The sequence below is a fragment of the Hippopotamus amphibius genome, chromosome 8, assembly GCF_030028045.1.
Source record: "Hippopotamus amphibius kiboko isolate mHipAmp2 chromosome 8, mHipAmp2.hap2, whole genome shotgun sequence".
Lineage (NCBI taxonomy): Eukaryota > Metazoa > Chordata > Mammalia > Artiodactyla > Hippopotamidae > Hippopotamus > Hippopotamus amphibius.
The window spans coordinates 83,647,570-83,766,935 of NC_080193.1; the positions used below are offsets into that span (position 1 = coordinate 83,647,570).

The 119,366-nt window shown below is 40.9% G+C and overlaps 1 protein-coding gene across 3 annotated transcripts; it reads left to right on the forward strand.

Annotated features, from left to right (window-relative positions):
* The first annotated feature begins 36,251 nt into the window (after nucleotides 1–36,251).
* AP1S3 (adaptor related protein complex 1 subunit sigma 3) lies at nucleotides 36,252–96,126 on the forward strand. 3 transcript variants are annotated; one of them, XM_057746899.1, is made up of 7 exons: nucleotides 36,256–36,454; nucleotides 62,090–62,223; nucleotides 66,226–66,392; nucleotides 78,071–78,249; nucleotides 80,057–80,165; nucleotides 87,935–88,072; nucleotides 93,466–96,126. In XM_057746899.1, exons 3-7 carry the CDS (start codon nucleotides 66,366–66,368, stop codon nucleotides 93,499–93,501), a joined length of 489 nt encoding a protein of 162 aa, XP_057602882.1. In that variant the 5' UTR covers nucleotides 36,256–36,454; nucleotides 62,090–62,223; nucleotides 66,226–66,365; the 3' UTR covers nucleotides 93,502–96,126. The 3 variants fall into 3 exon arrangements, with proteins under 3 accessions (XP_057602883.1, XP_057602882.1, XP_057602881.1); XM_057746898.1 differs by lacking the exon at nucleotides 62,090–62,223; XM_057746900.1 differs by lacking the exons at nucleotides 62,090–62,223; nucleotides 66,226–66,392 and having other exon boundaries at nucleotides 36,252–36,454; nucleotides 93,466–96,125.
* Nucleotides 96,127–119,366: the final 23,240 nt, after the last annotated feature.

A 119,366-nucleotide genomic window follows, 5' to 3' on the forward strand; every position in this document is an offset into this window, starting at 1 on the left:
CCTGCTCACAATAGAAGTTCTAGACTATCCCATCATCATCTCCCGACCTCTGTGTTCTCCTTGCTCACTCCTGTCTAGCCACACAGTTCTTGTTTTCCTCTCTCCAACTTCAGTGGGGACAGAGGATTTCTGCAAACAGCATGGAGCTCAGGATCAGGCACAGCAGGCACTTAATAAATAATGATGCCTGTATGTGTACAGTTTGGGTGCTATGTTCATAAATGACAAGGAACTTAGGTGAATTTTCTTAGGGAGTGAGCTGTAGTGTGAAATTCCTGTTCCTCCACCGCCATCATTCCTACCCACCCTCTCCCGCCTTTCAAGCTACTCTTACAGTTCCTGGAGGCTGGAAGGAGCAGTGAGAGAAAAGCGTAGAGAGGTTATAGGGGATAAGTACACGAGGGTCACGAGATGTTTCTAAAACATCAAACACTAGTTCTGAGTGATCATCATCAAGACCTCATCAGAAGGCAACTCTGCTCTGCAGCTTCATGTTTGATGGGTATGATGATTTAAAAATATTTCTGTGATACTTAAAGCCTCCTCCTATTGAGTGGTGGGATTTAGGTACCCTCCCCTTGAATCTGGGCCAATCTTAGTGACTCACCAATAGAATATGGCAGAAGTGACACCGTGCAGTGTCTGAGGCTAGATCAGAAAATGCCCCGCAGCTTCCACCTGGTTCTCTGCGGGAAACCAGCTACCTGGGACCACCAGGTGTTCTGGTCAGCAGCTGAGCTGAGCTCCGGCTGACAGCCAGCATTAATTGCCAGCCACGTGAGTGGGCCATCTTGGACGTCCGGCCTATCCGAGCTTTCTGATGTTTGCGGATCCAGCTGACAACTGCCACAGCAGGAGAGGCGCCAAGTGAGGGCTGCCGAGGTGAGCCCTTTCCCGAATTCCTGACCCACACAATTGTGAACAAAATAAAATGCTAGTTTCAAGCTGCTAAAATTGTGGAGTGATTTGTTACACAGCAATAACAACCTGAACAACGAGCTGTTAATTCCTCATCCGGGAGCCAAAGGGCAGAAGACTGCCCCGCCCTGCACACCCAACATCGCCCCCCACCCCCAACCCAAGCAAGAGACGTGGACCCAAGGCAGCACAGTACCAATGAGCTTCACAATGTGAGTTATTTCGCATTAGAGTGCTATAGCTCGTGAGCCATGAGCCTCACTATTTTTCTGTAGCTTTCCTCCGTGTTCCTACCCACCAAGCCCATCCTTCTACTTCCACTCCAAATTTTTCTTTAAGATTTTTCTCTTGGCCACATTGAATTTGTTTGTGTTTTTTCCTCTTAACTTTTTATTTAATATTGGAGTATAGTCGATTAACAATGTTGTGACAGTTTCAGGTGCACAGCAAAGCGTATGTACACATGTATCCATTCTCCCCCAAACTCCCCTCCCATCCAGGCTGCCACACGAATTTGGTTTTGAATTAACCCAGTCTGTACTAAGCACATTCAGATCTCATATTGGCCATGTTTAAGGGTGCTCACGTCTCAGTGCTTTTGTCCATTATACAAATACAAGCTACGTACCATGATCAGGGCATGGAGAGTTCTGAACCATGGAATTTCCAGTTTTCCAAGCGCTGAAACATTACTATATGTGATGTGTATTATATACATATTGTGTTTTTATTGACACAACACCATTCATTGAAAAAAATACTGAGTTTCTACCATGTATAGGTACTATTCTAGATGTTTGGGGGAAAAAAAGTGAACTAAAGATCCTGCTCTTGTGGAGTTTACATTCCTGTAGAGGGAGACAGACAATAAACAATAAACCTGATAGATAGATAGATAGATAGATAGATAGATAGATAGATAGATAGATGATAAATTATACAGTATCCTAGAAGGTACTAGTGCTGTAGAGAAGAGACAAAGAGCTGGTTGCCACAAATGGAACATGCAGGTGTGTGGTTGGGCGGGGCGGGGGCGGGCGCAGTTTGCAAATAGAGTGATCAGGGTGATACATGTTCAAAGGAGGTGAGGACCACAGCTAAGTGGAAATTAAAGAGGGAGCTCCCAGAGAGGGAAAATAGCTGGATCGGAGGTTCCAAGACAGGAGTGAGCTTGACGTGTCGGGGGAAGAGCCACCAGAGTGGCTGCAGTGGAATGAGTGAAGGGGAGCGTTTCAGCAGAGGGGAGCGCTCGATGGGGGCTGGTTCACAGAGGCCACTGCGAGGATGTTGGCTTTTGCTGAGGGAGGTAGGAGCCATCCGAAGGCTTTACGTACCCGAGGGACGTGATCTGACCCACATATTAGGAGGGTCACTGGCCGCTGTGCTGCACATACCCTGTAGTGGTAAGGCCAGGGAGGTAGCTGAAGAGGCTGGGGAGTAATCCAGGTGAGAAATGACTGCAGCTCAGTCAGAAAAGGCTCAAAGGTTTGCCCTGAGCATCAGGAAGGGCGGGGCTGCCATAGAGCTCAGAATTGTGATGATCAGTTGTTGAGCTGAAAAGTAGATGCTGGGGAGCTTTACCTGAACACGTACCACAAAAAGAACCCAGCATATTTGGAACTGGCCAGATGCCATGCCAATACTCCGTGTGTGTGTTTTCTTCACTTCACACAACATCCATGGATGAGGACGAACCCCCATTTCACAGAGAAGGAAACTAAAGTTCTGAAAGGGTCAGGGGCGTTAAAGTTCAGTGAACTTGCCCAGTGTACTGAGTGGAGGAGCCGGGATTCAATTCCATTTGGACTCCGCTGCCTGTTGATTCTTTCTGCTGCAGCCCTCGGGGGTGCTCTTCCTCCACTAGGACCTCAGCAGCTGGCATTTTCACTATTCGTGTTTCATAATATATTACTTAACTGTCCAGTTGTGTAAGACAAAATTAATTGATTAAAAAGTAATTCTTTTTAATCTTCTAAATCTCCCCTCTCCTGAATCAATAGATCCTCCAGTATCTTTATACATACAAATCCATGTAATTTGCCCCATTTGTTCAACTTGAATGGCTTCTTTTCTTTCTGTTTATCTCGTATAGCTTGAGCACACTGCTGCCAAAAACTGTTGAAGCCAGGTTGCTTTGGGCCCTGCCTATATTTTTCTAATAATAAATATACAATTCCTAACCATAGGTATTTAAGTATCTTGGGTTCCTATGTGTACGCATATGAGTTACCTACAGTTTCTGTATCTTTGCTATGCTGACTCTGGCACCATTTTATGTTTGACCTCTGGCTTCACTACGGTGCCAGGTGATCTGTTAATTAGGAATGCCTGATAAACTCCATTTTTACATCTTTCTAGACTCACATGGAGATGGGGTTTTGGTTGTTTGTTTTGTTTGGGGTGGGGTTTTTTTGGCCACACGGCAAGGCATGTAGGATCTTAGCTCCCCTACCAGGAATGGAACTTGTGCGCCCTGCAGTGGAAGCACGGAGTCCTAACCACTGGACTGCCAGGGAAGTCCCTGGAGATGTTTAATAGGAGGGAGTTGATGAGCGGTGGCAATGCTTGCAGTGGAATTACTGCTGCATGAATACCCATGCCTGCTGGGCTGTTCAGCCCCTCAGGAGGCCTGGGGCTGGGGACCTATCCAGAATACTTTGTTAGATACCTTGGTTGTCCATTTGAGAAGAGGGGTCTGCAGACATGTTATTATTCCAGGGTGGAATAGTCATTCCAATTATACCATTTTATTTTTTTCTTTTCCATTATAGTTTATTATTTTATTTTTTATTTTTTTTAACTTTTTATTTTTTTATTTTTTACAATAAACTGCATATATTTAGAGTGTACAATTTGGTATCCCAGTCTCTTAATTCGTTATACCATTTTGAAAGGGCAAAGTGTCCACTGATACCTTTATCATTAATAAACGATGGCACACAATCTGGCATGCAGGGTGCATGCCAAACTACAACTGCTCCCGTCTGCCTCAGGGCTTTTAAATCTTGGTTTCTTACTTTCAATTATAAGTGAAATTAAATGGAAGCTTGTTCACCTTCATCCACTTTCTAGTTCCATTAACTGGTGCGTAATCACCGTCACCCTCAGGGTCCTGTAAACCCAGGATTAATCACTTGTGTGGCTTTGACTCCTTAAATGCTCTGCCCCTGGAGCCTCACGTGCTGTGCCCTAATCCCAGCCCTGAGTCATGTTACCCTCATTTTCTCAGGAATTAGCATCATCTGAAGCTGTCCTCTTCATTCATTCATTAATGTGAATAATGTGACTGATATTTCTCTCGCCTTAGACTATAAGCTCAATGAAAATATAAACTCTGTATCACAAATAGAACCTGCTTGTCCAGTAGGTTTAGGAAGCATCATGCCTATAGGCTCACAAAAACGTCTTTATTTTAATTCCTTCTCAAATCAGAAGAAAAAATGAATATAATAAGAATGAATATATAGGGGCTTCCTAGGTGGCGCAGTGGTTAAGAATCTGCCTGCCAATGCAGAGGACTCGGGTTCGATCCCTGCTCCAGGAAGATCCCACATGCCACGGAGCAACTAAGCCCGTGTGCCAAAAAAAAAAAAGAAAAAAAAAAAGAAAAAAAAAGAATGAATATATAATAATGAATCTAGCCTGGATTATATTTGTCTTTATACCAACCTAGTCATAAAATATAATATCTAAAATATTAAAAAAAATTTTTATGGGGAAAGGGGGCCATGATGGCAAGAGTGGCCTGGGGCCCACAGAAGTTGTAACACAGCCCTGGTCACAGCACCTGGGACTGTACCTGGCACATGGCAGGTGCTCAGGAAACCACTGTCATGAGACTGAGCCAGTGAAAGGAACATTCAATCGAAATACAGATTTGGAGTCAAGTCAGGAGATAGATATTGGACAAATAGTTTCATCCCTGGTGTCTTCCATTCTAAGAGCTATTGCTTCTCCTTTCAAGTTTTAATCTGGACTGAAACAAATGCCCAAAGACTCTCTAATCCATCCATGTTCCTGGATGGACTTCACAAAACCACCTGTCTGTGTGATTCACAAAGAATGTGAGGACATTCTTAACAGCCCAGCCCAGCATTCTTCAGCATTCTTGCTGCAATGGAAACTTTTTATTTTCTTTTCTTCTTTTTGGTGAAAATAAATGGTTATTGTTCTCCCTTCCCTGGCCTTTCATTTACCTGAAAAGTTGCCTGGTATCTTCTCTTCGTTAACTCAAGTTCCTCAAGTTTTAATTTAAACACTTTATACATGTCAGGAAATATGGGCGAATCTCCGTGAATTCTAGGGCACCCATACCCAAGGGTGAAGTGGATCACAGTGTTTCATATTTCAAGTCCCAGTAGTAGAAAACTCACAATTTATTTCAAAGAATGTACAGAATAACCTCTTTGGGACTGATAATAAATACAGTTGATAAATTCAAAAAATTTAGTTTTTGTTGTTAAAGGTGATAGCCCTTTCTTTTACAAGCATCTAACTTTGTTTGGGAAGGGGAGGCAGTGTGGGATAATGGTTAGGGGTGCACACCCTGGTGACTTCATGCCTGGGCTTGAATCCCAGCTGTCACTTACTGGCTGTGTGATCTTGGGTAAGTTACTTAGCCTCTCTGTGCCTTAGTTTCCTTTTCCTTAAAGAGAAGGTTATGATGGTGCCTTCATCATTGGGAAGTTGTTATGGCCAAATCAATTAATCCATGTAAAAGTGCTTAGAATGGTGCCTGGCACATAGGATGTGTGCTCAGGATATGTTATGCAGATTCAAAATTCAGCTTGTTAAGCCTTAGTAAATTAAAATAAACACCTCCCTGTCTGTAAACAGACAGGCTTTATACTACTCAAGGAGGAAAATTTTAGATTAATACCAACACTCTTGCAAGTTCTCATAAAATATAAATGTTCTCATACTCAAATTCCTTCTGTTTCTTTGTTATATTTTCCCAAATTAGTTAAGGTCAAAGTTTCTATCAGACTCTACAAGAGACCCAGCTAAAACAGGATCTATTCTCATTAGAATTAAATTTTGAAAGGAAGATTTTGAATTATTATTTCTGCAGAGTATGTTTGATGCATTTTTCCATTTTTAATTTCTATTTTGATTTTGTAATTAATTCACATGGCTTAATAGTCATAATTATGAGTGATATATATGTTGACTTTAGGTTGAAATTAGGTTTCTAATTTAGCTCCAAGACTTAAAACTATTATGACATCATTTTACTCATAATGTAATTTTAAACTAAAATGTTTAAAGCTTCCATTTTAATTTCAGATGAATTAAGAACTAGAGCATAACCACCACTTCTCTCAAGATAGGAAAGCTTCCTTCCTTCCTCCTCACCAAATACTCCCCCTCCCAAAAAACCCCCCAGCTTTCTTTAGTTTGACACAGTATTGCTAATTGATTACTAGAGAAAAGAGCAACTAAATTCCAGTTTTTGATGATTTGACACAGTGACTTTCACCCCAGGTAAAAACAATTTCAATGCCCTTTGTCTTTAAAATAATAATCTTTTAAAAAAATAGAAAATATATTACTGAAATAAGTCCTTCAAGACAAATGGCCAGCAAGGACCTACTGTATAGCACAGGGAACTGTACTCAATATCTTGTAATAAGCTATAATGGAAAAGAGTCTAAAAAAGAATCACTTTGCTGTACACCTGAAACTAACACAATATTGCAACTCACCTATATTTCAATTAAAATTTTTAAAAAAGATATGTTTTTGTGTGTTTGTCAGCAGTTAAATGTTATTTTTAAAAATTTCAGTCATCTGGGACATGCATAATACTGCTGACTTTATCTTGGTCCTCAGCTGTCAATAATTGACAATGATGTCAACTTCTTTTTCCTTAACTTTTTGACACAGCTTCAGACTTACAAAAAGTTGCAAGAATTCCCATACACCCGCCCAAATTCTCCAAATGTTAGCATTTTACCACATATGAAACTGAAGGCAGTCATCGGTTAGATTCCTTAAACTATAACTTGCTCAGTAGATAATATCCTGTAACCTGTCTTCACTGACTAAGCTCATTTTAATTATTTTTGCAAGTTGTATACCCTCCACGCGTCACATAGTCTTGGTACTATATCACAGGACACCCTAACTGCCTATAGATGATACCTCTGACCTGTGGGGTGCTATCGTAACGGTTAGAGATGGCTAAGGCTGGTCGGGACCACCGATCCTCAAACTGGGTCTGTGCAGCTGTCCAGTGCATAACCTCTTGACGTCCGAGAGTCAAAAGCTCCACCCTCAGATCAAGCTAATGCCGCCATTTTCTGAACATGCCTCCCATGGACAGCAGGTAACTCAGTTATGTCTGTGTAGAGTAGCAATTACCTCACTTTTTTCCTGCCTCCAATCACCTTCCCCTGTACCTCCAACCACCCTATACTCTTCACCCATAAATATCCCAAGCCCCTTGCCTTTGAGGAAGTAGATTTGAGAATTGTTCTCCCTTCACCTCACTTGTCTGCCTTGTGAAGAAACCCCTTCTCTGCTACAACCCTTGGCATCTCAGTGTTTGACTTGGGGTGCTTTGGGCAAACCAGCCTGGTTCAGTAACACATGTAATGAACGCTTTGAGACTCTATGAACCCCCTATTACTCTTCAAATTTTTACCCACTAGCTTTAAGCCCCCATTGGTGACTCTTGCTTGATGACTTTATTGGTAATCACCAAGACTACTCGATGATTTTCTAATTCCAGAATTTATTCTACATTTATTAGTTGCTTTCTAGTAAGAAAAGCTTTGCCTTTCCCTCCTTCTGTTTTCTTGTTTGTTTGTTTATAAATCAATTAAACCATGTAGACTTGTGGACTCTTATTCAATAGGTTATAATCCTTTACTGTTATTATTTTATTGCTTGAATTAGTTCAAATTTTTTTCTCATGGCAGCCCTTTCAAGCTGGCTCTTGTGTCCTCTTCACATGTCAGTGTCATTCTTTGCTTACTTTCTGGCACAAGACATTGTGGGCTTTTCTTATACTTCCCTTGTGTCAGCCCTGGTATCTGCCATTTCTTCAAAGTTTATTTTCTTTCATGGTGTATAGAAGGAAGATTTGGGTTTTAGGTGGGCTCATTGCTTCTGGGGTATCATTACTTTTAGACCTTTTCCAAGGAGAGAGTTTAGGAGATAGATATATGTCTACACACACACATATACATACACACATATATCTATACACACCTATATCTATGCTATATCTCTATACCTCTGTCATACGTTCTATTTGTTTTCTTTTCTCTTCTGGCTGCACCATACAGCATGTGGGATTTTCCCATGCCCCCTGCAGTGGAAGCATGGAGTCCTAACCCTAGATGGCCAGGGAAGTCCCTATCATGCATTTTTTTTTTTTAGTGTGCATAAAATTGCAAAGGGGAGATTCAATCTATTTATGAGAACAAAATTTTCACACATTTTACAAACACAAATTTCCAAATTAAAAGCATTCTTGTCAATAAGAACAACCTAAAACATAAGTACCATGTTTTAATTTGAATTTGAAAGATTTTTCTTTGTTTTTACATTCAATTTTTATTTTATTTTGACTTTTTATTATAAAATTTTTCAAAAGAAAAGTACTAACAGTAATTACTACCCACTTACCCAATGCCTAGGTGTTACAATTATTAACATTTTGGCTTTTTTTATTTTACTGAAGTGCTTTATGGTAAATCAAAGATAACATACTTTATCCCTAAATCCGTTAGTATGAAAAATACATTTTCCTGCATAAGCAGAATACCATCATCACACTTAACAAAACTTATGGTAATTCCCTAACATTATCTAACACTGTGCCCATAATCAGGTTTTCCCAATTACCTACCATATGTTTTTTTTTTTTGAGGTAAAGTAAGGGTTTGTTTTCAGGGTGCCACACATGGAGAACAGGCAGCTTGTGCTCAAAAAACCAGAAATCCCAGTAGCTTTCTGGCAAGGGTTTTTAAAGACAGTCTCATAGGAGAGGGTCATAGGATGCCTTATCAGCTCCTGGACCTTCTTCTGATTGGTTGCCTATCATGCATTTTTTTAAGAACTTTTATTGAGATACAGTTAACAGACAATAAACAGCATATATTTAGAGTGTACAGTTTGGTATCCCAATCTCCCAATTCACTCCCCCCCAACCCTCCCCACTTTCCCCACTTGGTGTCTGTGTGTTTGTTCTCTACATCTGTGTCTCTATTTCTGCCTTGCATTCCCTCTTTCGTAGTTGTTAGCATTTGCCTTATGTATTGAGGTGCTCCTATATTGGGTGCGTATATATTTATAACTGTTATCTCCTCTTCTTGGATGGATCCCTTGATCTTTATGTAGTGTCCTTTCTTGTCTCTTGTAATATTGTTTATTTTAAAGTCTATTTTATCTGATATGAGTATTGCTACTCCAGCTTTCTTTTGATTTTCATTTGCATGGAATATCTTTTTCCATCCCCTCACTTTCAGTCTGTATGTGTCCCTAGGTCTGAAGTGGGTCTCTTGGAGACAGCATATATATGGGTCTTGTTTTTGTATCCATTCAGCCAGTCTATGTCTTTTGGTTGGGGCATTTAGTCCATTTACATTCAAGGTGATTATCGATATATATGTTCCTATTACCATTTTCTTAATTGTTTTGGGTTTGTTTTTGTAGGTCCTTTTCTTCTGTTTCCCGCTTAGAGAAGTTCCTTTAGCATTTGTTGTAGGGCTGGTTTGGTGGTGCTGAATTCTCTTAGCTGTTGTTTGTCTGTAAAGCTTTTGATTTCTCTGTCGAATCTGAATGAGATCCTTGCTGGGTAGAGTATTCTTGGTTGTAGGTTCTTCCCTTTCATCACTTGAAATATATCGTGCCACTCTCTTCCGGCTTGCAGAGTTTCTGCTGAGAAATCAACTGTTAACCTTATGGGGGTTCCCTTGTATGTTATTTGTCGTTTTTCCCTTGTTGCTTTTAATAACTTTTCTCTGTCTTTAATTTTTGTCAATTTGACTACTATATGTCTTGGCGTGTTTCTCCTTGGGTTTATCTTGGCTGGGACTCTCTACGCCTCCTGGACTTTGGGAGCTGTTCCCTTTCCCATGTTAGGGACGTTTTCAACTATAATCTCTTCCAATATTTTCTCGGGGCCTTTCTCTCTCTCTTCTCCTTCTGGGACCCCTATAATGCATATGTTGGTGCATTTAACATTGTCCCAGAGGTCTCTTAGGCTGTCTTCCATTCTTTTCATTCTTTTTTCTTTATTCTTTTCCACATCAGTGATTATCACCATTCTGTCTTCCAGGTCACTTATTGGCCCTTCTGCCTCAGTTAATCTGCTATTGGTTCCTTCTAGTGTATTTTTCCGTTATTGTGTTGCATATCTGTTTGTTTGCTCTTTAATTCTTCTAGGTCTCTGGTAAACTTTTCAATCTTTGCATCCAGTCTTTTTTCAAAGTCCTGGATCACCTTCACCATCATTATTCTGAATCCTTTTTCTGGAAGGGTGCCTATCTCCTCTTCATTGAGTTGTTTTTCTGGGGTTTTATCCTGTCCCTTCATCTGGTACAAAGTCCTCTGCTTTTTCATTTTCTCTATCTTTCCGTGGCTGTGGTTTTCAGTTCCCCAGGATGAAGTACTGCTAATACTGCTTGATACTGCTGTCTGCTCTCTTGTGGAGGAAGCTATCTAGGAATCTCGTGCATGCTTCCTGATGATATCATGCATTCTTAATAATAATTCCAACTTCAGTCTAACACTACAGGGTTCATTCTACTGCCCAGTCTTTCTGCATTTATAACTCCCTTCTACAACAATGAGAAACCTGTCTCCCATGATCCATATTATATTTACTTACTTTTTGAATCCTAGAATATACAGGAAATAGTTTTAGAATTCCTAAGCTATGTCTCTGAAGAAGAAGGAAAAAGAGGAGAAGGAGTTGGAGGGAAGGAGAGAGATGAGGAAGAAGTTGTTTCCTAAAGTTGGGTCCAATATTTAAGAGTTTTTTATCTTCAACCTGAGGGGATTAATCCAAAACCTATACTTGCAGATTTTGGACTTAGCCTTCATAATTGCGTGTGTCAATTTATTAAAATAAATGTCTTTATATAGATCTTAATGGGGTTACAACACAACAAACCCATCTTAAGTTAAGAATACCTTAAGTCAAAAATGCATTTGATACACCTAACTTACCAAATGTCATCGCTTAGCCTAGCCTACCTTAAACCTGCTCAGATCACATACCTTAGCCTGCATTTGGGCAAAATCATCTAACACAAAGCCTATTTTATAAATAAAGTGTTGACTATCTCATGTAATTTATTGAATACTGTACTGACAGTGAAAAACAGAATGGTTGTTGGATCCAGAATGGTTCTAGGTGTATCAGTTGCTCACTCTCCTGATCGTCTGACTGGGAGCTGCATCTCACTGCCACCACCCAGCATTCCAAGAGAATATGGAACCGCGTATCGCTCACCATGGGAAAGAGTAAACCAAAATTCGAAGTATGGTTTCTCCTGAATGTGTATCGCTTTCACAACATGGTAAGGTTGACAAATCATAAGTTGAACCAACATACAGACAGTTGGGGGCTCTCTGTATGTACACAGTTTATTGGTTCTGTTTCTCTAGGAAACCCTGACTAACACAGATGTGAAACATTTACCTGGATCCAAATGTTAGAACTGTACCCAGAGCTATATGTAGAGAAATGATGTTCCCCTAGCCCTTTCCTACCTTTTCCACTCCCATCCCACCCACCCTCTCTAGGTAAATAATCAGACAGTGCCTGGTTTAGGTGCCTTTTGCACAAGAAGGAGATGCACATGTGTTTTGCTTGCTCTTTTATTCTTGCATGAAGATAGCATACTATACATACTCTTGCGCTTTGCTTTCTTTATTTAACCATATATCCTGGGAACCACCCACATCAGTTCACGGAAGTTCTTATTCATTTGTGCTGCTGCAGAGTATAGCTGTAACATAGTTTATTTATTTATTTACTTATTTATTTATTAACTTATTTATTTTTGAAGTAATTGCCTTGTTTGTTTATTTTTTGGTTTGGTACACAGATTTTTTTAAAAAGCAACAAATAAATGTAACAAACTATAGAGTCCCAGTAAAGTGAAATAAAGCTTAGTATGTTTCACCACAGTTCAGATATGTGCCATTTTGGACCTGTGCTAACACAGTGATAAAGGATTTGTGCTGTGGCAGCTGTTGCTTTCATGCTGGGCTCCTGGGCTATTTTGAAAGGAACACGGCCAGAAAGTCAGAGTCCTTGACAGTCTGTAAGCTCTTAGAGAAAGTTAGTGGGCATAGTGTTCATGGTCAATGATTTCTTCTAATGCTTTCTTTTCCTTCTTTAGTGAGTGTATATGCAGCAAGGGTTGAATTGCTAATTTTGGCAGTCAGCCTTAAATATTTAGAAAGTTAGCACTTCCTCTTAATTTAATGTAGGTTTCAGGTTAAAACAGAGGTATTTCACATTCGTACCCTCTGATCTAACCAGTTTTTTTTTTAAGCTCTTTATTGGAATATAATTGCTTTACACTATTGTGCCAGTTTTTGCTGTACAACAAAGTGAATCAGCTGTATTTATACATATATACCCATATCCCCGCCTTCCTGTGACTCCTTCTCACCTTCCCTATCTCAGCCCTCTACATAGTTTAAGATGCCTCCTATACACGCACTGCACTTGGTTTCCAATCTTTTGCAATTATCGATAATGTCACAGAGATTAATTTTGTGAACTGTATTTTTGTATTGTTGGAGGTGGATCTTCATGTGGATTCTTAGAAGTGGAATTGCTGTGTCAAAATATAAACACATATATGGTTTTGTTAGATGTTCCCAAATTACCTGCATAAGGGTTGAACCAGTTTGTATTCCTACAGCAATGGATAAGAGAACCTGTTCCCCACAGCCTGCCAACAGAGTTTGTTGTCATACTGTTTAATGATCATTAACCAGAAAGGTGAGAACTCTCTAGTTTTAGTTTGCATTTCTCAAGTTGAACATGTTTTCATATGTTTAACGGTCATTTAAAACATTGTGTGATGTCAACTATACCTCAATAAGAAACAAAAAACAAAAAACAAACAAAAACAACGTGTGTGTGTGTGTGCGTGTGTGTGTGTGTGTGTGAGAGAGAGAGAGAGACAGAGACGGAGACAGAGACAGAGACAGAGACAGAGAATGATTTTCCAGTTAGGTGTTTTGATCATTTTGTCCTCAATTCTGAGGAGTTCTTTCTATGTTAGGGAAGTAGCCCTTTATCTGTAGCTATGTTGCCAAAAATTCCCTGCCACCCCACCCCCGGCCCCTGCCAGGCCCAGCCCTATGCTTGCAGGATTTTAGTTCCCCAACCAGGGATGGAAACTGCTCCCCTTTCAGTGGAAGCATGAAGTCTTGACCGCTGGATCTCCAGGGAAGCCCCTACCCAATTTTTCATGTGTCTTTTGATTTATGGTGTTTTTTTCCCACTGTCATAAAATCAAAAAAAATTTTTTTAGGTAGTCAGATTTATCAATCTTTTATTGATTTTGGCTCTTGTTAGAAAAACTCTTCCCTATACACAGGTTAGAGAGGAATTTATATGTTTTCTTTAGTCCTTGTGTGATTTCCTTTCTCTCACTCTTTATCTCTTTCTCTCTTACCCTTCCTTCCTTCCTCCTCCCTCTAACTCTTTTTCTTTCTTTCTTTCCTTCTTTCTTTTTCTTTCTCTCTTTCTCCCTTTCTCTTCCTTCCTTCCTTCCTTCCTTCCTTCCTTCCTTCCTTCCCTCCTTTCTTTTCCTCCTTTCTTTCTTTCTTTTTTCTTTCTTTCTTTCTTTCTCTCTCTCTCTCTCTTTCTTTCTTTCTTCTTTTTCTTTCTTTCTTTCTCTTTCTCTCTTTCTTTCTTTTTTACAGTTAGATTCCTGATTCATGTGGAGTTTACCCTTATGTGGTGTGACATATGGACCTGACTTTATTTTTTTCCAAATGGTAAATCAGTGTCCCAGAACCATTTATTAAAAGGTCCATCTTTGTGTCAGGGATTTGAGATACCAGGTTTGTCAAAAGTTCCAAATAGACTTGGGTCTGTTTCTCGACTTTATAAGCCATTCCACTGGTCTATTTGCTCCTGTCACAGTGCTGTACTGCTTTAGTTATAAAGTCTTTAAAGTATGTGTTACTGTCTAGTCGCATTTTGTAGTTTTTTAAATGTTTCCTGATCTTGAATGTTTATTTTTCCATGTAAACTTTATTTCTACTTGTTTAGGTCTATAAACAATGCCATGGCATTTTTATTGGGATAAATTATTTATAAATTAACTTAGGGAGAACTGACATCTTTATAATGTTGAGTAATCTTGTGCAAAAGAGAATGTGTTGCTTTTGTACAAATCTACTTTGTGTATTTCAGGAAAATTTTGGTTCTCCTCTAAGATTTTGCACATTTTGTGTTAAATTTCTTCCCAAGTGGTTTTTTTTTCTTTCATTTTTGTTGATGTGGTAAATGCAGGTTTCTCAACTATTATATCCTCTAACTGGTAATTGTGTATATGAAAGTTATTGATTTGTTTTTGTCTTTTGAAATTATATCCTGCTTCTTGACTGAATTCTTTTATTGTTTGAGTGCTGCGTGCTTTTAAACAATTTTGTGTTTCCCTCTCCCTGCACAAAAAAACCTTTTAGTCTTCATAAAACCTGGACATCAGTGATATAGTTATAATAAATTATTTGAAGATTTTTTCTGCTACGCTTCAACCACAATTTGTAAAAGTAGAAAAATGAAAATTAAGAAATATACATTTTAATACAGTGTTATCTCAAACCTCCGTATTTAATACGGTAAAAAAAAAGTCAAAGTCTTAATTATACAATCAGGTTAAATTTGTAGCTGGTGTCTGGGAGTGTGATGTATATTTCTTTCACATGGCTCCTTATAAATTCTTTTTACTTTATTTTTGAATGTTATATAAAGTGTATTTTTCAAAACAAACAACTTTTTATTAAAGTATAGTTGATTTACAATGTGTTAGTTTCTGGTGTACAGTGAAGTGATTCAGTTTTATATATACTGTATATATATATATGTGCATATATATATACACATACATACATATTTATATATTCTTTTTTCAGATTCTTTTCCATTATAGGTTATTACAAAATATTGAATATGGTTCCCTGTGCCATATAGTTGGTCCTTGTTGTTGCTTACCTATTTTATTCCTTACAAATTCTTTAGAAAAATTTTAACCATTGTTTACAAATATTAAGCAGATTGTACTTATGTGAATTTGAACTATTCAAAACTTGAGTAACCTATTGGGTAAAGGGTAGGGAGAAACCTCCATATATTTTTCAGATTTCAGATTTTCAAAAGGCAGTAGACAAAGGTAGTTTTTGCTTTTCAATCTAATGGTTTATGTGTTAAAATGTATTAATTAAGGATAGTACACAATTAAGCGCCTAATTGTGTTGAAAATGCAATTGCACATTTAGGAAAATTCTCCCTAGTAGCAGAGTTGCTTCTGTACTCCTGTAATCATTTCAATTGCTCTTTAATCTTCCTATTTAAACTATTTATTTGCATCCCAATGAATGCAGTGAAAGCTTCTAATTAAATGCAGAGTGCTGGATTTATTTCCACCTATTGCCTAAGTCTCAAAACCAAGTCACATCAGGATTCAGAGGGGCATTTACAGCTTAGAAAATAAAACACCATTACAGAATTTATCTCAGTGTTTGTGCTTAGTGTCTAGAAATCAAATATTCAAAGGAGCATAAAAGGAAGTGTGTGTGCTTTGAGTGAGTCTTGAAGCCTGGTTGCCTTTTTTTTTTTTTTCCTGACATCGCAGGGCTCAGAGTTAATTCAGTGAAAAAAAAAAGTCCAATATATTCTGTAGATATCTCTAGTGAAATGAAAAAATATGGGGTAATTATTTACAGCCAACTGGTGATTTCAACAAAGTCAAATTAAAAAACAGAGCATTGAAGAGCCAATGTTTCAAGGAGGGTAAATATTGATTCATGTGTTTGTTTATTCATTCATTTAAATATCTTCTTCACATATTTAGTCTCTGGCACTGGTTTAAGCAAAACACTAGGGGTATAGCAATAAACAAAACACATGAATCTCTGATGTTCTATTACACGATGATGGCATAAAACAGAGAAATGGTTAGCTGAAATTTTGGTGTGCAGGGACTATTGATAATCTATCTGGACCTTAATTAAAATTCCAGAGCCTTTAGGGTGATACACGGAATTTAATAAGAAGGAAAAGTCCATCTTCCTGGGAAGCTGCAATTAATTGGAGATGACTCCTTAGCTGAGTTGAGAAGGGAGCACTGAGTAGGATGTGAAGATGATTAGTGAAGAACTAGTTAGATTGGTTGGTGAAGAATCCCTAGGGGATAGAGATATGGATACAAGTCTAGATATACAACTTTAATAAAGTGTTTCCCGGGGGCAAAGAGAGAAAACTGTGAGTAGGAAGTTATGCAGAAGCAACTGCATACTAAAGATTTTTAAAACATTCATAATTCCATGCAGTTCACCTCTTTATCTTTAATTTACAGTTTTTCCCACATCAGTTCCCTCTAACTGTAACCTTAAAAAAAACTTTAATAAGCATGTTTCCTTCCATTTATCATATTTTTATAAAAATAAAATTGAAAATGTCCACCCTCGAAGAATAGCCTCTTGCATGCTGGGGAAAAAAAAAAAAAGGTATGGAATATATATTGTATTGCATTTTGTTTTTGAATCCAACGCTTACATTTTAGCCTGGGGATCAGGCCCAGTTCCTACAGTACATAATGTCTGCAGTAGTCTGTGTTCTTGGGGCTTCCCTGGTGGTGCAGTGGTTAAGAATCCGCCTGCCAATGCAGGGCACACAGGTTCTAACCCTGGTCTGGGAAGATCCCACGTGCCATGGAGCAGCTAAGCCCGTGCACCACAACTACTGAGGCTGTGCTCTAGAACCCGTGAGCCACAACTACTGAGCCCGCATGCCACAACTACTGAGCCCGCATGCCACAACTACTGAAGCCGGTGCGCCTAGAGCCCATGCTCCACAGCAAGGAGCCACTGCAATGAGAAGGCCTTGCACCGCAGTGAGGAGTAGCCCCAGTTGTCCGCAACCAGAGAAAGTCTGCGCACAACAAGGAAGACCCAATGCAGCCAATAAATAAATAAATAAAATTTAAAAAAATACACTGTGTTCTTGTTATTTGTTGCTTTCTCTTGCATTTGTGCATTTTCTTAGATTTTCAGGCAGTTCATTTAAAAATCTGAATCAGAGCTTAACTAATTTCTCTATTCAAATCATATTTGCTGCCAGCATATGATTTTAAATTGTGTTCATTTGAGGTGAAGCCTGTCTGGATGTAAAATTACATCTTTATTCCACCGCCCACCCCCCTTTTCTCTTTTCTTACCACCACACTGCTGCTTCATCTTCCAAATGGCCTGGCATCACTGCTTCCCTTCTGTGAGGCCCAGTGTGGGATCACCTGAAATGCAGAGGCAGTGGAGGAAAAAAAGAAGGAGGAGGAGGAGGAGGGGTGGTGCTTATTCTTTTTTTTTTTTTAATTAGTTTGGTTTGACGTTTTTAATTTCATTAATTAACTTATTTATTGACTGCGTTGGGTCTTGACTGCTGCGAGCAGGCTTTCTCTAGTTGTGGCAAGCAGAGGCTGCTCTTTGTTGTGGTGCGCAGGCTTCGCGTTGCGGTGGCTTCTCTTGTTGCCAAGCATGGACTCTAGGCACACAGGCCTCAGTAGTTGTAGCATGTGGGCTCAGTAGTTGTGGCACACGGGCTTAGTTGCTCTGTGGCCTGTGGGATCTTGCCAGACCAGGGCTTGAACCTGTGTCCCCCGCATTGGCAGGCGGATTCTTAACCACTGCGCCACCAGGGAAGCCCCAGTGCTTGTTCTTTTTTAATTGCAGTGCTAAATTCTTCATCCGGGTTATTTGACTTAATGCTTTTAAGAACCCTCTGTGGTAGGAGCTATTTTTTCCCCCTATTTTACAGATGATGAAATGGTCCTCAAATTCTGCCCAAACATTGATTCTGGCATCCTAGAGGAAGCCTACAGGAAGTGGTGATAAACACTGTCAAGGCGGCATGGGGTAGAAAGTGCGTGGACTTTGGTCCCAGATTTATCAGGGATTGAATTCCAGTGCTGCTGCTCACTGGCTATGTTAACACTGGCAAGTTATGTAAACATCCTGACCACTCATTGCTTTCATTACCTGCAGAATGAGTACAATAATATTGCGCATGTAAAGCACAAGGTGTTTAAATTAGCTTGCTTAGTATCCATAGTAGATATCAGTTTCTTTCCTCTTCTTCCCTTTGTTTGAAATGTTGGAGATAGAATAGAGATTGAACCTGCTTTGGGGAAATTGATGGAGAAGCAGAGAGTGGTGCATGGGACATGCCCCTTGAGGAAAAGCTCGCTTTGGGGTGGGGAGTTGAGGTGTGTGGCCTGATTGCATCCTGAGTTCCTGGTTCCTGGTCTGAAAACAACACAGGGTGCTTTAATAAAACGCCAATACTGGGCAGTGCACACAAGTGTTCCCTGGCCCAGCCCCTGGGGTGATTGTTACCAGTTAAAGAAGAAAAAAAAAATCCCATAAAATGTAAGTGAGCAGAATTGAGGGATATGGGTGAAGCTGCCTCTCCAAGGGTAACCAAGAGTTCTCCATAGTCACGGAGGGGAAACAACTTCCATGGGCTGGGAATAGACCTGCTGGCCAAGAATCCCTTAGGGGCCAGAAAGGAAGGGAAGGCGCTAGGAGAATCTGGAGCCCAGGAACACTCCTCAGAGGGATCTTGAATCTTGAAGTGAGTTCCATTTTGATTCATTCAAACATTCATTTAACATCGATTCATTCAATGTGAATTCACTGAGCACCCACTCTGCAGAGCCGTGAGGGTTCAACGAGTGCTGACGGCGGGGTGGCCAAGACCGTAGACTGTGGAGCTGACTGCCTGGACTGGAAGTTCCCTTAAGAGCTGTCTGGTCTCAGATCAGTTATTTAACCTCTGGCTTAAGATTTCTTTATCTATAAAGTGGGGAGAGTAATTACCTGCAGAGAGGCTTGTAGTGAAGATTAAATGAATTAAAACATATAAGGTGTTTTGCACACTGCCTGCCACATATTCAATGCTCAGTAAATTTGAACTTTTTTTTAATTATCTTTTCAGTAACTTTTAAATTATATAATAAACGCATATTTTTCTTTTCTTTTCATGAATTAATTGATGTAAGACTGACATACAAGAAACTGCCCATCTTTGAAGTGTATAATTTAGTGAGTTTTGACATACGTACGCACCTCTGAAACTATCACCGCAAGTTAGGTAACGTATCCTGCCCTCACCGTCAAATTTGCCTCATGCCTCTTTGTTATCCATCCCCCTGTGTCTCTATCTCCAGACAAACACTGATCTGCTTTTTGTCATCACTACACATTAGTTTCCATTTCCTAGAATTTTATGTGAATGGAGTTGTACCAAGTGTCGTACCCAAGGATAATGACTTGGTGATTCACCTATGCTGTTGAGTGTACCATAGTTCACTTATTTTATTGCTGATCAGTATTCCATTGTATAGATATAAATTTGAACGCTTTTGATGCACCAGAGTGGGCCAGAAGATTAGAAATTCAAAGAATAATGCTACGTCTCAGAGGCCTGCTAGGTACTCAGAGGCCCCTCATGCCTGGCAGGTAGAGCCTGGGGGTCCTCGTCAAGGCAAAGATAGTGTCAGGCAGATCCCAGACCCACTTCCTAGCCCTGCTTAATGAAGCAGTGTTTGAAAAGCCCATGCATCCCATGCATCCCATGGTTTCATGTCTGAGTCCTTCCTCTCTGGTTCCTGACTGGCCTTTCGTACTCATGTCCTCTTTTGGGGACAGAGACCACAGTGTCATGGGAGCCGCCCCCACCTGAGAGTCAAGCTTGGGGAGTGCCATAGATCTGGACAAATCTCAATGGTGACTCTTTCAAGCCTGGGAAGTTGCGTTGAAGTTTGAAGGTTGCAAGTTTAAAGTAGTTGAAAAGTGCCCAGGAGAGCACTGGATCTAATCCCCCAGCTCCTCCAGGACCCTGAGACCTGGTGAGGCTCAGTGACTTAACCACTCAAGGCAAAGGCAAGACTAGAACCCACATCTCCAATCCTCATCACAGGTCCTGGGAGTTTAGAATTGAAACAGCCGCTGGACACTACATGGACCAAACTTACTATTTTCACAGATGGTAACACTAAGGCTCAGCTTGGCTGAAAGACAGTTCATTACTGGCCCTACTTCTTAGCACCACTGAATCTGAGCTGACTTTCTTGTTTATTAAGTTGTATTTGGAAAGGTGGCAACTAATTATAGAAAAAATAAAGTTCCTAAGAGTGGCCCTGGTGCATAAAGGACATTTTTGAACTTAACTGCTCTGATTTTCTTATTTTTAATGTGATATGTCACTTATTTTTATTAATACAATTTAGGGAGAAATCTCTCTGTCTTTTTTTGTGATTTAAAAAAAAATTATCCAAGTATTCAAATCAAGTCATTTCAATTTAGCAAACACTGATTACATTCTTACTCTCTGTAATGCACGTAATTGGAATCTACTCACTTTTTTTAAGCATACAATTTGATATTTTTTTCTTATTAGTAATGTATATATGGCAATCCCAATCTCCTAATTCATCCTACCCCCCCCACACACAACCGCCCACTTTCCCCTCTTGGTGTCCATATGTCTATTCACTTTTTAAAAATATTTTAATTTTATTGGAGTATAGTTGATTTACAATGTTGTGTTAGTTTCAGCTGTACAACAAAGTGATTCACTTGTACATATACATACATTCATTCTTATTTAGATTCTTTTCTCATAGGTTATAGGTTATCACAGAATATTGGATAGAGTTCCCTGTGCTATACAGTAGGTCCCCCTCGGTTATCTATTTTATATATAGTAGTGTGTGTGTGTTCACCCCAAGCTCCTGATTTAGCCCTCTCCCCTTGAATTTTCTTAAGTCAGGAGAAAAACAGGTTCATGCTAATAGCTATTACTCAAAATGAACACGGGGGGCTCCACTGCCATGTCTCAGCTTGAAATTAGCTCACTCTTGGTTGAAATTAGCTCACTTCTTCCTTGAAAGCTGTATTAACACCTAACTCTCTTAAGACTGTTAGAATGAAGTCTTTAAATCCAGCAGGGACAGAAAAGGTTATTTATTGCTCTGGGAGCTTCATTTTACCAGCAGTCAAACTCTGAGCTAATATTCACATGCCCGTTTTGCCTGGAAGTGTAGGTTTAATGCAAAAGAACTATCTAGACAAATGTTCAATGACCACTAAACAGAAGCAGTGAAAAATGTGGATCACTCCCTAACACCACGTTCCAAAAAACATAATTTCCTGTGTTGCTTAGGGGTGCTCAGGTAAGCAAATAACCCCACTAGCAAGGGCTGAGATAGGTGACAGCATTTAAAAAAAGATTCAGAGAGGGGAAAGAGGAGTGGGCAACAAGCATTCTGTACACAGATTTGTTAATCACGGGAACTAATGAGATTTGGGTGCCCTTTTGTTTAGAAAGCTAAAAGAGATTTTTAAAAAAATAAAATCCTAGCTCCACCAGAGCCCTCAAGGCCTGTCTCACCTGGGACCAAGATCTTCTTCAACTGCTCCGGTCCCCCTTGCGCTCCAGCCCCACCTGCCTTCCTTTAGCTCCTCCAAGCACTCACCTGTCCTCTACCATCCCCTTTACCTGGCTGGTTCTCTTTCAGCCCTCAGGTTAAATGTCCTTTCGTCGGACAGTCTCTCCCTTTATTCCCCTTCTAAGTAGACTCCCCATTTTATTCTGGCCCCTGGTTCATCCATCATAGAATTCATCACAACTTCCAATTATGCTGTTATTGCTGGTGTGCTGGTTTACTTTCCGCCCCTCCACTAGATTATAATTCACTGGGACACTGTCTGCTTCATCCATTGCTGCTTGTGCACCTAGCTCAGTGGCCAGCACATAGTGGGGACAAAATACAGGACTGCTGAATTGGGCTTAGAAAAGAAATTGTGGTGTATGGATGCGGAGCTTGTACATAAGGAACGTGGCTCTGGGGTCTTCACACGCTGCGAGTTCTCTAATCATTTGTGTTAGAAAGTGAGGGGTAGCCTTTGCCTTGAGGTTTTGGGGTTCTCCACCTAGGCAGCTCTCGGGCAGAGCTTCTTATAAGGGAGTGTTCCAGACAGAACAGCACTGAAAATAACTGCCTTTGGGGCTGCAGAATACGTATTGGCACCAGGGGCAGAGAGGGGGAGCTCGGAACTCTAGGTCCTCTGCTGGTCTTAGGGGATACGCCGTCCGAGTGAGATCTTTGTTTTTGCCTAAGAAAAAATTTACAAACTTTAGTATCAACAAGAACATTAACTTTTATGAAGCATTTACTATGTAGCAGGCACCACACTAGACACTTTTCAGGTATTATTATTGTAGCTCATTCTCTCAACAAAACTGAACTGCATACTGGTGTTATCTCTATTTACAGATGAGGAAACTGAGGCACAGAGAAGCCAGGCAATCAGTCCAAGGTGGCAGAGCTAGTAAGTGGTGAGGCCAGGGCTAAAATCAAAAGCCTTGTAGTTCTGAGTCCATAACTACCTCACTCTTAGCCCTGGACTGGATCTCCTAAGTTTGCATTTCTCCAGGCAGGGCTGGTACGTATATCTTCAGCATGTTCTCTCCGCAGTGTATCTGCGCACACCAAAATTTGAGGTTCACTGGCTCTAGTGAGTGGGGCCAGAGTTCTCACGGCTTCCCATGGCAGGACTTTTCTCATGGGTGTTTGAGTTCACCCTTCTCATTTGTGGGACCCTGACCTGTGTCCAAGATGGTGACTCCATACCTCAAGCTGGAGGAGGAGGTGTGAATGATGTGTGCAGGACGGAGAACCCTCTTCAGAATTGTGCTTGAAATCACTGGCAGGTTTAGAGTCAGCAATGAAGAGGACAGGAATAAAGGAAAGCTCAAGGTCTGGATAAAACACATGTTGCGTGCTGAAAGATCACCTTAGAGGAAAGATAATGGACTCTGGAGCCAAGGTTGCCCAAATCTGAACCCCAGCTCTGCACCTTACTAGTGAGGTGGTCTTAAGTTTTTCACCATTCTGAGCCTCAGTTTCCTCAACTACCAAAGAGAGATAATAACTTACACAGAGTATCTGGAGCAATCTCAGTACTTTCCCAAATGTGTGACTAGGGAGGAAGCAAGAGTGAAACAATTATGACCAGAGAGGAAATGAGTAGCTGGAGAGGAAAAGCATGTGGTTTAAGAACATAGATAAAGAAGGGGCTGAGCCTGTATAGAAAATCTCACAGCTGAGTGAATTCCCACCTACTGTTTGCTTCACCCAAGTCTTAAAATACTAGCTCAAAAGGGCAGAATGTTTGTATTAGAGATAAAATTAACAGCCAGTATCCATTACCTACTAACACTGTTTTTTGAAAACTCACCCATATTAGAAAAAAGCCAAGCCACCGACAAGGGTTTAATCTCCAAAATATACAAACAGCTCATACCACTCAATAACAACAACAACAACAAAATCCCAATCAAAAAATGGGCAAAAGACCTCAACAGACATTTCTCCAAAGAAGATATGCAGATGGCCAAAAGGCACATGAAAAGATGCTCAACTTCGCTGTTATTAGAGAAATGCAAATCAAAACCACAATGAGGTGCCACCTCATACCAGTCAGAATGTTATCACTAAAAAGTCTATATATAATAAATGTTGGAGAAGGGGTAGAGAAGAAGGAACCCTCCCATATTGTTGATGAGAATGTAAATTGGTGCAGCCACTATGGAAAAGAGAATGGAGGTTCCTTAAAAAACTAAAAAGAGAGTTACCATATGATCCTGCAATCCCATTCCTGGGCATGTATCTGGAGAAAACTCTAATTTGAAAAGATATGTGCACCCCAGTGTTCATAGCAGCACTATTACAATAGCCAAGGCATGGAAGCAAGCTAAATGCCCATTGACAGAGGAATGGATAAAGAAGATGTGGTACATATATACAATGGAATACTACTCACCCATGAAAAGGAATGAAATAATGCCATTTGCACCAACATGGATGGACCTAGAGATTATCATACTAAGTGAAGTCAGTCAAACAGAGAAAAACAAATATCATATGATATCACTTATATGTGGAATCTAAAATATGATACAAATGAATTTATATATAAAACAGAAATAGACTCACAGACATAGGAAACAAACTTAGGGTTACCAAAGGGGAAAGGGGGGAAGGGATAAATTAGGAGTTTGGAATTAACACATACACACTACTATGTATAAAATAGACAAACAACAAGGTCCTACTGTATAGCACAGGGAACTATATTCAATATCCTGTAACAAACCATAATGGACAAGAATATGAAAAAAAATATATGTATGTAGAGATACATATATATATAATTGAATCACTTTGCTGTACACCAGAAACTAGCACATTGTAAATCAACTATACTTCAATAAAAAAATGCAAATAATACATACAACCTATATCAATGGATAATTCTATTAAATAAGGCAATACATTTAAAGCCCTCTACTGGAATCACAGTAAGCAGCTCATAAATTTAGTTATTATTATTTTAAAAAAAAGAAAAAGAAAAAAGCCACCATGTAATTAGGTATTTATGATGGCATAACATTATAAGAACAGAAATTATCAATAGAAGGCAGAGAACCTGATCTCTTTCAACAGAAGAGGGAAGCTACTCTCTCACAAATTCCTGAATGCAGGAGAGCGCGAGCTGACATTTTCTTAAGTGACCATCTCCCCCGTTCACATCCCTCACCCTAAGGACCCTTGAGACCATGTGATCACCCAGGTCCTGCTTGTGTGTGCAGATTATTATTCAGCTTATTGCTTGAGTTTCATGTGAAAGTCAAGTTCAGCCTGCACTGCTGGGGACAAGCTGGCTGGAGCCACAGGGCTGTCATGCCATCCCGCTCAGCTCTCTCCATTGCTTTGGAACATGCTTTTAAGAAGGCACGTGATGCTTGGAAAGGTGTTTTGGTCAGTGAGTATACAAGGCGGCTTTTAAATAAAGTTAATACTGATTAAATTTACTACCACTACTAGTAACAACTGTAATTCTTGAGTGTGGACTTTTTAATCCTGCCAGCGTCTTTAGGAGGCATGAGAATGCTTATCTTCACTTTAGAGATGAGGAAGTTGAGGCGCACTGAGGTTAAGCATCTTGCTGAACCAACGTCACATGATGGGTCAGAAGAGAGACCAGGCCCGCACTCAGGGCATCTGACTGCAGAAACTCCTCTCCTCCGGCAAGACAATCCCAGCACATTACCCAGGGCAGATGTTAGCTCCCCACTGTTTCCCTGTCCCAGCCCAGTCGACGATGAGGTGATTCTGAGTGTTCTCGGTCGCCCTCCCCACTCCCTGACCTGGATTTTGAGATCATCGGCTTCGAGGTTCAGTCTCTTGCCCCAAATACACATTTATCTCGTGACCCTGTACGCACGCTCAGCCTACGCGTGACCACAGGACAACATGGGAGTCTGACTGAATGCTACAAAACCAAAGGTTGTTGCTTATCAGGAACACCAGGGCTAAGGATTCTCTGGCTGATGTGAAATTTAAATATCAACCACAGAGTCCAGTGTATTTCACAGGAGACTGGCAGTGTATGGTACCGATGTGGCATTAAGCTTCAGAACAAACTGAAGGCCCCTCCTACCCAGCTATAAATCTGGCCCCAAACATCACATGCACGTCTTGAGCAACTCACCAGTGTCACCATCGCGTATTGTGAGCGGCCACAAGAACTTCCTGGAGCGTGGCAATTGTCTGAGCATGCAGAATTCCAAAGTAGGGTGGATATAAATAGTGATAAAATGGTGGCAGACGTCAGACAAAAGTGCAGTGCAGCAGTCAGGAATGATGCCAGTCCTCGGAAGCCAAGACGGAGTAGGGAGAGCAAGTCTCTGAACATGACTGGAGGATCAAATCAAAGGCCAGCTCTCACACAATAAATTGTTTCTCAGGCTCTCCAGTTTACCTGGCATCCATTACGCTGACATATTCTGCATTTTTAACGGTAACTGCCAGCCAATATCAAGGTGTATCTGCATTCCATTTTCTTTTCTCCTTCGGTGTAGCAGTGATAACCATCAGCCTGCTTGGTTGAAGTATCTTGTACTTGACCAGATTGACAAAATGAGAAACCCAGGAACCACTCTTCCCATTCCACCTTTTTTTTTTTTTTAATTTTAGTTAACCTTTAACCAGATTACCATTATGATTAGAAAAAAAGAATGACCTTGTTCATTTCCTGAGAAATCTTGTTTGATGACATCAGTTAAGTCATGTATTTGCAGATTCCAAAGATTACTGTTAAAAATTCAATCAGGAAGCATTTTGCATAATCACACACACCCCCCGCGCACACACACAAATGCACCCTTTGTACCTTTTTTCTTTTGTAAAGGCAATCTGGCATTTACAGTGTAATAAAGTAACAGCTGAATAGTATTAATTAGTATATATATCATCTAGTTAGATACCATTAAACCTCTAAGGCAGAGATGCAGGTAAATGCAGGAATATTTGTCTCATTCTTTAATAATTTCACATCCTCAGGGATGTGCAATGTCTGCATGAATCCTTCAGTATGTCAAGAAGAGATGTGAGACAAGCCCACTGTTAGTGATATGCACGTAGCTATGTTTTTAAAGCCAATTTGTGTGGGACGTCCCTGGCGGTGCAGTGGTTAAGAATCTGCCTGCCAATGCAGGGGACACAGGTTCGAGCCCTGGTCAGGGAAGATCCCACATGCTGCGGAGCAACTAAGCCCGTGCGTCACAACTACTGAGCCTGTGCTCTACAGCCCGTGAGCCACAACTATTGAGTCCATGTGCCACAACTACTGAAGCCCTCGCGCCTAGAGCCCGTGCTCCATGACAAGAGAAGCCACCGCAATGAGAAGCCCATGCACCACAAGAGAGTAGCCCCTGCTCACTGCAACTAGAGAAAGCCCGCACCCAGCAACGAAGACTCATTGCAGCCAACAAATAAATAAATAAATAAATAAATAAATAAATATATATATATATATATAAAACTAATTTGTGGTCTCTAGAGATAATGGACATAATTAACTTATGGAGGGACCACTGGGGCCTGGCAGCCTAGGACTTTACCCGAAGAGGGAGGCGCGTACTCAAAGTATCCCCCACTGAGAACTTGTAGGGGTGACAGTCTCACCGAAAGCTCGGCCTCTCTGTACACCGGTGCCGAATCAAATGTTGGAGACAGAGTTTTGTGTGAAGTAGAAAAGGACAGCTTTATTACTTTGCCAGGCAAAGGAAGACACACCAGGCTTCTGCCCCAAAAAACTATGTGTACCAACCGGGGATGATGTGATGAGGTGTTTTAGACAGTGGTTCAAAGGTGGGGGTCTCTGAAAAGATTAGGGTGTGAGCAGGGCTTGCACTCCCTTCATGTCAGGTGGTTGGTCTCCTAATCTTGACGAGCTTCTCTGGTCCCTTTAATCTTGCTTCAGGTGGTCTCTTGGCTGCTCCTCCCTTGTTTAGCAGCTGTTCAACTCTGGAACTCAGGGAAGGGCATGAAGGCTGGAGTCTTGCCTGCAAGAAACAGGGGACAAAAGGGCCTCCGTGCCTGGGAGCCCCACACGGCCTGCTGGGTTTCAACAGTAAACCTGCAGCATCTGACTTTTTAGCTTTCCCACCTTCTTCAAGGATCTGTCCCGACCCAACCACAGCTCTGGCTCTAGGGCTTGCACCCCTCTTTCCATAAATCCCTACTGCATGAAAAGCATGTTGGAAAGACACTTACATGGAAATGGAAACAACTTGAGCGTTTGTGTACTGCTCTCCCTGGTGATTGATTTCAGCAATCAATAAGAGCCGTAACCCAAAGGAAGTGAATTCTTGTGGAGTTTTTGCCTTTATCAGGGATGTGTGTGTGTGTACGTGCATACATGCATGTCAGTGAATTGTCACACACACGCTGAATTTCTTGGCCAGGTTTAGTTTCTTCTCAAATCTCAAAAAGTACACTTACAGCCACACTTGATCGGGCATCTGGTTGTTTGAACAATTCCCTCTGGCATCATGTCCTTATGCCCCACAGCCAAATACCTTCTCAAGTGAATCTCCTTCAAGCACAGCTTTGTTTCAACCACATGATAACCTTTTCCACCTTTTCCCGACACCCTCAACTCCCACTATAAAAACTTCAATAGATTCTCATTGTCTAAAAGTGAAACAGGAATTATTTGACAGACATTAGTGCCCTTCAAAAATTGGTCCAAACCCTAGAAGCTTTGAAACACTATCTTAACTCATGCCACATCTCAGCTGAACTAGGGAGTGAGTGTGCGGATACGAGAGGTCCAAACACTGAGTCTGGGTAGCCAATGCTTAGAGGATTGAAGATGAGGGGGATTTAGCAAAGGCAAAGGATGGGGCCAGTGAAGCAGAAGGAGAGCCGAGACAGCGGTGTCCTGGAGGACACGTAAACAGTGTTTCCTGGAGGAGGTTGTATGCAGTTTGGTCAAACGTGGTTGATGGGTGGATTAAGATGAAGATTGAGTGCTACGCTTGGGGTTGGGCAACATGAGTTCACTGGCGATCTGGATAAAAGCAGCGTGGTGGGGGCAAAAGCCTATGAGAGTGGGTTCAAAAGAATGTGGGATCAGAGGATGCAAAGACAGGAAGTAATAGCTATCTGTTTGAGACGTTATTATAAAGGGGAGAGGAGACATAGGGAAGCAGGCTGAAGGGAACCTGAGGCCAAAGGAAGTTTTGTCTTGTTTTTAAAAGATAGAGGATATTACTGCTTGTTTAAACGTTGTATGGGGATGACCTAGTAGAATGGGAGAAAGTGATGATGAAGAAAAGTGTGGCAATTCCAGAACAGGATCCTTGCCTCTGTGAGGGGCAAGCGGTACCTTGTGCCCACACAGAGGGGTCCAGACAGGCCATCCGTGGTAGTGATGGAGGGATGAGCAAGGGGGAGACATAAGAGGATTCCAGAAGGCGGAAACACTGGCGTTTTAAGGTTGAGGAAGCTATCTTTTAAAAAAAATTTTTATTTTATATTGGAATATAGTTGATAAACAATGTGTTAATTTTAGGTGTACGGCAAAGTGATTCAGTTATCGATATACACATATCTATTCTTTTTCAAATTCTTTTCCCATTTAGGTTATTATAGAGTATTGAGCAGAGTTCCCTGTGTTAAACAGTAGGTCCCTGTTGGTTATCTATTTTAAATACAGCAGTGTCTTTTGATTGCTTCTATTTTCTCAGTGGAACAAAAAGTTGAGAGGGAGGAAAGGGGAGGAGCTGTGGAAGCATGAGGAGAGAAGAGAAGAGAAGTTCTTCAACAGTCCTTCAGCAGAGGGGAGCAGGTTGGCTGGGGGATGTGGTGAGACTGTCAGCTGGCCCTAAAAGCTATTTAAATTTGTGGGCAGGGATTTAAAGTGAGACCAGCCAGCACAGTTGTGAGTTTCCTCCAGCTAAAATCAGCTGGAACTTTGTTTATACTGAAAGTTATTCTTAATTCAAGAGTTACTTGGGTTGTTTATTATTGGTGGGAATGTAGACCAGTGTAAACTGGAATAATAATTCTTGGTGGATATATGTAGAGAGAGAGGCTTCAAAAAGGTTTGTTCTTGGGCTTTCCTGGTGGCGCAGTGGTTAAGAATCCGCCTGCCAATGCAGGGGACATAGGTTCGAGGCCTGGTCCGGGAAGATCCCACATGTTGCAGAGCAGCTAAGCCTGTGCGTCACAGCTACAGAGCCTGTGCTCTAGAGCCCGCGAGCCACAACTACTGAGCCCGAGTAACTAGAGTCCGCACTCCACAACAAGAGAAGCGACTGCAGTGAGAAAACTGCACACCACAACAAGGAGTAGCCCCCGTCCGCCACAACTGGAGAAAGCCCGTGTGCAGCAATGAAGAACCAATGCAGCCAAAAATAAAATAAATAAATAATAAAATTAAATCTTTTAAAAAAAATGTTTATTCTTTCAACTAATAATTTGAATTTTATGAATTTATCCTGATGTAACTAGAAGTTTGGAGAAAAATTTTATGTACAAGATTTCCTTTGTAATAGTCATAAAATAAGAAGTGGAAACAATTTCAGTATTTAGTCATAAGGACTTAGATTCCTGGAATTTCATTATGTGTCACTTATAAGGGAATAGAATATGAGTAGCCCAAGAATAGACTATTTATCCTTTAAGTATTGTTTTTTTTTTTAACTAGAAATTGATATTGAGAGATTCTCACAAAATAGCATTAATTAAAAAATCCATTACAAGCATCCTAGCCGAAGTCACCATATCATTTCTCACTTGAAATATCACAAAGACCACTTAGATTCCCTGCATCTTTTCCTATCTGCCACCAGTTCTGTTCTCCATACCACAGCAAGTGGGATTTTATTTATTTATTTACTTATTTATTTATTGGCCACACCATGCTGCATGCGGAATCTTATGTCCCTGACGGGGATTGAACCTGTCCTGCCTGTAGTGGAAGGGCAGAGCCGTAGCCACTGGACCACCAAGGAAGTCCCAGCAAATGGGATTGTTAACAAACATCTTTAAAACACAACTTGACACTTCTCTACTTATAGGCATTGAAAGGTTTCTCATTTCTTGATCTCATATTCTGAATCCTTAATCCAACCTCCAAGGCCCTGTGTGATGCGCCCCCTCCCACAGGCAAGCTTTTTTGTACCCAAGCTTTTTTGCACCCATGTTCTGCAGCTTTATCTGCTCCAGGCCCCTGCCCATGTGCATACTGTTTCTTGCCTTCAACAGCTCTCCACACCTCCCTCCTGCTCTAGGCCTGCTTAACTCCTATTATTCCTCAGGTCTCACCTTACACCTCCTTTCCTCGCAGAAACCTTATCTGACTCATTTATGCCTCAAATCATCTTAATCACCCAAACTGTGACAACCAAACTAGTCCAGGTAACTGCAAAATTCAGGGTTAATTTCTGGCTTGATTCAGAACTCAGAAAGTGTCACCAAGACCTGATTATCTTCCTGTCTCTTGGCTCTATTTCTTTGGTGTTGGCTCCAAAGAGCAGCTCACTCTTCATGGTGCTAAGATGGCTGCAGTGGCTCCAGCTTCCTCCTTTACCTTCAAACCTAGTAGGAAGAGCGGATATACTTCTTGAAGAGGATTCCAATAAATGTCCCAGAATTAAGTCTCATTGGCTTGTGTTACTTAACTCCAAGCATATGCCTATTTTAGAACCAATCATTGTCTCTGTGGGAGACCAATGCTCTGATCTGCCAGGATGCTGTCAGGCCATGTGCTACTCCTAAGGCTAAGAGTTATGTGTGTGTTGGATCCCCAAACCCAAACTGGGATTTCAGGAAGCAGGGAGACTGGATCCTGGAGAGGCAAACAATGTATGTCCACCAGGAATTATTTTTACTACATGTTTGCATAGCACTTTCTCCTTTGTGTACTTATGCATTTGTGATAATTCTACATTTATGTATGTTATTTTTAAAAAATTTTGTCTTCCCTATAGCACTGCATACTCATCTTGAGAGGGACTATGCATGTCTTTTTTTTTTTTTCACTGTTCTATGCCCAGTAGCCAAACACAGTTCTTGGCACAAAGCAGATACTCAACAAATATTTGTTCAATAACTGTTACCAAAAAAAATACACAAACCCCCAAACAAAAAAAACAACCAGTAGGATATAAAACAGTACATATGGCAGGATTCCAATTTCTGTTTTAAAAACTAAGTCTCTCTCCTCTCCTCTGTGCCTGTAGAATAAAAAGCTGAAAGGAAATACACCAAATATAACAGTGGTTATTTCTTTCTTTCTTTTTTTTTTTTTGGCTGCATTGGGTTTTCGTTGCTGCATGTGGGCTTTCTTTAGTTGTGGTGAGTGGGGGTTACTCTTCATTGTGATGTGCAGGCTTCTCAGAATGGTGGCTTCTCTTGTTGTAGAGCACAGGCTCTAGTTGTGCAGGCTTCAGTAGTTGCAGCATATGGGCTCAGTAGTTGTGGCATGCAGGCTCTAGGGTGCATGGGCTTCAGTAATTGTGGTGAACGGGCTTAGCTGCTCCACCACATGGATTTTCCTGGACCAGGGATCAAACCCATTTCCCCTGCATTGGCAGGCAGATTCTTGACCACTGTGCCACCAGGGAAGTCCCAACAATGGTTATTTCTTGATGGTAAGATTAAGAGTGGGGCTTTAAAACAGCACTTTCCTATATTTTCCAAATCTACAATGAACCTGTAATATTTTTTCAACTGAAAAATTCCTGAAAATACTCTTTAGAAATATATTGGATAAGGTTCTTTTATTTGGAATAAAAATGTCCAGTTTTGAAAAGTAAAGAAATTTTCTAAAAACGTAAGTCCTCAAACCACTAGCTTGGGCTTTCCTGGTGGTGCAGTGGTTAAGAATCCACTTGCCAATGAAGGGGACATGGATTTGATCCCTGGTCCGGGAAGATTCCACATGCTGAGGAGCAACTAAGCCCGTGTGCCACAACTACTGAGGCTGTGCTCTAGAGCCCTTGAGCCACAACTACTGAAGCCCGTGCATCTAGAGTTGGTGCTCCACAACAAGAGCAGCCACCACAATGAGAAGCCTGCGCACTGCAAGGAAGAGCAGCAGCTAGAGAAAGTCTGAGCACAGCAACAAAGACCCAACACAGCCAAAAATAAATAAATAAATAAATAAATAAATAAATAAATAAATAAAATTTATTAAAAAAAAAATCAAAAAACCCCCCACAAGTTTCCCCAAGATGAAGTGAATTCCTGAGCACTGCAGAGGGGATTACTGGAGATGCTGATTACTTAAGACACTACAAGGAAGGCACTGAAGAACAGCAGGGCCAGGCTTCAATCAGATGTGCTGCTGTGGAGGAATTGCATAGGCTGGCTTTGAAGCTGGCTTTTCCTTTGCTCCCTTTATTTTGTTAAACTTGTAGCTTGACTTTCCTCAATTTCTAGATATTCTGGTTTATGGACTGCCATCATTTTACTTTATTACCAGGTCCCTGATTTGTAACCCCACCCACCCCTTTTCCCCTCTATGGACTCCATAGTGGCTTTTACAGTATTCTCTGTACTTTCTCTTACTATGTAGTTAAACAGGAATCTGAGAAGTGAAACTCATAAACCAAGTTGACCTAATACCAGGGCTTTGTGCACAGAATCACACCAATCAGCTCAGAGATGGCCTGATCTGAACCACATCACCCACCGTGCTCCCTGGCTTCTGCTTATGACAGCAGATTTGGAATCAAAGGCACCTTCTGGATCAGACCATCTTCCCGGTGGAGCATCTTGATTTACAGAGCCTCTGGGTCCTCCCCGGGGTTGGCCTCATTATTGGTGGACCTTCTGTGGAGTTGAAAAGGGAACAAAGATGGGATAGGGAAGTCAAGACTCAAAAATGCAAGTTAGTCTGCTTAGACCCATGGGTGTTCTGAATAAGCATGGCTTATCCCCCACTGTGTGTCCTCAGTGGCTCTGCCAGGTGCGAGGCTTCAGTGACAATCAGCTTGAGCCTCGGTACCTTGATTCTAGGCTCAGCTCTGCCTCTGATTAGCTGTCTGTGCTTGCTCTGGTCTCGCTGCCTCTGAAACTCAGGATCTCAATGGTACAGCGGGCACAGCACCCCCTCTTTTACACGTTGCTGCGGGCCAGATGAGACCACCTATGTGATGTGTCCAGCCCTGGGGGTGATTTTTGGTGTGATGTGGAAATCTGGAGGGAAGAACATTAAGGGGCAGGAGCCCAGGAGAGTATCCTCTGCCCATCTCAGCAAGGGTGTGAGGGAAGGCAAAGGATGCTCTCATTCTGGAATCAAAGTTTTCCTAGCCTGAGCCACACAGTAAAGGAACTTTCGTCTGCTTTTACCTTTTCCTTAACTGTCACGACAAGAGCACTGAGATTTCTTTAGCTCTAAGCCTCACCTTTAGCAGTCCCATCTCTTTCCACTAGAGACAGAATCCTTAAAGCAGAAGGGCAGGAATGGGCAAGGTGGGTGGGACAGGCTTGGGCCCTGCCTTGAGATCAGATGGAAAGGAGGAGGCACTGAAGACAAAATGCCCAAGATAAGGAGAAAACGCACCCTGGGGGTAGAATTTGTTTGGAAAGCAGCTCTCCTAAATTTACAGTACACTGCGGGTCCTCTGTCAGAGGTGAACTCATCCCATAGCCTGGGGTTTAATTATTTCTTAAGTAATCCTCTTCTAGAGTTCTCTGGCAGATGCCAGCACACCGGGGGGCGGAAGCCTTCAGGAGGTGTGCAGCATCTGAAAATCCAGGACAAGGAGGCAGTTGAGCTTGTTGAGAATTTCCAGGTTGGAGACTGGGGTTGTCTTGGGGGCTTTTAGTGCATGAGCGCCTTAAGGTAGGGAAGACCCATTGCCTCCTGCCCACCCTCCGACCTCCTCTCACTTAACTCCAGCCACAGAGGCTCTCTTCGGGGTCTTTTGAGAATAACTCTCTTTTTTTTTTTCCTTCAGTGCACTGGCATCTAACCTCCACATCTCATGTCCCCTCCGCAGGGCTCTCCCTGACGCCCCAGCTAAATAAATGTAGGTTCCCCTGTGCCTGTCCTGAAACTGAGTAGGGCCCCATGGGGCTCCCAGGCACTGAAATCGAGTGGGGCCTGAGCACTGTGGCCTCCTTTTGTCCACCACTTCTTATAGGCAAGACTCCAGCCTCCATGACCATCCCTGAGTTCTAAAAGGCAGATTCGAACAGCTGCTAATCAAGGGAGGAACAGCCAAAAAAACCACCTGAGGCAAGATTAAAGGGACCAGAGAAGCTCATCAAGATTAAGAGAAGACCCCCTGAGATTAAGGGAGTGAAAGCCCTGCTCACACCCTAATCTTGTCAGAGACTCCACCTTTCAGCCACTGTTATAAAACCCTTCATCAAATCCTCTAGGGTTCAGACACAGTTTTTCAAGGCTGAAGCCCTGGTGTGTCTTCCTTTGCCTGGCACAGCAATAAAGCTATCCTTTTCTACCTCACCCAAAAAGTCTGTCTCCAGGATTTGATTCCGCACCAGTGCACAGAGGCTGAGCTTCTGGTAATTGTCCCAGCAACCTGTACTCTTTCCACCTACTTAGCACTGGTTACTTTGTAATGATTTATTTGCTTGTTTCTTATTTGTTGAGCCCCAAGAGATTATAAGCTTCTGAAGAAAGCAGCTGGTTTGTTCCCAGCTGGATCCTCCACCCTCCTTCTGTAGGGCTCTGCACAGAGAAAGCACTGATTAGTGTGGCATCAACACACAGAGGGATGGAGCTTCCCTTATTTCCAGGTCACCTGGGCTGGACCACACGGTGGAAGGCAGATCTGAGGATTTTCACCAATTTTGGCTTCCAGAAACCACTCAGGCAAAGGTTCTTAACCTTTTTAGGGCCACAGATCTCTTTAGATATTTGATAAAACCAACCGGCTCTCCCAAATGAACATAAAAAATGTACTCAAAACTCTGCTTACAACTTGGGGGTTTGGAGACTACTAATGCCCCAGGTGGAAACTGCAGACTTAAAATCAAGGGGAGAAGGAAAGAGATGGGAGAAGGAGAGAGATGAGAGACTCCACGCCACAGTCTTAGGAGAGACCTCTTAAATCGGGCCTGTTTGAAATGACCTATGTCCTTGGATTGCAGATATATATGTATTCATGAATACACACAGACACAGACACAGACACACACACACACACACACACACACACACACACACACGAAAAGAAAGAAATCCTAGGCAAGGAATCGCTTCTAGTTCCAGCTCTGGCGCGGTTTAGGAGGAGACAGCCAGTGACACTTCCCGCAAGTGTCTCGGGAAGTCTCTTAGCCAGGTCTGATCAATGTTTGTGGAATGAATAAATGACACACTGGCGCAGTAGAATCAGGAAAGTAGCCCGCTCGGCACTCCCCGCGTAGGGCTGCTCAGTCAGCGGCCCGTGGGCTCTGGTCCCCGGCGCCGGGGCAGAGGAAGCAGAGGCAGAGGCGCGCGCGCAGGTGTTTTCGCACCTAGAGCCTCCCGCGCGCGGCGCGGGGCGGGGCGGGGCGCGGCGGGGTGGGACGGGGAAGGAGGAGGGAGGAGGGAAGGAGGGAAGGAGGGGAGGAGAGAAGGAGGGGAGGAGGGAAGCAGGCAGGGAGGGAGGGGGTGGAGGAGGGAGAAGAGAAGGAGGAAGAGGAGGAGGGGAGGGAGGGAGGTGAGACGAGGGAGCGGGATAGGGAGGGAACTGGGAGGAGCAGGAGGGGAGGGAGGGGAGCGGCGCGGGGAGGAGTCTGCAAACTTTCGCTTCGAGGGCATTGTGGGAAGCAGCCATGGTCTGAGACGGGCACCTCACCTGTCAGCCGCTCCGGCTCCTGCGCTCGCCTCTCGCCCTCGCGTCCACAGCGCTCCTCTCTCGCCGGCCGCGGACGGCGGCGGCCCGGCCACCATGGTGAGTGCTGGAGAGCCGGGCGGCGGCGCGGACCAGGGCGGGTGTGCGTGTGCACGCTCCCGGGAGGCACCTGCTGCGCCGGGCCGGGCGCGCGGCCGGGTGAGGGAACAGCAGGGTCCCGTCCGGTCCGCCCCTCCCAGACCCCCGGCCCGCCAGCACCTGTGGTCCCGGCGCCCGGACAGTGCGGATGCGCCTGAGGCACCAGGGGTGCCAGCTAAGGACTCTCGGGCACCCCGCCGCTTCATTCATTCCACAGTTTGCTGAGCGCTTAGTTTGTGCCAGGCACGGTGCCAGGCGATGGAGATGTCGTGGGGACCAAGGGGAGACCTTGCTTTGAGCGGCTTACCTTCTAGGAGGACGGTGCAGAAGGAGGGAGCTGAGTATTGTACCAGTAAAATCAAGATAACTTCTGAGAGTAAATGCTCTGAAGTCTCGAGTACAACCTGATGGAGGGATGGAGAGGCGACAGCTGTACAGAGTGGGCAGGAGTGAAGGCCTCCTGGAGGAGTGACGTCTAAGCTGTTGGAAGTCCTAGGGGAGCATTGCGGGTAGTGGAAGCAGAGAGAGCAAAGGCCAGAGAGAAGGAAACCTTGCCTGAGCAGAGAAAGTAGGCAGGGGCTGGATGAGACAGGTCCTTATAAGCCAAGTTAAGAAGTTTGGATTTTATTCCAACGGAGTGGGGGAGTCTTGGGAGCGGTTTAAACAAGAGAACCGACTTTATCGCTTCTGTATTTTAAAAGATCACTTTGGCTGTTGGTGGAGAGTAGGCTGGGGTTTGTGTGTGAGGAGGTGTGGAAGTGGAAACAGGGAGACCAGTTTGCAGTGCTCCAAGTGAGAGATCCTGGTTGCCTGCACTTGGATGGAAGCAGTAGCTTCAGGCACCTCTTGTTCTTGCTTTCTGTTTAGGGAAGTGTTTTGGAGTGCAGTGGCCTGAACTGCAGGAGTTCCACTTCCCTAGGTGAGCTCATTTCCCAAATCCGAGGAGGAACAGAAGTGACCTGCATTCTGGGCCTGAGTACCCATCCCAGGCAGGAGCAGGAGGGACATGTGAGTTACGAAAGTTGATGGAGAAGGAGAACAGTGGAGTGCTGAGCCCCTGGATGGGAAGACCACAGATGCTGGTTCCTAGCAGAGGTTTGGCTGCGCAGACTGGAGGCGCCATTGTTGTTTGTTGACGGTTCCTTGTAAATACAGCATGATGCAAAAAGGAGGGTGTAAATAATGGAGCAGCTCTCCTGGCTTGCTCAGGTTTCTCAAGGAACAAGGTGACATGTGTGCAGCCCGCTGCATCATTTGCCTAATGGAGGGTGGAAAAAGGCCCTCAAGTTTCTCAACAACAAAAATCTTCCATCCTGAAAGCTGGTGCAGGGTCCATGCTCTGGAGTTTTATTGTTTCTTGCTGGTGTCAAATGATTAGTTGATCAAAAAATGTGCAGTTTCCCTAGCTTTTCCACTAGACCTTGCCCAGTGGGAAATACTGATGTTATTGGGCGTCTGTGGTAACCAAGCAGGATGCTTAACTCTTTACCTTTGTGATCTCAGTCAGTTCTTGCAACAACCAACCAAATGAAGGTATTATACTCTTTGCATTTTCCCTGCTCTGACCTGTCCCAGCAAAGTGTCCTTGGACCATGCCTTGACCTCTCTATGTCAGTTTGCTCATTTGTAAAATGGAGATAATAATTGTTCCCAACTCATAAGGCAGTGGTTCTCAAAGTGTGGTCTGGGTAAGCTGAGGAATCCCCAAGACTTTTTAGAGGTCCACAAGGCCAAAACTATTTTCACAGAAGCACAAAGATATTATTTGCCGTTTACATGTTCATTCCTACATGACTGTACATGGAGTTTTCTCAGGGCTAATGTGAGCTGAAAGTAATGCAAAAGCAGTAGCAGAGTCCAGCTGTCTTCTGAGCCAGACTTAAGGAAATTTGCCAAAATTAAAAACAATGCCACTCTTCTCACTAATTTTTTTTTGCTTTGGAAAATAGTTATTATTTATGAAGAGGTTGTTTCTGTTAATGTGTAATAGGTTGATTTACTTTTTAAGTGAATTAATAAGTATCTAAAATTTTTCTCTATTTTGGGGCTGAATTATTAAAAAACATATATTTTGCTTTTTTGGTTTATTTAAGTAATTACTTTTATTATTTGGGGCAGAATTTTTTTTTTTTTCAGCCATGCCACACAGCAAATGGAATCTTAGTTCCTAGACCAGGGATCGACCCGACCCATGGCCCCTGCATTGGAAGCACCGAATCTTTAACCACTGGACCACCAGGGAAGTCCCTGGGGCAGAATTTTTAAGCGCGAAAAAGAGTCACGGGTTGTGTGCATGAATGCAAATGAAAGCAGGTAGACCAGCTTCTCCCACTGTAAGTGCTCCGTGACTGTCACCTCCCGTCTTTTATTACTGTCACATGGTAAGGAAGCATAAGTGGCCCTCCCTATTGCCCAGCACCTCTAGGCTTTTTGGTGAGGGCCACTTTGTGACTCCCTGTTTTTCTTCCACTTTGTGCCTGACTCTTGCTGACTCTTATGCTAGGAAACTGGAAGATGTTTACAGCATCTCTCTTGGTACCTACACACAGAAAATGATCTTTGGTTCCACTGAGCCAGTGATCCAAGTTTCAAGTGCAGAGACTTCATACACCATGAATCTTGGGGTAGTGCTTGTATCTGGGTAGTACTGTTTGCATCAGTTGTGTACTTCTGCACCCTGCCTTTGTTTTAGAAATCTCTGCCTTGGAAAACAATGCCTGGGTTACTGTGTTTCAGGGATCCCCACTGGCTGTGAGCCCAGTGCACTTAAACATTTTACTGGGAAGAATTTACTATTGCATGGTTGACAATGTTGATGGAAGAAGGAGGATTTAAAAAATGTGTTCCTTTATGTATTTTCCTGTAAGAAGATATCAGTGAGTATTTACAGAGGGATGTTTGAAAGGCTTTGGGAACACCCTTAGTAAAAATGCAAGTGGACTTTGCTTTATGCAATCATCATGCTTCTGCAAAGTTGAGGTGACTTTTTTTTTAATTAATTTATTTATTGGCTGTGTTGGGTCTTTGTTACTGTGTGCGGGCTTTCTCTAGTTGTGGAGACTGGGATCTACTCTTCATTGCCCTGCACAAGCTTCTCATTGTGGTGACTTATTCTGTTGTGGAGCACAGGCCCTAGACACGCAGGCTTCAGTAGTTATGGCACACAGGCTCAGTAGTTGTGGCTCATGGGCTCAGTTGCTCCGTGGCATGTGGGATATTCCTGACCCAGGGCTCAAATCCACGTCCCCTGCTTTGGCAGGCGGATTTTTAACCACTGTGCCATGAGGGAAGTCCGAGGTGACTTTTAACACTACATTGTGAACAGAATAGGGAAATTACCCATTGAAAGAAACTCAGATGGTGACGCTTTTTGAAACATGAGTAAGCATCTTCTTGTGTTGCAAGTCCAGTTCTCATAATACATGCTATTTATCTATAGTAAAATAGACTTAATGCAAAAAAAAAAAGAAAAAAAAAGGATTTTTTTGGTGTGGTTTTACATCTGACTTTAGAGAGAGAGAGAGAGACCTTCCCAAGCTGAGCCACAAGTTATTTCTTTGTCCGAATTCACATTCGGAAGCAGCACGAGTGCCTCCTTTTCCTAACTAGGGTAATTCCAAATTTCCCATGTTCATCATAATCTCATTGTATGACAGAGGAATAGGAATGGTGAGATGGAGTTGCCAAGGGTGAGGGTAGAGATATCTAACTCTGAACCTGGAGATCCTGCTGTGACCACCCCACCTCCCCACCCGATATATCAATTTTATTGTCTGAGGCTTAAGTAAATTATAATTAGTATGTACTGTTATTTTGGTGGCTTCAATTCCAGTTTGAGGGTGTTAAGGGAAGTAGCGAGCGCTTTGCTCCTCTGAGGCATGGTCTGGGCTGCTGGCCAGCACTTACTGTGGGGTAGAGGGGTTGGAAAGAGACCCTGTGTGGTGTTCAGTTCTCCCAAGAGGGTTCACCCATGACAGGCCCTTCCCAGGGGGGACTCCCGACAACACCAGTGAGACTTGTGTTAACCCCTCACCAGAGTTGTTACTTCAGCGCTCGTTACTGGGTTTTGTGACAAATACTGTCAACAGCTTCCCATTTTTGTGTGGTATTTTACTAACAACACCTAGAAGGGAATGGTCAGCAGGCTGTGTATTTGCCACACTGTTTCCAGTGTCTGTCGTTTTGGGTCCCATGAATTATTTTATTACAGATGAAGATATAATGGATAAAGTAATCCCTTCCCCAACACAAATAGAGAAACCTCCTGTAAGAGTCCCCAGAGATTAGCATTCATTCCTTGACATCTCTGTGAATCATTCTTTCAATTTTATTTCCTTGTTACTATGCAGAGAGTCTCCCAGTAAGCTAAGATTTCACTTGGGTTCCTTCTTTCCTGCGGCCTGTTCTTGCCTCTCTTATAAGTCTCCCTTTCTAGTGTGTCTTGTTTTTCTCTGATGGAATTCTTGGTTTTCTAACCCTTTACCTGGAGAAGCTCCCCTTCCACCATTTGAAGCCCCCAGATCCTGTGATGTAAAAGAATGTATGCAGAGATCAGAGGCAAAGGTCCCTAAAATCCTCTCAGGGGTGTACTAAACTGTCTTACCAGCACTTGGACTAGCTAGAGAAAGAGTGCTTCTTGCATGGCTGCTAACATGGGATAAATTAAGAATTTTAACAGTGGAAAGGAGGTACTGAAAATTGTTTCAGTTAGAAATGAAATGCCATTTTCCATTATGAGGAAGCTGGCCTTCAAAAATTCTCCAACAGAGTCCCAAGTCTGGAGACTTTCCAACAGGTAGAACTGGGTTCTGAAATCTCTCTCTCTAAATAGTTTCTGAAAACTGCCTGGGGAAAAATAATACAAGCACTCGTTAGTCCCTTGGCAAGATGGGGCGTAGATCTCTATTACATTCAATCAAGAACACGGGCATGCAGGATTACATTTTAATGGCCTTGTTGGATCTTCTCTAGCAGGGCTTCTGGGCTGGTAAGAAATGATGGGTGTGTGGGATATTTGGTGGCTACTTAAATGCTGCAGGAGCCTTCCTTCTACGCACTGGGTCTATTAAGGAGGAGGAACTAAGGCCACAGTCTGCAGTGCTTCTGCCCTTTGTATACTCACCTTGTTGAGGGGGAACCTCCAGGGATAAAAACAACTCATCAAGCTCATTGTAGATTAAAAAAAAAATTTTTTTTTGCATTAAAACATCAGTGTATATGGGTCCAACATACAAAATTCACATAAACTTAATTTTTTTATTTTTTACTTTTTTTCAAGTTTATTTATTTATTTATTTATTGACTGCATTGGGTCCTTGCTGCTGTGTGCTGACTTTATCTGAGCGGGGGCTGCTCTTCATTGCAGTGCCTGTGCTCTGGGCTTTCAGGCTTCAGTAGTTGCAGCACGTGAGCTCAGTAGTTGTGGCTCGAGGGCTTAGCTGCTCCGAGGCATGTGGGATCTTCTCGGAGCAGGAATTGAACTCATGTCCACTGCCCCACCAGGGAAGTCCCCACATAAACTTTAAAGATAAAAACCTAAGAAATAGCTTGTTTATGGCTCGTTGCTTAAGGCTAACCCTCCAGGTCTCACAAGGCTACCTGATTTTTCTGAAGTTATGATTATTTGGGGAGAGAAATTTGAGACAGTGTTCTAAGTCAGGTGTCAGGAACATTTTTCTGTAAAGGGCCGGATTGTAAATATTTTAGGCTTTCTGGGCCCTACAGTCTCTGTCACTATCATTCAACCCTTATGTTACAGAGAGAAAGCAGCCACAGACAAGATGCAAATGGCTGCGACTGTGTTTTAATAAAACTTTATTTACCAAAACAGGTGGAGGGCCAGAAGTGGTCTGGAGGCTATAGTTTGTTCTGTAGACTCATGTTCTAAGGTAACTTCCATTAATTCACTCGTGTATATTTGACAAATAAATTGGACACCTGCCCTATGACAGGCAGTGTTCCAGGCAGGACTGGCTACATGATTTGTGATTCCCAGTGCAAAATGCAACAGTGGGATCCCTCGTTCAGAATTTATTGGGAATTTCAAGAATGTAATGCAGCAGAGCATTGAATCAAGGGTGGTGCCCTTCTGAACCCAGGGCCCTGGTGTCCACACAACCCAGCCCTGGATCCAGGCCCCAGAGGTTGTGCTGAACAGGCCAGAAGCTCTCCTGCTCTCCTGGAGCCCACGGTCTGGTGGGAAGTTCTCTCAACTTTCTTAATATGTGTTTCGTGTCAAGCACACAGAAGAGGATTATACTACAAAGTGTTAGTTAGTCATCATCTTATTTTTACTTCATGGAAATTGAGGTTGTTTTCCAGGCAGGTGGCATGGGGCCCTCGCAGTGCTGGTCTTGGTGGCTACGTCAGACCCTGCCGCCCCTTCCCTTCTTGTCCTGAGGTGGTGGGGCCATTCGTCCAGCTGGCTCAGACTCCACGTGGTCACTTCCTGAGCGAGTTCTGACTGGATGGAGCGTTCTGAGCCATATACGTCTCCCCGTGTTTGCGGTAGATTAGATCCTCAGGTTAGTGCTTCTGCTGCTGGCATTGTCTTTGTCCGCATCCCCTTGGAACCCTGGGCAAGGGACGCCATGGTTTCCCCAGCCCTCCTGATCGTCAGGTGATATAATTTGTCAGCTGAGATCCTATACATTATTTCCCCATTTGTGTAAAATAGGGACATAGATATGCCTACAAATAAACAGAAAACTTCCAGAAGGATATGCTAGAGACAGTGATTGTTTCTGGGAAGGGCTCTAAGCATCTGATGGTGTAAAAAATGAGTCACTTTTTTATTTTAATTTTTTAAAATGTATATTTGGCTGCGCTGGGTCTTAGTTGCTGGGATGCAGGATCTTTGTTGCAGCATGTGGGATCTTTTTAGTTGTGGCATGCGGGCTCTTTAATTGCGACATGCAGACTCTTAGTTGTGACATGTGGGATCTCGTTCCCTGACCAGGGATCAAACCTGGGCCCCCTGCGTTGGCGAAGCATGGAGCCTTAGCCACTGAACCACCAGGGAAGTCCAAGAGTCACTTTTTATTGTGTGTTCTATTAGACATCTCAGTTTTTTCTATTTGAACGTAACGTCTTTTAAATTATATGAAAAATGACTTTAAAAATGTTCCCATTTATATTACTTCTCCAGCAAAACTCTGCTTTGTTTTTCTCTATGTTTTGTAACTTCTTAAGCCTGGATGTGTCTAGAAATAGGATAGAAACAGGAGAAATTTCCTTAAAATATGTACACACACAGAAACACACACACGTATGTACATACACATACATGTACACACGCACGAGACACTTTCTGTCTTCTTTTCTCTTTAAGTTGGGCTCTTGGCCAGGCTTCCAGGACTCCTGTTTGTACTTTGCTTTTGAATGAGAATTGAGAATAGCTAAGGGGAAAAAAAATATGATCCATCTTTTCTCCCTTCAGTGACTCTGAAAACTTTTAGTAATAAGGTAAAATAATATTTCTAGTCGCTTCGCAGGACAGAACCATTAAAGCACCGAGATGCTTGTCAAATGATCTCAGGTTGGCCTCACTATGTTCAGTAGACACAGGAACATTCTAACAAGACTGAGAAGTCCTGTCCCTGGAAGAGTCAGGAAGGATCAGTCAAGCCTGGTACCAGATTCAGATTATGACTGAATAGTTCAGCCTCCAGTTTCAGTGTCTGCTGCCCACCCACAGCTCCCCTCAGCATCCTTGGAAAAAAAAAAATCAGGGCAGCAACTTTTTGTTGTATAAGTGAAGCTACAAGAGGCCTGAAAAAGGTGATCGTTTCTTTTAAGAGAAGTGTCAGAACTTCGCTGGGTGGCAGAACGTGCTGTTGGAGATGTCTCTGTTGTGTAGATGTTGAGCTGCACGTTCCTGTGCTCACTCCTAAAGGCAGGTGTGGGATAGGGGTGTGACGTGGTGGAAGGAGAAGGTGGTGCGTCAGATGGCCCTGGACCCTGGGTCAGGCTCCATGATCTGGGACACTCTGCTCTTTGCTCTCCTGACCGGGCCCACTTCCTAAATTTCCCTGAAGATTGAATGAGTCCGTCCAGTTCAGCCCTTTGCTCAAGGCCTGGCACCTGGCATGCATTCCATAGATGTTAGCCAGGACAGTTTTAAGAGAAGGAGGAGAAAGCTAATGAAAAACTCAAAACAGTTCTTAAGTTTATTGTTGTTTTCTTTAATGAGAAATTTATTTGAACAGATGAAACAAAGAAACAAAACATCCCAGACTGCAGATACCTGGGGAGGTGGGAGAAGATAAGGGTTATTGTAATATCACATTTTAAAAAATGTGCTTCTAAACTCAGTATATGTGCAGAATGTTTTCCTTTTATTTCTGAAACAAGTACTTGCCTTCAGTTTCTTTATAACAACAAGTCCTTCATTCTAAGTGCCCTGTGTATGAGTCCTACCTTTCTAAGTCTGTTTGTCCTCATGATTTGGATACCTTAAGAATTCAGAAAATCTAGTCTACATTGACAATCTGCAAAAAACAAGGGGAAAAGGGGAGGCTTGACTATATAACAAGGCAGGTCTGTCTTCTCCGGTTGAACCTGAACCTTCAAAGAGTGTGACGGATGTGCCATCTCTCACCTCTTAAATTTTGTTCACAGCCGTAGGCATGGTTGTCAAGGTATAAAGGCTTTTAATGAGTGTGGAGTAGGCTGCCGGAGGAAGAAAAAGGAAGACTCTTAACAAACATTTAAATGGTCATTACCATGCAGGGCACTGAGTTTAGTATAGTAATCATAGCCTCCCGAACAAGGTTGTTCTGACCACAAAAAAATTCACATTAAGAAAGATCAAATAAGCATCACTATGAAATATGAACAGGGTCCGATGTTATTAATGTTTCATTCAACTTCAAAGTCAAATTGAAAATTGCTTGGAAGTACTGCTCCCTATTTCTAGGATGTTTTTCCTCCTTGAATGATTTAAAACAGAACCAAAGGCCAGTCTGCCTCTCAAAAGACCCCAGGAGAAAGTCTAATTAGGGACATATTGACTATAAGACAAAATTAAACCACCAGCAGGTATTGTTGATATACCCTAGGTTGATTTTTCTGGCCAGAGGAAATGATAAATGGAGAAATAGTACATGAATCACTTTTCAGGGTTTTTTTCTTTCTTTCTTTCTTTTCTTTTTTTTTTCCTCCCCTTCATTTGTTAATCCTTGTGTTCTTAACCCGTAAGGTTATTAGAAAAGAAAACCCCACAAGTATGAGATGTGTTTCTTGATTACAAGAAACCTGTTGTGTTGTTGGCAAGAAATTTCTCCATGCATAGCAAACCTAGATGAGCATGGGAATAGATAATTAAGCTCTGAAGTATGTCGTTCAGATTACATAATTGCTGCCCGAATTCTGTGCAGGAGCACATGGGAGGGGCTCATGGGAGAGACAGGTGTGGGGCTGAACCCGGAAGAGCAGGTGACCCTTCCTTCAGCTTTTCAGAAAAGGGTGTGTGTGTGTCTGCTATGTATGTGAGTGTGAGGGGGTTGATAAGTAGACGACACGGAAGGGTAGTATTAAGAAAATGTAAGTCCTGAGTGGGGTCTGCTGAAGGTCTACCATGACAAACTGGTTTCTTATTGATTCTCCTATCTCTAACTCTGCCCTGCAGTCAGCCCCACTAAGGAATTCTTTATCCAGTGTTATCAGAGAATGACATTTCTCGTTGACTTTCCAGATAATGAAAAAGGACTAACTTTTTATTTGAGTTTAAAAATATTAATATCTTCCTTAAGCATTTGGGGAAATGGGTTAAAAGTAGCTTGGGGCTTGAGTGAAGGAGCCTCACTTCACTCAGTTGCATGGTTTTGGAGATGGGTTGCCTTCTTAGCAGCCAAGAAGCAGTGTTTCTGAAGTTGCAGGTGTGTTTAGGGATGTGTGTGTGTATTTTGTCTCTGAGTGGGTTAGTTTCCTGTGTATCTCTAAGAAACCATTTGCTGTTACCTTCCTCCATCACTTTAATGAAAGTTTTGAAAAGGGAAGGTTTTTTTTAAAATTTATTTATTTTTTATTTCTTGGATGCTTTGGGTCTTCGTTGTAGTTGCGGAGACCGGGGGCTACTCCTCATTGCAGTGTGTGTGCTGCTTATTGCGGTGGCCTCTCTTGTTGCAGAGCACGGGCTCTAGGCACGTGGGCTTCAGTAGTTGTGGCACATGGGCTCAACAGGCTCAGTAGTTGTGGCACACGGGCTTAGTTGCTCTGCAGCATGTGGGATCTTCCGGGACCAGGGCTCGAACCCATGTCCCCTGCATTGGCAGGTAGATTCTTAACCACTGCACCACCAGGGAAGCTGGAAAGCTTATTTTAATAGCAGCATAAGAGAAACATCACTAGAAAGACAGAAGAGCATGATGTTTAGAAGGACTGCTGGACTGGAGGGTAAAGGGATTCGGGTCCTGTACCCAGCTGTAACAATAGCCATGACCTAAAGGTTACCTAACATCCTGGGGCCAGTCCTCAGCTGTCACATGAGGTGAGCTTGGGCCTGAGAGAGAATCTTAAAAATCCTTTCTGGCTCTCACAGTTTGTAACCAGCTACAAGAAAATCACATGCCACTCGAAACCCAATATGCATTATTTTCTGCATATATCAGATTCAGAAGCAGGGCAGGCCTGATGCTAAATTACTGATCCATATGTCCTTGTGTGGCTGTTGATCAGGAGCTGGGATCCTCTTAAGTGCAGCTTGCAGGTGGGGTTGTCGTGGACCATGAAGGCCGTACCAGCAGAGCTCATGTCACTGTGTATTGAGTCACTGCATTGCTGGCACATCTATTTGTGTGCGTGTTTAGGCACAGAAGTACAGTTTTGGTCTCAATCAAGTCAAGTGTAAAAGATGCATAGCATTATTATTTTGCTATAGGTACACATTTACTGAATACCAACTGCAGTCTGTACCCAGAACTGGAGATTATTAAGAGATATAAAGGAGGCAGAAATGATTATGCTTCTGATCCCACAGGGAGGGAAGACGTATAAACAGAACAACTTGCATGCTACCCTAAACTGTGGGTTTCTTTCGAGAACATCAGAAACAGAGATATGGCCAGGAGGGGATAGGGTACATGGGGAAGTGTCAGTTTTATGAGAGGTTCTGAAAGGATGTTATAGACTTGGTTTGGTGAGGAGTATATTTCAGGTATGGGAGAGGAAGGAAGAGATGGGGTGTGAGACGGGTCCTAATAAGACGTGTTTTAAGGCCTGCAAGCAGCTTGGTGTGACTGCATGTTGGAATGAGTTTGGGACACACACACACATACACACACACACACACACACACACACACACACACACACACACACACTCTAAAACCTTCCAGAAACCTAATTCCTGAGAAAAAGTTAGAGTCATTTGGTGGAAGATGTTGAATGCTAGTTTTCTCCCTGTCATTTGTTGGGAGGAGAGTTCAGGAAAGTCTGGCTTTTTTGTTTTTTGTTCAGAAAGATTTTAAAGTGAAATTTGAAGTTTTATGTTCGTTTTCTTTTATATTAGATAAGTTGAACAACCACACCCATTTCTCAAGATCTATCTTTCGTAATTTCTTTTTACTTCCTCGTTATTGAGATGAGCCTCCTGACCATGAGATGGGTGTTGGGGCTATGCCAAATTGCTATAAAATTTTTTTTGAGCTATAACTGACATTATATTAGTTTCAACTATATAATATAATGATTCAATATATGTGTAAATTGTAAAATAATCACTGCAATAAGTCTAGTTAACATCCATGGTCATTTTTTAAAGGAAATTCAAGCCATAAATGTTTATTTATTGAGCAGCTATATGTCATTGCTTATTATAATTCAAACCATTAAACTTACTGAAGAATAAAACGTTTTAAAACATAATGGACCAAATGTGAAAACTTCAACTATGGCTCCTGTGTAAAGCATTTGGAAAAAGACTTATCATATGTCAATTGTAAAACAAATAACTTTTGGTCTGAGAAAAAACCTTTTTAAAGTGACTTGCTTTGTAATAATGGGCTTGTCTGACTAACTGATATTGATCCATATTTATTAGTAAAGTCAATATCAAAAGTGCCCTTTAAATCATGATAGAAAGTAATTTTTGGAGCAACTAGCTTAGCAAACATTATGCAAATAAAATTTTCATTGATGGGATCTCTGCTGCACATAAGTCAGTTTTGGGATCAAAACATTGATATTTTAAAGACCCCATTAAATCTTTCTAACAAGAATTATGTCAAGATTTTTAAAAAATTCAGCTTTTAAATCCCATTTTTCTGAGTTCTTTTTTATAACCAGTGAAGATAATTGTGTTTTATGAGTAAGAGTTCAAAAAACAAAATGTGTAAGGTAACTGCAATAATCATTATATTTTCAGAAAATATTTACAACATGAATGGTTCCATAATATACTTTCAACTTAGAATTATATTCTGTACTAGAGTTTTGGGTATGGAAGCTAAAAATTTTGGACCTTGAAAAAGTGACCTCCCCCCAAAAAGACACAAATTCTTTTTTTAATTAACTGTGAAATAAGATAATCACAAACAGAATAGAACTTTTCTTTACAAAGCATCTTTTTTCTTCCCAGTTTTATTGAGACATAATAGACCAAAGCATCTTGGGGTGGTGTTTTTTTCGGTAACATCCTTGAAAGATTTATAATTAAACATCAGTTTTACTGCCAACTGCCATATTTATTTGTGGATGCCAGTGACTTTATAGTTTATTTTGTAGTTACACATTGTTAGAATTAGGTTAGATTTCTGAATTTTAAATAACTATTTAAAATGTTGGGCAAGGGAAAGAAGTGAGAAAATGGAGTGTCTCTTTTTTATTGCCTGTTTCTCTACCTTGTGACATAGAGAATGGTTATTTCCCGCAAAAGTGACCCCAAAATATCTGTTGCGCCCTCCCGCAAAAAAAATTTCATGCTATTTGGCAGGTCTAATGAAAAAAGAAACAAGTGTTCAAAATTGAAGGTGTCAAGTCCATCTTCAGCCCTCTCTGCACATGACTGATTGCTATGACCCCAAGATGGGCCAGGTCAGTACTGGGCTGGTGTGGTGTTCCCTGAGCTGCTACTGTGTAGGAAGCTGGAGGCCACCAGGTAAAGAACGGGTGTACTCTAGCCAATGCATGTTTATTTACTGTCTACCCTTAATCACATCACAGCATAAGAATAGAAAAAGGCCCAGAGTGAAATTATATGAGATTTGAGCAGAAGGCCAGATTCACTATATTCATGTAATTAGCCCTGAATTTACTCTATTGGCAATTAAAATAGATTTAAACTGTTTCCCCATGACTGAAGCTTAAATTCGTGACCATTAAATAGAGTGTCTCTTTTTTATTGCCTGTTTCTCTACCGTGTGACATAGAGAATGGTCATTTCCCGCATTAAATAATGTCCTCTTCAAAGTAGCTGGTGGTTCTTAAAGTTTTCTGGGATAAGAATCCTTTTGAAGTCAACAGCAGATACAGAGGCCAAATGGGGCACCTTTGCCCCTGGAGATGTGTTCACAGATTCTTCCAGGTTGTCTTCTTTTTCAAGGACTCTTAAGCAGACCACTGTGTTCACACAGCTTTCTTCAGACATGCTACTGTAGAGGAGATCCTGGAGCCACTTTCTGGTTGTCAGTCCAGCCATGTCGTCCTCTGACCACACTGTGATTGTGTTGATTGGAATGTCTTCTGCAGAGGGCTAATCATGCTTCCTATGGGCTATTTTAATTGTCAAGTTGTAGGGTTGCATGTAGTCATTTGTGAACAGTCTGCAGTAGTGTTGAGCCTAGTATTATGCATCTATTTAACACAGACTCAAAAGACTCGTGTAGTGTAACCAGCAGTGCCACCTGCACTGTGCACATGCAGACTGCCTTTGATTGCGGGAGGGATCGATGTGTGGATGGTGGGAAGACCTCAGGCTTTATAGTCACATCTGTGTTGGAATCCTTCTCTGCCATTTTCTAGCCTCACAGCTCAGTCGTTAACGTAGGTGTTATGGTGCATCTATCCATGGCCTCAAATGAACATGTACTGTCTGTTCCTTGCTGGTAGTTATCTTGATTGTGATGGCTTGTGGCTGCTCACATGTCCTGCTTCTCTTAGCAATGCTGCGTTTGTGCCTGGAAACCTCGCTTTGCTCAAAAAGGGCCATCAGATCTGTTGATTTGCTTTTGACAAGTGACCAGTTGAAGTGGTTTTTTCAAATGCATGGAAATGGAAAAAATAATCATCCACCTTGGAGATTTGTCACTGAATACGTTACTTACATTCCTAATTTAACCAATTAGCCTAGCTGAAGACAAAGTTCATTCTGGTAGTATTGTGTTCTAAGGAATACCGAGTACTGTATACATAAGAATGGTTTATGTACTTGGATTATTTGGTGTGTAACTGTAAAAATTTTAGATTTTAATCAGCTAGGACCCATTGCCTTAGTTTTTCTTCCAAGGGTCACAGGTTGGTTTTTACAGATTTATGCAACATTCATCTTAGGTTCTTTCTACCACAGTCCTTAGGAATTTGAAATTAGCTCATAAACTAGGAAGGAAAGTGATTGTTATCTGCAAGTTGAATCAGACCCTAAAGAATCATTACTTGGGTCTGTCTAGAATTTAACCCAGCCTCTCCGCTCTCCTTGGATTACATCCAAAATCAACCCTGGATGGTTTTTCCCAGAATTAGTTCATTTAGACTCTTCCTCTCAAAGAAAATGTGTCCTACACTGGAGGCTGTGACGGAAATTTACCAACCAAGGAGGACCAATGACTGCCGTTAGTTTTATAGCAAAAGATTCTCCAAGGTTTTCCAACGTGGTTTGTAGAACATTGATATTTACTTTCAGAATCAATGGTGTTGTTCTCCTAACTCTATCTACCCTATTAGTAGAATGGATTAGAAGTCCAAAGTCCAAGTCAAAAATGAAATCACATTCATTTAAAAGAAAGATTGGGTCTTTATTATTGACAGACTGAAATCTCCTGTACAGTCTTAGAACTCTTGGATTTTTTTGTTTGTTTGTTTAAGTACAAACCTCGTTTTGATTGAAGTATAACTATATTTGAAACACGAGACTACATATTTTGCAAATGGTGGCTGTTTACTTGATCAGTGACGATTTTGTTTGTGATATTTGGTAGGGTCGTTGGAAAACCAGTCCTGGCGACATACCCCTGATTATTGTGGCCTAGAGGGCAGCCAGGGATAGTTTAAATGTTACCTTTCAAGCATAGTTAGTTTCAGATTTAGGTGATGTCTGAGAAGCAGGAAGGCCAGCCCTTTGTCATTTTTGTTTCTTTGTTAAGCTCAGTACTGATGGGTGTGGTCTCTGCTCCTAGACTGTGGACTAAACAGAGCAGAGCAGAAAATGAAAGGCAGAGAACAGCTGCTTCCCATTGTTAATGGACGAAACAAAGAATAGTGTGAGATACTCAGTGAGGCCAGCTGTGTCCACCGTGGCCTCTTTGTGATTTTTCTCTGACTTGTTCAGCACAGTCTTCTGGGCAATGAGAGTCACAGGGGGTTAGAGCCTGAGGGGCGGAGGGGTGCGAAACCCAGGCCACTTTCATATTCTAAAGCCAGTGGCATGTGACAAAATGAATAAGTGCCCAAACAAGGCTATAAATATGGTGGCACCTTTTCAAGCCTTATGCTTAACAAGATACTGCATGCAGTGTTCATAAAATTCTGTGCACTTTCATTTTGACTTCTGCAAAATATTTTAAGGATTTATAAAAATATATTGACTCCCTGTGTATGCCAGGATCCTGAACTGGTAGTGGGACACAAGCTTATAGCCATATAAAGAACATCGCTATCTTTCAGCCTCTTTGGGGATTTTCTGTGACAGCCTGAGTAATGCACAGTTCTAAATTTGAGACCCTTTGCAGATGTGAGGCCTGCCCCTTCCTTCTGACCCCTTTCACTCAGCGGGGCCACCTCTGATCCTGAGGCTGATTTGTCTGTCCTTGCTGCCTCACACGTTGGCACTCACAGTATCCACATTTGTCCATATTTTGGAAAATGACTTCTAAGAGGGATGCAGGGGTTGTGTCAGAGTGGGCTTGTTAGCCAGGCTGTGTCCTCCAGACAGGGCCATAGTTGGTAAAAATATTCAATAGGGAATCTGCTGCCAACCGGCCTGGCTTCCAAGCCCAGTTCTGTCACCTGTAGCTGTGTGACCTTGAACAAGTTACTTAACTTCTCTGTCCCTCAGTTGCCCCAATTTAAGAAATGGAGAATAACTTATCTATCTCCTGTGTTCGTTGTGGGTATTAAATGATGTAAAATACTAAGCGCTGGGCCTGACGGGTAGCAAATGATATTCCAAATGATGTAAGTGGTAATAAATTACTGTTATTTGTCATACTTTTCATTCTTCTCCCCAAGTCTTAACTTTATTCTCTTGCTCTTGGGCTCAGGCAGGTGGTGAAGCCCCATGAATATACCACATGGGGATGCTGTGCTCCATCTTTAGGCATCAATTCCAAAAGACAGGCTTTGGAAGTCATAGAAAAATTGCTCACTGAGATTTTGTAGTATGCATTCTGAGATCAAAAGGGCATACATAAAGCAATAGTTGAAGAAAAGTGATTTTTTTTCCTTTGTTTTTATTGATAGTTTTGAGTTCAGGTTATCTGTTTTTGTGACTTTATTGTACACTCTGATTTTTACTCTGCCCCTTTCCCTCCACTATTTGAAGGATGACAGTGGTATTCAAGTAAAGCTCCATGGAGTTCCCTGAAGCCCCCAACGTCTTTAACCATAGCTGCTCAGGTTTTACTTTTTATTCTGTAGTTAACTTTTATTTAGATCTAGAGTTTTCATGTTTAAGAAAAATCTCTCACTTCTCAGGACAAGGGGTAAGAAAGGGAACCAAAATTTACTATACTTCCCTTATACCAGGTGAACAGCGGCTCACACACCGACATGCATAAATGGGGAGGACGTTGGCCAGTAAATGTGCTAAAGGGAGAGTTAGCAGAAAAGGATGGAATGGCTACTACTTCAAAAAAAGAAACCCAGAAATTAACAGCTGTTGGCGAGGATGTGGAGAAATTAGAACCCTTGTGCACTGCTTGTGGGAATGTAAAATGGTGTAGCCACTATGAAAATAGCATGGCAATTCCTCAAAGAATTGACCATGGAACTGCCATATGATTCAACAATTCCATTTCTGGGTATGTACCCAAAAGAATTGGAAGTATGGACTTGAAGAGATATTTGTACACATTCACAACATTATTCGCAATAGCCAAAAGGTGGAAGCAACCCAGTTGCCCACTGATGGATGAATGGATAAACAAGATGTGCTATTTACATACAATGGAATAGTATTCAGACTTTAAAAGGAGGGAAATTCTGACACATGCTACAACATGAATGAACCTGGAAGACATTACGCAAAGTGAAATAAGCCAGTTGCAGAAGGACAAGTATTGTGTAATTTCATTTCTAAGAAGCACTTAGAGTAGTTAAATTCATTGAGACACAAAGTAGAATGGTGGTTGCTAGCAGTTAGAGAACAAAAGAGTGGGGAGTTGTTGTTTAATAGGGACAGAGTTTCATTTTAGGAAGATGAAAAAAATTCCAGATGGTAGTGGTGGTTCCACAACATCATGGATACAATCAGTAATACTGAACTGTATACTTAAAAATGGTTACAATGACAATTTTACATTATGTGTATTTTTTTTACAATAAAAGTTTAAAAAAAACCTTAAAAATGGAGCCAAAATTTAAACCATGCTAAAAAGATAATGTACTTCATGAAAGGATATTGCAGTGAATGGGTCTGTAAGGGAGGAATCCTAAGTGGTCTCTTATGATGCAGATAATGACTACCTAATTATTGGGAGCTTTCTACACATTACAAAGGATATGCTGAATATTTTCTGTGTAGTATATATTTTTTTTAACGCGGGACCTCATCTTTGCATTTAGGTAAGTAGACATTACATTACTTGATGTGCTGTCCTAAGAAAGGAAAAAATACTGCTGTTTCTTTGGGCCAGGTGCAAACTTAAGAGTAGTGCATTTAGAAAACTACAAAAGAGAGAGGGGGTTGGAATGGGAGTCAGGTGTCATTTATTTTCCCTTTGTCATGTATTAAGCTACTTAGTCTAAATTTTCACTGGCTCAGCTGCATTTTGCTTTGGTCAAAAGACAACTGTGTTTGAGGTCAATATCCTCAGGCTTTCAACAGCTTAATAGCCATGTGACTTTGGGCTGAGGCTTTTCCTCTAAAACCGAATTTCCATTAGATTCTATCTAAGAGTCTATCCAGCTTTAGCCTTTTCTGAACTCTCCTGTCTATTACTTTGGGAGTTTTAGTGCATACACAGATTTTAAAACATTTTGCTCTCTACTCTTGATCCATACAGCTCTTTTCTAATTTCTAAAACAAAAAAACCCTCCAAGATTGATTTGAATGAACTACAGGAAATCCAGTGGACTTAGTTAGTAGCCCTGACTTGAGAGGGGCCATGGTCAAAGATGTAAAGCCCTCTTAATTTTAGAAGGTGTTCTATTACATCTTTCTCAGTATTATTGATAAAAGCATCATTGGGAAAAGTGTTATGAAGCCCTTGATGCTAATGCTGATGGAATCAGTTATTCACTCATTCTAGAGTTCTGCAGCCGGTGGGCATTGCTGCTGTTCTGTACCTTGAAGGATGCCTGGAGAAATCATAAGGAGAACAGAAGGGGATGGATGATGACAAAGGCTTGGGATCCCCATTCTGAATTTTGTGGCTTGGAAATTAAAACTTAAGTTTTTCCAGGAAAAAAAAAAGTAAAATGGCTACCCCTAATAGTGGCTTTAAGAAAAGTCTTAAATTTCCTACTTACCTACAGTTTCAAGTGTGCTTAGGTAGAGGCTTGTTTTCTGCTTTTGCACGATGGTAATTCTCATAATCTAGGTGCATCCCAGACAAACAGCCCTGTCTACTTTTGTGTTGTTAAGACATTTCTTTTGGCCATTATTTGTTTTCTGATTGTTTATGTTCTCTGTCTCATTTTCTGGGAGAGGGTAATGTTGAATGTGTTGGAAGAACAGATATTAGGTAGCCAGTTGGAAAGGTAAATGTTCGTTTCTTCATTTTGAGTTCAGCTAAATATTAAGTCCCCATGGCAGTTATTTTATGATTGTTAAATCTTACCAATAAATGGGCTAAGGGAGTTTCTTTTGACTTTGCTATGATGGATCATTATATCTTCTTCTTTTTTTTTTTTTTACAATGACACTTACTGGAAGGAAAATTCATAGTGCTTTCATGTTGCTTTTAGTATGTTGTCCTAGAATTATCCATCAGAGAATCAGAGATTGACACCAAATATACTTGTATGCTGATAGTCATCAACATTTTCCAGAAAAAGTAATTTATCTCCTCTCCCACAGGCAAAATCTACCATTAAAATGTGAGGCAGTGATGGATTTAGACATAATTCAAAATGCATCAGTATTCTAAACATTAATCTTCTAAATTCTCACAGTTCTATTGTAAGTTAATTAAGTAATTACATCTTACACATTATGTTTTCTTTTTTGTATTATGAAACTACTATTAAGTAAAATCATTGCTTTATCATCTTCACACAAGAGTTGATAGGCCACAGAACTTTATCCATTCATTCAGAAGGTATTTTTTGAGGACCTACTGTGTGCTGGGCACTGTTCTGGAAGTTTAGCAAACATCAGTGAACAAAAGGCAAAATCATTGGCTCTGGAGCTTACATTGTAGAAAACAGCAACAACATAATAAATAAGTAAAAGAGTAGGTCATAAATACTGTGAAAAATAATGGAGCGGGGTTTAATACTAGGAGTGTGGAGGTAGGGTAGTGATGGTGGTGCATTTTATTTTATTTTTAAAATCTCTTCTAGTTATATATTTACATATATCTACTCATCTTCAGATACTTTTCTTTTAAATATTTATTTTATTTATTATTATTATTTTTTTAATTTTTGGCTACACCGGATCATACTTGAGGCATGCTGTATCTTTTGTTACAGCTCTTTGTTGTGGTACAGGTTCTTCTCCCTGGTTACAGCATGTGGGTTTCCTCTCTCTGGTTGTGGTGCACAGGCTCCAAAGTGTGTGGGCTCTGTAGTTTGCAGCATGCAGGCTCAGTAGTTGTGCGGCATGGGCTTAGTTACCCCACACCATGTGGGATCTTGGTTCCCCAAGCAGGGATCAAACCTGTGTCCCCTGCATTGGAAGGCGGATTCTTTACCACTGGACCACTGATGAAGTCCCTGGTGGTGCATTTTACATTTTACATTTTGCACTAGGGGTGTTCAGGGTAGGCCTCACTAAGAAGCAGATTTTTTAATAGACTTGATGCAGGTGATGGAGTGACCCCAGCAGATATCTGGGGGAAGCATTGAGTAAAGGGCAAGAGTAGATGATGACTTCAGAGGCAGAGAGGGGCATCTTGAGTAAGGCCTTGTGTAGGTCATGGTAAGGACTTGGCTTTTGCTTGAAGAGACGGTTTTGAGGAGGAGAATGACCTGCTCTGACCTATAATCAATCTGGCTGCTGAATTAAGAACAGATGGTAAGGGAGCAATGGTGGAAATAATTGTTATGCTCTTCCTAATGAGCTCTCCTAAAGCTTCACCAGCCTGTCACAATTTATTGAAAAGAAAATGTTGACTATTTCCAAGGAAATTTATTTGCAGTGTTTTCTAGTTCACTAGTCTAGTGTATTCTAGTTGATTTGCCATCAAAGAATCAAACTTTAGGGGCCTATTTTGGTCTGCATTAATGCAAAGATACCATCTAAAATTAGAACTTATACATCATATAACTTTCAAATGAAAAGTGATTGGAAAGAGTCCTTCCTTCTATAATGTTTCCAGTAGCCTATGGAATGATTAAAAAAAAAAAATCTCACCTTCCATGTAGCATTAAATGCCCATTAATTAGCCTAGAATTTAAAACTCATCCAGGGCTTCCTAGGTGGCTCAGTGGTTAAGAATCTGCCTGCCCATGCAGGGGACACGGGTTCGATCCCTGCTCCAGGAAGATCCCACATGCCGCGGAGCAACTAAGCCCATGTGCCACAACTATTGAGCCTGTGCTTTAGAGCCCGTGAGCCACAACTATTGAGCCCATGTGCTGCAACTACGGAAGCCCATGCACCTAGAGCCCGTGCTCTGTAACAAGAGAAGCCAGGGCAATGAGGAGCCTGCGCACCACAACGAAGAGTAGCCCCCACTCACCGCAACTAAAAGAAAGCCTGCACACAGCAAAGAAGACCCAACACAGCCAATGAAATAAATAAATAAATAAATAAATTTAAAACTCATCCAAAAAGATGGGACTACGCAGGGCGGAGCAGAGGCAGCGCTCCTCAGCCTGGCTTCCCTGGTGCTCAGGGATGATGTTGGCCAGCAGCTGCCAGTGATGACATGGCGACACGATGGGCTTCTCTGAAACCTTGAAGCTTCGTTCTACCTATGTCACCTTCGTGTGTTCTCAGGCCTTACTTTGCCATTGGAAAGAATTTATGTTACCTATGTTTTCACTTCTGATTAAGGAAATGCTTACACTTACTAGTCTCTTTCTTGACCTAAGCCAAACATCAGCAAAGGCATATTTCCTTGGGTGGAGTGTGTTGGGGCATGGGCTGGGGGTGTGTGGCAGAGTCCTTGCTCTGGTGTCCCTGAGTCATAGCTCTGCCTCTAACCATCCAGCATTCCAGAAAGCCCAGTTCTTCCTTTCCTGAGTTAGAGTAGTTACTGTGTTCTCTATTTCCCTAGGAATGATAACTTAAATTTTTTAAAATTATGACTCATATATAATTATTATAGAAAACATGGAAAAAAAAAACCCAGAAATGTAAAGAAGAAAATAAAAACCACCTGAAAAGATGCCTTGGGGGAACCATGGCAATGTTATTTATACTATTACTTTTTTCTTCAAATATTATAAAAAATAAACATGAACGATATCTCAATATATATATGTTATATATATAAGCATTTACATATATTCTAAATACTGATAGTATAAAGTTAACTTCCAAAAGTAAGAAAAGTAAAAGGGACAATCTAAAATGATATAAAGTGATATGCAGCAGCAATGATATAAAATACAGCTAAAGGATATAAAATGATATAAAAATAATTAGTTAAATGATATGAAAATAATATACATAGCTAAAATGATGTAAAAATAATTCTTTGTTTATACCAAAAACTGAAATATGACCGTGAACTTCACAAGACGTGCATTTTGCATTTACTTACGTGATTACCAGGAGGGGTTATTTGGGTTTGGCTCTTTCAATAGTGAAAGCATCCACTCATTTGGAACCTGTCTGGTTTCTTTTTAACTTGGCAAGCATACCTACTAGAGAGCTATGCAGTTTTTCTAGTGGTTGTACTCAAGTCTGTCTGTATTTTTGTTTTTCTAGAAGTTAAAAGTTTGACATTCTTTCTCTGTCTCTCATTAGGTAAAACCTTTACTTAGTATATCACCATTGGGATATTTGATTCTGTACTTAATTAATCAGTTTACAAATAGAGGTTTCTGGTATACTCAAACTAGTGAAGGCACACAAAGTATGCAAGTTTAACCTCAGATTCACCATCATTTGCAAAAGATCTGAAAAAAATTATAACTAAATTATGTATACTACTTGGGTAAAACAAAGCAAAAAGGAAACAAACACTCTGAGGCTACAAAGCAAACTAGGTCAAGGAACAGCCTGTGAGAAACCAAAATATGTTTATTTTAGAAGTATAAGAAGTGGACTTCCTAGGTGGCGCAGTGATTGAGAATCTGCCTGCCAATGCAGGGGACACGGGTTCGATCCCTGCTCCAGGAAGATCCCACATGCCGCGGAGCAACTAAGCCCATGCGCCACAAGTATTGAGCCTGCGCTTTAGAGCCCGTGAGCCACAACTACTGAGCCCATGTGCTGCAACTACGGAAGCCCACGCGCCTAGAGTCCGTACTCCACGACAAGAGAAGCCAGGGCAATGAGGAGCCTGCGCACCACAACGAAGAGGAGCCCCCACTCACCACAACTAAAAAAAAAGAAAGCCCGCGCACAGCAAAAAAGACCCAACACAGCCAATAAAATTAATTAATTAATTAATTAAAAAAAAAAGAAGTATAAGAAGTTAGATGTGGCTCTGAATGAGAATGAGGTATTGGCATATATTCATTAAAATAACTTGAAGTGTTATTGAATACACATCTAAAGTATCCGATGGCTCACTTACCAAGTAGAATAAACTCTGAGAATAAATAATTGTGTCTTGACACAAGAGATGTAGCTCCATATATTGTAAATATAAAGGTACAGTCTTCAGAAGTATTTTGGAAAATTGTCCATAGACATACGTTACAGCTGTAACGGTCACTATTGCCTACCTTCTATGCCCACTGATGGATGTAAAGGCTTCTGTTAAGCGTCGGCCTTTTCTTTGCTGGCCATTCAGAGGCAAGTTCTTTCTGCACTTGTTTCTCTAGGAATGTTTCTTCAGGTTCATTTAACTTGGCTTATTCTTGTACACGCATGACTTTAAAGCCTGTATAATTTCAGCTGTTAGTTTAAGGTGGTTTTCAACTAACTAGAAACAAAGTGCCCATTCCGCACAGTGCTGCTGCAAAATTAAGACTCTACCTAATGTATTCAAAATGGACATACAAACACAATTTGCAAATTTTACCATTAATATCCTTTTTTAGAAACTCCCCTTCCTTTCATGTGACCCAGAAGATTCCAGTCTTTGCCAACCTCCCCCTAGTTTGGAATCAGTGACCTGGAAAACCAGAAGAAAGGTGATGATGGCATTGGCAAAGCAGACATGCTCACTTGAAAGTGCATTGTGGGGATAATTAGTGGTTCCACCTCCTTGTTGACAGCGTAGATGTGCAGCCACTAATTTGGGTTTGGGATGTGTGCAGCCACCGGCTGCTCTGTCATGCCAGAGTCAGGGGTGGGACCTGCATTTAGCAGCGTGAACCTAGGCATCAATTGGGAGATTCTCCACATCCAGCTTTACCCGACTCTCAGCACACATTGTGTTTTGTTGAAGGTCCATTATTCAGCCTGTGGAAAAGGGAAGATGCAGGGTAGGTTGGGTCAAAATTCAACATCCTACTTAAGTCTGAATAGACATCCTTACACTCCACATTTGTGCTGTCCATTCCACCTTTCAAAGGTCAAGAAAATTGTACTCATTATTAAGTATTTTTTGGAGACTTGATTTTCACAGCAAATAATCAGTAACCTGCCATCCTGGGACTTTGAAGAACAATTTTCTTTGAGTCTGACCTGTCACTTTTACCCTCATGCTAGGTGCCATGCTATTAGGATAAAACTAATTAATTGTTGCATGACGTGAAAGCACTTACCTATGGAATTCTGAGCAGTAACATTTAATGACACAAGACTTGCACCGTGAAATTGGGGCATTAGAAACCATACTAACAGTCTCCAATTTTTCATGCCATTTTGGCACTTCTTGATCATCTTGTATATAAATTTAAAAAATTAACTGGTTGCGTTCAACTTTGAATAAAGCTTTAACTTTCTGAAAGAGGAAGACTGAGAAATGAATTTATGACCTGTTTGAGGATAGAAGATCTTGGAGTTGGGATGGATTGCCTTCACTGAGTACCAGTGAATTACAAGAAGAAAAAACTTGACTGCTGATAGATGTGTTTATTTGCATTTGATAACATCATTGCAGTTTAAAGTTACCCTAATCAAGGGTTCAAGTAGTCCTAGAAAAAGGTTGACCTGAACTATCAACTAATACAGAAATTTTGATTGTTGGAAGTGTTCAGACTTTAACACAGTTAAGTAGATTGCCATAACTGGAAAACCATCTTACTTTGGTTCTAGTGTATACTGGCTTCTATAGCCAAAGGATATAGATGCTTATTTATTATAGCTTCATCTATAAAAAATGCTTAATTGTTCAAAAATATTTCTGAATTATGCATATTGCAGAAGGGCATTTCTTTTGAGAACTGTGGATGATGGAGAGGACTAAAAACTTCAGAAAAAATACTCCTTACTGAAAGCATTGATGAAACTCAATTTACTTGACACTGAGGTTCAACAGAGGAAAACGGCTTGCCTTTGCTGCATTTGGGATTTGTGTGGTTTTTTGGTTAAAATTGTGTAGGAGTTACTACCCTTTAACATAGTTTACATGTTGCCTAAAAATGTAATTTATAATTTTGGAAATTTTTTTTTAAAAACAGGATTAATTACTGGGAATCAAAAAGGCAAAAGACCATTAGTAATTTTTACATTGTATTTTATAAAAAAATACTTTTGTTTGTCCTTATTTTGAAAAACTTTGAAATGGTTAGAACAATCTAGCAAAAATCACTATTAATGTTTTTACATGTTAAAATAACATTAATTGGGACCCTCCATATAAGCATTGCTGTTTACATGGTTTATTATTGGAAAGTGGTTCTTTGTTGTGAAATACTGAGACACTCCCAATCGACATAGTATTATTTTTTTTTTCTGAGACATTCTGAAATGTTCTTCTTTAGTGAATCCAAAATTAAAAAAAAAAAATAGATAAGCAACACAGGATATAACTAATGCTGTCTTTCTCTCCAGGTTGTACAGATTGGCTCTAGGGAGGTGATGGGAAGGGATAAAAAGTCTGACTCGTGTTTCATGAGAAGCACTGTAGCGTGGTGGACATGGGCTGGATACTACGTCTGATTTTACTCACTTCCTTTGTGGTCTTGGTGAGTCACATCCCATCTCTGTGCCTCAGTTTCTTTATTTAAAAGCATGGGATTAGAGCCAATGATTTAGAAAGGTTCTTCTAGCTTAACTGTATTCTAAGCCTCTGTTGGAGAACAGTTTCTACATTGCAGAGGATCTTGAAGCATGACCAGGTAGAGTCTCCAAGCCTATTGCCACCGTCATGACGACCCCCTCCTCTTTGGTGATCTGTCTCCTACTCCTCCTGGATTCCCTGGTCAGAAAATTTGCCACCACTCTTGGGATTATCCTTTACCCTTCTCTTCTCTCCCTCTCATACCAATAGCTAACCAAGTCCCATTGGTTCTTCCACTTAAATAGCTTCAGCTCCTCAGCTTCTCTCCATCCTCACTCAGTGATGGAGGCCACTGTTGTCATCTCTTGCATGTGTTTCTCCACTCTTGGGCTTCTTACTCCCATTTCCCTTAGACTCAAGTCCAAGCTCCTTACCCTGGCGTACAAGACCCTCCTTCTATTTGCTTCTGCCATCTCTCCTGTACCACCTCTCCCCACTCTTCCTCTCTAGTCAACCAGCTATATATGCTATTCTCAGTTTGCAGAACACACCATAGCCTTTCCTTCCTGTGGCTTTCTTGTCCACAGATCCCTCTGCCTGATCACTGTTACTTAGCCCAACCCTTTGCTTTCTCTGTTTCCATCTGGCTAATCTTCTTCATCTTTCAGATCCTATCTTGAAAGTCACTTCCTGAAGGGTTCCCTGACCATCAGACAAGGTTATTTTATTTTCCCATCACTCTTTGTGCTACTTGTGCTTTAACACATCAGGCTAGGACAGAATTCATACTGTAATTGTCCATCTCCCTCTGTTAGAAGGTGTGCTCCATAAGCGTAGGCACTTTTCTGTCCTGTTCTTGGTGGTATCCTCATCTCTTTGCACAGTGCCTGGCACATAGCAGATATTCAGTAGATACTAGCTGAATGAATACATGAAAGAAGGAGAGAAAGAAAGGTAAAATTCTTTTTCAATAAGAAAGCAAGCCCAGCAGGCAGCAGTTGTACCTTCTTCCTCTCCTTTCTTGCCATCCTCCTCCCTTGCCATCCTCCTCCCTACCTTCTACCCCATTTCTGTTTGAAACAGGGACTTCCCTACCAATACAGGCCCTGTTTTAGTTATCACCTCAAAAGAAGTAATGATCTCCCCTCTCAATAATGCTATAGACCCTTGATAGTCCAAGCACATGTTTTCCAAGTTCAAATTCTTCATTGCTCCCATTTATATGAGAAATGATATGGGCCCATGTTTGATGTAGCTAAACTGCAAAGATGGCTTTAGATGATCTTTTTCTGCTAGCAAAAAGTTTCCAGTCCAATGAACCTCACTGAATACTTTCTCCACCCATCTTGATGTCACTGCTGTGATATGTTGCATAGTAGTGACTCAGTGCTAATGTCATTATCGTCAGTTGAATATTTATTTCTCTTATTTTAATTGCTCTAAGTACAAGCTTTTTGGCCGTTCTTGTTCGTTTTTAAAATTGTTACAGAAGCTCTTGGTATTGGATAGTGCAGGGAGAGCTTCAAGGGCTACCTTCTAGTTATAAAAATGGTCAGTATCATATTGACTTTAAAAGTGGGTGAACCAGCTTCATTGGTGCCAGGGTCTGTATCTTTGCTGTCTCCCATGAGGTAATGTTGCAGCACAAGTTAAAAAGTGGGCTCCAGAATCAAAGCCCAGCTCTGGAAACTTTTTGCTGATTAACGCAGAGCAAGGTGCTTAACTTTGTTGGGGCCCAGTTTCCTTATCAATCAAATGAGGTGAATAATAGTATCTACATCTTACAGTTTTAATGAGGGTTTAAATAAGGTTCTGCACGTAATGTGCTTAGCATAGTGTTGGCACATGTTCAACAAATGTCAGTCATTATAAGTAGGTCTCTGGCATTAGCATAAGACTTGCCTATTGTAATTATTTGCATAAATGGGAAAAAAGTAGTAGTTTTAGCTTTGTCGGAAAAAAGTGGTTTAAGGTGCCAAGTGCAAAGAGCCTTGGGCTGGGAGCCAGGAGATCATCTTAACTCTGCCACTTGCTAACTACTCACCCGAGGGTCCAGTCACCAGCTCTCTGTCTTAAGATGCGATGTGCACCGAATCAGCTCTGCTGCCTTTTCTAATGTTATCAGCATTTTGTGAGTTCAGGGATGAGTGGCTATTTCATTTTAAATACCTCCCTGGGGTAGACACTGAATAAATATTTGCTAAGTTGAATGGAATCTGCTGACTTTATCTCTGGAATGTAGATGATTTGGTTTTGTGATATTGAATTGTAATGACATAGAAAACAATGGTGGTGACTTTGAGAGTTAAAAAAAAAGACATACAATGAAAAGCCAGAGACAAGCTGTGTATTAGGGCTGTTGTAACAAAGTACCACACACTGAGTGGCTTAAACAATAGCAATGGATAGCTTCACAGTTTTGGAGGCTGGAAGTCCAAAATCGAGATTTCAGCTGGGCTGATTCCTTCTGGGGATTCTGAGAGACAGTCTCTGCATGTTTCTCTGAGCTTCTGGTGCTTTGCTGCTAGTCTTTGGTGTTCCTTGACTTCTGCTGTATCACCTCAGTCTGCCTTTATCTTCACATGGTGTTCTTTCTGTGTGCATGTCTTGTCCAAATTTCCCTTTTTTATAATAACACCTATCATATTGAATTAGGGGCCCACCCTACTGTAATATGATCTCATCTTAACTTATTACATCTGCAGTGACCATGGTCACATTCTGAGGTACTTGAGTTAGGAAGGATGTCAACATATGAATCTTTGAGTGAGGCAGATTCAACCCCTAACAGGCTTACCCTGTCCTTCTTGTATAACTGTCCATCTCTCCATCCTTCTTTCCTTCCTTCCTTCCTTTCCTCCAGTAAACATGACCGTGCAATACAGGTGGATGGATAACAGGCAACTTTAGAAGCATCTTTAAAGCTTTACATAAATGGCCACTGGCTAATTCTCAGCAGTTAACTTTTTAATTTGTGGATTACTCATGACTTTTGTTTCCATCTAATTTCCCTTTTTTTCCCTTCTTACTGCCCCTCTTACTGGACTCTTCCTAACTCTTTCCTTCTGACCCAATTCACCTAATTTTCCTTCTTCACTGAGCATTTCACTTGTTATAAATAGATAGTTCTGCCACCAGATGGTGTGCAAGGATTGGGAAAGGATTTGAAACACCCTGGCCGATGTGGCAGCTTTTTCATTTTATCTCGGGAAGAAGGTTGACGTAATAAGTCAAAGATGAGATGCTGAGATTGTGTAGATTTTACTTCTCCACATACATTTTCTCTTCTGTATTGTGGAAACAGAAACCTGAGCTGGAAATCTAGAGGAAAAGAAACCAAAAAAAAAATTGATAGATAAGAGTTAATAGGAGACACTGATCTCAGAATGGTTTCGACAGTGATATTAGGCTGAGAGGTCGAAGCAAGGTTCTCAGGTCTGTGGGCCACTTCCTCAAAGAGGTAGATTCAGAAACCACAAAAAAGGGGAAATCTGTTGTGTGCAGTTAAGCTGTAGAAAGGCATTTGTGAAATAAGGGGCCTCAGCGGTCCCTAATTCAGCAGTTTCAAATGAGGCCTGCAACCTAATGCAGCTCACAGACCACAGCCACTCACAATGTGCTTTGTTTGGCTTGCACAGGGTTTTGCTATCCTTATTCCTGTTAATTGCCAATATTAAAACAATCCCAGTATTTCACATTATCATTCAGGTTTCAGGCTTCTTTTGGAAAAAAAAGAAAAAAATCTGAAGGCCTGGCAATACTGGCTGAATGTTTTTCTTGGCAACACCTTACCATGGCTGAGTTGAGGCTGTCCCTTCAGTTGCAACTCGTGATTTATAGTTTGACTTTGTGTGTTCCACCCCCTATTGAATTATGCTGAAACTTCACCCTCATTGAAAATGTTGCCTGCCTCTGCCTAGCCCGTGAAAGGTATTTGAATACGTAACCCTGCTCTCCTGTTTCTTAGACGAAAAGATGAGGCCCAGAGAGGGGAGCTGACCGCTGATTCAGTGTCACACCTGCCCTGGAATTCCCACTGAGCCATGCTGCCCCCGTGAAAGAGAAACTGGTGGGGAAGGAGTGCGTGTGACCCACCACAGACGGGTGATGCGGTTCAAAGAGTCAGGAGGGAAGGTGAAAAAACCTGAAAACCTGCTGTTGCTCAATTATAGAAAAAGAAACTAGAGCCACACACACACACACACACACACACACACACACACACACACACACACACAAGTGAAAAAATGAGGAACCCCCAGGTGAACACCTTTCAGGGAACTTGGAGAGGATTAATAAATACATGATCAGAATATCACTGATCAGCAGTCAAAAAAAAAAAAAAGAAAGGAGCCCTGAAGGACCACCTGCATGTTCGGGTTGTCTCTGGAGTAAACTCATCATTTCAGCATTGAGAAGGCAGCTGATGAGGCAGAGTGCCTGAGAAGGCCAGGTAGCACATCAGCTAGAAATTGGATGGTTTATTATTATCCAGAGGAACAGCAGGATGCCTTTCTGGGTACCTATGAAATGGCTGTCGCAGACCCTTTCCACCGGAACGTGGGAACCAACTCGTGGAAAAGTGATGGAGTCAGCGTGGAATAATGCCAGAGGCGGGAGCAGGGGACTTTCTGCTGGCCTTAGTGAAGATAAGTGGGGCTGTAGATGGGCAGGGCTGACTCCTGATGATTCATTAGGCATAGCGAGTACTTATGGAGAGCTTACTCTGTGCTAAGCTCCGCACTGAAAGGTAGACATGCATGATATCATTGCATCCGTCTAACATTACTGCTGTCATCCCTGCTTCATCGATGAGGAGACTGAGGACCAGAGAGATCAGGTGACGTTTACAAGTCCACTTGGCTCACAAGTGACAGAACCAGGATTCAAATGGAAACTCTCAAGCCACCTGTCACCAGAGTCTTCCCACTTACCAGCCAACCTGCTCTACTGCCAGCCAGCCCTGGCCAAGGCTGTGGCCTGGCCTAGTGATAAATGCCCTGCATGTCCTGGATCCAGTTTGGGTGGGCCTACTGGTAAATGCACATCATGTCCTGGATCAACGCTGAAAGAGTGGTTGAGGTACACCATTTTGACTGGATGATGTGTAATGAGTTTGAAAAAAGTAAAATTTCAATTTCCAGGGAATTCCCTGGCGGTGCAGTGGTTAGGATTCGGCGCTCTCACTGCCAGGGGCCTAGGTTCGATCTCTGGTCAGGGAACTAAGATCCTGCAAACTGTGTGTGGTGCAGCAAAAAAGACAAAACAAAAAAAACATTTCCAGCATGCAACTAGTTTGTTTCAGAGGGTCACTAAGTTAGAGGACTGGCCAATTGTCAATGAACCTTTGTCCTCAGAACACAAGTAAATGACTTCTGGGCAACTTTGGTCTGACAAATCTTATTTCCACCTGGGGCATGCTGGTAACACCTGTAGTAAAGGTAGATCACTGGAAGCTTAAGCCAATTACCTTTTTAGAGAGAAGGCAACTTGGCTTGTGGAAGAGGGAACTGGAGCCCAATGAGCAGGTGAACATATGAGGCTGGTGAAGAAGCAGTGGCTATCCCTTCTTTCTACTTCCTGGAAGCCCCTCTGTTAGGGGTTCAGACCAAAGGGAGATGCATGAGAGGCAGCAGCCCTGGAGGGTTGGTCTTGTCACTTTCAGAGCAGGTTTAGAGGAAGGAAATCAGGCTAATTGTTAAAGGGATCACTCCTACGTGCAAATACACACTGTGGGGCCCCGAAGGCATGAGTGACCAGACCAGTCCTGTGAAACATCCAGCAGAGAGACTAGGCAGCTGGAGTGCTCGGTTTGTAAATGCTATTAAGCTCTTCTAGCCAGAGAACTGTTAAGCAGGTTGGGATAAGCTGCCAGAAAATCTGCAAATACAACACGTAGGAGTTGAGTTTGTTGCATCTGGAGAAAAGTAATCCCAGTTACAAGTGTATGATGCCCATAAAACCCAAACCACAGTGTTCTCTAACACTTATAGAAAACCCAGTTCTCTACTCTGAATATTAATGCAGGGCTAGTTGCCATTTCTCAAAATTCAACAGTTCCATGAGTCCCTGTCATGAGCAAAATGCGGAGTTTGACATGATTCAGGAAGAAACGTGCAAAATGATAAGAGAATTGAGAAACCCACGGTATGGAAAGAAGCTTCTGAGGTGAACTTCTTTGCTGCACAGGTGAAAGCTAAGGGGGCTGTATAGTGAATCGTTAGTATGTGAAGGATAGGTACAGTATCTGCAAAACCTCAATCCTCTCTTTTTAAAAATTGTGTTAGGAGCGGTAGAATTCTGGTCAAAAGTTATGTGCTTGAAGTGAAATCGGGACATAAAATGTATTATTCCACCTGGAAGCTAGTAAACTAATGGCACTCTTATTCATGAACTGGTACAGGTTTAAAAATAAAAGTGCATCAGATAAAATCAAATGAGAGCTCATAACTGAGAGTTTAGAATAGTTAATGTATTTAAGGAGTTTTCCCTCTAAATTTTAGAGTTTAATAGTGGGAGGGAGAAGGGACAATATCTCAGAATATGTTTTTAATTTCACAAATATAGACACTCCACCATCCCTTATTTATTTTGAATTCCTTAAAACTTTAAAAAATATAAGTAATATATGTACCTAGTTTAAAAAATCAAATAGACTCAGCAGAGCCTCCTCGCCTGCCTGCTTGCATCTCTACAGGTGTCCTGTATTAATAAATCTACTTCTTGCCTGTCAAACAAAAAATCAAATAGACATATCATTTATAATGAAACACAGCAACTCTTTTCCTTTACCATGTTCTTCTCCTAGAGGCAATTATTTCAATAATTGCAGGCTTTTCTTTGGGTATTTACATCTGTATTTCTAAATAATATGCTTATGCGGGCAGTTTTCTACTCATAATTCTTTATCTCCTGACTTTCTGTTATGGTAATTGGGCATTTCCTTCTCTTCTGCAAACATGAGTGTACTTCCTCACTTCTCTTTCTCCCAAAGTAGTTTTAAGATGATGATTTCTTGCTTGTATCATTTCTTTTTCTGGAGTTTATAAATATTTTTTCCACTAGCCCAGTTTTCTGTGTATCTGTCACTGGATTTTCCTCCAGTACACTAGCAGATCTTCCAGATGGCTATCAATATTTTTTCCAACTATAAGAAGAAATGATCAATAAATTCTATTTCTCCCTTCCCCTCCCCCTCCTCCAGCCTCCACTACTTCCATCTTGGAATGGTTGCTTTCTTGGTCTGGTATGAGGCTGTCCCTCTGGCCTTTCCTTTCAGCACCATTTTGCTTTGCGTTCCCTGTGCCCTAGGTAACTGTATCTAACTCTTTCCTACACTTTGCTGAGAGACGTCTTCCAGTGGCTTCCTAAGAAAGATATACTGGGTGCAAATTTCTTTTTCTCTCTTTATTTTTAGTCTTTGCAAGTGTGAAAATTCAAAGGTCTCTTCTCTTTCACTCAATTGATAATTTGGTTGGATGTAGACGTCTAGTCTTCCAACAGCTGCAGGTGAGGAGTTGGATGCTCTTTTGTTTTTGTTTTTTTTTTAATTGTTATTTATTTACTTGGTTGCACCAGGTCTTAGTTGCGGCAGGTGGGCTCCTTAGTTGTGGCATGTGAACTCTTAGTTGTGGCATGCATGTGGGATCTAGCTCCCTGACCAGGGGTCAAATCTGGGCCCCCTGCATGAGGAGCATGGAGTCTTAGCCACTGGGCCACCAGGGAATTCCCCAATGCTCTTTTGACTGCTGATGCATTGAGTGTGAGCTTTTTGTCCTCCTGGAAGCTCTTAGGCTGCTCTCCTTATCGTTTAAGTGTTCTGAAGTTTCACGCAATGTACTTTTAAAGTTCATTGTGCTGGGCACATGATGAGCCTTTCTAATCTGAATTTTCATCTTCTTAGACCTAGGACATTTTTTGAATTCTTTCTTTGAGATTCTCTTCCTCTCCATTATCTCTGTTTTCTCTCTCTGGATTTTGCACCTTCTGGGTTTGACCCCTTAATAGTTTTATCTTTTCCTCTAATTTTCCATCTGTTTTTCTGTTTGTTCTGATCTCTTGCAGATTCCTTTGATTTTATTTGGTTATCATACTTTTTTAATTCGCAAGGGTTGTTTCTTGTCTCTCTTTTTTCCTCCATAGGATCCTGTTTTTGTTGTATTGATATAGGAATTCCATCTTCTTTGAACTCTCTGAGCACATTCATGTTTGTGTGTGTGTGTGTGTGTGTGTGTGTATGTAACAGTTTGTCCTGCTCCATGCTTTCTTCCTTGTATCCAGTGCTTACCTTTTTTCAGTTTGTTCTGTTTGGTCTCTTTCTTTGACATTAGAGATTGTTTTCAGATGTTTGGTAATCCTTGGCCTCCGCTCATATTTAAAAGTGGTGCTAAGGGGACCTTCCTGGTGGCGCAGTGATTAAGAATCCACCTGCCAACACAGGGGACATGGGTTTGATCCCTGGTCCGGGAGGATCCCACATGCCGCGGAGCAACAACAAAGCCCGTGTGCGACAACTACTGAGCCTGTGCTCTAGAGCCCGTGAGCCACAACTGTTGAGCCCTAGCACCACAACTGCTGAAGCCCATGCGCCTAGAGCCCATGCTCCACAGCAAAGATGAGCCACCGCAATGAGAAGCCCATGTACCACAATGAAGAGGAGCCCTCGTTCACCGCAACTAGAGAAAGCGCGTGCTCAGCAACGAAGACCCAATGCAGTCAATAAACAAATTAAAAAAAAAAAAGCGGTGCTAAGATTCTAATCAGCAGTCCTGGGGGTATCGTCAGGTGGCCTGGAATTCTCCATTGTTAGTACCTAGAGGTCTTTTCACGGCCATTTGCTGTCTCCAGGAAGGAATCATTCGGTTTCCTGATAAGAGATGGGTTTTTTATACAACAAAGTTGGTGGCAGAGCTGCAGGAACACATTTCTCTCTCAGTGAAGATGTACATATAGCTTCGCAGGCCCTGAATTACGTTTAGGATCCAGGAGGGTTGCAAGTGTCTGTAAATATTTCTTCTCACAGCCATAGGTAGCTTGCGTAAGTGCTCTGAGAGGTCATGTAAGCCTTAAGTAGAGAAGAGTATGGCGTTGTGCACACTTGAGCTTCTCAGGTTGGGTGAACCGTGCCTTGTCGGGTCAGCATCAGCAGCAGCTGCTTGCTGTCCATTCCGGACGGGAGGCCAGAGGAAGCCGAGCTAAGAGAGGCCCCGGCTGCCTGGCCTCCCGTCAGTTTCTCTGCCCTTGAATAAATCAACTGGGAACTTACTGTGGCGTGTGCGTATGTGCGTGTGCGCTGTGTGTGTACACGTGCGTGAGTGTTTTCACTTAAGGGCAGTCCCCTGGAAGTGCTGCAGGTGGTCCATGCCAACTACTCGAGACCTTGAGCCAGTGTCCTTTGTTTTCAGAACTTTGGGGGGGAGCATGATACCCCCAAGTACTGTTCTGGGGAGAGTTGGCTGGTTTCTCTTTGGAATCTACCTCTTAAACGATGATAGTCCTTATTTTGCTAAGTTATCACTTTTCTGGCTCCCTACATATTTCAAAGATTTGTTGAAATCTATTGGCTGCTATCACATCCCTGCCATTCTCCTAGTCTTTGAGGGTTAATGCATTTAAAAAATTCTCCTGTTGTCATTTTAGTGGCAATTTGGGAGGTAGAGGAGCTAAAGGCCCATGGTTTAATGTTTACCTTAATTTTTTTTTTTGGATTCTTTATCATGATGAAAAGCACTTCAAGGTAAAGAACCAAGTTTTATGTTGTAGGTTCGTAGTGCACGTAGTAGGCACTCAGTAAATATAGGTTGAGTGAATAAATGATCTGTGCTTTAAGGTCTCTGAAATACAATTAATGTAGCTGCCAGGATGATTATTTCCTCTGGGATCATCTCAGGTTGAGTGGGGTGGGGTTGGGGGGAGATCTCGGTAAAATCAGATGTTCACCTAAGGCTGGAGCAGCATTTGGGTCAAATGTAAGAAGTCAACCTTACTCATCCCACTTCATTGGATTTTGTGGTTGTTTCTGGAGTTGGCATTTTCTGGAAGAGGATTACCAGCCAGCCTTCGCCATTATTCCTTTCTTCCCAGCGATATTATTAAAACAAAATGGCTGGGTGTTCTGAAGTCTGGTGAAGTTTGTTTATGACATCAGCATGAGTTGAAGTTGGCTCTTTGTAAACATTAAAAAAAACCCAAACCCTCCCAATTGCCTTTTTTTATACTCTCAAGCTAATGCTAATCAAAAATGGTATTTGAATAACCTCTTGAAACATATTAGCCAAATATGCCTTGAATGACTAAACTGATAAATTGGATAAAATGAATTGCTAGAGGTGATGAACTCCTGTGAATCACTAAACTTCATTCTGCCAGCTTTCTCATGCTACACTCTTAACTCTGGAGACGTAAGACACTAGACACCTCAACACAAACTACACTTCTCCCTCAGAGCATAACTTGAGAGGATGAAATCTTTCAACACTGTCTTATGCAATGCAATTATTGAATAAACTTGAACCTATTTATGGCTTCTTTTGAATTTGAAACACATTTTTATCTTTTAAATAGCTTTATGTTTGTGTGTATTATGTTCCTGACTATACTTTCTCTTTGAATTCATTGTTAGAATGAAAAAGAGTTCTTTATTTTGTACCTTGTTGATCTGTTTAAGAAGGCAGGCACTTGATCTTGAGAGAAGGTTGCAGTAGAAGAACTAGAAAATAATCCACAATTAAACTCAGCAATAGTTCCAGCCACTCACTGGAACTTTGGGCATTGATCTGAGCTCCTTAAATTAAAAGTGACATTTATCTATGAAGTAATCCTGAAGGAACTGTAACAATGATGGTTTTGAAATCTGATAATAGAGCCAAGAAGAAGAAGACATGAAACCAGGGTAATTTCTTCTGGACAGAAAAGACTCCAGGTACACTTTAAAGCCTGTCTTCAAGTATTTGAGAGTTGGTTATTATTTCAAGGATAGTGATACATTGTCTTTTAATATGCTCTGTGGATAAAATCAGGGAAAATCAGTTTCAATTGTAACAGAAGAGATTTAGGTTAAATGAGAAGAAGAACATTTTCTTACAGGAAATGCAAAGTAAACACCCAGAAAATGTATGCATTTCATTTCTCTAGCAAAGATCTGACCATTCACTAGAAATAAGATTGAATAATGTTATGCATTGGTGATAATCCAAAGCTGAACCTCGTTCTCAAGATCCTGAGGTTTTATTATTCTATTCCCATGCAATTTTGTACTTTTAGAGTGTCACTTTTATAATGATCTCTTTTTTTTTTAAGAACTTTTATTAAGATATAGTTAACAGACAATAAACAGCATATATTTAGAGTGTACAATTTGGTATCCCAATCTCCCAATTCATCCCCCCCAACCCTCCCCGCTTTCCCCACTTGGTGTCCATATGTTTGTTCTCTACGCCTGTGTCTCTATTTCTGCCTTGCATTTCCTCTTTCATAGTTGTTAGCATTTGCCTTATGTATTGAGGTACTCCTATATTGGGTGCATATATATTTGTAATTGTTATCTCCTCTTCTTGGATGGATCTCTTGATCTTTCTGTAATGTCCTTTCTTGTCTCTTGTAACATTTTTTATTTTAAAGTCTATTTTATCTGATATGACTATTGCTATTCCAGCTTTCTTTTGATTTCCATTTGCATGGAATATCTTTTTCCATCCCCTCACTTTCCATCTGTATGTGTCCCTAGGTCTGAAGTGGGTCTCTTGTAGACAGCATATATATGGGTCTTGTTTTTGTATCCATTCAGCCAGTCTCTGTCTTTTGGTTGGTGCATTTAGTCCATTTACATTCAAGGTAATGATCGATATGTATGTTTCTGTTACCATTTTCTTAATTGTTTTGTTGTTGTTTTTGTAGGTCCTTCTCTTCTCTTCTGTTTCCCACTTAGAGAATTTCCTTTAGCATTTGTTGTAGGGCTGGTTTGGTGGTGCTGAATTATCTTAGCTGTTGCTTGTCTGCAAAGCTTTTGATTTCTCTGTCGAATCTGAATGAGATCCTTGCTGGGTAGAGTATTCTTGGTTGTAGGTTCTTCCCTTTCATCACTTGAAATATATCGTGCCACTCCCTTCTGGCTTGCAGAGTTTCTGCTGAGACATCAGCTGTTAACCTTATGGGAGTTCCCTTGTATGTTATTTGTCATTTTTCCCTTGTTGCTTTTAATAACTTTTCTCTGTCTTTAACTTTTGTCAATTTGACTACTATATGTCTTGGCATGTTTCTCCTTGGGTTTATCTTGCCTGGGACTCTCTGCGCTTCCTGGACTTGGGTAGCTATTTCCTTTCCCATGTTAGGGAAGTTTTCAACTATAATCTCTTCCAATAGTTTCTCGGGTCCTTTCTCTCTCTCTTCTCCTTCTGGGGCACCTATAATGCAAATGTTGGTGCATTTAACATTGTCCCAGAGGTCTCTTAGGCTGTCTTCCGTTCTTTTCATTCTTTTTTCTTTATTCTTTTCCGCATCAGTGATTATCACCATTCTGTCTTCCAGGTCACTTCTTCACCCTTCTGCCTCAGTTAATCTGCTATTGGTTCCTTCTGGTCTATTTTTCATTTCTGTTATTGTGTTGCATGTCTCTGTTTGTTTGCTCTTTAATTCTTCTAGGTCTTTGGTAAATTTTTTGATCTTTGCATCCAGTCTTTTTTCAAAGTCCTGGATCATCTTCACCATCCTTATTCTGAATTCTTTTTCTGGAAGGGTGCCTATCTCCTCCTCATTGAGTTGTTTTTCTGGGGTTTTATCCTGTCCCTTCATCTGGTACAAAGTCCTCTGCTTTTTCATTTTCTCTGCCTTTCTGTGGCTGTGGTTTTCAGTTCCACAAGACGAAATACTGCTGATACTGCTTGATACTGCTGTCTGCCCTCTCGTGGAGGAAGCTGTCTAGGAGTCCCTCCTGATGGGAGGGACTTATAATGATCTCTTATTGGAAGCAAAAAATACCTTTGTCAATATGATTCTTAGAAAGCAGTAGCTGTGTTTCACTATTGAATTATCTATACCTGTGCTGATAGTGAAATGGGTATTTAAGAAAATGCTGTGATCTAAGTAGATGCTTAAGATTCCAGACTGAGGGTGATTTTTCTTAAAGCTGCTAGATGAGCAGGGCTTTTTAAACTTACTTTCTACTCACTTATGTTCTGGTTTTCAAGTCCTCATTATAACAGATGTTTCCTTTTGAACACAGAGTATAGCTTATTAAGAAGAGCTCAACTTCTATAGGAAGGGGGTAGGAGACGCTCTGAGGAAAGAGCCTGGTTTTTGTTGATCCTCAGATATCCTCACCTACTAAGTATGTATGCCTTATGCTGTAACATTCAGAGCCAAATCTCCTCTATAAAGAATGGAATATTTTATTTGTAAAATGTCTTAAAATTTTAGTTATTTTGGTTCCTAGTATCTATTGTTCCCTCCATGATATAAATAACCTCAATTGAGTTTTATTTTTTTAAAACAAAACAAAAACTCAACAAAATAAATTATGATTCTAAGCCTGATCATATCATACTGTGGATTGAGAAGACGTAATCTTTATAAAATAGTTTGGACAATCTGACAATTTCTGAAAAATAAATCTTCCACAGATCCTAGGTTCCACAGTAAATTTCTACATGGCACAGTGTCTTCTATTCATTTAAAGCTTTCAAAATTCATTGAAATGGAACATGCATTTCAAATACACATTTTTGAAACTTAATTGAAAATACAATCAGGTTTCTTCCTAAAGTGGTCAACACTCTATTTAAATTTTAAACACTATTGTAATGCCAAATTGTATCTTGAGTTGGTTGGTTTGAAAGCTCTCAGCCAAGTAACCCACAAAGTGGGATAAAGAGCTTATATTTGAGACTTAGTTTGATATTTGAGAAAGGTGCCAAGAACACCCAATGGGAAAAGGACAGTCTCTTTAACAAATGGTGTTGGGAAAACTAACATCCACATGCAGAAGAATGAAATTGGAGCCTTATCTCACTTCACATGCAAAAATCAACTTAGAATGGATTAAAGACGTAAATGTAAGGCCTGAAACTGTAAAAGTATTAGAAGAAAACATACAGAAAATGCTTCTTGACATTGGTCTGGGCAATGATATTTTGGATATGACTCTAGAAACACAAGCAACAAAAGCAAAAATAAGCAAATGGGATTGCATCAAACTAAAAAACCTCTGCACAGTAAAGGAGACAACAAAGTAAAGAGACGGTTATGCAATGGAAGAAAATTTTTGCAAACCATACATCTGTTAAGGGATTATTACCCAAAATGTATAAGGAATTCAAACAAGTCAATATCAAGAAACGAAATAACCCAATTAAAAAATGAGCAAAGGACACACCTCCAAAGACAGATGGCCAACAGGTATATGAAAAGATACTCTTAATCAATAATCATAGAGAAATGCCAATCAAAGCCACCATGAGACATCATCTTATACCTGTTAGAATAGCTATTATCAAAAAGATAAGAGATAAGAAGTGTTGGTGAGGGTGTGAAGAAAAGGGAAGGCTTGCACACTGTTCATGGGAATGTAAATTGGTACAGCCCATTATGGAAAATAGTATGGAGGTCCCTCAAACAATTAAAACATAGCACTACCATTTGATAGTACTTATGGGTGTATTTCCAAAGGAAATGAAATCAGTTTCTCAAAGAGATATCTGCACTCCCATGTTCATTGCAATGTTGTCGACAATAGCCAAGACATGGAATCAACCTAAGTGTCCACCGACAGGTGAGTGAATAAAGTATGGTGTATGTATGTGTATACATACATACATGCATACATACATGCGTATACAATGGAATATTATTCAGCCTTAAAAAGAAAGAAATCCTGTAGTTTGTAACAACATGGGTGAACCTGGAGGACATCATGCTAAATGAAATAAGACAAGCACAGAATGTCAGATACTACATGCTCTTACTTATATGTGGGATCTAGAAACATCAAACTCACAGAAGCAGAGAGTAGACCAGTGGTGACAAGGAATGGGGAGGTGGGAGAAATGGGGAGGTGTTGGTCAGTGGGTACAACGTTGCTGTTATGTAGGATGAATAAGTCTAGAGGTCTGGTGGACAGCGTGATGACTATAGTTAATGATACTATATTGAAACAGGAAATCTGCTAAGAGAATATATTTCAGGTTCCCTCATCACACACAAAAACTGAGAGCTGCGTGAGGAGAAAATATGTTGATTAGCTTGACTACAGTAATTACTTCACCATGTATACGTATATCAAATCACGTTGTACACCTTAAATATATATAATTTTTATTAAAAAATTAGGATATGGTCCTCTTCTAGTTTTCTCACTTTTCCCCCTTGCTTCATTCTTATTTCCTTCCCTTTCTTCTTTATATTACCATTTTGTTTCTGTAGTTGTGATATGACGCAGGAGTATAATTTTTAAAGTAAACCCTTCCACTGTTTTTAACATTTTTTTGGCTTGTGAAGGAAGAATTTAATATTCTCTCAGAAGAGTTGTATTCCTCCTTGATATATTTTTTTTCTCACTATGAGTTTATGACTTTTAAAAGGAATTAAGAAAACTTATCTTTCTCTTACTGTATAAATCATCTATGTTTATGGTGTGTACATTTCTTTGTTCTTTTTGGGTTAAATGTAATTGTCAGATGGGATAGTTTTCATGCTGGTAAGTATTTTTCCTCTGCTCAGAATTACAGTCCTTTGTAAATCCTGTTGCTAAATTTTAATATCTATGCTAGAATGATTTAGCTGACCAATTCTGCTTTTTTTCTCTCCTTTATTTGTTCTAGATACATTTCATATTGCTCTTCAGTCGACAAGGGAAATTACGGCTGCAGAAATGGTACACTACTCTCCCTGACAAGGAAAGGAAGAAGATCACCCGGGAAATTGTTCAGATTATTCTCTCTCGTGGTCAGAGGACAAGCAGTTTTGTTGACTGGAAGGAGCTAAAACTTGTTTATAAAAGGTGTGAGTAACTTTATGAGAACTGAATTTCTCATTCCTGTTTGGTTTGCTTCATCCTGAGCATTTTAGATTTGCAACACCAATTCTATCATTTACTGGAATCTTTGAAAGCTGGAGCCCAAATGTTTGTACCAGTAGACTAAATAGAAAAGAACTCTCATTTATTGAAATGGTTTCCATGTGCCAATATGGATTCTAGATAATTTATGTGTTGATAATGTACACATGCATTTAAGAAATTATGAGCATCTGTTGTATTTCCAGCACTGTTCTAATGACTGTGGATACAGTAGTGAACAAGACACAGAGCATTCCTGCTCTCTTGGAACTTACCTGTTAAGTCAACAAAACAGTTTCGGTTAGTAACAAATGCTATAGAAAAAAGGTTAACATGATAGAGAGATGGGTAGCTCTTTATTATTCAGGTTTGCAAATGAGGAAACTGAAGCCCTTCAAAGAGAATTTAAGTAGTTAGTCCCCGGTCACAGCAATTGAATGGTGATTGGCAGAGCCAGGATTCAAATCCAGATTTTTCTGACTTTAGAGCTTTATATCCTCTCTTTACTGCACCTGCTTGACCTACAGCAAGACTGTACTTCCATCATTTCTACATGAGGAAGCTGAGGCCCTAAGAGGTAAAGTCATTTTGCTCGCAAAGACTTAGATAACTGATGCCTAAGCCAGGACCAGGACACAGCCTATCTGACCCTGCATCCAACATCGTACTGCAGCTTTCAGAGGGAAAACATATTAGAAAGGCTCGCACAAGGTGGGTTTGTAAAACTGGAAGGGGAAAGACAGAGGTAACATCAAAGGCTATATTTGATGGAGTAAATTACCAGGAAGCTTCTCCTGCTGGGCCCAAGGTCAGAGCTTTTCGTACTAGCATCATGAGAGATGTCAACAAAGGCCCGTTGTAGTAATAACATCCCAGGGATGGAAAGGCAAAGTCCCAGGAATTACTTGCTGACAAAAGTCTTGTCCCTACTCTCTGCCTGCTGGTTTCTACAACTTTGGGTTCAATTGTGATTTAAACCATTACAGGAAGAACAGGCTTCATGAAGAATCAATTCTCTCAACAGATGTTTACAATTACTGGTAAACAACAGTGAACAACGCAGACTGAGTACCTGCCTTTGGGAAGCCCCTGATCTAGTGGAGGAGAGACAGGCCATGAAATACAGAACGAAGGATGCTCTATGGGGGGGGGGGGGGGCACAGGAATGCATAGCAGGGGCATCCAATGCAGGCAGAGAGGATGGAGATTTCCTGGAGGGAGGGACATCCACGCTCAGAGCTATAGAAGTAGGAGTGAGCCACACGAATGGGGCGAGGAGGAGTGTTCTAGGCAGAAGAAACACACATGGGAGGAGAGGACTTGACAAACTGAGGATGGGAGACACACTGCAGGACAGTACGAAGTGAGAGGGTGGGCGCGTGGGCCCCTGGGACCTTGGTCAGGGGTCTGGAATTTAGAAAGGACAATTCAAGATCCAGGGAAGGGCATGAACAGGCACCCTGATTACCATGGACCAAAGGACTCTGTCCCCTGATCACAGCTCCTCAAGGTAAAGTTGAGGACTTTTCACATAATTAATAGAAATAATCAAATAACCACCATATTTTTTTAAAATATTCTATTTTACCTTTTGGGAGGATATTGGATGTGACGAATAATGATTTCCCTCTTGGATGTGGACAGGAAGAAACCCTGGAGAGGAAGCGGTAACTGCTTATTCATAGGAAAAATCATCTTCAGGTTGTGTAACACGTCATCATATTTTACGTTATCTTTTTTTCTTTTCAAGGTATGCTAGTTTATATTTTTGCTGTGCAGTAGAAAATCAGGACAATGAGCTCTTGACGCTAGAGATTGTGCATCGTTATGTGGAGTTGCTGGACAAGTACTTTGGAAATGTAAGTGGTGTCCTGGTCTCTAGAATGAGTCCGTCTCCACCCCAGCTCTGACTTCAGTTCTGTCTGTCATCACATTCCTTCTCTTTCTCAAGTCTAAAATATGACTGCATTTGTACCGAGGATCAGAATGCAAGGCTTTCCCCGCTTCCTGTAATTCTTAGAAAATGGAAGATCCAGAGCTTTCCGGAGGCAGGTGGCGTGTATATTTCCAGACCACAGCCACACTAGACACCTTGTTTCAATGAACTAGAATTTAACTGTGAAGGATTCCTTGATATTTTGTCCCTTACTCCCTATTGACTGTCTTTTCTGTTGTGACTTTTTATCCTCTCCCTGGTTTCTTTTACTAAGCTCCAAGTGTTTTTTAGTATTATTTATACATAAGAAAAAAAAAACAGACAGATAAACAAAACCAAAATCCTTTTCCTTCACATTGCTATCCAACCTCCATGCATTTACTGCTGAGTAATACGCTCTGCGAGGTGCCCTGATCCCCAGAGCACATTCACTCTGTGGTTTCGCCTTGACTCCTCCAAGGAAATCATATGGTCAACAGCAGTGATGCTTCTTTAATCTTCACCTGCTGTAACCTCCCTGTTTACTCATCACAATCCTGTCTTTAAATCCTCTCCTCTTTATCTTGCCCTGACACTGATTTCTGCGGACTCTCCACCTGTGTTTCTGAAGGCCCCGACTTGGCTTCTTCCCCGGCTCTCCCCCTCCCCCTGTCCCCTAAATGCCCTCCTGCCCTTCCTTCTCTCCCATGTGTCTACTAGACTTTCTCTCCTGGAAATCCATCACCAGATGACTCTGCTTCACTTTACTGATGAGGGTCTTCATTGGGCTTTGCATGGGCATCTCAGCCTTCACGTGACAAAAACTGTCAGCTCCTGAAAACCTGTTCAGTCTTGTGATTGAAATTATTACGTCCTAGGATCCTTCAATGCAAAAGGACAATGTGCCTTACATCTTTCTCCACCCTTTACTTAAGTCTGCCTCTGTCTATTCAAACTGGACTAAAATTCATCTCCTTCTTTCACTCTCACTAGTATAGTTTTACTTGGGATTACAGTTTCACTTTTCCTTTAAACTTCATCTCTGCCCCTTTCTGCCCCAGGGCTCATCTCTGCTTCCCTTGCCTGGCCTGTTGGTTACCATTCAGTTACTCTCCTCCATCTTTAATGAATGCAATTCAGATTTCTAACCTGGCGTTTACTTGTTCTAAACATTGGTCCCAGACCACTTTTCCAACCTTCTCACTTCTGTCTTTTTGTCCCTGATGTGTCCAGTGCCCCAGCGACATGAAACAGCCTTGTATTATCCTCACCGAGCACAGGATTGGCCTGACCACCCATTGCAAGTCTCTCGAGATCACGAGCTGGGACTTATTTGCTTGTCTTTTCAACACTTGGAACCAGCTCTGGGCCAGATTTTAGCGAATGTTCCAGAAACTTTTCATCTAGTTTACAGTCTCAAGAAATGAATCAGTAGATTTGGAAAATGTGTTCTTTTCAGTAATAGTCTCTTCCCCATTCCCTGGCTCACTGAAGGTTTTTATTAAGTGCTGTTAGGAGAATTTGCTTTCAGAAGCGTTTTCTGTACTGTATTCTATATAATGGAATGAACAGCATTTGAGGTATTGGTTAAGGTTTTATCAGATTTGTTGCAACAGTTTTTGCAAGGATGAGTACCTGAAAGGTTTCTAAAATAATTTTCCCTTCCTACCTCTCTTTCTCTCTTTGATTCTCCTTCTTTTTCTTTGTAAATGATGTTAGAAGACCTAAATACTGCTTCAGGGATTTCAGTTTGTTGGTCAGTGTATAGCATTAATATTTTTCTTTTGTTTTCTCCTGGTTCACCCAAGATTATTATCATTTTTTAAAGAGAAATTTGCAGATATATGTAATGGCATGTTTTCAAACCTGAGATCATTTAATTTTATGCTTTCCATTATTCAGATGAATTCTGACATTGCTGTACTTTCTTTTGAAATAAACCGCAGACTTGGCCTTTTGCAGAGCTGTGAAGGAGTTCTCCTGAGGCCCAGGCTTTCCCATAACCTGCCTTCTCCCCCTCATTTCTGCACTTTAGTTTGACCTGTTGTGTTTTCTTAGATTTATCCAACTGTGATAATGTGAATTGGGATTGAATTTTGATCTCAATCTTACCTGACCACATTTCAGATATTTCAGAACACACTGCTTTCTCAAGAGAATTTGAATCACCTTCACCAATTCTAAGCCCAGTTAAATTACAGGCAGAATCAGAATGCATTCCTAGTTCTCTAACATTAATTTTTCATCCTATTTTGAGATACCTTTAGAAGCTCTGTCTTTGTCATGGACCAAAATTTAATTCACCAAAAAAATTCGATGAATCTTTCATTAAGCTAAGAGCAGCTAAGAGCAGTTCAAGGCTCTGTGCCCAGTAGGTATTCAGTTCTTATTAATTAACTGTGATGCGTAAACCCAGCAATTCTGATTCTTATGACATTATCTCAGGAATGATATGTTTGTCTTTGGTTTTCTTTTCCTCTTGTGTTAATACTGAAGGTTTCCTTGAATTTTGCCCTTATGTTATCCCAGAAAAAAACTTCTGTACTGAGCTTCTCATAACACTAGAAAATATTACTTTCCTATGACAGAGAAATCAAAATAATCTGTGGCTACTAATTTAAGTTCCTTTTTTTTTTTTTTTTTTAGCACTTTTCAATTCCCAGGAGATTTATAAGGATTACCTAGTTAATCTTCCGGTCTTCAGTAAGCAGCATGAAGCCCAATTTTTAGGGGCTAAGAGGGAATGCCTCAGAGTCTCACAGTAGATAAGGGTTGCTTTGAGGATTTAGGCATCAGCCATATTTTCCCATTATAGGCTCTTGTGTGAGTTTTTACTGATGCACCCAGATGTATGGATGTTCTGTCCCGGAGAGGTTTGATCTTGATTTAGGGAGTTTTCTTGTTGTCAGGGGAGGGGCGCTCTGTGTCCTGCTGGATCCTGATGTCAGCAAAGTTTAAAAGAACTATTTACTCTCATGGGGCTATTGTGAGGGTCAAAGACAGTGTAATTAACACTATTTTATACACTGTCGATTGCTATGTAACTGTACTTTGCATTATTATTTTATATGTACTTTTATGCATTTGCTGTATATAACTTGAACTTTTTGTATTTACTTTAGAACAGAATTCAGTAAGGGAAGTTCTTTCTTAGATTCTAGTTATTGAACGATTTAATTATTGAAATGCCAGAAATAATCTCTCTACGTCAGGTATTCTGCTATAACAAAAGTCCCTCAAGCCAAATTATAGTAAAATTGTAGTAAAGCACAAGACTGGGAGATCAAAGATAACATTAAATTACCACTGTTTTTTGCTTTTATGAGCTTTCTTCCAGAATATAGAGACATGAGAAAATGAGAAAAAATAAGGAAAGAGACTCATGTGTTTATTAACACACAAGCCATGTGCTTTTGCATAATTTGATGGAGTGCAGTCATTTGAGCATCAAGGGTACATTTCAGGCGGGGCCCTGAGGGTAGAATTAGAGGTCGTATTTGAGTAATTAGACAGTAGCTGAAGAAATCTGCATTAGGCCTCAAGTTCTGAGGTGTTTTCTCTTCTTACTCTCAGGTACAATAACCCCTTGGAGTTAGACTCAAAGAATAGCAAATAGCATAGCATTTTGGAGTTGCTGTATACGAAAGACTTGCTCATTTGTAACACTCTCTATAAGGCCAATAGAACTTGTGCAGCCATTTCCCGTATGATCTGGAGATAGTAGCTGTATAATTAAGGTGTGTGTATATATGTGGTGTGTGTGTGTGTGTGGTGTGTATAGGGTGTGCTGTGTGTGTATCTGACTTTGCATGTCACCTAACCTTATCCCTATCCCTTGAAACTAGGTGCAGCCAATTATTTGCCACGTGGCTGCTGGTGAGCCCTATAGCCTTGGGATGGGTTGCTGCTAGGAGAGTGGAGAGTGAAGTATGAGAAGTTCCCAGAGAACTTGCATTAGTATCTGTCAAGTTCACTTTACAGGATTCTGGTTGCTGGTTTCTCCTAATGAGGTTCCTGTCTGTCCTGGATTCCTGGTCTACACCTATCTTGAACGCTGGGGTTCCCCAGCTCTTGCTACTATAATTCCTGACTTCCTGCCTCTTCCGATCACTGGTAACTGCTTACTTCTTGTACCTTCTTTGATGTGCATGAACGTCTATAGTCTACTGTGCTTTCTTTCTGTTTATCTGTATTGTTTAAAATTGCAAAGTAATGCATAGTTTTACATATCCTTCTAGACATATACAGTTTTTCCAATAAAAGTGGTATTGTATTATGCCTGTTATTCTGCAACTTTCTTTTGTTCCCCTTACCAGACTATCTTAGAGCTATTTCCATGTCTGTCCATGGAAATCCACTTTATTCTTTCCAACTTATACCTAGAATTCCCATTGTATATAATACGATACCCAAGTAGGGGTAGACCATACTTTAAGCAATTCCATTATGGCTGGACTTTTGAGTTGTTTCCAATTTTTATTATAAATGATGCTGCCATCATCCTTGTTGTTAATATATATTATTATGAACTAGTTTGGGTTTAGCATAGGAATAAATTCCTTGTGGAATTATTGGGTCAAAGGATTTGTGCATTTAAAATTGATGGACATTACAATTTGAGCCTTCAAAATGGTCTATAAAATTTACAAATTCCACCAACAGTGAGTGTGAGTACCTGTTTATCCATACACTTAACCAGCAATGGATATTATCTCTTCTTAATAGTCAGATGGTCATTAATTAAATTTGCATCTTTCTGATTACTAGTGAGGCTGTATATATTATTAGATGCGTATTGGCCTTTTCCATTTCCTGTCTTGTCAATTAATTGCCTCTTGACAGCCTTTATTTGATTTTTTATGCTGTGGTGTTTATCTTAGGGACTTGAGAAAATTCTTTCTATATCATGGATACTATGCTTTCCTTTCTGTTGTATATTATCCCCAATTTTATCCCCAACAATATTATCCCCAATCCATTGTTGTACTTTTAACCTGTACTCTAATCTCTCTACATTTTTGCCTGGGAAGCTCAGTTCTACTTGTCATTCAAATTCCTGGAGTGAGAGTGTTCTAGAAATAAAAGAAAGGGTTTATAAGCTGAGAACATGTCCCTTTACGATGACATCCTTTTTCTGATGATTGCTTTCAAAAGGGAACCCTAAAGGGCCGGGGGAGATTGGATTAGAGTATCATGTCCCAGTGAATAGACTCTTATTTTAAACTGGTTTTATACACTCATGCACACACACACTTGTTGATTTGATGCTGTTTTCTAACAAAGGAAGAGACCATAACCTTTGCAGTTTAGTTAGATTAGTTTTAGTGAGCGAGCCCTTTATTATAGTGGTTTTGTGCTTATTTGTTCTTATGCGTCTAGATTCAGTTGGATCTGTCAATATAAACCATTTTCCTTGGAGAGTCTGCAAGTTTATTGACCTAAATCCTAAATATACGGAGCAATTTGTTAAAATATTGACATCCATTTTATGTAAAGTCATAGGATTCAGCAGGATCAGAGGATTGTTGATCTGGGAAGCTGTTAGCCCCCAGCATCATAAAAACAAGGCCTGTATGGTGGCCGACTCATTCATTTATCCTGCAAACATGTATTGCATCCTAGTGTGTGCCAGGTTCCGGAGGTATACACATGACTAAGACAAGGTCTGTACCTGAGCTCACAGTGCAAGGGGGAGTGATTGGTAAATAAGCCTGTACTCAGGCACACAGATGTGAGAGAGAACACAAGGAAGTGATGCAGAATCTCAGTGGGAGAAACAGGATTTGAGGGAATCATTGTGCTCATAACTTTTGAATTTGGCCTTGAAAATGAGTTTAATTTTGCCAGCAGAATAAAGGAAAGGACATTTAGGGAGCATTCCAGGAATTTCTGGAATGTGCAAGGGGCAAAGGCGTGAGAGAACAGGGTGAGTTTGTGGAGTGTGTAGCTGTAGCGTGGGGTGGCTACTGGCACAGGAAGCCAGAGAGCAGGTCCTGGGCTGGGCTGTAAAGATTCCTATATACCATGTGAGGAGCTAAAACTGTCCTGAAGAGAAGCCCTCACACAGGAAAGGAACCAGATTAGCATTTTAGCAAAGTGCTCGTGGTCGTTGGCCTCACATGGACACAGGCACCACCTAGAAGGTCACTGCAGTGCCCTAAGCAAGAGACGCTGCAGGCCTGAGCAGCCGTGGAAATGGACAAGAGGGGAAGGGTTGGGGGTTTATTTACAAGATGGAATCAATAGGAATTGGTGATCAAATTGAGAGGGATGAGATCAAGGTGGGGAGAGGAATGAGAGAGAGGGGGAACGTAAGCTGAACTATAGAATGAATGAGATTGAGCCACTAGATAGAGGCTGCAGCTACTAAGAAAAATAGGAACTAAAGGGAAAAGAATGTGCTTGATTCAGTTTGGAATGTGGGGACTTGGACTGAGGAATATCCAGGCAGAAGTGTCTGGTCAGTGGGTGAAAATATTGGATTAGCGCTGCAGAGGGAGATCAGGCCCAGACACCTCGGTTTGTTAAGCCACCTGCATGCAAGACCCAGCTGTAGAGAGTCAGTGAGCTTATCTAGGAGAATATGTGTGTTGAAAAGAGAAGAGGGAGCACCAGTCTTTCAGAAGAAGGTGGGTCCCTAGAATGTAAGCATCCTGCTGCAGAGATGTTTGTTTTGCTGAATGATGTGTCCCAAGTATTTCGTAAATACTTGTTAAATAAATGCAAGGCCAGGGAGAGTAAATCATCCAAGGGGCCTGAGAAGGATCATCAGAGAAGGAGGAGGAAAACGCATTGAGTGGCATTGCCAACATCAGGGAGCAAGGGAGAGGAGATTTTTAAGCAAGGGATTGGTGAGGCATATCAGATGCTATTGAGCAGTAAAGGTGGGAGAGGATTGAAAACTTTCAGCGAGCAGACCTTCCGGAGGATATGGAAAGGGAGAGCTGAGGAATCTGTGAGAAGGGAAACAGCAAGGATGGTGCCTGAGTGACTGTCTGGTTGAAGCATTGGAATTGAGCCTTATTTATAATCAAATCTGTCAGACTCTGCTTTGGTCTGTGACTGTGGCAGTGGTTCTCCATGTTTGGTCCCCACACCAGCATCCTTAGCATCACCCAGGAACCCATTAGAAGTTCCAACTCTCAGGCTTTACCCAGAGCCACTGAATCGGAAGCTCCGGAGGTAGGGCCCAGTAGTGTGTGTTTCAGTGAGCTTTCTGGGTGACTGGCATATACTCCGAAGCTTGAGAAACACCAGCCTGTGACATAATTTTGAGAAAAATTAGCACCATTGAGCTGATTTGCCTCTGAAGAATGAGCTTCTGAGAGTTCTAAAGCTAGGAGCCAGATTTGCAGACCAGTAGGAGCAGTGAAGTGCTGCTCTTGTGCCTGAAATACAGCAGGGGCTCAGCTTTTATCTGTGCAGGTGGACAGATGAGCTGTGCAGCTTCACTCCTGGACTGAGTCTCAAATTTCCTGTTGTGACATTGAACAATATTATCTCAGGACATGTTCTGCTTTAATAGAATGTGGTTTTACTTTTATTCAGGGCCTGGATTTCCCTAGTTCTACTTTTCTGGCCTTAAAATGCCATCTGATGTTTTTATCTTTGGTGTGCCACATGGGTGTCACTGTTGAAAAGCTTGAATCACTGGCACATGTTTCGCCTGATACTCCTGCAAGTTTATCAAAACATTTGTTTTTGTCTTACCAGGTCTGCGAGCTAGATATTATCTTTAATTTTGAAAAGGCTTATTTCATCCTGGACGAGTTTATAATAGGTGGAGAAATTCAGGAAACATCCAAGAAATCTGCTGTCAAAGCCATTGAGGATTCTGATATGTTACAGGAGGTCAGTACATGGTTTCTCAGGCCCTGGGAAAAGATGATGGTAGTGCTGTGGTGGTGGTGGTGGTGGTGGTGGTGATAAAGATGATGGTGATGGTGGTGGTGATGCTGCTGCTGTCATCGGTACAGTTTCTCAGGCCCTGGGAAAAGATGATAGTAGTGCTGTGGTGGTGGTGGTGGTGGTGATATATTAGCTGACACTTAATGAGTGCTTACTCTGTGCTGGGTACAGTTTCTAAGTAAGTTACAGGTATTAACTTATTTAATTATCACAGCAACTCTAAGAGGTAGGTATATTGTTACCCTCATTTTAAAGATAAGTAAACTAAGACACAGAGAGGTTTAATGACTGCTCAATATCACACAGCTAGCAAGCATGGAATAGAGATTTGAACCCAGGCAGTTGCGCTCCAGAGTCTTTGCCCTTCATGTTTGAGCTTTTCTGAGGATACCACGCTATCAAAAAGGGATTAAATACTTGGTGTTATTCTTCTCAAGAATAATTTTATGGGAAGTATAAAAAGACTTTCATTAAAGTATCTGTGCTGCCTTGGGAAAGGAGAATAGCAGTACATTGTTATTTTACTTGCCAGGGTTACTAGAGCTTTATTATTGAGCATGGCATTTATCATTTTAATTAAAATTTCCTACCTTCTCCAAGAGGCTGTATGTGTGCTCCTATTTGCATAAATTGGGGATTCTGCAGCTTGCTCGTCAAGGGATAAATGGGCCCTGCAGCATCCATTTGGTCCTGTTCCTGACTCTGATAACTTACGTAAAATACATTAGGGCTTTTCTCGTACATACAGGCCAGATTTGCATCGTCCCTAATAAGGGAACTTACCTACATTAGCCCCCTCGGCCCGCCCACGGGCATTGTGAGAAAGAGTGCTTCAGCCCACTGACCCTTGCCCTCCCAAATAAGATGAGCTGACCAGCCCCTGCTCAAGCATGCCTTTGAGGGCCTAGGTTCCATCCCAGCTCTGCCACCTTTAGGTTCTTTCTCATAGCATCACTGAGTCTTTCCATTTTCACGACAGTAGTTCACAAGATTGCAGAGCATTATGAAGTGTCTTTTAAAAATTGGCATTAAAGCCATTCTTGCTGCTGTTTGGAAATAAGAGCCTGCTTCAGTTAATAAAACATTAGCTCTGACTTCCAAGCACCTGTTTTGGCACATCCTTGAGCTGATTACTTGCTCCTGCCCATCTAGGGAAGCAGTCCTCAGGTGAATGGTTACTGAGAAAGATACAGGGTACCCCTGAGCCTCTGTGTTTGCCTATTAGGAAGCTGATGCATTTATTTCTAGAAGTGTTCAAATGCAAAAAAAATGCATTTAAACTTTCTGATGTTCACTTGGCTCTCTCCAAATGCCACAGGAAGGGAATTTTACAAGGTACTTGAGAAATCAGTGATTTGGAAATTCCACATAACAACCTTTCTTAAAATATGCCAGGGAGTTATTTATAGTTCTATCCTCAGGGCCCTTACTGTGGAATCAGCTTATAGAAGAAACAGACATTTAACAGGGTCTTTGGCACTTCAGTAATTAAAGCTCCTTGAATTGGGACCAAGACACACCTGGGTTATTTTGAATTTCCCCTTTGAAGGAAATAGTTTTAAAGGGCTTGCAGGTTATCTGGTGCTTCTGGTTCCATTTAAATCTGGGAAGCAGGTATTGCCTACTATTTCAACAGAGAGGCCTTTCACAATTGAACATTAATAGGTCGTTCATGTCTCTGGTGATTGAGTGGAAGGTCTTGATAGATAGGTCTCAGGGCACCCTCCATCTAGCCACCATGTCCCCATTGTGAGCAGGCAGTATCATGACTGCCTTTTAAATCTCTCATTGAATTAACAACACCTGCCAAATAGAAACAGCATTACCAGTGTTCTCGTGGGATCTGATACTTCAGCTAAGTCAGTGAATGTTTGGGAAGCTGGTTGAAAAACTGACATTGTATATATGGTTTGCTTTGTGCATCTGGTCAGAGCAGTTGAGCATGAATAGGCACAGGTAATATGATTGCATTAAGAGAAAAAAATCATTGCTTGCTTTTTCCCCTGTCCTTTGGACCTGAGCACATATTTGTATTGAATAGTTGCTAAAGTTTAAGGGAGGCCTTTGTAATATTGCTTTTACCTTTAGCACAACCTAAAATCTCAAAGTAGGCCCTGGACTATTCCCTGACCCCTACCCAATAAAAGTTTTTTAGAATAAAAGGATTGTCTCTACATTTTTAGTAAGAAGATACACAGTCTTAAAGCTCTAAATACTCAGAGCTTATTCTGAGTGTACTGGGGCTAGATGTTGATAACATGGAAAGAAGGAAACAGTTTAGGGACTTCCCTGGTGGTGCAGTGGTTGAGAATTTGCCTGCCAATGCAGGGGACACGGGGTTTGACCCCTGGTCCAAGAAGATCCCACATACTGTGGAGCAACTAAGCCTGTGCACCGCAACTTCTGAGCCTTCACTCTAGAGCCCATGAGCCACCAACTACTGAAGCCCGCATGCCTAGAGCCCATGCTCTGCAACAGGAGAAGCCACCGCAATGAGAAGCCCGCACACAGCAACAAAGAGTAGCCCCCGCTCTCCACAACTAGAGAAAGCCTGTGTGCAGCAACGAAGACCCAATGCAGCCAATAAATAAATTAATTAATTTAAAAAAAAAGAAAGGAACAGTTTAATTGTTTGGGGATGACTTTAAGAGGTACCTTATTTTGAAGGTACCTGTGGACAATGGTGCAACATGATTAGAAGCAAAAAGAAACTCTGAAAGGTGAAGGTGATGATCCTTAAATGCAGAGGTTGCAATTCATGGGATCACCAGTGGGGGCAACAAACAGAAGATGTTCTGACCACAGGATAAGAAAACAAAGTTTAGAAGGAAGGGTCAAATGGTACCTCATCAGGTCAAGCAACGGGATACCTCATATGTGTATGTGCGGATTCATGAGACCTGGCTAGGTGCACCCAAACACTGTTGCCCTTAAAAGCACAAATCATGTTTAACAGCTATTGCATTGTGGTTTAACCATGCTAAACCATAATGCAATAAAAAGTCGTAGCATGCATCATGATGAATGCACAAGAAACACTGCTGTGCTGGGTGGATAACTGGGGTCCCGAGGTAGCCTAGTCCTCTTGTGAAAGGCCAGGGCAGAGCTCTTTAATTTTGTGCCAGCCTTAAAAGTCTGCCCAAACTTTAAAGTGGCAAGCTTCAGAAAGTACCCACCTCATACGTCACTGGCTCATGTAACTTTGAGTAACGGCACAGCTCAGAAAGGGCAGCCAGTGCAGTCTCAGGCAGGTTGACTTCTCCAGTGGTGTGAAGCAGTGCCAATAACTAGAGGCCAATGAACTGTGAAGCCAGTGAACTGACAACGCCAGGGCCTTTCCTGACAATGCCAGGCCCCTTCTAAGGTTGTAGGCTCATGTGGTCAAATTTGCAAAGGTAAGATATTTCACCTGCAAAGAATCTGTGGCCATGTAATGAATAGATAAGATTAATATATAGACGAGTATCAGGCGTTTAATGAATGAAACCCATTCTGCTATTGTTCTGGATTTTGTGATACTTGTAATTTTTTAAAAAATTTATAATCTACTCTCATTTTTTCTCATTCTAAGTAAGTTTTATACCCAATTTGATATTTGTAATCTTGTATAACTTTTTAAATGGTATAAACTCTAGGTACCAAGAAACAGTCATGGGCTCCTGGCCAATGTGATACCCCTGCCAGGTTGACAGACATGGACAATATCTGTAAGAGGAGAGACAGGGAAGAGGTCTTAAGGTGTAGGCTTCTCTTGGCCAGTGCTCATCCAGGAGGTGTAAGAGCTTTATAAGAAAGAGTGAATGATGGAGCATAAGCATTTTCATCAGAGGAGCACTGGAGTTCTAAAGAGAGCTGATGGGACTTCTCTAGTGGCACAGTGGTTAAGAATCCACCTGCCAATGCAGGGGACATGGGTTTGAGACCTGGTCTGGGAAGATGCCACATGCTGCAGAGCAACTAAGCCCGTGCGCCACAACTACTGAGCCTGCGCTCTAGAGCCTACGAGCCACAACTACTGAAGCCTGCACGACTAGAGCCTGTGCTGCACAACAAGAGAAGCCATCGCCATGAGAAGCTCGCGCACCGCAAGAAAGAGTAGCCCCCGCTCAGCACAACTAGAGAAAGCCCATGTGCAGCAACGAAGACCCAACACAGAAAATAAATAAATAAATAAATAAATAAATAAATCTGGTGAAAACAGTTAGAAAACCCGATTTCTAACCCTAGAATCCTCTGAGCAGTCTTGCTTAGCCATGGTCTTGGTCTGTTTGGGCCATGCTGGTCGATGTCTTCCCTGGCAGGTACACACAACTCACGTCTCCTGGGGTTCAAGCTTAAGAACAGGTTAAGCATTGCTGATTGCACTGTGACTTCCATGGAAGAGGTGGCACCTTGAGCTCCCTGACTGATTCAACTCAGGGGCCACTGTGTTATTTGTGTTATATATGAACACAAATATATGTTTATAACAGGAGAGAGTGGAAGAGGAAGGCCATCCATCATGCATAATAAGGGGCTTGCAAGATCACTGTAGCTTTTAACTCTGCCTGGAATTGTGAATTCGTTTTAACATTTTTTAAAAGTAGTGGGAAAAAATTAGGGCCTTATGGCATGTTAGCAAACTTGGTAAGTGATGAGGAGGATGAAGAATCATAATTTATATACTTTGGAGGAAAGCCTTTTCAAAATACATGAAAGAAATTCTTAAGAATTATGATCTGTTTATTCTTTGTGTCTTGGCAATAGGATGTTCTCTATCTGTAATGGTACATGTGTTATATATGTATGTAATGACTCAATGTTATACAAATACAATTCAGATTTCTCTAATACATGTGCCTGGAGGTAGTCCTCATGGTCATTTTAGCAGGCACATTTTTCTGAAGTCAACAGTGAGAGCTTCGCAGCTGTTGCTTTAGTACCTCTCTTAGCAGGCATTCATTTTATGGTCAAGCTTAGCCTTTTCTCTGTTGAAAGTTATTTAATTCCAGCTGTATGGATGTGTATACAAATTATTCTCAAACTTTGAACCACCTTTCTTGATTAGAATGCGAAGATTTATGACCATGTACACTTCCAGAAACCTTTTTTTTGGGGAATTCTCTGGTGGTCCAGTGGTTAGGATTCCATACTTTCACTGCCACGGACCTGGGTTTGATCCCTAGTCTGGGAAATAAGATCCCACAAGCTGTGTGGTATGGCCAAAAAAAAAAGAAAAACAAAAACTTCTTTTCATGAATGGCAAAATAAATGAGTAAAAGAATGAAGAAATTTTCTCAGTCTGCTAAAGGATATGGTTTAATGGGAAATTATTCTAATCTATTGTTCTCTTTCAGACAATGGAAGAATACATGAATAAGCCTACATTTTAACCAAACACCTACTTGATGACTCCAAGTGCTGCATATTATGAACCTGTAAATAAGCAGTGCCTTGCATCCACTTATTCGACAGAGCCTCTGGCACCACGCCGAAAATACCTTAAAAGGGATTTTTTTGTTAACTAGCAAAAATTAAAATTGTTTAACATGTTTATCATTATTCCTGTCTGTATTATACTGTATATGACTACTTGGATGTTAAAAGAACTGCTTCATAGCTCAATAGGCTGAATGTTTGCAATGTTTTAACTCCATGTCATATTTTTTAGCTAATTTAAATAAATTTATTGCAATATGTTTGGTTGCATTTGATCCTCTACTGACAGGAAGAAAACTGTATTGTCATAATGCATGATTTTGAATGTAAAGTACGTCTTGTATTAATAATACTTTTTCTCAATGTTTAGCTTTTTGAATTGTATAATGATTCAAAATTATGTTAATAGTTCAGAGTTCATACATGATGCTAAGACATTTTTAATACACTTAATACTGTAATTTCAGTCCAGATACAGTGTATCTGATTTTAATGTCCTGAATTCATTAATTTTTCAGGGCTGGAATTAAGGACAACAACCAAAGATAGTATAGGACTTAAGTGTTTTTGATGCCTTGGAAGCTGCTATCTAGGCTGAGGTTTTAATTTTGCCTTTTAATTGAATATAAGGGGCATTCCAATACGGTTGTGTTTTCTACAAACTCTATGTATTTATTAAGGTTTTGAGACATCTGAAAAAGTGTCTATAACTTCCTTTACTATAAAAATAGTATAATAAAGATTAAGAACAGTAGGAATAATAATTATCAGTACTACTATTTTAATAATCTTTTGTGTTACAAGCACCCTTAGTTGCTTGAGAGATTTTTGTTTTCAGTATGTTTTCACGTGTATCTAATATATTTGAAGACACTGTTTATTAGGCTTACCTGGAGCATTTAATATTATTGCAGCCTATGTAGTAGGTGCCTTTCCTCCTTTTTCTTTCCTCATCTCCCAAAGAAAATATTTGCTGCTGACTGTTATTACTGTGAGTATGTCACATTCATGCTTCCTGGAATGACAGTTCTATATCATCAGGTAGCACAAGTGATCAGACATCCTAGGGAAATAGCTTGCACTATTCTGTCTGGTGGCCCACTTTTGATGTCTTACCTGTGCATTTTCAGTGTTAGTTTTGAGGTCAAATATCATATTGCAGTGGTTAGGGCCCCTCTGGTATTCTTCGTAAGAGAAGAGTGTGCTTGCTGTTGGAGAATCCAACATGAGGGAAAAAAGTCCTCTTTGATTCATCTTGCTAGACATATTGGCAAGACAAGAGTGGAAGAACATGAGGAAAAATTGACCAACTCCAAAATATAACCATTTTTAGAAGGAAATAAGTCAGATTTGTTTATGATGTAATTATGGGGCTTTTAATATTTAATATTTCCTCCAGTTAATCATGTATTTACAGTTGGGGCATCAGATTGAAGTGTGTCATTTTTATCACTTTGTTTACTTTAGATCTTCGATTTCGTGCTTCAGTTTTTTTTTTTAATATGGCAGAACTCTTTATTTTAAAAAACCTTGTGTAAGGATAAACTTTATGTAAATTGCTCTCTTTTTCTGGTTCTTTGGAAGTTCATCCAGAATTCCGCCATTTTTGGATGAAGGTATTGATTGAACCTCATTCAGATGTACTGCACATATTTGGGGAATTCCATGCTGGACACCGTCTAGCTGTAGATGGGGTTCCTCAGACTTCATGTCAGCAGCCATGCAGTGTGAACATAACTATATGGCACTCGGGTAAATTCAAGGGATTTGGGGGAATCTTACATGGATTTTGGTGGAAATAATCATTGTGTTTTCTTTATATCAGATAATTATAATAAAACTATCAGGGGAAAGTAAAGATAATAAATATTAAACTTGTATAAAACTTCCAAATAAAAATATTTTTAAGTTTTTTATATGGGAATTTGAGTGTGTTTTTATGAATATAATTTTGTTTAAAAAAATCAGATTTTGGGACTTCCTTGGCGGTCCAGTGGTTAAGATTTTGTCTTCCAATGTAAGGGGTGTGGGTTCAATCCCTGGTCTGGGAGCTAAGATCCCACATGCCTGGCGACCAAAAAACCAAAACATAAAACAGAGGCAATAAGTAACAAATTCAATAAAGACTTTAAAAATAGTCCACATCAAAAAAAAAAAAAATGTCTAAAAGAAACCAGATTTTATGCTGGAAATTGCTACCCATAATTTCCTGGTGAAGTCTTTCTAATATAACCTCTTACTTTTCCAGGCAATACCATCAAGGAGCAACTTCATAAGCAGGTGACAGCAAATGAGAGAAGAGAATTTATTGTTTTGCTCCTATTGGCTTTTTTCTCACCATTTACCCACATTTTGATAATTTGATCTACTTTCATGTGGTTAGTGACTCAATCAAGTCTTTCAATCTATTAACTCCTTTTCTTTCATTAACAAAAGTAAAGTTGACATTTCTTATGATAAATCAAGTGAATTTTTAATTCAAACTTTTTCCCATATCAAGTCTCCTAAAACAGTATAAAACTTTTTCATCAAACATACACAGATGTTGTTCTTCTACACCTAGTAATTCTTGTAACACCCATGAAATATCACTCATGAACTGTTTAACTTTTGTAAGTTTTAATCAATAAACTTTATTGGTAAGTGTTAATATACTCTTTTCACATGGTCCCTGCAATTTCAAGTGAAGTTCAGTAGATGCTTTGGAATGTAAGTAAGCAAGCCAATGACTTTTTCAATAATTTGCAAAGGGAGGGTCATTAAATTTTTTTTCAATCCTTATTTTAACTCTTGAAAAACTCCGCTCATAGATAATGTACTACAGTATTCAATGGTGATAATCTATTTTGTCACATAAACCAAAAAACAGAAAGAACTGTAACAGCCAGGGCCATATTTTTGATAGTACTATTTGATAATGGAATTCAGGCCTACTATTTAATATGGAATTCAGATGTACTTTTATTTTTAATCAGTTCTTTGTGAATAAACTCACATATTGAGTGAATCCAGGGTTTTCACCTTGCATCTGTGCATCAGTACATAACTTATGCAGTGTTTTCGTTGTAACTTACTCATTTCAAAGTGTTAATTTACTATCTTGTTAACTAGTTTGTTTTGTTACTTTACAGAATAAATAATGTTCTAAGCATTTCTCTTCAGGGCTTAAGAGCATAGTTCCTAACAAGGATAGATTAATATGAGATGATACGTTTATGAGTTAGCCATCTTCTAGATTAGGTAGAGTTGTTTTCATGTCTTTGATGTGTCCTCTGTTTAACTGATAGTGTTAATCAAAAGTGGTCATTTTTCCTCATTCCTTTGGAAAATGTTGAGTGTTCCCATGGAGGTTGGTAAAGAGAGCATTTGTGCAATTGTGAGTTAATGTGGGTTTTTGCTGTTGTTAGCATGACCTTATAACTAGCTTTATGAGCTACACCTGGTACTCTTATAATCTATATGAGAACTTTGCTTCTTATTTTATACTTGTGCATGTTTAACATGTTACTCTTGTGAAAAGTGGGTGTTGAGTAGAAAGATACCAGTGTAGTTTACTTGATAACAGTTTGAAGTAAATAAGATATTTAGACTGAAGAAGAGGAAGAATTATGAGAACACTTGGTTCTAAATGTGAGATATGTACTGCTTTAATGGTGATTTAAACTTTTTTATATATTTTTTTGCAGTCAATATTGGAAGTATTAAAATAATAACTTCCATTTAATAAAGTGTCAAAATATAAATATTACTTTCACTTATGTAGGATTAAATAATTTTGGAGAATCTAATGAATTGATAACATTATATTTCCTGTTTTTAGAAAAAAGCATTTTTATTTCTTGAAACAAATTTTTAATGATCTTTTATCAAGACAGAGTTTAGCTAATTATAATATTAAAAGCTAAAACTGAAATGATGGATAAGTGAATAAACCAAGGCACATAATAAGAAAAATGAATAAATCAATTATGTTCTACTTAAAATATCTAATCTTATATGATGATAGTAATAGTTTTAAAGAAAATAATGAGTACTACTTCCTCTATTAGTTGAACATTTCATTAAAAATGTAAGAGAGAGCAAATTAAGTTGGAGGAAAATTTAAATTTTTTACCTACACACAAAGAAGCTCAAGAATGATAAATCATAAAGTAAAAATCAGACTCATTTAGGAAGCATTACATGTTTGTTTATTTTATTTATGCCCTTTCTGCTCTCTGCTTTCTGTATTCAAAGTCTTATAAACAACAACTGAATTTAGGAATTTTTCAGAGGCAGCCATCCAAATGCTATTCGAATATAAGTTCAACTCTTGTGAACTTCTGAATCAATGGGAAATAATTGCTTATTATTTTTTACATTTCTGTCTATGATTTTCATCCATCAGTCTCAGAGCAAACAAGTGGGCCATTGCTCTCTGGTAGGGATGTTCTGAGTCACAAGACTAAGTGTCATGATTATGTTTAGAGCATCAAAATGGAATTGGGAGCCTTCATACTTGTCCTGAATATACCACTGACACCGTTCATGTACTTGCTTTTTGGAACGGATGGAATGTCGAAATCAGATGGGATCATGGAAATGAGCTAGTCTAAACCACTCGTTATACACGACAGGAAAGAATAATCATTACATTGACATTTATGCTTTGATCAGGTCCCAGTGCTAATCATTTGCTTAATTAAACCTTGTCTTGATCAAAGGTGTTACCTCATGAAAGTATCTGATGAGCTTGTTTCCTGATATGAAATAAAAGCCTAATGACATTCAAGCATGTTTTTCACCCTTTTAAGTGATACAAGTGAAATACATTGAGTGCACTTTAGATGAAGCGTGCCATTATAGGAGTAGAAAGAAGAGCTGCTCTTGGAATACAGATAAGAGTGAGTCACCCAGATTGTGTTGCTGAATTTTGGAGGTGGAATATCTTATGTGTTTTAGGGGAAAGGAGAGAACAGAACAGCAATACATTCTTTTTGGCTAATGTGAATAAAAGGGACTAATAATCTAGAAAAACCATTGAATTATGAGACATTTCCAGCATTCAGCGAAAACTCGTCATTTCAACCTTGTTTATACCTATGAAATAAGACCTTCACATTTGGTTCTAAGTCAGGGAGCCAGTGCTGGGTGAAACCAAAACACTGCTTGGAAAATACGGTAGAGACCAGATGTTCATTTACCAAATCATTTCCTGTGTCCTCCTGGGCTTACTGCTAGACTTCACTTCCCACCCTCCGTGAAGATTGGTTTATTCATAACGGAATCATAGCCAGCGGTATGTGGATCCGAGTAACATATGCCCAACTGCAGGTCTGGCTCTTAAGACACCTCAACATGTGACCCTCCATTCTTGTCTTTCCCGGTTTATACCTGAAGGAAAATAATCTCTCCAGGATCCAGAGAAGGCAGACCCATGAGATGGAAGGAACCTAAAAAAAGTTGTTGGAATCTAGTTGATTAACAATGTTGTGTTAGTTTCATGTGTACCACAAAGTGATTCAGTTATACACATACATGTATCTATTCTTTTTAAAATTCTTATCCCAATTAGGTTATTATAGAATATTGAGCAGAGTTCCCTGTGCTATAGGAGGGGCAACTAGAATGCTTCTCAGAATTTTGCTCTGTGTCATTTTGTGGATGGTGAGGTCAAATTAAAATAAACTTAAAAAAAAAAATAGTGGTCTGGAAGGCCAACTAAGCAGGAACACTGGACTGTTAGGTGTGACAGAAGTAAACTTCTATGGTGTTAAATCCCTGAACTGCTGGGCTTGTTTGTTACAGTGGTGTTCCTGTCCTGATACACGAAACAATTGTGGGTTATCATCAGCAGGATCAGGCTATGTATAATCAAGGTTATCTTCAGAGAATGGAAAAGTATAGCACCTTTTAGAGTTAATACACACAACTAATTATGTAGAAGAGTAATCAGTTAATAAATCTGATTGGGAGAGTAGGCTGCAGAGAAGTAGAAAGATGATGGTATTATCCACACATCGTGTCAGTTTTGTAAAGGTACAAATTGGGTCCCACAGGCTACCCTGAGCCTGCATACAAATTTTGTTTGTCCCTCACTGTATGAAAAACGGAATCAATTGTGTGATTTCATATAAAAATTAGATTTTCTTTTTGCCTGCTTGGAAAATTGTAAGAACTGGCCGCTTAAGGACTGCACATCTGCACCCAAGAATCAGCTGAAGCTGGAGGATGTGCACTGCTGACTTCTACGGTCCCCACCATTATACCTGCCTGCCTTAGCAGTTTACACCCTTGCCACCCTGTACTCAATTTTTATCCTGCTTCTGTGCTTGCTGATACAGCTTCTTAGTCTGACTTTTAAGACCTCTCATGATCTGACTTCCAAGTCACCTGTCCCAACCTTTCACAGGTTGATGCATTACTCTTCTTTTTGGCCATTGCTTGTTCTACTCTTTCCTTTTACCTGAAATGTTATTTATTCCATCTCCCTATGTGCAGATTCTTAATACCCAACTCAAGTGTCACTTTCTTAACTCCTCTCTTATTCCAGCCTAACTTTCTCCTCTAAAACCTCTTTGTTTTACATTTGTGCCTCTTGGGGTACTTATTTTTAATATTATATTGTAAATCCTTATATACATGCCCTATCTCTTACTGACATAAACAATCCTTGAGAGCTGGGTATGTGTGTATGTGTGTGTGTGTTTGTGTGTGTGAGACAGAGAGAGAGACGGAGAGAAAGATGGAGAAAGAGACAGAGACAGAGACAGAGAGACAGAGCAAGATTGCTTTTCTGAAGCTCCTAAAGGGCCTATTAAAGTCTTATGTTCACTGACACAAATTCTCAAACGGGTATCCCTCACTTTTCAAAAGCTCACTTTACGCCACTTGGCTTTTACAAAAGACCTACATTAGTACCTGTTTTCAATAACAAAAAGAAATCTGAAGATTTTTTAAAAAAAGGTAAAAAATGAAAATAGGGTTCAGTGTGTGTTTTGTGGGAGCCTTTCTAGTGGCAGTGGGCACCCTGAACAGGAGAGTGGCGCCACCAAGCTCCTCCCCTGGGAACTACCTTAGCATGTCAGCATCAAGCCACCAGAGCTTTGAAATGGGGCTATAAAAGCATTTGTGCTTTATCTCCACTTATTTGTGTATCTGTGAGCAAGATGTGTCCTAAGGTAATGGCTTCTTCTCTGCTTTATGACATTTTGGCTTATGAAAATTTTCATAGAACACTCTGCTTTCAGATAATGGAGGAAACCTATAGTTACCAGACCAGACCCTGAAAACCTCCCCTTTAAAAAGGTATATTTTTCTTAACACTCCCAGGCTGGAACATTTTTGAAGAACCTTAAGAAGTTCATTAGACCAGCAAGCAATCTGCTCATTTCTAGAGTATATCACCAGAATAGTTTGTTTTTGATCAAGAGCGTCTATACTATCTCTCTTTTTTTTTTTCCAATTTTATACTATCTCTTATATTGTCTTGAGTTCAGCCAAAACTTCAGGTGACACTGTTTCAGTTTCTTCTGCAGCTGGGTCCCCAGAACCCATATCAGTGCTTGACACACAGTAAAATATCAATAAATGTTTGCTAAATGAAATTGAATGACAAAAAACTAAATTCAGTACAGCAAGTAATTGACTGCAGTCGTTCCTGTGGTAGTAGTAAAGTGACCAAAGTTAAAACTGAGCACTTAGTGGTGGGACCATAAGGATATGTTTAGTTTCTTGAGAAAGAAGAAACAAGAAAACACAAGTGAGTTGGAACAGGAAGTTAAGCTATCACATTTCCAGGCCAGCCTTAATTCAATACCATTTATGTGAATGACACTGAACTTTTATGTTGAAGCCATTCATCTGGGTGTCAAGCTCATCATCACCTCTTATCAGCAAGATGAGAGAATCTGATGGTTTGCTCTGTGTCATTTTGTGGATGTTGATGCCAAATTAAAATAAACTTAAAAAAAAAGTTGTCTGGAAATATATAAATAAATAGGACTTCCCAGGTGGCGCAGTGGTTAAGAATCTGCCTGCCAATGCAGGGGACACGGGTTCCATCTCTGCTCCAGGAAGATCCCACATGCCATGGAGAAACTAAGCCCGTGAGCCGCAACTGTCGCGATTGAGCTCTAGAGCCCGTGAGCCACAACTGTTGAGCCCATGTGCCGCAACTACTGTAGCCCACACACCTAGAGCCTGTGCTCTGCAACGAGAGGCCACTGCAATAAGGAGCCTGCACACCACAATGAAGAGTAGCCCCCTCTCCACAACTAGAGAAAGCCTGTGTGCAACAGGGAAGACCCAACACAGCCAATAAAAAGATAAAATAAATAAATTTTAAAATAAATAAATAAATATATATAAAAATATATATACACACACACATATATATTTATATGTATGTATGTATATATATGGTTCATTTCTACCCAAAGATGTGCCCTTTTTGTGTTTCTGTGTCACATGGACTGTGTATGACTCTGCTACATGATTAGTACAGAGCATGGCTTTTTGTTAGAGGCTCTCTTTTTGATTATTTTTTCTAACTCATGAAGTAGAAAGTGGTGATGTGCCAATTCCTTTCTGAGTCTTCAGCCTTCCTTTGCCCTCTGCTACAAAAATGAATCGACTTGCTTTTTAGATACCATGTGAGACCAGTACAAATGCAAGTGATGTGAAAACAAAGTTATGGAGGCACATTGGTAAACAGCAATGGAAAAACACCTTTCAAAGAAGCTTACTGTAGCAGAAGGTGGGAATGATAATACCAGTGAATTACATTTCACACTAGACCCAGCTAAGATGTTACTCATAAGGGAAAAGAAAGGCAGTTTCTTTTAAAATTTTAGGACAGATGAACAGGTAAGGAAGGCCAGATAGCATAAAAGAGAATAGGTTATTCCGTGTTGGTAAATATAAAGTTTCTTCACTTATTGATTCTCCCATTTCATGCTCCTGTTAATAGAGGGAAAGGTAGTAAAATAAGAATTTAGAATGAACAACAATTGTCAGGAGGTCTAAGAGCCAAACTGGTTTATTTTTTATGAGTGCTGTGACTTAAAAAGTTTGGGAAACTGCCATAAACTACCCAGTAAAAACTAGCCTTAAAAATTTGACCTTATAGAGAGGACTTATAAAAGTAACTTTATTAATTTGACAGCTCAGAAACCCCCAATGCACTGGGCTCTCCTGTCTCTAATACATGTGCTGGACCCTTGGCCTGAAAAATCCTACCTGTTTCTTATCCTGCCCTGAGAGTACCCTGCTCACTGTTGACCTAGCAATTCTTGGGCCACCATCTGGGCCTCAGTTCAGCTCCTGTGAAACTGCCCCCCATTACTGCTTCCCCAGCATTAGTGGATGACATCAGATGCTACAGGAGCAGAGAACATTGTGGCTCAGAGATGTATGACTATATGTCACTCAACAGGGTGAGTCTACCTCAAGATTGTGAGTGTCTTCAAGGCAGAGGCTGTGAGCTTCATGTTGCTATCAAGATAGCTGCTTAATGTTTGTTACATAAATAAATATTTTGAACTTCAGGTGGCAATTAAGAAGGTTGATTGGTCATGGGGTTCCCCTTGAACCCATGGGGATTCAGAGTCCCATTGTCCCTTTTTATTCCTTAATATTATAGATAGAGTCATTTGAGGGGATATATCTCTTTCTTTAATGACAACTTGTACAGGAAAAGGTTAACTCAGCAGGTCTGGGTTGCTCAAACCCTGCACATTCTGAATGAAAACCTGCCTCCGGAGCTCTTCCTAGAGATAACCTCTGAGCCCTTGCAATGTTCTGCCTGATAAGAGTGTTTTATGCCTGAGGGCTGGGCCATGCTACTGCAGTGTGACAGTTTATCCTGACAGTGTGATTGGTGATAAACACCGGTTTTGTTTTGTTTTTCATTCTGGGTTGGGTTGGGGCTGGAGTCTGAGTACCTGAGATCAGTTACACGGGCTCCGCCCGCCTTCAGGACTGATCCCCAACAGAACCCCTGGATACCAAGCCCTGGTGAGCATCCCTGGTAGGCAGCACTTAGCGCGTGTTGTGCACATGGTTTCTGGGAGAATTAAGCGTATTCTCATGTGATACTGAGATTGTGCAACTCAGATTGGATCTTGAACCCATGGTCCTCAAACTGAGATCACACACCTGGTCTCTGGATGTAGTGAAGCTCAGGTTCTTGATGTCTCACCACAGAAAGACTTCAGTGAGATACAAAGTGATAGGTAAGAAATGGATTTACTTAGAGAGAAACACTCTCTGCAGACAGAGTGTGGGCCATTTCAGAAGGCGAGAGCGGCACCAGGGTGTGGGGTTGCCGGTTTTATAGGGGTGGGTGATTTCATAGGCTAGTGAGTGGAAGGACTATTCTAGCTACTCTCGGGAAAGGGTGGGAATTTCCAGAAATTGGGCCACTGCCCGCTTTCTGACCTTGATGGTCAGCCTTGGAACTGTCATGGAGCCTGTGAGTGTGTCATTTAGCGTGCTGATGTGTTACAACGAGTGAGTCCTGAGGCTCAAGGTCTAGTGGAAGTCGACTCCTCTGCCATCTTGGACCTATTTGGCTCTAATCAGTTTATGTTTTGTCCTCGGGCTATGTCATTCTTTTAAATGTTGTGCCCTGCCCCTTTCCTTCCTGTTTCAGCACCACAAGAGGGGACATATAGAAGCTTGTGCCTGATTTCTCTTGGACTTTGCCCCACATGCCTTTTCCCTTTGCTGATTCTATTGTCTATCCTTTTACTGCCATAAACTGTAACTGTGACTCTTATAGCTTCTGAGCCTTGTGAGTCCTAGCGAATCATCAAGCCTGACGTTGGTCATGGGGACACCTGACAACAGCCCTAGTCAGATGCTATCACTTAGGAGTATGGTATTGAATACAAATAATTATGGAGACCAGTAAGGGGAGAGCCTGGAAAGGTGTTTTGTGGGCAGAGTACAGTGGGTACTGTGAGGAGGTTGGGTCTTTCCTTTTTACTGGGATTACATAGTTAAAGCCAGAGTTGATGTGGCTGGGGAAAGACTCTCAGCTCTGTTTCTTCTGATACTAGAGGTATCTCCATGTTCCCAAGGGAAAGGAATGAGGTAAACAAAAAGTATGTAGACCTGACACTTTTGCAGACCCGGGGTTTTAACTCTGCCTGGGAAGCTTGTCCATCAGCCTTGCTGGGACTGGTCCCTCTGGGGATCAGGAAAGGCAGACCTGCATGGGAGCGAGGGGAGAGTAAGCTTGGTCTTTCTCAGCTTATAAGACCAGGGGATCTCTTTATGTCTTCCATTTTATAAACTCTTGAAATCAGCACTTCGAATCTCTGAGTTGATTAGTAAGGTGGGTTTTGGACCTGAAACTTCAGGATTCAGATCCTGAGCCTTCTACTTGCCAGTTGTGTGGCTTTGGCAGGTATATTCCACTGGTCTCAGTTTACCGTCTGTGCTCAGAACAGGGTCTGGAACCTCAAAAATGCCAATCAGTGCTGGTGTTGGTTTCTCTTCTGGATCATCTTGAGGCAGTAGATAGATGGGGCCCAGGCTGAGCAGTGAAGTCTGTCACCTGTGGAGTAGATACTCCAAGAGGAAGACAATGGCAGGGAAAAGGAGGAGCTGAGTCCTGCCCAGGTAAGAGATAAACAGACCACATATTTCTCATTCTTGAGGTCGAGGAGACCTTCCTGACTACATATGCACAGAAAGTTTCCTTGGAGGCCAAAAAGGGAGAGGGGACCACCCCATAATAGGTGGTGTCAACTTTCCCAAAGGCCTCTGTGCTGGAATCCATCTTGGCTAAGAGATGTGTGTGTACATAGGGGAGAACCCTGAATTATACCAAATACAGACTCAGAGCCAGGCAAAGCAAGATGATTGGCCAGAGGAAACCCAGAAGAAATGCCGCATATAACTGATTTAAACTACCACAGAGCTGCCACTTTCTCTCTGAGCCCACCCCTGTGTGCCTGTTCACACGTATTATACTCTTTTTCCTCCTAATAAATACCTTACTTGTTTCACGACTTTCCATTTCTCTGTTGAAATTCATTTCTACAAAGCAGACAAGCCAGAGCTTGTCACTAGCTGCTAGCTCTCATTGCAGCGGCCTGACTTCAATCTCTGGTGGGGGAACTGAGATCCTGCTATAAACCACTGTAGGCCGAGGCCACCCAAGATTTATCTGATAAGTGACAGAAGAGCTATCCCAATTGTGATGCTGGGGAGAGGGTTTATTTTGCCTAAAATAGCTTCATGGAAGAAAAACACAGCATCCTGTGAGTGGATTACAGCAATTGCCCTTGCATACCAGTTCTTACATATTGAATTCAAGGAAGCGGATTCCTTTAAGGCAAACGTGGTGGTCTTCCTCCTCCCCCTTCCCCACAGGGTCCTTCCTGGACTCCTGCCTGCAGCTGTGATGGGACTTGCAGGCCTGCCACTGGCCGGGATGAATTTCTTGCTTCACTGGCCAAAGCAAGCATGAGACTAATATCATCCCTGAGGCCAAGAGGACAAATTTGACACAAGACGAGCTTTAATCATAGGCAAACTCTAGGTTTAAAACAGCCTCTTCCTCTGACGTATTCAGGATAATTCCCAAATGAAAAGCTAATTTTTACAGCTTTGAAAGGCCACAGGCTAGTTGTGGAGCATAATAACCTCAGTGTGCTGTGGGCCTGCTATGACACGGCTACCTTCTATGATATGGCTAGGATGCCTCTCCATGGTTCAGTTAAAGAAGGGCATAAGGAGGCATTTTATTTCTCTGGGGCCATGGGCTCCATTTCCAAACTCTTAAAAGTTTTAGCAAAATTGAAATGATAAGAATTTCTGGCAAAATTTCTTTAATGAAATTCAAGTGATATGTAGCCGAAAAGAATGAAAACGAAAAATAACACCCAGTGTTGAATGGCACAGGTAAACAGCATACATTGCTGAAGAAGCATTAGTTAGTGCATGTACATAACATTATAATGATCATATCCTTCGACCCAGGAATTTTGAGAATCTAACGCAGGGATTGGCAAACTGGTCCATGGGCCATGTCCAACCTGAGGACTGTTTTTGTATGACCAGCCAGGTAAGGATGGATGTACAGTTTTAAAGAATTATTAAAAGAGGAAAGAGAAGAAAAAAGAGGAGGAGGAGGAGAAATGCATGCCCTGTAAAGCCTAAAATTTTTGCTATCTGGCCCTTTCCACAATAAATTTGCCCACACCAGATCTTACTTAAGGAATAATCCAAAAAAACGGACTAACTACATGAACAAGGATGATCTTTGCAGTAGTTTTGCAATAGTTCAAAAGATTAGGACCAATCTAAATGCCCAGGATAGAGGGATAGTTATGTAACTATTAAGTAATTTGTGTGAGGCTATTTTAACCAATAAAATGACGGCTAATGAGAGCCGTGGGTCTATGATTGTGAATTTTGTCCATCTTAGGAAGACTTTATGCATTGTTATGGCTCACAGACATCTTCTCACTCCTAAGTGCTCAACACAGATGTTGGATAAACTGCACATTTAAAATTTTGATAATGTTCTGCCTTGAACTTAAGGAATAGATCCTGACAGCTCCTGATACCTGTGCTCTGGCTTTTAGGACCCTTGTTGCAGGGAGGTGCCCGGGGTTGCACAGTTTACTTGCGGCGGTGTTCAAGCTCAGGACACTCTCTTCTTCACTTTCTCTTAAGGAAGCTTCTCCTTTTCCCGGCAGCCCTCAGGACCCCTTCCTCTACATTTCTGCAGAGCATGCTGTGGGTGGGTGGGTGGGATTCTTATGCTCTTTAATTGATTTATGTCTCTCTGAAACTGGATACTGCAAGGCATGTTATGTATATCTCATTTCTTATGGCTTTTGTGGTTATTTCTGTAAAAGTCTGGCTTCAGAGCCTCACCCAGGAATAGAATCATGGTCACATTTTTGTTTTGTTGAAAAACATCAGATGTAGTTTACACTGTTTGCCCTTTTTCAGGGAAAGAGACAATGTGGATTGTTTCAGTTTTTCCAATGAAGAATTTGAGAGGAATTTTCTAACCCAGGTCCTATGCCAGTGATTTCTTTGGGACTGAGCAAGGCCCAGCTAAGATACTATCCCCTTTGTTACTCTAAACCCGGCCGTGGTCCCCTGGTGCCTGTAAGATAGCATCCAAACTCCTTGGCATGGAATGAGGTCTTGTCCCCGTCTCTCCACCTCAGTGATCATGGTACCCTCCATGTAACTGCACCCCCCAACGTGTGACAGGCTCTTGCTTTCTCCTGCAATTTTGCATGTTTGGAACCTACCACCTACACATCATCTCCTCAGAGAGTCCTTCGTTGATCACCCAGTTAAGTAGCAATCTAGCTCTCTCACCCTCAAGGCTTTCTTTCCCATACCTCACATCTTTATTATAATTGAAAAGCTTTCAAATAAGTTTAAAATAAATTTATTTTTAGCAAGTGACTTTTCCATTGGATAGTGAATTGCCGAGTTGGAGCTGGAACCCACATCTCCAGACTGCTGGTTTAATGCTGAAGTTAGACCAGAATTCTTTATTCAAAGTCGTATTTAGACTAGAATTCCCTATTCAGTGTTAGAATTAACATTTAATATTGGAGCTGGAGCTGGGTTTGAATCCCAGCTCTGCCACTGATTCTCTGTGGGACCTTGGGTTTTGTGTAACTTCTGGATTTTTTCATCGGTGAAACTGAGGAGGAAAAAAATCCCCTTTTCATTTAAGGTTGTTGTGGGAATGAAATGAAGTGGGGCTTGTAAGAGCTTGGTTCAATGCCTGACAATTAGAAAGTCCTCAATAAATGTCAGCTAAACCCAGTTATGGGTGCTTGAATGAGTGGAATTGAGCTGTTACGGTGACAGACATTCTTCTGAGACATCCACACTACAGTCAGAAAGTAAATTGATCCGAGATGCTGGTGAGTGGATAGATGATAAATGTGTTGAGGAATTTTGCCAAAGAAACAGCTGAGTGAAAGGCCACATTCCTGGCTCACAATGTTTTAAAAAATGGACTCCTGCCTAGTCCTAGATTGGCCAAGAATGTGCTCAAAACAGACGAATGGAAGTTCCACCATGAGGAGGAGGGCAAGGGAGGAATGTGGTTGTGTCTTTCAGGTGCTTCCAAGTTCTGGATGTCCTTGGAGATACACAGGATCCTGCAGAGTCCTCTGTGGACTTGTGACCTAGAGCGAGAGAAATCGTGCGGCACTGAGAAGCCACTCACTGTGCAGCCCACCACCCGCTCCTCTCTGCAGATTCCTGTTTGGAGTCCTTCCCTGCCCCCATCCTTATCCAAGGGGCCTCTCCATGTTCACCGCTCCAGCAGAGGTACCCTGCCTTGTGGGGTGACCCATTTCTGTCCCATTGGCAAATCTATGCAAACATCCCAATCATCTAAGCAGTGCTTGCCTCTAAGAGGCCCTGTCCCCACCCAAACAGAACATGTCAAGCCAAAGATGGGGGGAGGGACACAGGACCCAATTCCATAGTCACAAGCTTTGCCTTGAGCCAAGACTGAACATCACTCCCTCTCTGTCGACCTGGACTGAACCTTTGCTCCGTATTCCCTCTTCTCTTTTGTTGTCCTCTAGCTTCGGGGCTCATAGAGGTGAGTTTTTCCAGCTCTGACCTCTGACCTCTGACCTCAGGCTCCCTGCTTGCATTCTCTTCCCAGTTCCATGTGGCTCCAGAACCTTCCCTGGTAATTGACCTCTTGGACTTGGCTTCAGAGTCCACTCCTCTGAACCACCCCTCTGAACCACCCCTCCCAGTATCTTGAAGGCTGAGACTGGACCTCATCATATCCATTTCCCTGCAGAGAAGGTGAATGGTTTAATTGTTTTTTCTGCGGAGTATTTCCTAGGGGACGTTGGGCTCTCCTGTCCTCCCCAAAGTGTGAAACATCCAAGTCATAGGAAATGCTCAAGAAAATAAGGTCCGTGATGAAAAATGTTTTAGAAACATTTAGAAATTTTGCAGTCTCTCCTCCCTCGTGGAGAGTCAGAGTACATCTGAACCCATTGCAGGCTCGGGAAGCTCCTACTGTAAAGAGACCTTTTAGCTTGGTGTTTCCTAATTGTATTTAAGTGATAGAAACATTTTTCCGGAAAGTACTTATTAATAACCCAGAGAACTAATGCTTCCTAGAGGATGCTGCCTTCACTTCATGTAAAGCTGATGCTCTAGTGGGGAGAGGGTTGCACCATGGCAGGTGCTCACCCACACAGTCTTCCCACTTAGTGCTCACGAGAACCCTACAAAGTGGACGTTATTACCACCATTTAAATTTCTTATTTTCTGGAGCATCTTTAGGTTTACAACAGAATATCAAAGGAGGTATAGATGTTTTCCATATGGTCCCTACCCCACCACATGCTTGGCCTCCCCCTTTATCAACATCACTCACCAGAATGGTACATCTATTTTTTAACCCAAGGATGAACCTACGTTAACACATCATAATCACTCAAAGTCCATGATTTACTTTAGGCTTCACTCTTGTTGTTATACATTCTATGGGCTTGGACAAATTCATAAAGACATATATCCATCATTATAATACCATGCAGAACATTTTCATTGCCCTAAAATTCCTCTGTGCTCTGCTTCTACCTCTGTGCACTCCTGGCAACCACGGATCTTTCTACTGTCTCCGTAGTTTTGTCTTTTCCAGAATGTCATGTACTTGAACTCATACAGTATGTAGGTTTTTCAGATTGGCTTCTTTCACTTAGTTATATGTATTTAAGTTTCCTCCATGCTTCATACCTTGATAGCTCACTTCTTTTTAGCACTGAATAATATTCTATTGTCTGGAAGTACTGCAATTTCTTTATCCGTTTATCTACTGAAAGACATTTTGGTTGCTTCCAAGTTTTGGCAATTATAAATAAAGCTGCTATAAACATCTGTGTGCAGGTTGTTGTGTGGACATATGTTTTCAACTCCTTTGGGTAAACACCAAGGAGTGTGATTGCTAGATTGTATGCTAAGAGTATGCTTAGTTTTTTTAAGAAACTGCCAGATTGCCTTCCAAGCTGTCTGTACCGTTTTGCACTCCCACCAGCAGTGAGTGAGAGTTCCTGTTGCTCCACATCCTTGCCAGCACTTGGTGCTGTTAGTGATTACCTCCATTGTAAAGAGACAGTTGAGACTCAGAGAGGTGAAGTCGTTTTACAGAGACCGTAGGGACTTGATTTAATCCCAAGACTGCTGACCCTGCGCCTGCTGGGTGTGGACTCAGTGTTCCCACTGGCAATCAGGGGTGAGGAACACGCAGCTATATGTCTAATCTGCTGGTGCCACCTGTCTGAGTGGCAGGGTAAGGGCAAGGTCACCTCTCTGGACAGCTGTCCAGAGGGGCTAAGAAGGGAACCTACTCTATATTGCTTTGGAACTGACTGGTGAGTCCAGCCTGCAGTATCTGCTTCTAGTCTTTGTTCATCCCTCTCCCTCACCTCCAGCCCACCTCTAGGACCTGTCAGGTGTCTCTTCAAAAATTTTTAAAAAGTTCAAACTATTTTTATTACCTCTGCCTTTACTACCCTAGTTCAAGCCACCAAATATATTTTTTTTAATTTTATAAAATTTTTAAAGGTTACTTTCTGTTTACAATTATTGCAAAATATGGGCTATATTCCCTGGGTACACTATATCCTCGAGTCCCTCTTACACCCAATAGTTTGTACTCCCCCTCCCCCACCCCTATATTGCCATTCCCTCCCCTCCCTACTGGTAACCACTAGTTTGTTCTCTAGATCTGTGAGTCTGTCAAGCCACCAGAATTTATTGCCAGGATATCATAAATGTCCTTTAGCTGGTCCCTTCCATTCTTGCTTTACTACAGTTCGTCCTGTAACAATGAGTGATCTTTTTCAAATAATAATCACATAGCACTTCTTTTCTCAAAAGCCTTCAAAAGTTTCCCATCACACATTAAATCAAGTTCAAGTTCATTATCGTTATCTACATAAACCTGGCTCCTGCCAACATCTCTACCTCCAGGTTGCTCTCCCCTTTAGTTTACTGAAGGGGTTGGTTTTCGCCCCTGATTGTGATGGAGTCCTGCCAAGATCAGCAGAGACAACTAGCAAAGCCCTGTGGACATGTGGGCAACACAGGTTCAGTGCTGTATTCCACAGAGGTTTCACGCTTGTTTGTTATAGGCACCATTTGGCAATAAAGAGCCAATTATCTGTCATTGTGTGACACAGGGAATATAGCCAATATTTTATAATAACTATAAATGGATTACAAATTGTGAATCACTATATTGTAGACCTGTACTTATATAATATTGTGTATCAACTATACTTCAATTAAAAGAAATAGAGGGGCTTCCTAGGTGGCTCAGAGGTTAAGAACCCACCTGCCAATGCAGGGGACATGGGTTCGATCCCTGCTGCAGGGGGATCCCACATGCCGCAGAGCAACTAGGCCCATGTGCCACAACTATTGAGCCTGAACTTTAGAGCCCGAGAGCCACAATTATTGAGCCCATGTGCTGCAACTACTGAAGCCCATGTGCCTAGAGCCCATACTCAGCAACAAGAGAAGCCATGGCAATGAGGAGCCTGCGCACCACAACGAAGAGTAGCCCCCAGTCACTGCAACTAAAAGAAAGCCTGCGCACAGCAAAAAAAAAAAAAAGATCCAACACAGCCAATTAAATAAATAAATAAATTAATTAATTAAAAAAAATAGAGGGCTTCCTTGGTGGCACAATGGTTAAGAATCTGCCTGCCAATGCAGGGGACATGGGTTTGAGCTCTGGTCTGGGAAGATCCTACATGCTGTGGAGCTACTAAGCCCGCAAGCCACAACTATTGAGCCCACGTGCCACAACTACTGAAGCCCACAAGTGCCTAGAGCCTCTGCTCTGCAATAAGAGAAGCCACTGCAATGAGCAGCCTGAGCACCACAATGAAGTGTAGCTCCTGCTCTCCATAACTAGAGAAAGCCCACGTGCAGCAAAGAAGACACAACACAGCCAATAAATGAATAAATAAATAAATAAATAAAGTAAAAAAATAAAAAATAGAATGTTAAAAAAAAAGGCAATTGTCTGAGTTCCTCACTTTACCTATTTATATTTGAATGTCTCCTACTCAAAGTGGCTGTTCCTGACTGTGCCATCATTTTCTATTTCCTTATTTTTTATTATTATTTTTTAATAAAATAAATTTTGTTTTATTTATATTATTACTTTATTTATATTTCTTCAGATATTATTTCTATTTCCTCGCCTTGCTTTAGTTTCTTTCAGCAGTTATCAGTACCTAAAGTGATAGTATGTATTTATTATCTACTTATTTACTGTCAGTCTCTCTCAATAAACTACCTGGAGGCAGAGAATTTGTCTCTTTTTGGTTTTTTTTGGCTGTGCTACATGGCATGTGGGATCTTTTGGGATCTTATTTCCCCAACCAGGGATTGAACCTGCACCCCCTGAATTGAAAGTGCAGAGTCTTAACCACTGGACGGCCAGGGAAGTCCCAGGGGTTTTATCTTATTCATTACTGTATCCCCAAGGTCTATAAGAATGCTTGGGTAGATAAGAGGCTCAATAAATAATTGTTGAATAAAGGACTGATAGTAAATTCTTTCTATCTCAGCCTATATGTTACCCTCAGGGGGCCTTCTCTGATTCCACATAGTCAATGGTGATATACTCATGTACTCAGGCTTAGTACTTCTTTTTTTTTTTTTAAGAACTTTTATCAAGATATAATTGACATACAATAAACTGCATATATTTAAAGTGTACAATTTGATTTTTTTTTCATATTAGTAATGTGTATATGGCAATCCCAATCTCCTAATTCATCCCACCCCAACAACCACCCCCCCCAACTTTACCCCCTTGGTGTCCATATGTTTTTTCTCTCCATCTCTGTCTCTACTTCTACCTTGCAAACCAGTTGATCTGTACCATTTTTCTAGATTCCACATATATGCGTTAATATACTATATTTATTTTTCTTTTTCTGACGTAATTCACTCTGTATGACAGTCTTTAGGTCCATCCATGTCTCTACAGATGTCCCAACTTTGTTCCTTTTTACAGCTGAGTAATATTCCATTGTATATATGTACCACATCTTCCTTATCCATTCATCTGTTGATGGACATTTAGGTTGCTTCCACGTCCTCGCTATTGTAAATAGTGCTGCAATGAACATCGGGGTGCATGTGTCTTTTTGGATTATGGTGTTCTCAGGGTATATGCCCAGCCATGGGATTGCTATGGTAATTCTATTTTCAGTTTTTCAAGGAAACTCCATACTGTTCTCCATAGTGGCAGGCTTAGTACTTCTTTACTCCCTAGTACTTCCCTGGCTTAGCACTTTCCTGTTGCTTGCCTATTTCTTTGCATTTCTCTCTAGACAGTGAGCTCCTGGAGACCAGGGCCTGTGCTGGTGGTCCTTTTATCCCTAGAGTTTAGCACAAAGGCTTCCTTTATGGCAAAGGATGCTAAATATTTTCTGAATATGAGTATATACGCGGCATACAGCCTATTCTGGGGTGAATGAGTTTGTCTATTGTGCTAAATAGAGATAAAAATACCCAAAAAGGAGAATAAGATGTTCTTATGCTCATTTGTTTTATTTGTATAGGATCTATTTTATGAAAATTGAAAAATTTAATTTTAGTTGGCTGAACTGTCTGCCCACAGATGATTTAAAATTGTCCCTGAAGAGGGAATGACGCAGAAAAATAAGAATAACTGGTGTTGATGTGTGAATTATATCCCCCAAAGATACTCAGCAGCCTTCATATCAGTCACATCAGACTCCTCTTAGTTACTGTATTTATGATGTGGACTTGAATTCAGAAGACTAAATATAGCTTAGAGAGCCCCAGGCAATTTACAGAAGACATTGCCAAAAGTTTATCTAATGGTTTCCATCTAGCTCCCATTTGAGCCTATCCCTTTTAATCTGATTTTATCTGGATAAACCAGGAGCAAGAAGCATTTTATTAAAGACATCCTTCTTTAAGGTTAAAAAGTACCTCCACCTGTGACTTGCAGTGCAGAACATATTCAAAGCTGGTTTTATTTTTACCATTTTTCTCCCTCTCTTTCTTCCTTTCTCCCTTCTCTCTCTCTCTCCCTCCCCCGCCTTCTCTCTCTTCTTTCCCTTCCTTCCTTCCTTTCTTCCTCTTTCCTCCCTTTCCCCCTTCTTTTCCTTCTCCTGCCTCCCTCTTCCTTCTTCATGGAAGACTAAAGTCTCATTAAATGAGTGGAAATACATCCACAACAGTAATTATATCACTTGACAGTGAGATTGCTAACTGAGGTCCATGTTGAAGTCAGTCCCTATTCTAAAGGACAAGTCATAAAATCAAGTCTGTTCTGCTTATGAAGAGTCCAAAACTTTTGTTCAGTTTTGGGAAAAGGTCCAAGGTCATGGTGTGAAGATGTGATCTGTCCTATTGTTTTCTAAGTAGAAAGACTGAAAAGGATTATAGAGATGAGTAGCTAATGGAGTAATGAATTATTCATACTCGTGCACAGTTACCACTTTTCTAATGTAAGACTGAGAATGTGGGTAACTAAAGTGGTTGAAATTAAAATCTCATCTTCATTAGTTACATCTGGCTGGGAGAGCAGATGACATAATCCATTAAGATGGTTAGCACAGTGCCTGGTACACAGTGAGTGCTCAATAGATGCTAGTCGCAATTATTTTGCTGTTGTTGTTATTGCTACTGTTTACTGCATTCTTACTATGTGAGAGACACTATTCTAGGGGCTTTGTATTTCTTCATGCATTTAATTCGTACAACAATCTGATTAAGTAGATATTATTATCATTTCCATTTTATATTTGAGGAAACAGACAGAAAGTACAAGATCACACAGCTGGTAAGTAAGTAGTGAAGCTAGAATATCATCATGACAAGCATCATAATTACCACCATTACTTACATCTGGCTTTGGGGACTATATATAAGGGAAGATCATTGTGTAGCTATTAAATAGGATAGAGCTTTTGTTTGAGAGGCTTTTATTTGTTTATTTTTGTTTTGTTTTATTTTATTTCATTTTATTTTGGCCATGCCACGAGGCTTGCGTGATCTTAGTTCCCTGACCAGGCATGGAACTGGTGCCCCCTGCAATGGAAGTGCAGAGTCCTAACCACTGGATCACCAAAGAATTCCCTGGGAGAATTTTAAAATAAGATTTATTCAAATTATAAAACAAGTGCAAGTTTAGTAGAGAGAGTTTAGAAAATTAAAAAAAAATTTAATTTAAAAAAAGAAAATGAATTCTGCCCTCTATTCTACTCTAACAAGAAGACCTGGATTATAATACTACTAATACTGGCTTCAAGCCAATTCCTAAAAAGCATATTTACAGGCTTCTCAGGGATCTTTTCTATAAATTGTAGCTTTCTTCTTATATAAAGTACTCCCACATCACTTAATTTTGAACACCATCATACCACTTAATGATTGTTTATTACAATTGATCTGTGTACATTTACTTCTACTGGACTACCTCTTCCAGAAAAAGAGAAAACACTCCTTGATGGCAGCACTCTTGTCTCATCATCTTTTCATCCTTTGCTCAGTGCCTGATACACAGTAGTGCTCAGAAAATGTCACTACTGATTGATTTAAATACACACACACACATGCACGCACACAAGTATATACTCTAAGTATCACAAGTATATACTCTAAGTCTCCCTCTAAGCCTTTCACAAAATGACCTCAAAGACTTCTAAAATGCAGGAGTGGTAAGATCTATCATATCCACATTTTTCTTGCCTATTTGGCTTACGCAGAAGGAAGAGAAATATGAGAGAATGCCTGTGGATTATTATAAACTTAATCAGATGGTGACTCCAATTGTAGCATCTGTTCCAGATGTAGTATCTTTACAGAAGCAAATCAGAAAACCCCTGGCAGTTTTGTCCCTATGCCGATTTGCAAGAAGCAGTTTGCTTTTACCTGACAGGGCCAAAAATATATCTTCTTAGTACAGGCTAGGGTTGTGCTCACTCACCTACTGTCTGCCACAATGTAGTATGCAGAGATGTAGATTATCTTGATATTCAAAAAAACAGCGCACTATTCTATAACATCGATGATATTGTGCCCATTGGATTTAGATGAACAGGAAATACCAGCTACTTTAGGTACCTTACTAAAATAGATGTGGGTTGGTGAATGGGAAAGAACTCCTAATTTCTGGTATCAATAACTTTATCAGTTAGGATTCAATCATGAAAACATGGCCTCTGACAAGTTTCAGGACCTGGGGCAAGGAGGTGGTGGTCCTGCAGAGTTACTGACATTCGGACCTTCCACCAATGGAAGAACGAGGGAAATAACAGTAGACACTATTGTTGTTCAGAAAATGAAGGTTCATTCAAGGCAGTTGGAACATCAGTTTATACTTACCGTATTGGGGAATTTATTCAACTTGATGTTGAATTTCAGGAATGGGATGAAGAAGAAAATATATAAGATGAGATAACATTCAAGAAAATGTAGGTTGTATTTCATGCACATAGAGCTCACTTTTATTCCACTTTAGAATCAGTGCTGGCAGAGACGAAATGCCTACAGAAAACAAGTAGAAAGTGAATAGAAATACAGTGACTGATTCCTGGATCTGAGAGGCAGCAACCCACAGGCCCAGCACATGGTGGGAAGTACAGAGAAGCATCTGAGCCAGATAAGAACTGAGTTCACATCTCAGCTTTATCACAAACTTGACATTACTCACATGATGAAACCTTGAGGTTATTATCGCACCATCACACATTGATTTTATAGAGTTAAAATCGAAGCGCCGTTATTCCTCCTGCACTTATCACATGCTTCATTCTGGGCCTTGCTCTTCCCCTAAAGGTCTCCTGTATAATAACAATGAACCACCTGTTTTTTTTCTGATCTCTAATAATCATTTTTTATGATGATGATACTTATGTGGATGATATATGAATATAGTTAGAATATTATTGTTTTCTTGGATGTGAATTGAAACATTGCAGTATGTTAATGATAATATTTTACATGGTTTTATTGATTTATTATTATTTTCTAATTTTTATTGGAGTATAGTTGCTTTACAGTGTTGTGTTATTTTCTACTGTATGGCAAAGTGAATCAGTTATACATATACTCTAGTAATTTTGTACCATGTTCCCTTTTTTCTCCAGTAGATGCCGAGAGTTTGGATCTGTTTAGGATGAAATCCCAGAACTGCTTCACTTTCTAGACACACACCCAAACTTGGGATGTTCCAGATTGAATATACAAAGGGTTAGAGGCCACCGGGAAGATGTCCCCCCAGGGGTCCAACAGGCAGAGTCTCAATGAGAGTGATGGTAATAACAATTGGCACAAAAATGACCCCCTAAAGACGGGGGAAAGGCAGAGAGTTTTGAAATGAGATGAAGATGTGGAATTCAGAAGACAGATTTACAGAAGCTTTAGAAAAAGGAGTCAGAGAATAAGAGTTGGTCTTGGTGACTCTAGGCTTTTCCCAAAGATTGGGACTCCAAGAGACCAAAATTTTATTCTTCTGGAGAAAGAAAGGGCAATTCATCAGTTTCCCAAAGGCTTTTGAGAATATCTCTGTTTAACTCTTATCTGATATTCACCAGGCATCTACATTTTGTTCTAATTTGCTTTCCTTAGCAGACTTGCACTCTAGGAAGTGCCCTCTGCTAGTGTCGTCGGTCGTAGCCCAGGTCCTTCTCTCATGATATTAACAATTGGTTTTCTCTTCCTAGTCAGTCCTGTGTGAATTTGGGTGATGATGTCACACTGAGGCCTAAGCTGGGGCAGGACTAGCATCAAATTAATTAGGGCTGGTTTCCCACATCAATAGTGTATATGTGGATATATTAAGGGGTCCCCAAAGTCCTTCTTACCCTGAATTATCTTTTTTACCCACCTACTATAATACCTGAAATGCTACTATTAATGTCATTAGACTACAGTACCAGAGGTTACCGTCATGCAAATTTTATTTAACCTTGATAATTCCTATGGGGTGAAACTTTAGTGCAAAGCATTGTGATGGGTGCTCTGAGTAAAAGAACAAAAGAAAAATTAGAATGATGATAAGTAAACCTCTCTCAAGAGCCACAAAACAAAGTGTAAGATACAATGAAAAGTTAATAGTATATCCAAAAATGTTGAAAGGCATGGTAAGGACCTTTATGAAATAGAAATTCAGAGAATCAAGTGATCGATGGGTGCTGAAGTGGACGGTGACTTGAATGGAGACTTCAGAGGAAGACCAATTAACCCATTAGTTGTCTTCAACAATTTAGGCTTGATCTGTTAATTAGATGTCCAGTTTCCCTGGAAAGAAGAAGGACTTAGAATAGATCAGATGACCCAGGAGACTAAACAACGAGAGCCTGGGTGGGAGGCCCGAGGACAAATATCCAAGGGGGCTGAACTGTGACATGGCTAGAAAGTTTCCAAGGACACATTTGTTTGACTTTTTCTTACCTTTTTTTTTTTGGCTGAGTTGGGTCTTCAATGCTGCATGCCAGCTTTGTCTAGTTGTGACAAGTGGGCCCTGGGGGGGTGGGGGGCTACTCTTCATCATGGTGCTCGGGCTTCTCAGTGCGCTGGCTTCTGTTGTTGTGGAGCATGGGCTCTAGGCATGTGGGCTGGGTAGTTGCAGCACATGGGCTTAGTTGCTCCGCAGCATGCGGGATCTTCCCAGACCAGGGATCTAACCTTTTTCCCCCACGTTGGCAGGTGGATTCTTAACCACTGTGCCACCAGGGAAGTCCATGACTTTTTTGACTCTTGTCAGAGCTTTGTTGAACTGTGACCCAGGGCTTACTTGGTACACTTGAAC

Coding starts and splice junctions, on each gene's coding strand:
- AP1S3 (XM_057746899.1), top strand. CDS start 66,366: ATGCGGTTCAAAGAGTCAGGAGGGAAG. Junction 78,250..80,056: donor CTAAAACTTGTTTATAAAAG/GTGTGAGTAACT, acceptor TTTCTTTTCAAG/GTATGCTAGTTTATATTTTT. Junction 88,073..93,465: donor ATTCTGATATGTTACAGGAG/GTCAGTACATGG, acceptor GTTCTCTTTCAG/ACAATGGAAGAATACATGAA.